The 108,778-nt window shown below is 39.8% G+C and overlaps 2 protein-coding genes and 1 long non-coding RNA gene across 4 annotated transcripts; 1 reads left to right on the forward strand and 2 right to left on the reverse strand.

Moving 5' to 3' along the window:
* Positions 1–1,008: 1,008 nt before the first annotated feature.
* LOC310631832 lies at positions 1,009–30,251 on the reverse strand. Its single transcript, XR_014490727.1, has 2 exons — positions 30,127–30,251; positions 1,009–1,147 (listed from the first exon to the last, which is right to left on the reverse strand). It is a non-coding gene; the product is annotated as an uncharacterized lncRNA (long non-coding RNA).
* On the forward strand, positions 1,664–56,870 carry TMEM86A (transmembrane protein 86A). Its single transcript, XM_083348562.1, has 3 exons — positions 1,664–1,844; positions 37,663–37,927; positions 41,029–56,870. Exons 1-3 carry the CDS (start codon positions 1,824–1,826, stop codon positions 41,454–41,456), a joined length of 714 nt encoding a protein of 237 aa, XP_083204688.1. The 5' UTR covers positions 1,664–1,823; the 3' UTR covers positions 41,457–56,870.
* IGSF22 (immunoglobulin superfamily member 22) lies at positions 37,167–98,805 on the reverse strand. Of its 2 annotated transcripts, XM_083348561.1 has the most exons (22): positions 98,674–98,805; positions 97,329–97,465; positions 94,971–95,070; positions 94,389–94,428; positions 92,825–92,996; positions 88,733–88,846; positions 86,970–87,132; positions 85,349–85,621; positions 82,883–83,167; positions 82,354–82,478; positions 82,001–82,142; positions 79,447–79,743; positions 77,585–77,887; positions 76,138–76,311; positions 73,023–73,151; positions 71,334–71,630; positions 69,349–69,437; positions 65,272–65,464; positions 63,494–63,793; positions 60,265–60,591; positions 58,978–59,070; positions 37,167–37,283 (listed from the first exon to the last, which is right to left on the reverse strand). In XM_083348561.1, exons 1-21 carry the CDS (start codon positions 98,798–98,800, stop codon positions 59,003–59,005), a joined length of 3,855 nt encoding a protein of 1,284 aa, XP_083204687.1. In that variant the 5' UTR covers positions 98,801–98,805; the 3' UTR covers positions 37,167–37,283; positions 58,978–59,002. The 2 variants fall into 2 exon arrangements, with proteins under 2 accessions (XP_083204687.1, XP_083204686.1); XM_083348560.1 differs by lacking the exon at positions 37,167–37,283 and having other exon boundaries at positions 57,742–59,070.
* Between the last annotated feature and the right edge of the window lie 9,973 nt (positions 98,806–108,778).

The raw sequence follows: 108,778 nt of genomic DNA on the forward strand, positions 1-108,778 counted from the left end.
CATCTAGTTTCACTCTAGTAATTTTTCCCTGTTGGATAGCAGAAATTACTTAACTTTTTGTTGGTAGATTGGATTGCAGACTGGATCCTGTTTGTAGTAGATTTGTGACTTTTTCAGTGGCAGACTAGCTGACTAATAAAGAATGGATAGACTAATAAATAAATAATAGTAAAGTAATGGAGCGCGTGGCTATGCCAGCACAATCTTCTGGCTTTTTCAGTACCTGGAGCTTGCAGCATCATGATCGTGGGGATGGGGCAGGGTCTAGAAATCACTCATTGAAGGGTGGACTCGAGTTGCCTCCTTTCTGACACTTAAAACGTAAATCCCTGATTTCCATGTGTTTAATGGAAGAAGACAGAGGGGGAAAAAAATCCCGTGAATGCTATTTCCATGGCCTACCTAAGAAAACTGTAGGTTTATATGCAGGTAGATAATGCAAGAGCATCATCACTTTCAATGTTTATCATTTAGTTGTTATCTGTTAAATTTCAGTTCATATGAGCTTTATGTGATTTTTTTTCACTTTGGGGAACTAGCCTAGATGCATCACTCAGTAGTCAGTATGTCTGTCAGCCTGCCTTAATCTACACAGCCTTGCTGTACATGTCTATTTACGAGTGTACCTTGTTGTCTTGCAGTGGGGTTACTTTATTTATTTATTTATTTTTGGGGAATAATAATAATAATAATAATAATAATAATAATAATAATAATAATAAAATAAAGTTGGAAGGGACCTTGGAGGTCATCTAGTCCAACCCCCTTATATGCTGCCCTATCTCCCGAAGGACTCAGGGCGGCTAACAACAATAAAAATACAATAATACAAAAGTTTAAAAAAAAGAATTAAACTAGCAGCCCCAATAATAAGTTAAAAACATTTTAAAAAATCCCTGTCAGCCTGATGGAAAAGGAATGTTTTAAGGCCGCGGGGAAAGGAGAGATAAACAGGTATTGGACTGAAACCTTGGCAGCTACTATTGTGCTTGCAGTCTCCACTGAGTGTTGTACAACTTCCAGTATGTATTCAAGGGGGGAAGAAGAAGAAGAAGAAGAAGAAGAAGAAGAAGAAGAAGAAGAAGAAGAAGAAGAAGAAGAAGAAGAAGAAGAAGAAGAAGAAGAAGAAGAAGAAGAAAGCTGCAGCCTGCATACTCTTTTTTTTTGGCTCTTCCGATAAAGAAGACCGTAGCTCAGGGGTCTTCAAACTTGGCCCTTTTATGACTTGTGGACTTCAACTCCCAGAATTCCTCAGCCAGCAAAGCTGGCTGAGGAATTCTGGGAGTTGAAGTCCACAAGTCATAAAAGGGCCAAGTTTGAAGACCCCTGCCGTAGCTGAACGTGAGCTACAGTGACAGCTAACCTTGTTCTTAAATCAGCAAACGCTATCAAGGCAAGGGCGATGGAAAACATTTAGAACCGCCAAAAAATAAAAAGAAAGAAAACAAAAAAGAAACCGTCAATCGGCGCAATTCTAGAGGTCAACATCTTTTAGGGGAAAAGCAGTTTTTACCCTTGGGACAAGTTACAATGCGGATCGGGACGGGTCTACTCAGCATGGCGTGAAGCCCTTGGTAGGAGGAGAGCGGGGTGGAGACGTATTGGCTGCAGGACCGCCCCCCTCGCTCCCTTCCCTCTGCACATTCGCTCCGAGCATTGCGACGTCACGGCGTTCCTTAAAAAAGCAGGGAAGAAAACGATCGGCGTTGAGGAAAAATAGATGCCCTCCGATCTGATTAAAAGCGGCAGCCGTAACCCGCAGTCGGAGAGCGAGCTATAGAAGCGAGCGTGAAGAGCTGCCTGTAGAAGCCTCCTCAGCAAACATGGTGTCCCCGGTGACCGTGGTGAGTTCAAGTCAGTTGTGTGGTTTTTGTTTTTTTTTTGGTTTTGTTTTGGCAAGAGGAAAAGGCAGGACAAAAAAACACAACAACAACAACAACCCCCAGATAGTATCATCAGACGGAAAGGAGCTGCGGTATCTGCCAGGCGACTTTATGATCCGCGCAGGAGTCCTTTTTGATAGATAACAACAGACGAGAGCCACAATAAATAAAAGAGTCGCTACGAGGCAGTTAAAAGACTTGCCTCCAACATGTTTGCTGTTAATTAGGCTCCGGGGTTTCTCCTTTCTAGTGCGTACTCGGCTCTGTTTTCAGCTTTCTTTCTTTCGTTCTTTCTTTCTTTCCTCCCCCGGCTTTGTTAGAAAGAAAATGTGGCGTGCCAAATGTGGCTTTTCTTAAACCCCCCCCCCCTCCACCTCAAAAAAAAAAAAGCGCATCTGAAAGCTCGATTGGATGAAAACATTAAACATGTGACAAGAAAGCGTGACTTTGTTGATTTCATTCCTCGGATCTCATCGGTCGGGGGTAGGCAACCAGGAAGATAAGAAAGAAGGAGGGTGGAACGGGGGAAGAAAGAGGGTTCCAGAGTCAAATCTTCCTTTCATGTCTCCCCACCCCTCTGGCTTCGGAAGAGAATTTTAACTGCAGTGATGTTTGGTGGTTTTGCTTGCCAACGCTGGCCTGTATGTAGTAAATAGAACGTGAGAGCCGTAATACACGGAAATTCTCGATGACGGGTTTGATGCTGCCTTGCCGAAGATCGGGGAATTCCTGTGAGAGAAATCGGCCACTTATGCTACATAAGTTCTATTTGTTTTTCTTTGTGCTCTCTCCTCCCCAAACACCAACCATTAGATTGCCAACAAACAAATAAACGGAAGAGCAACAACTGCTCTTATGTCGGCAGAACAATGTAAATTGAGTAGATTTAAATTTAGGATTTAAATTAGGATGAGCCAGTTGGATCAAGCTACTGGCCTAGAAACCAGCAGGCTGTGAGTTCTAGGCGTGAGAACCAGCTGGGTGTTTTGGGGCCAGTCACTCACTCTCAGCCAGAGCCACCTCACAGGGTGGTTGGTGGTTGTGGGGAAAAGAGAAGGGGGAAGGAGTTTTAGGTATGTTCCCTGCCTTGAGTTCCTTGTAAAGTAATAAAGGGGAGATAAAAATCGAATCAAATCAGTAAATAATTGTATCCCCGGTAACAGATGCAAGTATTGAAGGAAAATACTGGCCAGACTTGTAACAGTTGTACAATTTGTGAATGAGACTTGAATTTGGTTCTGTGGTCAACCATGAAGCACCTTGGATTCTGCTTTGCAAACTAATTAGAAAGATAATATAGGTTTGCCTTAGGAAATCTTTTCCAGACTCCTTGCAGGAGCAGAATAATAAATGCATGCCATTTTCTGCCAATTTGAATAGCAGTTCACAGTTTGTTCACTTTTTATCACCAAATGGGGTGGAGAATTCTGAATGATGTTGTAACTATATGTATGGGTCATGAACTAACAGCAGTAGTAGGCTAATTTGTGATTGAGGCCTTTTAAATAGTTCCGGGTATCGTGCTTTGATTGGGATTAACTCATTTATTTCTTGTTTTTCTGCTTTAGGGATTGTTCATATTAGCTAAAAGAACTGAAAAAAGACTTGGGAGTCTAGAAAGTTAAAGCATAAATCAATGCTATAATTAATAATACTGATGCCAATTAATAATTGAAAGCTTGGTGAAAGAAAGATGTCTTTATCTAAATTAATTTATCACAGAATGCTGAGCTAAGGTATCTGAAAGCCAAAAATCCTTCCATTCCATAGTTTGGAAGCAATAAAGCCCTCATGCCAGAAAAATAGACCTGTGCTAGGAGAGGTATCTTCAGGTCTCTGCAGATCCATCAGCAGGACAGGGCTGGTAACAGGAGAGAAATTCTCTTAGTCACTAAGTGACTTAGGTCTTAGGACATTAAAGTTTAATATCAGCAAATAAAATACACCGGGTATACAATTGGCAGCCAGAGCAGATTTTTCAGTATTGTAAAGGCACCATTGGTCCCCATACCTGTTAGCAACCAGGCTGCCTCGCATTGCATCAACTGTAGTTTCTGGCTGCTTTTCAAGTGCAATCCCAGGTACCACATATTGTAAATTATGCACCATTAGGGATACTGCCTGGGAATTCAGTGACAAATTTGCTTTCCAGAACTGAGAACCTGCTGTTTCAAGGAGAGTGTAATTCCATCTAAAAGAAGCTGAAGCTCAGTTCCTACATTCATTTTTCTAATTGTAACAGTTAACTGCAGTTGAAGAGACTGGAAAATGGAAGGAAAGTTGTGGCAGATTCTCCTTTTCAACGCATTACTTTATAGGTTTAAAGGTTGATCTTTGGGGTGACAAATAGGTATGGCCATGAGATGTGGCGAACCTGCTTAGAGCTATCCCGCAAATTATGCATAATCTTGCCTCCCATAAATAAAGTTTTTGAGCACTAATAAGAACTGTAAAAGAACAAAAGCTGGTTTTCTCTTGTGGAGAATTTCTTCCTGAGGACTGCATTATTGCAATCTGAGTGTACGACATTACTGTACATTTTGCTTTTAGTATTTGTCAAGAAAAGGGTTCCATTGTGTAGAATAGGGATCGTACTGTTATATCTTGATTTGTCTGACTGATTAATTGTCTACACTGACTGTCAGCAGATTTCCAGGGATTCCAACCAGAATCTTTTTCAGACTTACCTGGAGAGGCTCAGAATGAAACGTAGAAATGTTGACATCAGAGAAAATCTCTGTTGATTTACATGCCTCCACTTCATCTGGGAAATATTTATGGTCATCACGTAGTAGTGAAACCTGCATGGAACATGTTTCCCCATTTATATTGGGAACTGGGGGAATAAATGTATGCAGCAAGGATTTTGTGCATTGTTTTATTTTCATAGTGCTGATCCATCTCTTTTTCATCAGTCAATGTAATAAAATGTCTGTATTATTTACACCAAGAGCATTATTTTGCTAGTGTTCTTGGATTTATGTATTTGTCCCTGGACCTCAAATGTTGTATCTGGTAATATATCTGACTCCCCCACCCCCACCCCAACACTTGATAATATCAGAAATCTGCCACTTTTAGAGTTTTAGTAACCTATCAGATTAGGAAACAGGTTCACCATCTGATCTTGAGCCACTTCTACAGTAAAATTATCCCTGTTTTTTTCCATTGAGCAAACATGGTTCTAGACCAGGCATGTCCAACTCGCGACGTCACGTGATGTCGCACAATGTATCGCGACTTTTTCCCCATTGCCGGCAGTGGGGAGGGCGCGGTTTCGTTGTGATGCATCCGGCCCGCGGGCCAGCAGTTTGACATGCCTGTTCTAAACTGTCTTCATGCCTTGGATAAAAACCCCAAGGAAATTGTTAAACAATGTGTGCCTTCAGGTCAGTTTTTGACACCTGGTGATTGCCTGGACTAGTCCCTGCAGTTTTCTTGGCAAGGTTTTTTGGGAGTGATTTGCCATTGCCCACTTCTTACAGAGAGAGAGGGAGAGATTGACTTAAAAGTTATCCAGCTGGCTTCCTGTCAAAGGTGGGACTAGAACTCACAGTCTTCCAGTTTCTAGCCTGGTATCTTAACCACTTCTCCAAATTGGCCCTCCTATTAAAATTAAAGAACTAAAAAAGGAAAAATAAATGTGTCTTAATCCAGATTAGACAGAATGTATTCTATTTACTCAATAGATAGACCGAGAACTTAATGGAAAGGAGAGAGCTATAAAACTATGTGAAGCAGAGTCAATTGTTTGCTTTCACTTATCTGCTAGTCAACTTCCTATCTCTTAGTCTACAAAGGTCTCTGCCACATCAAATAAATACTTTTCTTGGCTTCCTTCCATTATGTAACGCTGCTTAATGCAGCTTGGAGCCCATCTCTAGGGTCTGTTCTTTAGGAAGGGGGCAATGGCTGAGACTACAGCAGATCTGCAGCTTCTCAGCAGCGCTCAAAGGCTGCCCAACTTTACTCTGGAATTCTGGAGTTGGAAAGCGGAGGGGCAGCGCCGCATTTGCAGGCCTGGCGGCACTTGCTAAAAAGGCTCCTGCTTCCCCCACCCCTGCAGCTACCTCCTTTGGAGCCATCTTGATTCTGACGGGCCTGGCAGCATAGTTCCGCCAGCTTCATCCTGCAAAGCGCCTCCATGCTGGTAGGCCCATCAGAATTAGGATGGCTCCAAAGGAGGTAGCTGCAGGAAACCAGGAGGCTTTCCAGCAGGTGCCACCAGGCCTGCAAATGCGGCACTGCCTGTCCGCTTTCCAACTCCGAAATTCCAGAGTAAAGTTGGGCAGCCTTTGAGCATCCCTGACAAGCTGCAAATCGGATGCAGTCTTGACCGCCGCTCCCTTGCTTGGCAAGGCGAGGCTGGAGTGCTCGGCCTTTAGTCGGGGCGGGTGGGAGTACCGGAGGAGCACCGCTTTGCAGGACAGAGATACTTGCAAGTCCCGCCCTAGCGGGATTAATGTATTAATCTATTGAATTGGGCTGTTGTATTTAATATTTCTTTTAATTTTTATATATTGTATTTATTGTATTGCCCTGTACACCGCCCTGAGTCCTTCGGGAGAAGGGCGGTATAAAAATTAAATTATTATTATTATTATTATTATTATTATTATTATTATTATTATTATTATTATTATTATTATTATTATTATTATCTATGGCGAGGAGTGGTGACTGCGTCTGTGTCCAGGGGGCGTGAAGATTTGGGGTTTTCCTTTGATTGTGAGCTGGGGTGGGCCAGCCCCTTGCTGTCTCCAGGGCCAAATGTACACACCCGCGGGCATGTCTATCCTCTCCTTCTTTTGTCTTCGGTGTAGCTGCAACTGGCTCCTTTCCCCAGGCTGTGCACAGCTTCCGGAAGCGCCAGCCAGCTGGAGCTTGACATGGATCTTGGGCACTCAGCAGATCCCCGGCAACACTGGCTTCAGCTGGGACTCCCACAGGCCTGTCCTGTGTTGCCGCTGCTTCAGCTCATCCCCACACTACACTTTTACATTTTACTTTACACCTTTTTTTTTACAATGCTTTTCAACCCATCGTAAGCGTACCACCTGCCAGGTGCCGACATACCACCAGTGATACGCGTACTACAGGTTGAAAAGCCCTGCTCTAGGTAACAAAGTCACAACAAAATTCTTTAGATACTCAGACACTATTTCTAAGTAGCTACCTGACGAGTTGTCTTACTACCAATGGTTGCTCTAGGAAGGAAGACTGTCATTCAGAAGGTAAAAGAAAGGAATACCTACAACCTTGTTTAACACCATGCTTTTATATACGTAGTAGGATGTTACCTCAAATCCTTAATGCATGGCAATACTCCTACAGTAAATTTTCCACACAGTATGCGTACTTTTTTTTTAAGGGCAATGTGAAAAAACTAGATAAGAAACACTGGCCTGCTTTGCAGGAGAGTCATGCATTCTCCCTGTTCAAATGAATATACTACTACTGGTTATTTTGTGAGGTGGGAAAAAATTTAGAGTCTCCCCCATCACCATCCTGCTTTTTGCAACAAGTGCATAACTATAACCAGTTTGGTCTAGTGGTTAATATGCAGGCATAGGAATCTAGTCCTCTCTTAGGCAGAGAAATCAACTGTGTGAGACGTGATCTCTCACTTCTAGGAAGAATGTAATAATAACAAATCATGTTTCAAAAATGTTGCCAAGAGAAAATTTCATGAAAGTTCACGTCCTGTCCATGTAATCACCAGAGGTCAGGATTGACACGGCACACAGACACGTAATTGTGATAACATTAGTATAATATGCCATTTTTTAAAAAAAAGTTTAGAAACTCCAAAAAATATTTCAAACAAATCTGTTAGAAATAGTGCAAATACCATTCTTTATTCATATGAAAAGAAGTTAATGAGGAATCGTGCTTTGTATTCAGAGCTAGAATATCCTCAACTGAGGAGATATGGAACTATTTCTCATGTAAAGTATGCCATCCCACGGGATTGGGGTATTCTCATTCCTAAGCTTCCCTACCATATGCTGTGGATGATTTATTTCTGTTCTAGGTAACAACTGTGCTTAACAACATTGCTCCTTAGTATTCCAGGCATATCTCACAAGCATTAACACAGTCCTGTGAGATAGACCAATAGAATAGATTGAGGTTGAAGCCAAGACATAATGGAACCCCGGAAGCTTTTGCTGTTAGCTTATGAATGAAGCTGGCAATGTGAAGGCAATGTACTGCCTGCCATCCTCCTTGCTCCACTTAATTATAACAATAAAATCCAAAGTAATTAACTTTAGCAATAACATTACAATGAATTGTTTTAATTAGAAATACACAAAAAGCAGCTTACATAGTGCAAAGACAGTACAAACTCCCCATGCTAATGGATTTTCAGGAGTGGGAAGGCTCTTAGAAAATAGCAGGTGTGAATGGATGCAGCCTTGGTTTTTGTCTGGAAGTGTGGTGACCCGTTCAGTTTTGGAACAGAAAGAAAACAGGAAAGGCAGATTTGAGGTGGTTGACAGCATCCTGGAGCTGAGGGTTAAGTGAGATGTCAGGCAGTAATTTCATCAATTTCCCTTATTGGTAATTGAACTACTGGTCATGCACCGCTTTAAATCAACCACTTTAAATCAAGGTGTTTCCATCTCAATCATTATTTTGCACTACCTATCGGGCATCAATCAAGGATCTTCATAAGTGAGTAATCCCCTCCTATCTTGTTTATAGTGAAAGAGATTGAGATGATGGTCTGATCTGCTGTATAGGAATACAATATCTTATCTACCACTTTAAGAGTCAACCACTTATTTCAGGGTTAGGATTTCTGCTAGAGCCACAACAGTTAAAAAAAAGATTAAATTATTCTCTGTGGTGGTCATAGAAATGTGGCAATCCCAGAGATTGTGTGTGGGGTTGTAAATATATTTTCATTGGTACTACAGAAGGAAAAGGAATGATTAAGCTGATTTTTCCAACTTTCTTGGGTTTGGCTCTTTTTTTCTTTTGATGATGAAAAATATAATACCTAAGTGCTATATATTAATTTGTCACTGTGTTGTTTAAATGCAAAGCAGCGATGAGCAATCCTGCTTATTATCAATATAATTTCAGAACTTCTCTTTCTACAAGTTAAAAAGCTTGTTCGAAAAAAAATCCTAAATAGGGATTTATATTACCCTATCTATAGACTTGATGCTCCCTTTATATGCTTGGGTGTGTAGAATATACTGTGCCAAACTGCAGCATTTATTAACATTGTTTTTTTAAAAAACAACAACACTAACCATATTGTATATGAGAGAATGCTTTGAAAAGTGAGCATGGACATATTCAACCATTTTCATCATTCTGTCTCTAGATGTTTCCAATTACTTCTATTTTTTCCTGTTCTTTGAACCTGCAAATGAAGTGGGCTGTTTTATCTGGTTTCATGAAGTTCACTGCACTCCACCAACAGACACTAATGGGCACTCCATGTACGCTGAATGCAGTAGGTATATATTTGAACTGCTAATAGGAGATTTTTGCAGATTTCAATTTCTGCTATTAGAACTACTACAAGCTCTCAGTAGGATAATTTCATTTGTACCTCAAAGTGAGAAATTTGGATTGATTTATATCTGCTTATATAAAGCTTGGAGGTATAATCACTTAGGGAGAAATTAAAACTGTCCACAGAGCAACAGTAGATTAAAACGATATAATCTCAGACATGTTCAGTTGTTAAAAATCATTGCAGTTTGGATTAATTGTATAAGAATCTTCATCTCTGATGAAATTGTGTAAGAAGTTTCCTCTCTGATGAAACGGTCTAGATAGCCAATCTGAAACATATGTAGACTGATACTGTCTTTTTGGAGATTCTGAATTTACATTATAAAAGAACTCGCCATTTCTGACTAGGTGGGTTAACGTAAGAAAAAGGCTAACGAAAAGATACCTACTGGGAATAATTTTTTCACAGATGTGATAAATCAGAGATGCTTTGGGAGCATTTGTAGAGCTCTGTTTAGGAGTCTACCATAATTAATAGAAGTAACAAACATTTCGTATTTTAAGTGTTAACTAGAAGAAAGTAGTTTATTTTTTTTAAAAAAATAATAGCTTGCTGGTAGGAGAATCCCAAGTGAATCAATACTTTTGTCTGCTTCTTGTGCCAAGCTTCACTATTGATCACTGGTGGTAAATGGCTGATAGTGGTTTTGGAGGTGAAATAACATTGGCCTGGTTTATATTCTACATCATGGATTACAAACTGCAGTGCCTGGGATCCCAAGTCAAGCCAAAATCAAACCACCTTTTGATCAGTATGATGAATGAACCACGTCAATGGAAGATGGGGAGAGGTTGAGAGGGCTGTCATTGTACCGTATGTAGCCTGAAATGTTATATTGTTAACTTTTAAATTCTATTTTTCTCCCGTTGCAGATGTTTTCTTGGTTTAGCATCAAGTGCCCATTATCCTCAGACTCTCTTGAAAGCATCTCATAAATCTTTAATGGGAACATCCTTATTACATCATAGGGAGAGAGGTCACTTTTCAGTCAAAATGTTCTGTTTGTTTTTGGTGACTTTGTTAAAGATGCAGGACAGAAAAAAATGGACTAAAAAAATAATCTACAAGCATCTTCTCTCCTGTTCTGAGAAATACTGTACCATGAAGCACACTGTTTTCTTTTACATTCAGCCTTCCCTATGGCCAAGTATCAGGAAATGAAATTTTCTTGGAAAAATATGACCAAGCAGCCTAATGAAATGCCCCTGTTTACTTCCCTGTGAATAGAAAAGGAAGAAGGATCCCTCTTGTTTCGTTTTACAAGACATCTGTGTGTTCCATTTCCTTCTTAGTGGTGCTTTGTCTTCAAAGATTGCGAAAAGTGTTGCTTCTACTTTCCTGGACAAGTTCCCCAGTGTCTTAATTTCTCATCTTTAAAGGGCAAAAAAAAAAGAATATTAAGGAGACTAGGAAATGTAATCCCCATCATGCCCAACTGCCTGCTACGTAGGAATAATTGAATTATTATTATTATATAATAGGAATAACAGTTCAGTGCATGTGGAAAGTTTTCAGCAGAGAGGACTCAGTGTCTTGACTAGCCACAGCAATAGCATTGGGTTATATAAACTCTGAGTAGAGTGTACGTTTGATTGTTTTTGAATGGAAAGGCTGGATATTGTAGCCTCCAACACATTGAATCAGAATAGAGCTGGAAGGGACTTTGAAGCTCTTCTAGTCCAATGGTATCTCAAGCAGGAGATACCATTTCAGACAGGTGGCTGTCCAGTCTTTTAAAAACCTCCAGTGATGAGGCGCCGACAACGGGGCTTTTCAACCTTTTCACCCATTGTACCACTTTTAGGATATGGCAACATCCGAGTACCACCAGTTGCCTAGCAAGGTGTCAAAAACATGATGACCAAAAAAAGGAAAAAAATGATAAAGTACAGGTAGACCTCGACTTACAACAGTTGGCTGTAAGTGACTGTTCGAAGTCACAATGGCACTGAAAAAAGTGCCCCCCAAGCCACAGCTGAGCAAGACACCTGCCTGCCTGCCCGGTGGCGCTCTTCCTTCTGTCCAAGGTTTTCATTGTTGTGAGCATTTCTGTTGATGATTGGCAGCGGGGGTGGGGTGGGGGTGTTTATTTCCCCTCTTCCCATCTGCTGGGTGGTTGAAGCAGGTTTTGGTCACTTCACATGACCCTGGGACACTGTGACCGTCATAAATATGAATCAGTTGCCAAGCATCTGAATGTAAATCACAAGACCCTGGAGATGCTGCAACATTCCAGCTGATCAGCGCTTCTTCTGGGCTCAGCAGAAGCACCAGGATCAGTGCTGCTTTCCCGCTGATTGGTGCTTTTTCAGGGCTCAGCAGAAGCACCAGGATCAGCGCCGAGCTCCAGTTGGAGCCTGGCACTGATCCTGGCGCTTCCACTGAGCCCTGACAGCCCCGAAGAAGCGCTGATCCTGGCGCTTCCACTGAGCCCTGACAGCCCTGTAGCTCCAGCCATCTCTTGCTCAGGCTTGTGTGGTGCTGCCACCAGTTCAGCTCATTCCCCTCCCCTGCTACCACTTTTCTAGGATGGTCGCGTACCACCTGCCAGGTGCCAATGTACCACAGGTGGTACCCGTACCACTGGTTGAAAAGCCCTGGCCTACAACTTCTGAATGCAAGCTGTTCCACTGGTTAATTGTCCTCACTGTTAGGAAGCTTCTCCTTAGTTCCAGGTTGCTTCTTTCCTTGATTAGTTTCCATCCATTGTTTCTTGTCGTGTCTTTGGAAAATAAGTTGACCCCCCTCTTCTTTGTGGCAGCCGCTCAAATACTGGGATATTGCTCTCATGTCACCCCCAGTACTTCTTTTCCCTAGACTAGCCATACCTAATTCCTGCAACCGTTCATATCTGGAAGATGTGGTCAGAACTTTAGAGATCCCATTTTAAAGCTATCCAGGTTACTATTAATTGTCTCAGGCCTTGGAAATGATTGTTTACCTTATAATTATTTTTCCCTCAATCCATTGATTATTGAGTTAATTTTTTTATTATCAGTTAAAATTCAATATAATAAGTATTTTAACATTTTATAATGAATATGATAGATTAGGTAAATGAACTATTTTAATTTTCATAAGTATTTTTTTACCAATTATGAATCAAGTGCTCATTTAATTCTGAATAACTTTGAATATTCTGAGAGGGACAGGGAATATTTTATTTCCCTTTATTCATATCCCGGATGATTACAGTCTTAAATATACTTACTATCAAATTCACCTGTTTAATTATATATGAACTAATATCCATAGGATTATATTGTACATGTTAACTCTATTCCCATTTAAGTGGTTGTTTATTAAGTTTTGTAAACTTTTCTAAATATTTTAGAACTTCCTCATGGAGAAATCCAGTTTTTGACTGCATCTTTTTACATGCATTTTTTTTGATGGCTGAATAAACAAACATTAGTATTTACAAACACCTTGGAATTTTGTTTCCCTTTCTCAGTAATCCTTAACATTTGCCCTTCCTATAGTTGCTATGCATTATATTAGTGCTTTCTCTGAGTTGTTTACTCATCACCCTAAGATCCCCTTTCTCGTCATTCTCAGCTAAACAGAAAAATTGCTTAGAGAAGCTGCTTGTTAAAGCTTTTGGGTAGATATGAAATAAAAAATATAATTAATGTATTAAAATTTGGGTGGATGTACAGTATTAAACCGTATTCTATATTTGCACAAATATTATATTTTAAAACTAGCTAAGTACAGTTTATAAATATGAGTACGCTGTGGCAAAATTACTATTTCAGTTTATATCTCACATATAGTACAAATACATCTTCTGTTCTTTCTTATTTATTTATTTATTACATTTGTTTGCTTCTCACCACTTACACTTGATAAAATTATGTTTTCAAAATGCAGTGCCTCTTCCTCGCCCCCAAAATATTTGGAATCAGGCCTCAGATAAGTAGATTAATTGTGGAACTTCCAGACAGAAAGGCATCTAGTTGGGCTGTGCCTTGTGTAGCAATTGGGAGCTTAGCTAGCTTTTGAATTAAAAGCAAACACCCCTTCCCAGTGCAACTGCTCCTGAAAGAGACCATCATTTTTCTGCACTGTATTACCCCTGGGACTATTTTTCAAATGCTATCATCACCAAAAGCATCTCCTTCTTTTTATAGCATTCTTAGAAGTGAATAGATGCTTTGGAATCTTAATGTGCTCATTCATTCATTATGATAATTTTGCTGTTAAGGAGTAATCACTTTGCTATTCCTGTTTTATGGAGTGGAAGCCATCCTCGGTGTGTGATCTGAATGACGATGGATACTCACTGCAAGTCTGAGTTTAGGAAATGAATAACATTCTGCCTCCCTGTGTGGCAGAGAGAAACTGAGTATGTACCGTATGCAGTTTTCCCAAATCCCATGAACAATGAATAAGAAAAGGTTCTTTATATTCTAGGACAGGGAGGCTAATGTTTGAGGGATCAGGGTCTGCAATTCAGTTTTTCATCTTTCATTGGGCTGCAGGAATATGTCCGGTAGCACTGTGACATCAGCAGAAGAAACAGAGCTTAAATGAGAAAGGGAAGCAAAGACTCCAGAATCTGGTGCACAAAACAATGAAAAAAATTACCTATATTCTTTATTGTTTGCATATCTACCCTGAAATGCCCTTGGAGGTTTTACTAGGTAAGTAGAATTCTCCTGATCAATAAGAATGATCAGGGGGCTGGAGGCTAAAACACATGAAGAACAGGTACAGGAATTGGGATGTCTAGTCTAATGATAGTGTTCCAGTATTTGAGGGGCTCCTACAAAGATGGGTGGGTCCACTTATTTTCCAAAGCATTAGAACAGGGGTGTCAAACTGAATTTCATTGAGGGCCACATCAGCATTGTGGTTACCCTCAGGGGGCCGGGTGGGTATGGCCAGGGTGGGCACGGCCTACTGGGTGGGCACAGCTGGAGTGTGTATGGCCTACTGGGTGGGCATGGCCAGCTCTACATCATTGGCATCAAGGGTGCCTATGGGGGCCTGGGCAGGAGTGAGACAGATCTGAGGGTCTCTGGCAGAAGGAGGGTCTCTGGGCCAGGGCCAAGGCAGCGGGGACCGCTCCCTCACTGTTTCCAGGATGGTTTCAGGGGCCACATGAAACCACTTCGTGGGCCGGATCTGGCCCCCGGGCCTTGTGTTTGACATGTCTGCATTAGAAGGTAAGACGAGAAGCAATGGATGGAAACTAACCTAGAGAGAAGCAACCTAGAACTAATTTCCCAACAGTGAAAGCAATCAATGCGCTAGCTTGCCTTCAGAAGTAGTAGGTGCTCCATCATTGGAGGCTTTCAAAAAGAGACTGGACAACCATTTGTCTGAAATGTATAGGGTTTCCTGCTCAAGCAGAGGGTTGAGACAAGAAGACTTTCAAGGTCCCTTCCAACTCTTTTATTCTATGTTATTCTATGTTCATTTTTTCCTGGTAATGTTCCATTCATTTCAGTGGAAAAAAAAGTGACAGATCATATCCTTCTACATGGAACATTCATGTTTAATTTTTTAAAAACCCTCCCACTGGTAATTAGTATGACTAACTCCCAAGATGCTTCTGGATAGATGGCTTTGCCAATCAAAATATATTACAGAGTTCTTCCTTCTCCCCTAAATGGATTTTGTGTAGGAAATAAACATGGGGAAATACAGGACAGTTTTAAATTAGGGTAATTCGAAATCCCCTTTACAACATTCTGTGAATAAGAAAGCTTGAGTGCCTTCATCTGATGCTTTTATTGTTCAAAGATAAATGGGCATAAAAGTACACCCATAGCCATTGCCAAAGTTATTGGAATGGGAGCCTTATATTGAGTCATTTGTTGCCTAAAATGATTTTTTTTCTTTCCCTTGCTTATAGTTCTTCAACTAAATATTTTTATGCTATTCTTTTTCAGTATTTGTCTCCATTCGTGCATTCTAAATCAATAATTTTAACTCTTTCAAGTTCTGGATTTTCCTTCTATTTCTGGTTTCTCAGTTGAGACCCTTTTAATTTTGCAAAATCGTTAAAGAATTTTATCACATTACAGTGGTCATTGGTATTCCTTGTTTGATTTCCCCACCCACCCACTTCAGCCATATTATCTTTGTACCTGTTCAGGTCATATAAATATTTTTCATGAACAAGTGGGAGCTGTTAAAACAAAGGAAACTTTCCTTAAATACTTTACAGCTAGTCTTTGACTTATGCCCATCGTGGTCACATAACCAACCCAATTTTATGACCTTTTTTGCAGTGGTTGTCAGGTGAATGCTACAGTTGTACAGTGGCCACTGCAAGTTGTTAAGCAAATCAATGGTTCGTTATGTGTGCAGTTTTGCTGAAAAAAGAAGTAAATGTGGGTTTTTGACAAAACCATTATAAAACCATGATCACATGACAGCAGAATGTTGTAAATGGCTGTAAATGTGCCCTGGTTGACAAGTGGCTAAAGTTCAATCATGGTGACCGTCAGAATTTTTGAATCCAGATTGTAAGTAGTTCCAGGTAGGTTTGTTGTAACTTTAAATGATCGCTAAGTGACTGGTCATAAGTCAAGGACTGCCTATACAACCAAGAGCAAACTAAACATGGGCAAACTAAGTCCATACTCTTAGTTCATAATTGTAGGTGATTGATTCTTGGAACCTGTCACCTTCAAATTGTTTTCTCTTTGGATACACTGGTTTAAATGCCTCCTCCACTTTTTTATTGCAAATCTTAGGGCAAGATTTTTTTAAAAAAATTATCACGTGACATGTGTTGTCTGATATGCTTTGTAAATAACCCCCCCTCCTGTTTAAAATGCAGAGAATCAGAATGAAATCTGGTGTAAAATCATATGTAGGCAAAAGCAGTTAAGAGACTGCTTAGTCAATTTAAGAATCTATCCTGCCCTTAACGTTGCTGTATTTCATCAGCTTTCCAATAATCCTGCAACACAGCTCAGGGTTACCGTTCAAAAGGCAGTGCTGTAGTGTCTTGGTTAGAGGCTGAGGGTTGAACATTTTATGGTAAGGAAAGCATATTTTATTTATTGATTGATTTATATCCTGCCTTGATTGTGTTTATAAATAACTCAAGGTGGCAAACATACCTAACAATCCTCTTACCTCCTGTTTTTTCATAACAACAAACCTGTGAGGTGAGTTGAGCTAAGAGAGAATGACTGGTCCAAAGTTACACAGCCGGCTTTCATGACTGAGGCAGGCTTAGGCATCACCGTCTCCTGGATTCTAGGTCAGCACCTTCACCACGTCACTAAACTGGCTCTCAACCCTAATCTTCCTGTTGCTCATGACTGGCCTTGTGAAGTGTTCCCATCTCCCTTCAGGTTCACAGAAACCCTAAGATCTGCTTAAAATGCTTATCCCCCCTTTTTCTTACTTTTAGAATTACATATAATTGCAATAAGTTTGGAATTAAATGGATGGATCAGTGGCCGTCAGGTTGAGCACATCAGTAGCAGCATATCTGTCCTGTCGCTATATAACTTGTAACCCATTAGCCTCGCGCACCAATGGGACAAAGCAAAAAGGGATTGTTAAACTGCCTTGTCTCCAAACCCTGCTCTTTATCTACCAAAAGATGCTGGCTGAAAGGCAATGTATTGGTAATAAAGCGAGTACATAAGGCATTTTTATATCTTCCCACTCTCTCAAAACTTGACTCTATGTTCACTTCTAGAGAGGTGTCCATGGGTTATGGTAAAAAAAAAAAAAGTCCAAGCCAGCAGCCATGTCATTTTATGAGAGAATGGAAGGGAATTATAGCTTTGATATATCAGGTTATATTCTTAGGAGACAGTCATCTGTAAATAGGCAGAGCTTCAATTGCACCACCATAGCTGTCATCTTGTCTTTCTGGATCACATCGCGTAGACATCCTTGCAGTTAGCACATCTGTAGGTCATGCAAAGAAATCAGGCCCCATTCATGCCACTAATAGCCTTGGAGGAATAAATCACGCCTCTCCCCTTTCCAAACAAAAGGGGGAAAAAATAAGATCCACCCTTTGCTACCTTAGTTTCCCTTGCTTTGACGTCTATGGAGATTCTCAGTCTTCCAGGTCATAGTTATCCCCACCATCCTGTTAGAGCTGAAGAAGCTTCTTGGATGAGAAACGAAACATCTTCAAAGAAAAACAAGAAAGTCCAGTTGCCTCGTGAAAAATCATCTTTGGCATTGCTTTCTCCTTATAAAATCCTGAGAAATAAAGAGCAGGCAGCAGTTGCCCAACAGTGGTAACTCCATGTGGAGATAATAGAATAACAGAGTTGGAATGGACCTTGGAGGTCTTCTAGTCTGACCCCCTGCTCAAGTAGGAGACCCTATACTATTTCAGAGAAATAGTTGTCCAGTCTCTTCTTAAAAACCACCAATCTTGGAGCAGCCATAACTTTTGGAGGCAACTCATTCCACTGAGTAATTGTTCTAACTGTTAAGAAATTTCTCCTTAGTTCTAGGTTGCTTCTCTCCTTGATTACTTTCCACCCATTGTGTCTTGTCCTGCCTTCAGGTGCTTTGGAGAATAGGTTGACCCTTTCTTCTTTGTGGCAGCCCTAAGATATTGGAACGTTGCTATCCAGTGTAATACTAGGGGTAGGTTTTCCTGGAAGCCAGAAATGAGAAGGAAACAATATTGGATTCGGTACTAACAAGGGATTTAGATTGAAGATTTTATTGCATAGTCTAAACTCAGTATAGGAGATGCTACCCCCATCCACCATCCTGCACTCGTGGCCCAACTCTCTTCCCCACTACAACGTTTATGCCATGTAAGGTTGTGTTTTTTCCAACTAATAATACAAAAACCTTCTCTGAACCTTGTTGCCTTTTAATTATTCTTTCTTTCATTAAGCTGGCTATTTTGCCTATTCTTTCTGTTAAGTTCTTTCTCGGGACATTATTCATTCTGTCCACCCCTTCAATTCTCCAATCATATTCTTCCTCCATTTTCCTGATCCTATGACAGGGCATGCTTACATTCAACTCTGCTTGACCAACAGAGTCAGCAACTAATATCACTGTCTCACACCAGCTCAAGTTTCTGCCCGCCTCTCTCCTCCTTCCTCGGTGAAATAAGAGAAGATAAATGTCTGCCACCCACCCATCCTTTTGCTTTGTATGCATTGTATGCTTCTGTCCCAGTCAAGGCGAGTGATATTATCCTGCCAGGAATAGTGCATTTGGGTTGTTTTGCCCAAGCCTGTTAGAAGGCAGAAAAAGTGTGGCTGTCCTCCAATGGAGGCACAAAGGATGTAAAACCTTGTAACTTGGGCAGTGACGTTCACTGTAATTGAAATGACCATTCCTGAGAAACAGAAGCACAAAAACATATCAAAATTCCTCCTTCTTGCTAGCTTCCTGTTGTGGTAGCATCTGATTGGTGATGGTGGAGATTATGGCGATGGTGTCTCATTGCAGTCCTGTATCTTTTAATAGTTGTATTGATGAAGCATAACAATCAAAGGAAAAAAAGTAATGCATTTGCAATAATCCAGAAAGAAATACATACATTACAGCAATTAAAATAAACTAAATGTCCTGTGAAAAAAACAGAACCTAGGGCAAATAAAGAAAAAAAATATACATATGATGCAATATAAAATTAATCCAGTCTTTAAACATATTGTTAAGCCAGACCATATAGAATATTGCACCATCTTCTCATTTTTAAAATACAAATGCATTTTGAAAATTGATAACAGTATGTTGAATCCATTCCATAACATTAAGAGGATATACATTCGTTTCTATCTTCATCTCACTACAGGCCACAATCAGACTGACATCCCATTTGGAAATCCCCATATTATTATGCCTCTTATGGACTGCACAAGAGAGAGGGCAATATAAACTGTGCAGCCTCTGCTCCAGCTGCTTCCTGCACCTCAGCTAAGAAAAGGGAAAGTTTACCCCATTCCATGTGTAATGTGAAATGAGTAATTTGGCCTTGCTGCTACTTGGCCTAGAGATTAGAGAAGCCAATTCTTCCAAATGTTTAGTTTTAAATGTGGTTGCATTCATTTCAATGACCCCAAAGGACAACACCTATCATGTTGTCCTTGACAATGGGTTATCACATCCTTATTACATTTTACATGCGGATATTTTTTAAAGCTTGATTTATATATATATCTCAAAAAAATAAAGGGAACACTTAAACAACACAATGTACTGTATTTAATAGTAGGATGTCTTATTTTCTGTTCCCTTTATTTTTTTGAGCTGTGTGTGTGTGTGTGTGTGTGTGTGTGTGTGTGTGCTGAACTGGATGGTTTCTTAGGATGGTGGAACACAGCCCCCATTCAAAACACACTCCCACCCACTCAGAACACAGCTAAGCCCCCACCCAATTAGAGCACACCTCCACCCCATCAGAACACAGCCCCTCTGGCAGTTTAAAAAAGAAAAAACAGCCACTATCACACACTTCTCCCAGAAGAACGAAGCTCAAGTCACCAGCCTGAGGTTGATGGAAGAGATTTCGTCGAAACGTTGCCCTGATACCTCCAATTTTATGTGGGGAAAAAACCTGAATGACCAAAGGTCTACATACATACATACAAACAAACAAACATACATACATACATACATACATACATACATACATACATACATACATATGCAGCATTTATTTGCCACTAGGTGAAGGGCAGATTCTAGGGGAAGACATTTTTGGTCACATCATATGCCATGATTATGAAAGTCAGATCCATTGATGTAAACTGCTGGATTTCTCTGCAAACTTTAGCTTACATGTCTGGACATTGTTTTAACTCTGGACCACAATTTAAGCTGGGTTTTGATCATCTTTTTTCCTAAATGTAGGACCTTGGTGAATGGTTTTCTGTTCAGTTGCATTACAAGGTCAGGTCAAATTTAGTTGAGGAAGATATTACTATGAATGGCATTGATTGTCTAGAAACTTGCTATTTTCAGTTTGTCCTTGAGATGTTCTGTTTACTTGAACTAGACAAATCATAATCAGAACATGCTTCTGAGATGTTTGAAACATTTGATTTAGAAATGAAATTGGTAATCTGCCCGAAATATAGCCAAGATCCAACATTTAATCTTATAGAAATGTCCTTTCTATGCCTATTTTTGTCTTTTTGTTAATGCTTTAAAAACCAACAATTTTCATCTCAGGAGCTAACTGCATAAATTGTATGAGTCAGTCTAATGCATTTTTAAAATTACAGTATATTACAGAATTTTTGAAGACAATTCAAAGAAATAAGAGTTTTTTATCCTCTCTATGGGAAAGGTAGCTTGCTGCAATCTTAAATAAACCCTAATTTCCCATTAACACAGTATAACACAGCCACTGTTTTTAAATTGTTATAGTCCTCTAAATATTTTGCCTGCAGAAAACGTCAGGTAGCAGAAGATAGAAAAATAGACTGGCAAAGAGAGCTGCATATTCATCTAGGAAATTCCTCTGGATCCTTATGTTAAGCCATTAGTTCTTGAATCAATACAGATTAATAATTTATTGTCTTGTAAAATATGGGTCATCTATTTTACTACAGGTGTAATGTAAACTTTATTCCATCCATGGTGAATTTTTGTATCTTTCAAGTATGGGTCAAGTTTTGTTTCTCTCAGCTTTAATTTCTTTTATACCCTTTCTATCCCAATACTTTAGTACAATAAAAACTGTAGTAAAGTTTGAGCATATTTTTAAAAATAAATATGATGTTTTGCAAGCCTAAACAAGAAACTCAGAGTATAAAGCACCAGCAACCTCTACCACCCGAGCTACAGATATTTTCCACAGCTACATTTTTCAGTTATAACGCTTTCTGTCCAGTGCTTGGACCTGTACATTTTTATCCCAGGGTAAGTCTGAATGAGTCAAAAGATGCTAGGTTTCTCTCATGCCTTAACAGCAAGCCAGATGAATTAATTTCCAAGCTAGTTAAATAGATTTCTGTAATGTAGGGTGAGGCTACTGTTGTCAAGATCAACATAGTTCTATTAAGGATCATACCTATTTTTCACTACAGCCCCTAATGTGGACACTGTAGGTAGTGACTTATTTAAGCTCCAGTGTACCAGATTGTTCCTGTATTCTGAAAATCCACATTCACTGAGACAGAGGTAAAGGTCTAAACTACCATTCTTAGTGTTAAGGAATTTGTTGTGCAGAGGTCTCCTTGTGCTACCAAAGAGTTGCACAGACAAGGAAGGGTACTGAGAGCAGTAAGAGTCACACAGTAACCACAAGAGTACACTGAGTTGTAAAAGCAAAAAGTAGTTTACTTTTGATGTGGTGTAAAAACAAAAATGCATAGTCAAAAATAAACCGTCCAAGTAGCAATCCAAAATACAAAGTCTTCTTACCGGTCCAGAGGTCAATACACAGATCAGGTTTTTCACAGTAAGAGAGAGAGCCATCCGATCTCTATTTAAACCCCTCCACCACTTCCCCAGGCTGTTTGTTGTTGAGCAGCTTCTTTCAGATATCCAGCTGAAGACTTGTTTCCTTGTACAAGTAGTTCTTACTTAATAATGCTATTGAGGTCAGCAACTCCAGGGGTAAGTGAAGTCATTAAGTGAAACATCATGCGACTGCTCCATTTAGTAACAGCAGTCCTGTTTTAAGGTGTTAAATCAGACATGTCAAACTCTGACGTCATATGACGTCGCACAACATATCGGAACTTTTTCCCCATTGCCGACAATGGTGTGGGTGCGGTTTCCTTGTGATGCGTCCAGCCCACGGGCCGGCAGTTTGACACCCCTGTGTTAAATGAATCGCCCATGGTCATTAAGTCAGACATCACATGACTGCAACTTGCAACCTCCTGCTGGCTTTCCCATTGTTTATGCTTGTTGGTAGCCAACTGGGAAAGTCATGAACAGGTGATCATGAGACACTGCAACTGTTGTAAATGGAATGCAATGGTTGCTAAGTGTCGTATTTTAAATCCAAGATTTCTGATATTTCCTTTTGGAACAATTTGGAACAATTCTGCCCTCATGACTGTCCTTCACACTTTTGAAGATGGCTGTCCTGTCTCCCCATACCCAACATTTCCAGTAACTTTTTATCTTCCAGGTGCCTTATCACCTTGGTTGCTCTCTTCTGGACCTGCTCCGTCAGTATCTTTGCTGAAATGCAATGCCCCATTATTCTAATTTCAGTCTGACCAATACAGATTAGAAAGGAGTGATAGCTTTGATACAAATATTAGTATCTTAGCAAGCAAGTAAACTGAACACTTAAATATTTCTTGCCATGCAGTTCAACAAAAATGAATATTTGTTGCATGTTTACATAACTTGCTTTCTTGGTCTTGAAACTGATAAATGGATAATTCTGCTACAGGTAAAACTTAATTTCAGATATGTGTTTCTATGCAAAAGAAGTAATTCCATGAAGGATAGCCAACATTTTTTTTTTCGTGGTTGGGTTTTTTTTTTTACCTCTTTTCTAGCTTTTTCTTAAAACTGTTACAGTGTTGTGTATGGAATGGTTGGAAAATGACATAAAATCACAATATGTAATACATAAGTCAATTAGACTCCTTCTCTAGGACAGCACCTGATTCCCAGAATGATTGATGCAGCTTCTGGAATCCCCCACAAATGATACTAAATTGAGTTTTTTAGTGGGATGGAAGAAACCAGGAACCAATCCCTTCTCTTTCACCTGACAGAAAGAAAGGTTAAAAAATGAAACCCAAATGGGGTCTTGCCTTTTGAACATCACAAGCACCTTCTCACCCTTGCTCCTTAGAAAGCAAGATTTAAATATATTGGTAGCCATTCCCTTATTACTGGAGGAAGGAACCTGCTTTCTGTTAAAAAAACAAACATCTATCTGCTCCTGAAATAATAGGACAGGATGGCAGCAGTCTGCTACATGCACTCTTCACAATGGCTATAACTATGGTTACAGATGGTAATTTAGAGCCTCTGCTTGTTTATCTGTGGCCTCCTTGGCCTCTGGGAGGAAGAGAGGCCAGTGCACTGTGAAACTGCCCAAAACCAACTAGAGGGACTGAGATTCATTTTTCTGATAAAGGCTACTTATGTAGGCAGGGAAAATCAAATGTTGAATGTGCAGGGCTTATGAAACATCGTGACGTGATAGTGTGCCTAAATTCCCTCCTTTGCACAATTAAAATGCAGGGGTACTGAATTTGCTTGCATCCATGAACTGATGTCCTTATCGTCATGGGGGATTGGAATGCTAAAGTAGGAAGCCAAAAGATAAGTGGAATAACAGGCAAGTTTGGCCTTGGAGTACAAAATGAAGCAGGGCACAGGTTGATAGAATTTTGTCAAGGGAATACGATGGTCATAGCAAACACTCTTTTCCAACAACCCAAGAGACGGCTCTACACATGGACATCACCAAACGGTCAACATAGAAATCAGATTGACTATGTGCTCTGCAGCCAAAGATGGAGAAGCTCTATACAGTCAGTAAAAACAAGACCAGGAGCTCATTGTGGCTCAGACCATGAGCTTCTCATTGCATAGTTTAGGCTTAAACTGAAGAAAGTAGGGGAAAGCACTAGGCCACTCAGGTATGAATTAAATCATATCCCTATTGAATATACAATGGAGGTGACAAATAGATTTAAGGAATTAGATTTGATAGACAGAGTGCCTGAAGAACTATGGACAGAGGCTTGACTACTTACTACATTCCAGGCAGGAGGCTCATGGTATTGCTAGTTAAAGGTAAAGGTAAAGGTTCCCCCGCACATGCGTGCTAGTTACTCCCCCTCAGTTGTTTAAATCAGAATTCCTATTGCCTGTATCTACTACCTACTTCAGGCATCTAGCATTTGAGAAGGGTGTGCACATATCACTGTATGTTGTTTACATAACAGAGTTGAATGGCCATGCGGTCTATATCCTTTTCCTGAACTCTACTCTACTGCCAATGATTTCCTCTCAGCATTGTTTTACACACAATTTGTGCTTAATCTATGCCCAAAACTCTTTTTAAGGAATAGTGCCTGCAGCGCATTGCATGTGGAATATTTCTTCCAAGTCACCTTCACCTTCCAAGTGAAGCTATACTTTCTGTTCTTTGTCCGGGTGATTTCATGGGTAGGAAATTTACCTTTGTTTTTTTCTTTCCTAGCTAGTTTCAAATTTGCTTCTTGATAGTTCATAATCCTCCTTGACTTGACCATAGGGGGAATCCTTATTTCTCATTTAGGCTGTTTATTTTACTTTCAAAAAGCTACCTTGAAAATTGTTCTGAAATTTCAAGTAGCAAAAAAAAGCCAAACATAAATTGTGCTCTGGCATATATTGTATGAACTAACCCTTTAGGTACCGTATTTTCCAGCGTATAAGATGACTCGGCGTATAAGACGACCCCCAACTTTGGGGAAGATTTTCAAGATTTTTTGTCTTATACACCGGAAAATACTTACATGCCAGTTGCCAAGTGTCCGACACAAGCCTGATTCAGCCCCGTCTGATGCAGATGGTGCAAAGCCTCCCTTTTGAAGCCCAAAGGGGCTTTTCCTTCCACCCACCCTTGAAGAGCTGCGTTCACAAGACGCGCTTTTCCAAGCCAGACTCTGCAAACGGCACGCCAGAAGCCGCAACCACCGCGGGAACTCCGAGTCCCCGCCTTTTGGCAGCCTGCACAGCTGAGCGCAATCCGGCTTTGAGAGCGGATTTGCAGACGGAGCAGCTGCGTGTCTGGAGCCAAGCCCTGCCCAGGAGGTGGTCAGCCAGGCGGGCCCGGAAGACGCACTGGAGAGCCGGGCTTGGGGCGGCCATGCCGAGGCCGGCTGGCGAGGGCTGCTGCGTGGTCTGCGGGCGAGAGGGGCGCCAGGCTGCCAAGTACCGCTGTCCAGACTGCCGGGAGAGATAGCGGGTAGCAGGGCACGCTCTGCTTATGCTCAGATGCCGCTTGGGTGAGGGGGAGGGGCTTCCTGCCGCTCCCGGGGTCTGGAATTTGCAAGGGGGAGGGGAAGGGGCTTAGAGGCTCTTGGGGGTGGGAAGGGAGAGTCACATTGGAGGGGGGACTGGACTAAGGAGGCTTGAAGTTGCTTTGGAAGAACGGGGACACTCGATTGATTTATGTTTTTTTTCCGGTGTATAAGACGACTGGGCATATAAGACGACCCCCCAACTTTTGAGAAGATGTTCATGGGTTAAAAAGTCATCTTATACGCCGGAAAATACGGTACCTTGTAAGGGCTCCCAATTTGTTTCTGAAGTCAGCCCCGGGTTTGATTTTAAATCTCAATAACCTAGATCAGGTGTAGGCAACCTTGGCTCCTTTATGACTCGTGGACTTCAACTCCCAGAATGGCTGGCTCAGGAATTCTGGGAGTTGAAGTCCACAAGTCATAAAAGACCTAAGGTTGCCTACCCCTGACTAGGCTATCCAAAAGACCACCTATTTTCATATGAGATTGCTGGTAACCTATGATTTTCATTGGAGACCCTGTTACAATATATGCCTCATCAGCAAGGAGGCTGGGTCGTTATGTTGGCTTTGAAACGTCTTCAGAGTTGACTCATCCCTGTCTGCATTGGATTTATGCAGTAAAATAATCTGATTAAATGCACCCTGGGAAATTCTAGGGAGCAGGTCTCCTTAATTTCTTTCCCTTCCCAAATCCAGCTCCAGAATGTGCTGTATCTTATTTCCCCTGCTCCCAATGTGATCTTTCCTTCCTGGGAACCTACTACCTTACTGCAGTCTATCAATCACTTCCCCCTTCGTAGACACTTTTCATAACGCTATTTTTCATTTCACCATGTCTTTTTTTTCAGGCTTCCATGTATGGAGCCACTTTAAGAGTCTCATTAACTTTAATAAGTGGGCTTCTTGAAGCAGTGGAGGTCTGAAAAATGTCAGGCTAATTTAATGAGTAGCAGATTGATACTCTGCTTGCACAAGATCCATAGTACTCAGGGTTAGCCTCCCCCCCCCCCCAAAAAAAATCAAAGTGTACACAGTCCTAATAAGTTATAATCTGTATGTCTAAACTATACATAAATTTGGGAGGGAGGGACAAGAGTTTATAAGTGCTATTAATAGCAGAATTTATTTTACTCCAATAATATACCTGGGCTGCAAAACTCCAGATATTGAAGTAATATAATTCTTTGAATAGATGTATCAATCAACTGGGGATGCTAATATATAACTCTAAGGAATTTGTATCTCCTTTGATAGGCCGGGCCTTTTTAAATGCTGACTTGATTAATTTTCATTGACTTACTCATTTTCTGCACTTTATTGTTGTGCCAGGTTTCTTTTATTTTTCAATGCGGAATTAAAGCAAAGACAGGTTCAGTATGAAGGGTTTTAAGGGCCTGTTGCCAAGGGTTTAATTATATTTTTCTGGCAAATGTTCCCTGTTTGCTCTTTCAAAAAGTCAGACTTTGTGGATATCAGCTCTGCAATTTCCCTCAGCTGAGGTGAGAAGCTCTGAGGTAATGCAAAAAGGCTCCTTTTCGTAAGAAAGGTCATCTTCGAGACAAATTTGGACATATATTTGATTTAAAAAAATATCATCACCTTATTACCTGGAAATTTTATACGATAGCAATTTGCATGTGATCCAGTGCCCTCTCTCAGATAATATTGATTATGTGAAGAAACTGCAGCAGTTCCTCATTACAATTAACAGACATGGACTGCATAATCTGAGGTTAATGTATACTGTATGACAATACAATGTTAGTTTGCTCTAGCTATGCTGCACTCTGGTAGCTAGATTTTCGCAACCCAGATTTTGTAATGCATGATTTTAATGAATTTCTTAATAAATATAAAAATGAAGCAAAAAGCAGAACCTGCAAATGTCATTTAAACAGTTCAAAGTAAGCTCTCTCTTTCTCTCAGACTTTAAATATTACAAACTATAAGACAGCATAGATATAAAAGAAATAAATACAGGGAAGAAGATTAAAAAGAAAGACATAAACAATGACATTTATCTAATTTACTACAATACAAGAATATAAGATCACACAGAATTATATTTATTTTTCCCTTATTGCTATAGAACCAATTCAAAAGCTGAGAATTGACAAATTTTATTAAATTACCCTTTAGGCTTTGGGAAACAAATATCCTTGCAGAAGTATATAATGATTTTTGGGGGGCAGCATTGTTCAAGTCAATATAACCAAAGCTTCTGATTCATAGAATTAATTTCAAAGTTCTGAATATAATTTACCAGTATATATTAAACTGTTTTATTTCATTCCAAACATCTGCTCCATCACAGTGTTAATGTCAAATCAGAAAGGAGCATGGCCAAATCATGCATATTAAAGTGCCTTCAAATTTATTACATATCCAATGTAAGAAGGATGGTGACTAACACTAAATCTACCCCCTCCCCAATTTTTATTGAATTGATTTAGTCTTTAGCTCATAAGGAATATATTTGGTGTTAAATAGCGGGTTCTTTGGCGCAAGAATGAAGACGCGGAACGGAGTACAAGGTAACTCATAGTTTATTTCGAGCTGTAACTGTACTGGGGAAATGGCTGCAACTAGCCGCAATATATAGTCTAGCCCCTAGGCGGCAGCCAATAGGTTTGAATCAACCATTGCCTCCTGGAGATAGCCAATTGCAGCACAGGAGACTTGTAGTCTGGGTTGCTGGAGAGCCGTTAGCTGCTCCAGCAACCCACGTGGGATTCTTCAAGAGCCCAGTACATAACATTTGGTATTCATGAAAATTGGGACGATTGATTTCGTAAGGCAATACGCTCCAATTCATAATTTTAAATTTCTCATAGGCTATCCAATATTTTTTAAAATTTTTTAGCTCAGATCTAATAGCCTTATTGTAATGCTGTACTGAGAGAAGAGTCAGAAGTGAAGAGGTAAATCATATAGATTATATTAAAGCTTGCTTTGTAAATGAAGGTGATGAAATTAAACTGAGAACAGTAAGAAACAAATGAAGAGCGGTATGCTTGGGAAAAGGTCCAAGGTTTGCAAAGATACAGAAAATTCTTTTTAAAACACTCAGAAAGATAAAATCCACTCAACACAGCCCAGTTATTACCACTCATGTTTTTTTACTTTAAAATGTAGATTAAGTGTTGGAAAAGTAAAATGAAATATAGGAAGAATGAAATGACCTGTTTGGCAGGATGGGCTGGCTTTCACCTAAAAGCGGAGCATTCCATTTGGTGGAAGAAAAGATGGCAAGTCAATCAATCCTGCATCTTCCATCTGTTTGCCTCCATTCCTAAGCTTTCTCTATGTCAGTATTATTAGAATAAATATCTCTCTGTCACAGGGCCCCCATCCATAGAAAATACCCATTTTCAATGCAGCTACCACCATTTGCAGGTTGTAGAATCTCTTCTGATTAAATTGCATGAAAAAAAAGATGTGTTCTCATCCCTCTCTTTTAAACAAGCCGCTGAATGCATTATTTAAACATACTGATTTGAATGCTTTCCAGAACTTTTATAAATAGAAGCAGGATTTATTGTCACTGAATTAGAACGTGTGTTGATGGACAATGCCAGTTTAAATTTGTGAATCATGTCTCATATGAAATACTGAAAAATTTCTAAGTTCAGCAATATACTTTTTCGGGGGGAGACCAAGCAATACTAAAACAACTGCTTAGTAAACTTTTTTTTTCTAGTAGGCTATCTATCTTACAGCATTTGTAGCAGATGTTATTGCTGTTGTAGAGATCAGTGTGAAATGATATATTTGTAAGTGCTAATAAAGGTGAATTGCTTTGGAGAAGAAGCTATTGGATGAAACACGTTGTGCTATTTCTAAATATTTACACATTTATCCAGCTCACAGTAAAAAAAACCACCAGGTTCTTTGGCACGGACTTATTAAGGCTGATATTTTGGGCACTTATTGAAAATCAAATTCTAACCCATAGGCCTATAATTTCAGTGTCAAGAGTATAAATTTAAAACTGTCATAAGGATGATAGCTAACGAATAAAATATAATGAGGTAATGCAAATGCAGTGTTATTCATTGAAAATATAGAAGGGTTGGGACATAATTTGCCAAACTAATCATACTGATGGGTTTGCATAGAATCAACTTAGAAACGGGCCTGTCATGGAATCATGGATGTATTATAGCCATAATTAAGGCAAATGTTTATTTGGGTCATTCTGAATTTAAATTCCTAATCTTTGCAGCCTTAATCTTGCAAATTGATGATAAATGAGGTCAGTTCATTAACATTAGTTGTCATGTACCAGAAAAGTGCTAGGACTAACCATATTTCTAAAGCAATTAAAAAGAGATTGTAGAAAAGGTAAATTCACACAATTAAGGGAATTCACACTACCAGGAAATTTGATTCTATCTACTATCATGTTGAGAAATATTTATTGAATGACAGTGGATGAGTGGTTATAGCTGTGTAAGGATCTTGATGGTGGTAATGACCCATTTTGCACCATAACATTTGGCTGCAAAATAGCTGACTATTGCTAGTTTGTCTCCTTATTTTCAAGCAAACGTAAGTGCATTTCATCTCCATGCATTCAGTGGCATTACCACATCACTGGGCATACACTCTTGCTCACCTTGGAAGCCAAAGCAATTTAAAAAGAGTCATTCTGATCTCAGCTAAAAAACATTGTCTGCCCTTGATCTAGCCTAATATTCCCTAATCTAGTGCCCTACATGCTGACCAAAGAAATTAAAAGAGTAAAGGCTCACACATCTTGAAGGACCCCTTACACCTTAAAACTTTCCAAAATCGACTTTTGTGGACTTCCGGTGGCGTCGCGGCGCCGAAGACAGCCTTCCCGGGCTGCCCGCGGCTCAGCTGTTTGTTTTTTCGCCCGTAACAGCGCCGAACAGCTGTTCGGGCGAAATTGAAGCCCCCTCCTCGGGAGAAGAGGAGGGGGTGAGGCCCCAGGTAGGGGTTGAGTTCTCCGAGGCCGCCTGAGCTTGGAGCTTGGGCGGCTGAAGGATTGAACTCCCCCGAAGCCTGGGTTGCTCCCAGCTGGCCGGCGTGTCTGCTCTGAACTTTTTGGAGCAGAGCCAGGCGTCTGCGAACCATCCCTGCCTGAAGAAAGGACTATGATTTAAAGGAGCAGGCAGAGCGATACAAGAGATAAAGGTGAAGAGGCTTATTTTATTATACTCTCTAACTACTTGAACTTTTTAAACTCTAAGTGAAAGTGCGTCATATTTGAGGATTAAAAGATGGCGGCGAAACCTCCCCCTAAAACTCTTCGGAGTGGTGGATCCTCGCCAGTGCAACAATCATCTTTACAGGCGTTGCACCCTTCTGAAGCGCTGACAGCGAAGGAGTTTCGAGATGCTGTGGATAAACTTTTGGACTCAATTAATCAATCAATGGCTGATAAATTTGCGCAGATGGAGGAGAAATTGGAGAAACTGGAGGAGAGAATGGAAGAGAGGATGGAACAGAAGCTCAGCGTGATGAAGGTAGACATTTTGTCTTCAGTGCATAAAGTGGCGGAATGTGTGGAAGAATTAGATGAAAAGATGGATGATTTGGCTCAAAGGAATGCTATATTAGAAGTTAAAGTAAGAGAGAATGAAAATGTAAGAGACAAACTGGAGAAGGACTTAAGCTTAGCCCAATTTTACCAGATGCAGTTTGCTGTCAGAATCAGAGGCTTAAAAGAGGATACTAAAGAAGATTTGAAGCAGCTGATCTCTGAGGCTTTTGAAGAAGTATTAAACCTGCCAGCATCTGAAATAAGAGCAGCTATGGATAAAGTGTTTCGGGTGAATTCATGGATTGCCAGACAGAGGAAGTTGCCTAGAGATGTGGTGGTTTATTTTGCAAAAAGAGAGATCAGAGATCAAATTATACAAGCTGCCTATGATGTTAAAGTGGTGATTGCTGAACAAGAAGTTTTGGTTTTAAAAGAAATTCCTCCAAGGATTTTAAGGGGAAGGAAGGATTATACATTCCTCGTGCATGAGCTCAAGCAAAGAGATATAAGGTTCAGATGGGAGATTCCTCAGGGGCTGATGGTGATGCATGAAGGTAAAAGGTACCGGTTGATTACTGTGAAGCAAGCGCGTGATTTCTACAATAATGTTCTAAAAGCAACCCCATTAACGCTCCTGGAAGCTGGAAAAGGATCTGGAGAAGAAGAACAACAAGAGGAGGAAACAGAGGAAAGTGGTGTGGGAGGAGATCAAGTTACAACTTCTTTGGATGATCCTAGAGAGCAAAGAGTGACGCGTGCTGCTTTAAAACGAGCAAAGAAAATAATAGAACAAGATCAGCAAAAGTCTTCAGTTTCTTCGCAACGTACATACAGTCAAGCTGTGGGAGGGGCACGGCCTAAAGAAGTTAGTCCTATCAAGGCTGTGGTCCAAGGGCTTCTGGATGATATGCATGGCAACTAAATTTTTAACTTGGAATGTTAATGGACTAAATTCACCGCAGAAGAGGAAGAAAGTTTTTCAATATTTAAAGCAATTTAAGATAGATGTTATATGTTTGCAAGAAACGCATATTAGAGTTTTGGATCAAAAGTATTTACTGAACTCGAGACTGGGTACGCATTTTGTTGCCTCTGCAGAGAATAAGAAAAATGGAGTAGTTGTTTATGTTAAAAGTGCCTTAACAGCAGATTTAATTGAAGCAGATAAGCATGGAAGATATGTTATGATTGAGCTGCTGTTAGAAGGTAAAAAGATGCTTCTAGTTGGACTATATGCACCTAACCAACAACAAGCTGATTTTTTTAGCTTACTTCATACAAAGCTTACCCAGTTGGATTATAAATCTTTTATTTTTATGGGAGATTGGAATGGTGTTCTGGATGTGCACTTGGATAAAGCTGGAGCTTTTAAGCGTATTCCAAGCCACGCCAGACTGCCTAAAACTTTTTTTGAATTGAAGGATGATCTCGAATTGCGAGATATCTGGCGGGAGAGGCACCTGCAGGAGAAGGATTATACTTTTTACTCTGACAGACACCAATCTTTCTCAAGGATTGATTTTATTTTGTTGACTAATGATTTCTTTTTGAGAACTAAAAAAGTGAAGATATGTGCAAGAACTATTTCAGACCACAGTCCAGTTTGGTTGGAGATTGATAAGGAGAAAAGAGACAGGCGCTCGTGGCGCGTAAATGAGAACTTGTTTAGAGATCAGAGAAATGTGGAAGAATGTAAACAGCGGATGAAGGATTTTTTTGAGATTAATATGAATAAGGGTACCTCTATGGATATGGTTTGGGATGCTAGTAAGGCCTATATGAGAGGTGTGTTGATATATATGAATAATAGACGTAGACGTGTAGTGGAAACCAGAAGGAAAGAACTGGAGAATGAAATAAAGGAAAAAGAAAGGGCTTTGATTTTGAATCCAGGGGACGTGAAGATTAAAGAGGCTATTAGGCTGTTAAGAGGACAATTTGATAAATTAATGGCAGACCAAGTGGCAACCAATCTGCGGTTTGCTAGGCATAATACTTTTTGCAACGCTAATAAACCAGGCAGATGGTTAGCCTATAGACTGAGGAAGAAACAAAGGGCCTCTAATATAGACAAGATTGAATATAAAGGAAGGGTCGTCTTTCAACAGAATCTTATTAAGGATGCTTTTGTGGATTTTTATTCGAAATTATATACCAAAGAGGAAATTGAGGTAAAAGACATTGATAAATATTTGGAGAATGCTAATATTCCGGTCCTTACGCAAGCACAAAGAGAGGGGATTAACCAATTGATCACAGAAGAAGAAATCCTTACAGCAATTAAGGATTTGAAGGCTGATAAGGCGCCCGGTACAGATGGCTTGTCTGCGGCTTTTTATAAAAATTTACAATTTGAGATGATAAAACCGTTAAAGGAACTGTTCCAGACAATTCAGAGGGGGGGAAAGGTGCCACCGTCTTGGAGAACAGCTTTTATCTCATTGATTCCGAAGGAAGATCAGGATGCTACTCAAGTTAAAAACTACAGACCGATTTCGCTTTTAAATACAGATTATAAGATATTTGCTAAGGTTTTGGCTAATAGACTGATGAGGGTTCTGCAACAGGTGATTCATGGGGATCAAACGGGGTTTATTAGTGGTAGGCAAATGAAAAATAATGTTAGACATATAGTTGATGTGTTAGAGTATTTGGAAAGGCACAACCAGATCTCTGCAGCACTAATTTTTTTAGATGCTGAAAAGGCTTTTGATCAATTGAATTGGCAATTTCTGTTGAGAATGTTAGATAAAATGGATTTTGGGGAAAATTTCTTACAGCCGATTAGGGCATTATATCAAAAGCAAACTGCCCGAATCATAGTTAACAATAGTCTGACGGCAGTATGTAATATTGAGAAGGGTACAAGGCAAGGATGTCCGTTATCGCCCTTGTTATTTGTATTAACTTTAGAGATATTATTGAACAAGATTCGGAATTCGGAAAAAATTAAGGGGATACAAGTTGGAGATCAGGACTATAGATTGAGAGCATTTGCAGATGATCTGGTTGTTACAGTGACCCAGCCAGAGAACTCTGTTGTGGACCTGATAGAGATAATAACACAATATGGGAAGGTTTCTGGATTTAAAGTAAACATACAGAAAACTAAAATTTTGGCTAGAAACATGACAGTTTCACAGAAGGCCTTCTTGGAAGGATTAACTGGATTTGAGATTGTTAAAAGGGTTAAATATTTGGGGGTAATTTTGTCGCCCTCGAATACAAAGCTATATAAAAATAATTATGAAAAATTGTGGGGGAAAATTCAAAAAGAATTGGAGAGTTGGCAAAAATTGCAATTGACTTTGTTGGGACGGATTGCAGCAGTGAAAATGAATGTCCTGCCCAAATTTTTATTTCTATTCCAAATGATACCGATTCTTAAGAAAGATTCTAATTTGGAGGAATGGCAGCGTGGTATCAATAAATTTGTGTGGGCAGGGAAAAAGCCACGAGTTAAACTTAAGATTATGCAGGATATTCGTGAGAGAGGTGGCCTTAAATTGCCTAATTTTAAATTATATTATGAAGCTGCTGCATTAGTAGGAATAAGTGATTGGATCAATTTGACGCAATCGAGGTTATTAAATCTTGAGGGCCATGATTTGTTGTTTGGCTGGCATGCATATTTGTTGTATGATAAGAAGGTAGGTACTGTGTTTAGGACGCATATTTTAAGACAGGCATTGCTGAGAGTTTGGAAGAAGTATAGACATAAGCTAAGTTGTAAGATACCATTGTGGGCAATTCCAAAACACGCAATAGAAAATATACATGCTGGTTTCAAACACGATGAGACTACCTACAAGGAAATTTTAAGTTTGGAAAGGAATGTTTGGTGCTTGAAATCATATAGCTTCTTGCGAGAAGAGAAGGTTGTTCAAACATGGTTTCAATATACTCAGTTACGGGCCAGGTGGAAAGAAGACCAGAAAATTGGATTTGCAACGATTGATGAAAATCTGATAAAGCAAATTAGAAATCAGGGACCTGCACACATTAAACGGATATATCTTGCATTGATAGAGATTGATTCAGAAACAGAGCTTGTTAAGGACTGTATGATAAAATGGGCCCAAAATATTCAGGAAGTTATTACAATGGACATGTGGGAGAAGATCTGGGTGAGGAATGTGAAATTTACTCAAGCTCAAAATTTAAGAGAGAATTTTTATAAGATGTTTTATAGATGGCATTTAGATCCTAAAAAGCTTGCAAGTATGTACCCGAATTATCAGCCTAAGTGTTGGAGGTGCGGGGTTGAAGATGCAACATATTTTCACATATGGTGGACATGTAAAAAGGTTAAGGCCTTTTGGATTAAAATCTGGTGGAATATACAGAAGATCTTTAAAAGGAGGATAAAGTTTTGTCCGCAATTTTTTTTGTTGGGAATAATTGTTGATGCTACAGTGGTGGACTCTAAGTTGATGCTGAATTTAGTCACGGCAGCAAGACTTTTGATAGGACAATATTGGAAGAAAGAGGAGCTGCCGACCATAGAAGAATGGACTTTAAAGGTTTCCGACCTGGCAGAGATGGCGAAGATATCGGCTTATTTGAAAGATCACTCGCAAGAACGTTATATTATGGAATGGAGAAAGTGGATTGAGTTTATCCAGAATAAGTATAGGGTTAAGAAGTTTTATCTAGCATTCGAATAAGTCTTCTTTCGTGTTTTTTCTTTTCTTTTCCTATTTTTTTTTATATATATTTAATAATGTTAAGTTTTGTTTGTTCTTATATAAGTTAGAGAGTGATGGATTTTAGAATTTATGGTTGTTAGTATATGGTTGCTTATGATTGCTTTTATATATATATACCTTGTATTTAGCTCTGGGAAGTCCGGGGGGGGGAGGGGGGTGGGGGGGAGGTAGGGGAGGGAAGAGGGAGGGGGGAAGGGGGGAGGTAAGGGGGGAGGGAAGAGGTAGGGGGGAGGTAGGGAGGGGAGGGTGGAGGGGGATGGGGGTTTTTAATGGAAAATTGTATTGTAAAACTTTTCAATAAAAAAAAAAAAAAAAAAACTTTCCAAAATCCTTCCTTCCTATATATGTATATAAATAAATGAATGATGCCAGGAACCGAGAATAAAGCAGCCTGTGCCCTGATACCACTATGGTTTTGGAAAATTACATTTGTTTGAACATGTATTAGTATATGCAGAGTAGAACGTACATTGTATATATGAGCGCATCTCTGTGTGTGAGAGAGAACTCATCTTCAGAACAACTAAGTACAAACACTAGTTCAGTGTACGCAGTGCTTTTTCTGTCATAGAACGCACTGGAACAGAGTTCTGGCACCTTTTTTCGATGAATTTTCCAAGTTTTAAAAGTAACTTTTGAAAATTTGACGTTTGGTTCATGTGGACTTGAATCACCCCGTCGAGCGTAGCAGGTCGGTGGCAAAATCATTAAAATGGTGCATGCGGGCTGCTTATGTGTCGAGTCCGATGCATGCGTACTTCATCTGCTGTGGTTGTGATGGCACTGCTCAGCTTGTGGCACTGCTCGGCTTGTGACTGGTTGTGTGGTTGCGCGCCGAGTGCTTACTGCAGGCAGCGATTGTTATGTTTCGTTACACAACTGGCATGTGTGTGACAGTGATTGACTCCCTGTGAAAGGTAAGTAATTATTTTAAAAAATCATTGGTGAATTGAAAATCTTTTTGTAATGTTTAGTGTAAAATTTACTATGAACATTTGCCTTAAATACAATAGATTAAATTTATGTTCAGAACTGAATATATACTTTTTAAAATAAAAGATTAACAAGATGCGAGTTTGGTCACCTTTTTTCTTACAAAAAAAAGCACTGAGTATATGTAAAAATCCTAAGCATAATCAGACAGATGGATGATGTTGATACTTTGCAGGAAGTAAATCTCTGTTCTTGGCATGGAGAAGTTCTCAGGCTAAACAGCTGATGACATGTGGAGAGGGCAAAGGTATGGTACATATTTGGGCAAGGAAGAAATGTAGTAAAACTTTCAGCTTTTAACTTTTTTAAAATACAGAATTTGCATAGCAGTTTTAAACTCCAGTTTTGTTTTTGTAAGGACCCGCCTCAGCTAATCACCCAAGAAAGCAGAACTCTTGAAACAGGCATTGTCTCAAAAGGAAACTTTTATTAGGGGGTTAGTGACAGTAGGGAAGTCAAGGCGAAAAATGGTATAGTTCAGGGGTAGGCAACCTCGGCTCTTTTATGACTCATGGACTTCAACTCCCAGAATTCTTGAGTCAGCTATGCTGACTCAGGAATTTTGGGAGTTGAAGTCCATGAGTCATAAAAGAGCCGAGGTTAAACCAGCAATATTCCTCCTTCCACCAGAGTCATAATGTTCATTTGAAATCCAGCCAATTCACAGGCGGTACGATGCGTGGGTACTTCTCCAGTTTAGTTTCTCTGATAAGGGAGACACATTCCTTTCTCAAGTGGACGGAGGCTGGAGAGGAAAAGTAGAAAGCCAGTTATCCCAGCAAAAGTAAATAGGCCCCTCCCCCCCAGTAGAATGGCAGATCCCAAAACAAAAGCACAAGAATATATATGCAGGATACACAATAAAGGATTTGGGGACCTGACATCCGAGGCTAAACAGCTGGTGACATATAGAGAGAGGGTGAAAGTATGGTAAAGTTCAAGATACTTTTGTTTTCCACGATGCTGCTGATCAGCAAGATTTCTGAACGAAAAGGGGAAGCAGGCTGTCTGGACCAAGGGGAATAATTTGGCACTGTTGTTTACTGCTATTCTTTGGGACTCTATGGCTACGGAATAGACCTGACAGGGCAAATAACTTAACATCCGCTTCTTGTTTCTTCTAGGTGAAGAGTGAAGGCCCTAAACTCGTGCCCTTTTTCAAAGCCACCTGTGTCTACTTTGTCCTCTGGCTGCCAACCTCCAGCCCTTCCTGGTTCAGTGCCCTGATCAAGTGTTTGCCAATCTTCTGCTTATGGGTCTTCCTGCTGGCACACGGGATCAGTTTCCTGACAGCCCATCACAATGCCTGTAGGATCTTTGCTGGTTTGATATTCTCTGCTCTGGGAGATGCTTTCCTCATCTGGCAAGAGCAAGGATTCTTTGTGCACGGTTAGTGGGTTTGCCTACTTTGAAAGACACAGTTCTTTCTTTGTGTCTTTCTTCTTCTGTTCTTTGACACAGAACCTTTGGGGAAAATGCCCAGTGCTGTTTTGATACCGGAAGTGGAACTTGTCTCTTCCTGTGTGAAGCTTTAGTATATATAACTAGAGATGTGGGGAGCAGTACCAAGAGACTGGGATGAGAAAATGTCATGTTGCTACATGGAAGGAAGAGACTGCCTGCTCTAACTTCTTTACTTTCACTCCAATTACCCTGATTTAAGTTGCAGAATGGGGAGAAAGTGGGTGCCATGTGGCTCATACAGGAACAGGAATAGATCTATTGGATAGTGAAGGATCTCTCCCCTGAAATGTTTTCTGTTGTCTGTTCCCCCCCCCTCTCTCCCTCTCCCTCTCCCTCTTCCCCTCCCCCCCCCTCTCTCTCTATCTATCAATCTATCTATCTATCTATCTATCTATCTATCTATCTATCTATCTATCTATCTATCTATATGTTTGCTAAGTATTTAGAATGCACTTGCTTAGGTCCCAGACACGGGACAAATCTTATTTCCTGTTTCAGCCGTGTAAGAGCAACGTTTTGACGGAATCCCATCCGTCATCCTCAGGCTGGTGGCTTCAGCTTCCTTCTTCTGGGAGAAGCATGTGGTAGTGACTGTTTGTTCCTCTTTTTTAAACTGCCAGAGGGTGTGTGTTCTGTGGGTGGAGGTGTGTTCTGATTGGGTGGGGGGTTAGGTGTGTTCTGATTGGGTGGGAGTGTGTTTTGAATGGGGTGTGTGTTCTGATTGGGTGGGGGTGTGTTTTGAGTGGATGGGCTGGTCTCAGCTGCCAGCCTTAGACCTGAGCTGGTGAGTTGTGCTGCTTTTGTTCGGCTTCGTGTTTGTGGTGGTGCCATGTTTTTATAGTGGGTGTCAGTTTGCTTATTGTGTGGTTTGTATGTATGTATGTTATGTATGTATGTATGTATGTATGTATGTATGTATGTATGTATGTTAAATGTTTGTTAAGCATTCAGAATACACTTGCTTAGTCCCAGACATGGGACAAATCTTATTTCCTGTTTCAGCCTAGCCCAAGGCCATCTACAGGCAGTAGCCACAGCAATGGCAGCTCATATTTGTGTAATTTTTTTTGGCTTGCTAACAAGGTCTCCCTTTATTCTTTGTTAGCAAGCCAAAATAAATAAATAAATTACACACACACACACAAACACACACACACACACACACATATATGTGTGTGTGTGTGTGTGTGTGTGTGTATTAAATGTTTGTTAAGCATTCAGAATAGCAAGCCAAAAAATTTACAAAATTACTACCGTTCTCTGACATCTGTTGTGATTATAAATTTGTTTCTTGGTTTATTAATTCAACACCTGCGCAGGAGTAATTTAGAAAAATTAGTTCAGGATACCAAGGGATAACAAAGACTATAGTGAAACTATGAATTTCATTCTATGACATACATACATGTGTGTGTGTGTGTGTGTGTGTGTGTATTAAATGTTTGTTAAGCATTCAGAATAGCAAGCCAAAAAATTTACACACACACACACACACACACATGTATGTATGTCATAGAATGAAATTCATAGTTTCACTATAGTCTTTGTTATCCCTTGGTATCCTGAACTAATTTTTCTAAATTACTCCTGCGCAGGTGTTGAATTAATAAACCAAGAAACAAATTTATAATCACAACAGATGTCAGAGAACGGTAGTAATTTTAGTTTGTCATTCATGCAGCCCAATTACCCTTAAAGAAATGAAGATGTGACTGTTTGTGACAGCTTTTCTGGCAGGAGACATCAACTGTTTTTCTAAGAGTTCCCGGTACAATGTCCTATAATATACGTTCACAAGTTTTGCCCCATCAATATATTTTGCAGATTTTTGTTGTGATCCAAGGTATCCTTTCAGTATTAGAATTAAGCCAATCATTTCATCTCCAAATAATGGGTTTTACCATTGTGCACTAGCAGTCTATAAGTGAGGACAGCTGGGTCTGTGTCAGGCTCTCCTTGGCTAGCCAGGCAGAACGGTTTTCCAAAGACACAAACTCTCGAACTGGAAGATTTATTGTAGAAAAGATGCGAAGACCTTACAATACAATTCTGCCAACTGCTGGTTATCAAACATAAGCTCTGTTTCTAGTAAAATCAAGATTCAGATTCTTGTACCTCTTTTTCCTACTCACATGATGCAAAGGGCTATAAGCCATTCTTCTTGGAGTGGGAGAGACAATCTCTATCTGTTTCTTGTTTTTTTAAAAAACAAGAACAGAGCAAAAGATAATAAATATAAGGTGTTTTCTTTTGACTGTGTGAGAACTGCTCTCTTAGTCTGAAATGGCATGGCCATTTTTACATTCTTTTTACTTACTGCAAAGGCAAAGGCAAAGCTGATATTTTCTCTTTCACATTTTTTTCATCCACAGTGGTGCAATCAAATATTTTCAAGAAAATATTGGACAGCCATTTGTCCAGAATGGTATAGAGATGCTTGCAATGGGCAGGAGATTAGACTAAAAGGCTTTCAAGGTCCCTGCCAGCCCTATGACTCTATGATTTAGGGAAGCCATATCTGGGTTACAAAAAATCCAATAGTTACTAAAAGGCAGCAAAGAATCACATTTTTTCTTTATCTCTTTATGCTATCTAGGGGTTATCTGGATTATTATTATTACTTTTAGTTAACATCTAGTAGTAGCTCCAGATAGCTTTTTAGGAAATATAAGGCTTGACCCCATGGTTAACAAAGTTAATGCAACATGGATGACTGAGTTTCAGGACACATAGTCAGTCTTTATTGTCCTGTTATGAAATTCCCTATATAGATTTATTTTTCAAAAATATGTTTGGTACTCTTGCAAACATTGATGTTGCCAAAAGTTTGCTGGTGTTTCCTGACTGTGGGAAAGGCACTGTTTTTGCGAGGTAAATGGTGGAATTTGTAGAAATGAATTGGAACTAGCATACAAGATTTTTTCAGTGGTAAATTTTTTGCTGAGCATTGTTCTAAAATTATTACTGTGGCATATGTTAAATACTTTGTTCTCTACTAATTCAGACCATTTGTTCTCCTTACCCAGGCTTGTTGATGTTCGGTATTACACACATACTGTATTCCTCAGCATTTGGAATTAAACCTTGGGACCTGAAAGTTGGCCTTGGGATTGGCTTGGTGTCCAGTTTCTGCTACACCTTCCTGTATTCCTACCTCTCGGGCCCGTTTACCTATTTGGTAGCTGTCTACATTGCCTTAATTGGCTTCATGGGCTGGCGGGCTATGGCTGGTGTGCAGCTTTGCAACGACCTTTGGACTTGGACCAAGCTTTCTGCTTGCATCGGTTCCGTGCTTTTCATGGTGTCTGACCTGACTATTGCTGTCAACAAATTCTGCTTTCCTGTCCCCTACTCACGGGTCATCATCATGGCCACTTACTACACGGCTCAAATGCTCATTGCACTTTCTGCGGTGGAGAGCAAGGATGAAGATGTTTTCAAAAAGAGAAAATAGAGACTGATGCCCGTGTATCCCCCAGCTCTATAGGGCAGGGGTCTTCACCCTTGGCAACTTTAAGACCTGTGGAAAGCAAAGCTGGCAGAGGAATTCTGGGAGTTGAAGTCCACAAGTCTTAAAGTTGCTAAGGTTGAGGACCCCTGCTGTAGGGGATGCTACAGCTGCCCTCATCCTGGAGGATGTTTCAGAATCTGTGACTACAAGTCTTGCTTCTTTGAAGCTTTTCTTTATAGTATTTGGATCATCTTGTCTAGTCCTGTTGATTGGAGTATGGAACTCCCAGTGGAGATTTAGATTGTTTTAGAGCACTGATGTCAAACTCGGTCGCCTCACACAACGTAACGTGATGTATCGCAACTTCTTTTGCCTTTGTGGAGCCAGGGTGGGTGTGGCCTATGCATGACACATCCGCCCCGCGGACCACCAGTTTGACACCCCTGTTTTAGAGTATTTACTTCCTGACCCTTGGAAACCTCTCTTAACACATTAGTATATTTGTATAGTACAGAAACTGGTGCTGAACATTCCAGTGGGACAAAGCTCATTTTAGGACAATGTTACTATTAAATAGGGTAGGAAATCCACTGGAATTTAAGAGCTTTGCCTTCAACACGGAATGTGCAAAATCACACAAAAAAGGAGTCTCAGTGTTGCCTAAGCCCGTGTATTGCATACATTGCAATAGAACTGTGAATCCTTATCAGTCTACACAAGAAATCTTTGGGACCTGAAAAATACCACAAGATGTAGGAGCACTCATGATAATCACTATGGGTAATGTAATATATGCTGTCCTTGGGAGAAGTCAGTTTAAATTTCAGATTCATGAAATCATTTATTTATAGGCCATGCATAGCCTTTATTATTATTATTATTTTGGTGAATGTGAATCCTGCAGAGCATCTGTTTTTCTGCAGACTTTAAAAGCAACAACAAAATGCAATGAACTTCTCAGGCTGGTTGAGGTTGGAGAAAGGAAAAAATGTGGGGGGAAAAGGGTTTTTAACAATAAAACAAGTCATGCTGTGCAGTGAATTAGCTCTTCCAAGGGAAAATGTCCAACGTTTTTAGTGCTGAAACACTAAGAAGGACACTTGGGCATTTTTAAGACACCAGCTGCTTTGTGGACATAATTGATTGGCCAAGAAAATCACCTTTTTGTACAAGATTCTCAGCCTCTTTTCCTCTCCACAATTAGTGTCTTGAAAGAGACTGCATACACAAGACTCTGGTCATGATGTCATGAAGAATGACTGTGAAATGGATTTCTAAGGTAACATTTGCAATTCACCCTTCACCTGTGGACTATTTAAAGTGAAGCAGTGGCTTCCAGGCATTTGCTCTTGTCTTTCTGTGCATGTACACATTAATGTTATCCCTTCACATCCAGCCAGAGCTGTAGACTTTGCAGGTGCCTTCATGCCTACAGCTGCAGCATGGATCATGCTGGCAGGCACAGCCAATCACCAAAGTGCTGAGAGACTATCGCTTCACCATGCTCCAAAATCACTCATTTGCTCATTTTCCTCTCGCAACAATGAACTACCGCCGGTCAACCTGGCTGGGGAGTCCAGTGGTGTGCTGGCACTTTCCCTGGTTTTGTGGCATTCAGTGTACAAAATGGGTTCTGTTGACTCGCAGTGCAGCAATCAGTGTGAAATCACTTGGGTCCATCCGCTTCTGGTTTGCTCAGTGGCGTTGGGGGGGGGGAATCATTTCCCCTATGTATTTTTCTTACTACCTTCTGTTCTCCACAATCTGTTATATATATGATCATGTCGGTTTTTATTTGTTAACGTTTTGGTTGCTTGATGCCATTCAGATTTGCTAGAACTTACTCAGAATTCTTTGTCAGCATTAACAGCTGTAGGACCATAGGAGTTGTATTACTCCTTGGAAGACACCAGGGGGGAAGACTGATATAGAATGTAGAGCAGGGGTTCCCAATTCCCAGGCTACTGCCTGGTACTGCGTGCCCACGTGCACAGTTCCATTTGCATGAGTGGCAGGCGTGTTCATTCGTGGGCAAAGCCCCCTTTGCTGGGAACCACCCCTGCTCTCTCCCACTCCTGGCCACCACTGCCAGTCTGCAAAGCTGGAAAAGTTCAGGACCGCTGATGCAGAGCATCTCATTAGGTTCTCCCATCGTATTATTTCATGAGGATTCTCTTTCTGCTCGCAAAAGTAATTGTGTAGAAATGTAGTCATGGGAGTTATATTTTGTATAAGTTCTATACAAAATGTTTATAGTGAAAATTGTTGGGAATTCTAAACATTTGACAACTGAAGGTTCTCATTCAACAATCACTTGTTCAACAACTGTTTGAAGTTCTGATGGTGCTGAATGAGTGGTATACACACACACACACACACACACACATGTATATGTATATATGTATGTATATGTATATATAATCAGTCAGAGTTGCAGCATCCCCATAGTTGCTTGATTGCAATCCAAGTGCTTGGCAACCAGCTTGCAATTACAGTAGTGGCCAAAATTGTGGAAACCTTTTGGGAAAAGTATAGAATAGAAATGCCACTTTTCGTTAAGTTTCCACCATTTTTTCTTGTAATTTCTTTATAACTGTAGCCTTGTTCACTTCATAATACTAGTTTACATCACTTTCTGGGCAACCAGTCAATTCTTTGCACCATTACTTTAATTTTATTATGCTTTACAAGCTCACTAAATGAAAGAACACAAAAAACCCCAACCAACTTGATAGCGATCACATAACACACTGACAAATGTTCTCCTCTCAGCTTCAATACATGCTATCAATAACAGAATCCTACTGTGATCTGATTGGCTCATTGCCAAAACAAGCTGACACCTGATTGGCTCTCTAAACACTCATTCTCACTGGCTACAATCAGGTGAAGGAAAGCTACCTGATATCAACCTAAGCAAGTTGTGCTTCCTTTTCTGGTTATTTGGCTATAACCTTTCATAGAATACCATACAGATAATTGAACAAACTTATGTTGCATTACATTTTTGATTAAATTATCTTTCCATTGATATGTAATTTTGTGGTACTACTCCAAAAAAAGTGGTGTTATTAGCCATCAAACCTCAAAAATACACTTTTCCCAAAAGGTTTCCACAATTTTGGCCACTACTGTACAATGTCGCAGCATCCTATAATCACTTGATTGACATTTGTGACCTTTGTCACGAATGGCAGCCACATGACATCACGCTTAATGGCATTGTGAGGTATGCTTAATAGTAACAAGTGCCAGAACTGTTGTCAGTAAGCAGCACAGTTGTGTGACCTTGCTCTTTACAACTGTATCACTTAGCGATGGGAATTCCAATCCAAATTGCTGTTAACCGAGAACTATCAGTGTTGAAAATATTTCAGCTTGCTTGTATCATCCATCTCCTTTTACACAGCTGTGTCCTATCAGCCAAAAGTAATCCTAGACATCCAGCCCATAGTCTCTGTGATCCCAGGTTTCTCAGAGATACAACTCTACTCCAGATTTTAAACCATGAAAATGGAAGATGTATTTTAAGACTTTCCCTAATTATTCCAGCAATACATTACTATCAGTTCAGGAAATTGGGAAATTTTGCCGTGCTATAAATGGATGTTGTCTTTACTACTGTTTCATTATAGCAGCGTATTTTGCAGACAGCTGCTAGAATAGGTTTGATTTGTGGAAGCAATTATTCAAGGAATAATTCAAAGTCAAACCATTCTGAAATCATTTTGTTCCTTTATCCCTTATTCCAAGAGGAGGGAACAACAAATTAAAGTGACATACAGCTTAGACTTTAAGTAAGACTTGAATGGCCACTGAGTGATTTTCAATGGGCATTGCTTGCTGATTTCTCTCTGATGAAAACCCTGTCTGGTTTTACATTGGGGTAGAAATCTGGCCAAATTTTAAATCAACATAGCAATAAGGGACGTGATGACATCCAAATTTTCCAACTGCTTCTTTAAAAGTACAGAACTCCTGCTGCAGAGCTGTTCAATGAACCAGCCTCAGGGGAACAAGGCTGCTTATCATGTATTTCTATTTCATAACTGATTTGTTTCTGTTTTTTTCTTAAAAGAGTTAGCTGACCGTATGGACATTTTTTTTATGTACCTGTTCAATTTGGCTGATTATAATCTCTTCTGAATGAGGATGCCTGACCTGAGACTGCTTAGGCAGCGGCTCATAAAGAGAACTGATTCATATGTGACTTAGCCTTTGAATCTCTTTGATACAATTAAGGTACACTCTTGTTAATGTGAAAAAGAAGAGGAGGAAAAAGAAGAAGAGAAGAAGAAGGAGAATTTGGACATATATGAGCCAAATATGGATATACATTTTCTGGTGGAAGCATTTTACATTGGGTTCTTTTGTAATATATCCTTCCAAAATTGAATAATAGGCATTCTAGAGTCTTTCAATGTATTATGAAATTGTCTTCTCCATCTGTTCTTTAGTCTCATCGACTATCTTAAGTCTAGTACTTTGTTCCGATTAAGTTGTTAGTTTATTTGTTTTGATCTAGAATTCCAGAATTTTCAGAGAAACTAATGGGTGTAACAGTAAATACATTCCAGCGTTGGTAGGGACCTAACATCTCATTTGCCACTGCAGCCTTCACAAATGGCTAACTGGTTTCAACATTTACACTCCCCACAAATAATAATAATGATGGTGGTGGTGGTGATGGTGATGATGATGATGATGATGATGATGATGTAAATAAAGAACTATTGTGCAAAAGAAAGCAAAGATAATACCAATAGTGATGGCTGCCTTGGGTGTAATCCGAAATAATCTGGAGCACCAACAATTAATTGCAAAAGACAGTTTTTTTGAAATAGCTTACATCCTGTGACAATACCTTTAAGATTATTAAACAATAATATCTGCATATCACAGTTTTTGGGGAAGGATTCAATAGGAAGACAAAAATGCCATATCCAGTCTAAATATCCAATGACCTTGTGACCAACCACAATAATAGTAATCATCTCTTTTAGGGATAGTCTTTTATATTGTCAAACACCCCATGGTATCAGAATGTCCTTCCTAATACTGAATTAAAGTCATCTTCCCCTGTAATTGAAGCATAGTAATTTCACCCCTGAACATCAAAGAACATGTTTGTTGAATCAACCCTGTGACAATCCTTTGAATGTTTAAAGATAGCTATCATATTCAGTCTTCAACCTCTCTTTGCCAGGTTTGGCTGCCAGCCCTTAACTATCTTTGTCATCCTTCTCTGGACATGATCCAGTTCGTTGATTGCAATCATACAACGGAAACTTAATTAGTAGTGTTCAAGACAAGTATTGGTTTCAGAACTGCATTGAAGTTGCGGAGTAGAAGCCACTTTTGTTTTTAAAAAAGGTTAAATATTTAGGTTTGTTTTAAACAAGAGTGAGTTCAAATTTCTCAGCTTAATCTAACACAATTGAGAACTTTTCAGATCATCTACCCATGTAGTAAATGACAAAAATGTTTTTGCTTGCCCCCAGCTTATTTACCCAGATGTTAATTCAGAGCTTTTTGCACATTTTAAATACTTTATAGTTTACCAGAAATACTTCCTAAGACTTCTACCTATCATATAAAATATGGTATGTGTGTGTAAATATGAGTGAGAGGGATTATTTTTTGTTAACATTGGGCATATTGACTTAACATGTTCTCTAAGATTTTTCTGCTGTTCTTCAAAGATTCATCAGAAAGGAATTGTTGGTTCAAAATGGAAATTATAGGTGGCATAACATACAAAAATTCAACTGTGACACCAAAAAGTTCTTGGGATAATCTGCCAGAAATCTGAACAGGCATAAAAATATGTAATTCTATTAAATTTTTAAAAGAAGCCCCACATTTTTATATATTAAAAAATTGTTAAATATATTTAACAAGCAGTTAAGTAATAGTGTTGGGTTGAGAAAAAAAAGATTACTGCTATTTTTTCATACAATTTTTAAATTTTCGTGTCAGTTTGGTTGCTTTCTAATAACAGCTATGATAACTCGGCTGAAAAAAAATATCTGTGTGTCCACAAGAGGTTAATCAAACTCTGGATTTTTAAAGTCCAGTACAGTCCAGGATCACCTTAACCCACAAGAAAAAGTTGTGAAGGATGCTATTTCCTAGAAATTAGGAAATTAGGGCAGGCTGATGGGCTTCAACGAAAGGCCTGGTTTGAATGACAGAGCTAACGACATGGATAATCTTCAGCGTTGTTGGATAACATAGTCAACATTTCATTCCTGCTAGAAATTGTGACTCATCTGGGTGAAAGAGGAATAAGAAGATTTAGCAAACTGATATCTCAATCATCCAGAGAACTCTGTTCTGTGCTCCGATCATCAGAGAAATCCTGCGCATCTGAAGTTTTTCCAAATTATCCCAATTCTGCAAAATATGTTTAACATAAATAATCCTATCTTTTTGGTGGTGTTTTTTTCTGGGGATGAAAATCTGAAGGAATGGAATGGGGGCTATGAAATGTTCTTTCAGATTTTCTAACTCATATTTTCTGTGCTCTAGGACTCAGAAAGCGGGTGATGGTTATATAGGTCGTTCCCCAACTTATGACCACAATGGAGCCCAAAATTTATGTTGCTAAGTGAGACATTTGTTATGTGAGTTTTGTCCCATTTTATGACCTTAAGTGAATCGTTCCACTTGTTGAGTTAGTAACATGATTGTTAAGTGAATCTGGCTTCCTCGTTGACTTTGCTTGAAAAGTGATCACATGACCATCATAAATATGAACTAGTTGCCAAGCATCCGAATTTTGATCACATGACCATGGATATGCTACAACGATCGTAAGTGTGAAAAAACATACCGTAAGTCACTTTTTCCAGTGCCGTCGTAACTGTGACCAATCAGTAAATGAACTGTTGTAAGTCAAGAACTACCTGTATAGTTCCTGAGTTCCTTTCCAAGTGACTGGAAAGATGCTTCCCTTCTTAGAATATATGCACATGTCTGAGAAAGAAAGTGACTGAATGAGAGAAAAAAGAGTCCTCAATCTAAAATGTAGGAAAAATTCTCTGCATTCACACAAATGTCTTTCATTTTGTTACTGAATTAACCAATTTTCTGGGCTCCGTTACATTAAAGGATAAAGAGGGTGGATTCCCGCAACATAATAAGCCACAAAAAAGCCTGACTAAAGTTCATACCAAGGTTAGCATTTTATGCAAAAGGACTATGAATTCTTTGCCACATCTTGTTAAGTATCTTCTGTGGACACCACCTTTTGTAAGTTCAGCATCCTTCTTCCTCATCCCTCGTTAGATGATCATAACTAACTAAAAGTGTGACTGCCCAGTGAGAAATAGACTTGCTTCTGGATACATGAAGATCTAAAAGGGGATCTTTTAAAATATTGAAAGATTAAGAAAAGTGAATGAAATGAATGGGAGGAGCACATCTGATGGTAGATAAATCATGTAGATAGAATGTTCAAAAGATTTTCTTTGGGGGAAAAAAAACCTCCCATTATTTCTTCTGAACAAAAGAAAAAAACCCCCGAACAAACACATTTTAAGGTGATAAACCCCAAGGAGAGAGAGAAAAACCTGGAGTTTTGAATGTTAGATATAAGGTTCCACGATGTGATCTTTCACTCTGGAATGTTTGTTCATTCCCTCCTTGCAGGTATCTCTGGAATACTTTAGATTTGCTTGTGGAAATTGCATTGGATCCAATTCCTTGAAAGAGGCTGGATCATTGCAAAGGAGAAGACAGCAATCTTGATAGGTTGTGGTGACATTTTCAGCATAGATGAAAATGTTGTTAGCTGCGAAGTCGTGTCCAACCCATCGCAACCCCATGGACAATGTTCCTCCAGGCCTTCCTGTCCTCTACCATCTTCTGGAGTCCATTTAAGCTCATGCCTACTGTTTCAGTGACTCCATCCAGCCACCTCATTCTCTGTCGTCCCCTTCTTCTCTTGCCCTCAACCTTTCCCAGCATTAGGCTCTTCTCCAGTGAGTCCTTCTCATTAGGTGGCCAAAATATTTGAGTTTTAGCTTCAGGATCTGGCCTTCTAAAGAGCAGTCAGGGTTGATCTCCTCTAGGACTGACCGGTTTGATCGCCTTGCAGTCCAAGGGACTCGCAGGAGTCTTCTCCAGCACCATAGCTCAAAGGCCTCCATTCTTTGGCGCTCGGCCTTTCTCATGAAAGATCTAAATAATCCTTGTCAAATTGGGGAAAAGGATTCTTGGCTTCAACAAAGGGTTCCTGGACTGCAGTTGTATGGATCCTAAAGGCCCACAGGATGTGTTACATTATTTTCCTCCTAAGGACCTGAACGGAGAAAGGAAATTCTCACATCTCCTCCCTATCCTGTCAAAGCCTTTCTCCTGTCCCTTCCTCCAGCCTTCTTTGGGGCATAAGAGCTTAAGAGAGACTAGAGAGGAAACATTGAGACAGATCAAGTTGCTTGTAGGAGCAGATTAGTGGACACGTGTCATCCCTTTCCATCTTGTAGCATGACTCAACCCAGAGTAATAAGTAGATCAGCTCTGGAAGTTATCAAAATGTTTTCCCTCCTTTTGTTTGCATTCTTTTCAAAGGGAAGATGTTCTTCATCTCTTTTTGCCAACGTGTTCTCCCTGGATGAGACCATTAAGGTGCAGGGACTGTCAGAGCCTCTAATGTCAGAGACTTCTAAACTCTACTACACTTCCAGAGTTGTTGTTGTTGTTTTATTTAGAGGAGCCAGTCTCCCTGCAATAACATCTTTGCCTTTCCGGATTATAATGCTTCCCTACCTACCTCACAGGGGTAATATAAGAAATGTGTGTGATTTTTCTTCAAAATGGAAATCATGTATGTAAGCACATGCATATTCATATGTACAGCATTCAAATCATGTTCTGGAGTTTGCATGTGTTTTAAATAATGCCATGCTGTTTTCAAGCAACATTTTAGAAAAAATGTGAATACAATGGCCAACATTTTAAGTACTGTTTATCTGTACTGAAGAGGTGAACAAAATTGACATTAACAGAGTGAAGGGAAGAAAGACTCTGGGGTTTTAATTTGGGATCATTAATTTTGTTGTTTGCAAATGTTGCTACATACTGTAGTTCTTATAAGTACCTTATGCTGTTAAAATACCATTTTGGTTTGCAAGATTTTCTTACTGTCAAACTTTGCATAAAGTTGTGTGTGTGTGTGTATACACACACACACACACACAATAATAGCCATCCTGTGCTCATATTGTTACAGTCAGAAACACTCTCAGTTTGGCTTATTCATGCAGGGATAAAAATAGGGTAGGTGGGGTAGGGTAGAGTAGAATAGAAAATTAGAAGAGAAGAGAAGAGAAGAGAATCACAATCTTGCTAAATCTCTTTATAAATCAAATTAACTGAATTGCCCAGTTCTCTCCACATTTTCATCACATTGAAAGAAAAGAGTTAGGTGAAGGCTTTTAGCAGCTTTAAGAACAGCAATACTGCCTTTCCCAAGGCAGATGAAAAACAAATCATATTTTTGTGCCAGTCTTCACAGAAGATACAATTCAGGACAACAGTGGTACTACTAAAGACTTGGCTTTCAAAGGAGCTGTAAAATATTTTCAATAAATATGTCATACAGCGAAGTATGAGCTGTTGGAAATCTTATGTAGCAATAGACTTATCGGCAAAGGTATATGCAATACCTTTCAATCCCATTTCTGTGATTTGTGGATCTCTTTTAATAGATAAATTTGCCAGCGTGTGCTTTTTCTGTTCACGTCTTATGCTTTTAGGTGTACATTTAGAACATTTTTGATGGGCCTCATGGAAAAGCAAAAGCAGTGAAGTATTAATCAAAGACATATATTATAGCATGTGCTATTATAAACAGGCTCACTTTCTCAAATGTGAAGATTTGAGAAAATGGATATTCTCAAATAGAATTGATCTGATGAAATGACTGTCAAAAGGCCTTCATGCCTTTAACGCTTAAAGCTGCTTCTATGAGTTGGGTCCAAAGATAACACATGCAGGACTCGGAACAATTCACCAGCCAACAATTAGTGGTCAAAGACCAGAATACATCTGGCTTTTCTATTTCCATGTATTTTAACATTAGCAGCTGCAACAAACCCAGAATTTCCAATGACACTTCCATCTACATTGCCCAATATGTTTTTGGGAAGATTATAAATTAGGAGCTGGTTTATACTGTGGTACACTGCAGAAAAAACTAGGCACTGTTGAATTTAACTCCTCAAATCAAGTTCTGAGAAGAGACAGTATTGTATTCCTCTACTGTAAAACATTTTGAGATGAATTATGCTTATGTTAATAATTTGCCAGTTGTTGGAAATCCCCTATTTCCATCCCATTCAATTCCCTGAGATAAAAAAAACAAAAGAATAAGAGTGATTTGGGAAAGCGACAATGCTGAAAAAGGTGAAGCTTTTCCCTTACTGTATGCCATAGTTAATGCTGCAGCTATCAGAATGGCATTGTTAACCATGATCATGAAAAAAGGGAACAGATGTGAGGGTCTTCCTAACATAATCCCTCCTTTTCCTGCTGGTTTGAGGCATGAGATGTTTAGGGTTGTTTTTTTAACAGTGACACCCTTGAATTTCAATTTAAAGATGCTTATGAACACAGTAGTGGACTATATATGCAAGGAGTTTGTGTGTTAGACCAGGGGTCCCCAACCCCCAGTTCATGGGCCACAGCCTGGCAGCAACCAGTCCGCACAAACAAGCAAAGCCCCATCTGCAGGATGCAGGCAGCACACAAAACCACATCCCTTCTGGTTCACGGAAAAACTTCTCTCCACGTAACCAGTCCCTGGGGCCCAAAAGGTTGGGGACCTCTGTGTTAGACAGCTGAAGCGATGATTGATGGTGCACAAGAAAGCATGAAGAGTAAGAGCATTCAAAGTTTTGGGGAACTCTGTTTGAAAATAGCATGCAGAACCCTCAGTAATGCCTTTTTCTTTTAGATGGTTCAATGGTTGAGAACGGGGAATTCTGTTAGTATACAAAAGCAATGAGGGAGAGCTTAGTAAATAATTAGAGATTTGCGCAAACAAGTTCATACCATTTTTTCCCTTTTGTATTTATTAGAGGTCTCTTTATGGCATTTAATAGTCAGCAACTCTACAAATTGAGCGATGGCTTCTATTTAATATGTGATATGAATCAGACTGAGATAATGTCTAATGCATTATGAATTATTCTTTTACTCACTAATCAACAATAATTTCACCACTATACAAAACCACGATAAATCCTGTTAGATTCCTAGCAATGCTTTCTTTAAAAATCCATGGAAATGGATCTGTGGATAATAATTGCAAAGATACTTAGAAGCAAATACAATGCAAAATTTTCTTCTTTTGTGCTTTAATTTCTTTAAATTTACAGTATCAAGAATGTTCGGTTGTGTGCATGTTTGTGTATGTAAAATGTATATGTGTGTGTATATATGTACTGTATATATACAAAATTTTCAATATATGATGCTGTATATAACATATAAATAAAGTGAAAATCTAGGCAAAAGAACCACAGGTGTGGTGTATTATTTGGTGGTTGTTGTTGTTATTATTATTATTATTATTATTATTATTATTATTATTATTATTATTATTATTATTTAGTAAAACAGAAAGCAGGGAAGCCCACCTTTCATATAGATATACATTTTGTGAGGAAGTGTTGAAAGCAAACTATACTTATCCTGGTGAGGATTAGATTAAAGAATGACAGCATAAAGGTAAAGGTAAAGATTCCCCTGCACGTGCGTGCTAGTCATTTCCAACTCTAGGGGCTGGTGCTCATCTCCGTTTCAAAGCCAAAGAGCCAGCGCTTGTCCGAGGACGTCTCCGTGGTCATGTGGCTGGCATGACTTGACACCAAAGGCGCACGGAACGCTGTTACCTTATCACCGTAGTGGTCCCTATTTTTCTACTTGCATTTTTATGTGCTTTTGAACTGCTAGGTTGGCAGAAGCTGGGACGAGTAACAGGCGCTCACTCTGCTACACGGCACTCAGGATTCGACCTGCCAAACTGCCGACCTTCTGATCTACAAGCTCAGCGTCCTAACCCACTGAGCCACCGCGTCCCTTGTAAGGGAAGCATACAGTGTCCTAATACTAAGACTGGTTTGGAATGTCCTGTTTTAATAAACCAGTGGGTTGGAGTATTGGGAACATTACATTAGTATGTCATTATCTTAAGATGTAATTAATGCAAGAGTTTACTTGTTTATTGGGCACTTCAAGGTTTAAGTTGAAAGTGTAATGTTTTGGATTGGACACTAAGTCAAGTGTTTTGACCACTTTGATTCATTCATAAGACTGGGAAAAGAAATAAAAAGAATATGGTATCAAATTATTTTCTAAAAACATTGAACATATCAAAATACAAAGAGCTTAATTTACTGTGGATGAGCTATAGCTAAAATATTATTTTATTATGGAGAAAACTATTACACATGATTTAAAACCCCAGATAGAAGACATGTGTTCAGTTTCTATGCATGAACAGGCCTTTTACTGACAAAATGGAATGTCCAATCACATTATTCTCTTCTGCTAAGGTTTACTTTAAGATCTGAACTTTTAGTTCTGTAAAAATGTATTTCGCGAGGGATTTTTCCTCTTTTCATTTTTGTTCATGCCTTTACATTTTTCTTGTCATTCATATACATGCACACACACAGAGTCTAATTCATGGATTTTTTAAGTTAAAGTTTTGTTAAATAAGCTATAGTTGGGGGGGCATACTTTTGATTAAAATGGTGGCTTACAAACTACAATGACTACATTCCTACATTACATTTCACCCAAACCAACCTTTTCATGCCCCTTTTGGCATAATACAACATGTGAACCTGTTTCATAACAATAGGAGCGGTCTCTGGAACAGGGCAGTCTGCTCTGGAACATTTTAATCAGAAGCTGGATTTTTCTATGAAGCTTTAGCATTTTGAAATTGTCTTAACTGTGATTTATTTATGTTACAATTTGTTTATACTTTGCTTGGATACAAAAAAGGAGAACCATAAGGAGATTCCTGCCAATCAAAATATTTATTTTCCTGTATCAGATAAAAGATTCGTCTTATTCACTGTTGTGAACAGGAAGTTATTAGAAAGGCTGGAATTATAAGCTATCTCTGCTGGATAACAAGATCCTAATGCTTGATTCACAGGTTCCAGGTTTGGCTGCTTCATTTCTCTAAGATCAACACAATTGTGACAGACGAATCTAGCAGCCTTTTGTTCCTTTTGTGCATTGTGAACCACCTCCACACCCAACTTGCCAATATTATAGGGAGAAGCAGGAGAACAAGGTCCTGCATCTGCCAGCTTCTTTCAAAACTTCCATTGCTAAATGATGGGATTGGGCTGTGGTACTCAACTGGTTCACAGCTGCTTCTGTCTTATCTCTCTGTCTTTTGATAACATGGCTTATGTATTCCAAGCAGCATATAAATGTATGAACGTACAAATCAGGATTACTGTGAAAATATAAGAAATTATTCGAAGAGGTTTTTTTTAAATGCACAGAAAATTCTGAATTCGTATTAGGTTGGTTTATTTAATACAAAGCACATTACTATGTGGGTTTTTTTAAAGTGAGGAATCAACTGGTATCAGTTCTTGATGATATCCTGAACCATTGTAACAAAGGTCAAGGAAATGCGAGAAGACCAGCATTCTGCCCTTCACAAGTATAAATTATATAGCATATCCCTTCCAGGATTATGTTTACCACCCTTCGGATACCCATAACAGCAGGAGTGAAACAGATCAGTTCCTTAGGACGTTGTGTCTTTTCTGTATTTACAGAAATATAACTGCATAATATGGGTAAATTTGTTCTTATCCTCCATTTTGTACAGTGCTATGGAAACATAAAAAAAAATAAACCGAGTTTTGGTCTGTAGCTTAATGCATGATGATGTGAATGGGTCTTGGGAGTTATAAACTGAGTCCTGGGTTTTTTATTATCCCTGTATTAAACATTAGAAAATCTATTCATGGACTTCCAGTTTGCCATCGGTGCCTGCGGACACATGGAGGCAAACTCCATCTTCAGTGTCCGATGTCATCCCACTGGGGGACCCTGGAAAGGGTCGAAAGTCACCCTGTAGGGGCAATGAGTGAGGAGGGGATCCCCACTTGATCGCAGAAGGGCAACAGCCCTTCTGCTTGATCCTGGGCAGCTCTCCAAACTGGCGGGGGAAAGACTGGCCATAGCAATATGGCCCGTCATTAAGCTGCTGACAGCCAAAGTCAAAATTACTATCAAGCACCTTTAAAGCAACCCAGATGAAACTGGGTGAGATCTGATCTTCTCTTTAAGACTCTAAATATCTTTTCTGCAAAAGCTGCCCTAAGTATTTTTCTCCCTGTGAGGAAAGAGGGAAGGGAATTCCTGCCCCACTCTCTAAGAACAGTGGCAACTGACTACCCAGGGGAAACAAAGCAATTATAAAAAGAACTTAAATATAATTAGATGCATATACTTTTGAAATTTGGGGATTAAAAAGATTTCCTAAAAGTTTTCTTATTACTATTTCTACCAGATATGCTGATTTTTATCTAAAAAGAAAAGAAATAAACTGAAAAGCTATTATAAAAACTGGGGATTAAAAAGTTTTAAATGGCATCAGTGACATCTTGTGGTGAAGTATGGTATTACAACTTGTTATTGACTAAAAGACTTGGCTTGAAGCCTAGAATTTAAAAAAAAAACTCTTTGATCTTGTCAGATACAACCTGTGAAAAACTCAGCTGTAAACTGCAGGGTGGCATATCTGGCTTGTTTGAACTATGAAGATAAATCTTTACTGATTTTCAGAGCTATATGTGGGAAATTGTTTTCCTATTTCTTTACTTGAAAAGTATCTGCTATTATACAAGTTGATGGAATACTTTGGACTATAAATTCTTACTTGGCAAACAATTTCCACTATAAAGACTACTTACAACATGTCCCATACCTAGCTATAAAAAACAAAAAACTATTTTAACATTTCATTTTAAAATTTTCAACTTAATACATTATCAAGAGAATATGGATGAAGTTCAGGAAAAAATCCTTTTTATGTTGAAATCAATACACAAAACCATTCTTTCAGCATGTAAGAAAATAAGAGGCAACATAAAGATACAAGATGCCAGCTTAGATATACAAACCCAGATCTTGACTACAACCAAAGAACTAACAATGCAGCAAGTAACAGAAGTGGAACAACTAAATATTAAGACAGAAGACCCAATTGACCAACAGATCCAGCCAACGGGAAAATTAGAAAAGAGAGTGACAACATTGAAAATGGAATTTTTTTCCATAAATCAGAAGAAATTTGAGGAAAAGGAAAAGAACAGATTGAATGGAAGATAAATTTATCAGGACAGTTGTGGGAAATTGGAGTAATAGGGAGGAGATTAAATAAATATAATTGGGCTTATCCTTCCAAAAAAACTGTAACTAAAATGGTCTTTCTTATTTCAAATAATACATATAATAATAGAGGGAGAACAGTTTGAGGATTCAAAAGTATTGACATGGAAGGTTAGTTGGCAAAGGAAAAAAGCCAGAGTAAGGCTGAAAGAAACTAGGATTTTGATCTACTAGAGGGGATTTTATACTATTGATTAGTGGGATGAATATGGTGGAAAATAGATAATTTTTAGAAAATAAAGTAACATTATAATTGAATAGGTAAGATTTGTAATAATATTAATACTTTTGGTTTAATATGGTGAAAAATAGATAACTTTTAGAAAATAGAGTAAGATTATATGCAAATAGACAAGATGTGTATTTAGAATTTTAGATTTTGTTATAAAAAGGGGAAAATGTAGAAGTTGAGATAAGGGAAACTGGTCGCCTAAAGCTTGGAAATTATATAATATACCAAATGTTAACTTGAATATTGAGGGGAAATTAAAGCCTGGGAAAAAAGCAATAACAGGACATCAATTGTATATAAGGATTGAATGCAAACACAATTAAGAAATGTATAAGCTAAAAGCTATTGATAAATGTAACAAAGATGGTTTTAATTAGTTGATAACAATTAGAACTATATTAGCTCAATATGAGATAGTAGATATTAAGGGAAAAAGAGAGGAAATGTTTGATGTTGTATTGAGATTTGTGCTAAAGATTTATGTATGTTATTGAATTCTTGACTACACAGCCACCACGTTGCTTTTTAAATGTTTAATTGTAAAATTAGAAAACTAATAAATATATATATATAATTTATATTTATAATATACATATAATTATATGTATATGTATATTATATATATGAAAATCTATTCATAAGTTGTGAAAGCTTTGTAATTGCAGTTGCAGTTGCTTGAAATCATTGTCATTTCTTAAAAAAAGTGCTTAAAATGTACAGTACTTTACATCAAAGTACCCTTTCTCTGCAAAATTGGTGATATTAAGGTGTGCTGATCCTTATAGTTCTGACTCAACTAGATTTTGCAAAAACTGACTTCTTTTTTAATGGATGCTTTCGTTTTTCGTCTTTCATATAACATTCTCTGCATCTTTATCGGAGACGCTGAGGACCTCCCTCTTCTGATATACCTACCATGTACAATTCCTTTTCTATGGTGGAGTCACCTGTAAGGGGTTTTCTGTCTAAGGTCTATTTTTCAATTAGTGGCTTTAAAACCCTGGAAAAAATTGTAATATGATACTAGTAGTGTTTACTCATGGTAGTCAGTTTCCACTAATTGAAATTTTCTGCAGTCCTAAAGTTGAAATGATTTATTTTTATGTTTGCTTTCTGGTTGACCGCTGCCACATTTTTATACTGATTGTTGTAGTAATCTTTAATGGCAGTAAAGGATTCAACAGAGGTCGTGTTTAAGATATAGATATGTTTAAGATATAGATTAGATATACATTATGTCACACGTTAAAATAAATATAGCACCTTTCCATAATAAGAAAAGACCCATAACAAAAGTATGTTGGCAGTTGATACTTTGAGGATAATTCCAAAAGGCATTTCAACCTAAATGTCCTACTTCAACTGGATAAGCTCTTAAGTATTTATTGCTATGTGTGCTTTACCAACTTTACATTGAAATTATGATTAGATACAGTTGAAATGGCCATTTTTCTATTCCATTAGATAATTGCAAAATATCGTTAGCAAAGTCATAGATTTTTGGGTTGTGTGTGTGTGTGTGTGTGTGTGTGTGTGTGTACAGTAGTGTTATATAATGACATGACCTGATGCAAGCTTCCAGTGGGGAAATGAATGGCAAGTTCCAGGATTTAGGTAAATAAGAAAAAAAAATAGAAAGAAGGCACAAAAGTATATTTGTCTCATTTTAAATGTTCCTACTTAATAAATGCCAGATATTACTGTATTAATTATAGCTAGTATAATCTATATCTTCTTAGTCTTCTGATAGCAAATCTATTCTCCCTATGACAGCATCTTAATTTATATTACAACACTAGTAAGGAATTCAAACCACACACAACCCAAAACAGTCTGAATGATGCTGAACCATACTTGAAATTTGCATTTGGTACGCAGTTCACATGAGATGTTTTGATTTCTGCAGGCTGCCAATAACTGTGTCCAAAAGGCTTTTATCATCTTTTTCTAAAAAAGAGAAAGGATAAAAAATATTAACCGATCCTGCTTTATTGAATGTTGCCACCCAGAATCACTTTTTCGTGATATGGGCACCTGTACACATTTGATAAGTAAATAGAAGTTTGTTATTGAATGGCAAGAAAATTCTGTTCATAATCAAATTCTCAAGGCATTTGTCTCTTATTCTTAAGGTTAGTGCTTGATAATGGGGTGGCATGGAGGAAATTTAAAAAAATCAATTGCATGTTAAGAACTACTTCCTGGCTTGCAAGAATTTTAGGCAAATGTATGTATTTCAGCAACTTTCTAAAAACAAAATGTAAAAGGACCATCTACAACAAGATAAGGGAGACCAGAACCTTTGTGGCTCCTGAAGAAGTGAACCTGAATATTTCTTCATTGAGTTGGACTTGGAGGTCTAGATAGGCACTGGCTGAAGCAGGTACTACATACAACGATGAAACTGAATGAAATGAGCTTCTCTCCTAGATCCCAAAATGTGTTACTGCCTCCTTCAACTTCCTTTCTTAGCCTTACCTCTTCTGTAACTGAGTACACAAACCCCCAAGTTGTCAACTTTGATATCTCTCCCCCGACATTGGGTGACTCAAGGGCTTTATAGCATTCCAAGAAAAGCTCCTTTGATGCCATTCCTTAAATTCACGATATAAAAATGTCACAATTTGTGTATTAAGTGATCTACAACCTCATCAACGTTTTGAAATTTCCCAAGTTTGAGACTAGCTGTGGCCATCTCTCTGTCAGAAGGGGTGGGGAAAATATTCAGGTTCTTTCTCTGAACTAGTACAAAAAGTATCAGCTTCAGTAGAAGTCATTCTCCGAGCAGAAATTATATGATATCTGACTTTGGTTACCTTTTTGTGGAAGCGGCGGGCGGGGGGGAGGGGGCATCAAGTCAGACTTGACTCTGGGCAATTGCCTGCACTTGGTCCCTGCAGTTTTCTTGGTTGGGTTTTTGGAAAATAGATTGGCATTGCCTCAGTCCTAGGACTGAGAGGGTGTGACTGCCTTAAGGTCACTCAGCTGGCTTTGTGCTCAAGGCAGGATTCGAACTCACAGTCACCTGGTTTCTATCCTGATGCTTTAATCTCTGCAATGAACTTCTGATATGGGACATATTAAAATGAATCGGATAGTAACAATATCTTCAATCTGTGCCAAAGAGCAAAGAGAACTTACCATATACTGTCAAGGTACAACTGCATTTTTCTTTCCCAAGCTCATTCTCAATTACTATGGTGTACTCGCCGCTATCCTTGGCAGTGCATGTGGGAATCATCAGCGTACAAACACCACTGGTTGAATTGTACCAGAATTTGGAATGGGCTGTAATATTGATTTCGCCCTTGTACCATGTCATCTCTGGGCGGGGGTTTCCTAAGAAAGCACAGCTCATGGTACAGTCATGGCCTCGGCACACTAGATGGTTCTTCAGAGGAGTTATAAAATGGGGAGCATGGCTCCAGTCCCGCTCATGGTACTCCTTCACCTTGACATTAAAAAGTTCTGTTAACAAAACAAAGAGATTGACGATGAGCTCCAAAAGAGAGTTCGTTTCCTCAGCCGTATCCATGCATATAGCTCTACACAAGTTATATAGAGACAGGAACATTACACCAAAATCAACCCTCCAGTTTCCTGAAAGGTTTTTTTTAATTTCTCTTTATAAAACAGATTCCTTTCTTTCTATTTTATTTTTAGGTTGCTTTAAAATTACTTTACTTGTTAAATCCATTTCCCACCTTTCTTCCAGGAGCTCAAGATGACATAAACAGTTTTCTTTAACGTAAACAGATTATTATTCTTATTATATCATTGGAGAAATACCAAGGGCTGAAGGAGGAACTAGAGAGGATGTAGAAAGTAAAGGCCAAAGTAGGCCTGGTGTTGGTAGGGCTGTGACCTCGTAAGCTGAGAGAATAGTGTCAACAAATCCCAGGAACAACATCAGAGCTCTCTGTCCAGAAGAGAAGGTCATACGCAGAACCCTCAAACTCTCAGGTAGAGGACCCCGAGATTGAGGAAGACACAAACTAGCTACAAGGGTGAAAAGGGATGTTTTTTGTACATATACACGTACTCACATTCACACACAAACATTCTCTCTCTCTCTCTCTCTCTCTCTCTCTCTCTCTCTCTTTTTTTTTTTTTTATGCCAGCACCTTCACCACTGCACCAAACTGGCTCTCTTCTATAGGCAATCCAGTTCATTTAATGACCATTCAAAGTTACAACGGTACAGGAAAAAAGTGACTTATGACTATTTTTCACAAGATGGTAGCATCGTCCCTGTGATCAGGTGATCAAAATTCAGACGCTTGGCAACTGACTCACATTGATGATGGTTGCAGTCTCCCGAGGTCATGTGATCACCTTTTGCAACCTTCCGGCAAGCAAGGCCAATGGGGAAGCCGAATTCACTTAACAAGCATGTTACTAACTTAACAACTGCAGTGATTCACTTAACAACAGTGACAAGAAAGGTTGTAAAATGGGGCATAACTCACTTTACAAATGTCTCACTTAGCAACAGAAACTTTGGGCTCTAATTGTGGACGTTACCAAGGACTAGATAGTTGTTCCTACCTCCTATTTAGTAGTATGGGCTGAAAGAGAGTGACTGGCTGAAAATCATCCTCTGGCTAAGAAGGCCCAGGATGGCCTTAGGGCAGGGGTAGGCAACCTTGGCTCTTTTATGACTCGTGGACTTCAACTCCCAGAATTCCTGAGCCAGCTGGCTCAGGAATTCTGGGAGTTGAAGTCCACGAGTCATAAAAGAGCCAAGGTTGCCTACCCCTGCCTTAGAGTCTCCAAGTCCAACGTCTTAACCGCCACCTCACATTGGTTCTAATTTCTTTTGGTGGTGTTTGAAGCTTATCTTTCCACTGCAAATTGCAGGATTTATTTATTTATTTTATTTTAATCCCATTTATATCCCGCCCTTCTCCGAAGACTCAGGGCGGCTCACAATCTAAGAAGCACAAATCAATGTGCTTAGCAATAGCCTTCATTCTATGTATATCCCTGCTTATTAGGGCTTCCCCCCCCAAGCGGCATTATTACAAAGTCAGCTTATTGCCCCCAACAATCTGGGTCCTCATTTTACCTACCTCGGAAGGATGGAAGGCTGAGTCAACCTTGAGCCTGGTGGGATGCGAACCTGCACTAATTGCAGGCAGCTGGTGTTACTTAAGGAGGCATTAGCCCACTGCGCCACCAAGGCTCCTTGGTGTTATTTTTGCCCAGTAACTTTGTTGTTGCTTGGGAAAAAAAATAGCATTGCAGTTTCTATCATACTTTCTAATCTAAAAGCCATATTTGGATACGGCTTTCCTTCCAGATTTAACTGAAGTGTGAAAAACCTGGGAGACTGCAGACTGCACAGTGAAAGAGTGGTTATTCCTACAGATCCCTCAGCTCCTTTGTCAGAAATGTAGGCCCGGCTGGTGAAAATTTGGCTGAAATATCCCTGTCTGAAAGAAGAAGCCAAAGTATTCTCTTTTTTCCTTGCATCTACCCAGCTTGAGAAAATGATTTGAGAAAATGATTTGAGAAAATGATTTGAGAAAATGATTTGAGAAAATGATTATTCAGTCATAGTAGCTTCATCTGTAACAAACCAAACAAACTATTGTCTCAAACCAGCAGCATACAACAGTAATATTGCTATTGTCAGCTACCCAACAGGTCCTTCCCTTTCCACTTGCAGGGAATCCATGTTAAAAATGCCAAACGCAGTGAGATCCATTGAAACACATCACCACCCCCAGTGGCGTAGCGTGGGTTGTCAGCACCCGGGGCAAGGCAACCGGAAGCGGAAATAGAGGGGCGGGCGGGCGGTGACGTCACAGCACTGCTGAAAAGACGCGCCCCGCAGCGGCGTAGACTTTCCAAGAAGAGTCGCGCGCATGCGGGATGCTTCCGGGTCCCTCTCGAGGGCGGCTGGGCGGGGCTCCGACCTGCAAGAGCCGCTGCATTCAAGCTCGCACGTGAGCCCCGCTAAATAAAGCCACGCATGCGCATGAAGCTAGGCCGGCCGGCCAGCGGGTCCGTCTTCGCTCGGCCAAACCTGCCAGGGCGCCTGCGGGACGCTTGCGGTTGGCCTGAGCCTGGGCGGAGAGTTGGCCGCTTCTATTTATTTTATTCAGTTTATCTGGCCGCCCATCTCACCTGCCGGACTCATTTCGCTTTGCAAGAAAGAGCAGCTCGAGAGCGGAGCCAAGCCAACTCTGTGCAGCCCTTGGGGTTCCCTGAGCAGCTCAGTGCGAGCGCGCCCCCCCAGATGTTGCGCCCGATGCGGCTGGCCCCCCCTGCACCCCCCACGCTATGCCACTGACCACCCCACCCCCAACACCCCAAAAATCTTTTGCTCTCAGTATCGCTATAGTATAGAGACCTCCCTACTTACCTATATCTTTATTGATATGCCAGGAGTCTTTTGAATCCAAAGGATCACTGTCACCAATATCATTGCGGGCAAGTACCCGGAAGAAATATTTCCTGCCAGGAAGCAGACCAGTAACAGTGTACTTGTTACTGTACACTCTTTCTTCTGCAGTGAACCAAGTGGCAGTGCTGGTGTCACGCTTTAGAATGACATAATGGGCATTGTCATCCTCCTTCACATCTGGAGAATGGTCCCACTTCAGTGTTACCGTGTTTGGCACTTCTTCGTAGAGGTTCAGGTTAGTAGGTGGCCTTGGGAAGTCTGAGATAGAAATACAAAAGGTGAACCAGAGCTTCTTTCCTCTTTCTAAGTCATCCATCAGTCCCTTTTCTGGCAATAACTATATGACTTTTTTTTATTTACTGAATTTGTTTGCCACCTGTATCATTGTGAGGTGACTCTGGGCAGCTTACCACATGAAATCCTTTTTCCCCCAAAAAAATATAGGTTTGATGACCTGGCTTTGAGATATTAATTTATAAAGAGAGGCAAATTGTCCAAAACAAGAATTGTAATGTATACTGCCCTTCCCCGATTGGCTGACATTATGGGTGTTTTATATTGTTGGTCCACGGTTCATCAGCAGAAATGTAGACCTCAGCATTAGCTCATAAGAATCGTAAGAGTATAAAGTGAGCTAGAGCTGAAAAAGACTGGTTAAAAAACTAAAATAATATGTCTTGGATTATTGCTTAATCATTAGCATCTAGCCATTCTTTCAGCCAATCAGAATAGAGCTGGAAGGGACCTTGGAGGTCTTCTAGTCCAACCCCCTGCTCAAGCAGGAGACCCAATACAATTTGAGACAAGTGGCTGTCCAGTCTCTTCTTAACCCCCCCCCCTACACACACACACTGATGAAGTACCCACAACTTCTGAAGGGAAACTGTTCCACTGGTTAATTGTTCTCACTGTTAGGAAGTTTCTCCTTACTTCCAGGTTGCTTCCCTTTGAATTTGTCTCATCCCAAAATGAAACATTCCCTGCTCTCATCCCAAACTGTGGTTCTTGAAAGAGTGGGTGTTTGTGCTTAGAAGGACTTTTAAGCTTGGATCTAATAAATTCCTGGGCTGAGATGTTCTCAGAGGCAACCTCTGGTGAACATTGGTCTGCAATACTATTTTGTTTGCCTAGGATAGGATAAAAGGTAAAGGTTCCCCCGCACATGCGTGCTAGTCATTTCCAACTCTAGGGGCCGGTGCTCATCTCCGTTTCAAAGCCGAAGAGCCAGCGCTTGTCCGAGGACATTTCCATGGTCATGTGGCTGGCATGACTAGACGCCAAAGGCACACGGAACGCTGTTACCTTCCCACCGTAGTGGTCCCTATTTTTCTACTTGCATTTTTACGTGCTTTTGAACTGCTAGGTTGGCAGGAGCTGGGACGAGTAACAGGCGCTCACTCTGTTATGCGGCACTCGGCATTCGACCCGCCAAATTGCCGACTTTCTGATTGACAAGCTCAGCGTCCTAACCCACTGAGCCACTGCGTCCCTCTAGGATAGGATAGGATAACTCTTTATTGCCAAGTGTGATTGGACACACAAGGAATTTGTCTTTGGTGCAAAGCTCTCAGTGTACATACAAACAATTTCATAGGGGTTTCTTTTTGGGGGGAATGGGTGGGTGGGGAGAGAATGCCTGAGTCTATTTCCCTACTTCTTCAGGATGGACAGTGCCCCCTGGCTAAATCAACAGATGGGGCACACCTTCCCGCTTATCCCTCCTTCTGATCCTTTACCTGTCACTCGGACATGGATGTCATAGTGGGCCTCCCCATAGTCATTACTCAGAACGATCCGATAGAGTCCAGAATCATAGCGTTTGGTGCTGTGGATGAGGAACTGGGAGTGATGCTTGCCTTTCGTAATGCTCTCTCTCCCCTTTGTGGGAGCCCCATCTTTTTGCCACACAACGTTGGGAGGAGGAGAGGCCTGTTGGAGACAAATCAGGTTCAAAGGAAGCAGGAGAGGGACCTTCTCATGCTTGGGTGTTTTGGGGCTTTTTTGCCTAGTCTCTTAATCAAACATTTTCTCTATTTGGAATTCTGCTCTCTAAAAGGAGGGAGACAGAGCCCAGGAAAAGTAGGAGAACAAGATGAGCAGGAGATTCTCTGGATCATGCTATTTCCATATTGTGGGTTGCTTAATAAAAAAATGCATCCTACAGGATACTGAAACTTTGACATATGGAAGTATTCCTTCAGGAGGGGAACTGTGTGAGGAGGCTGAACAATCAGGGCAGATAGAAGCAAAGTCATCAAATAAATGGGCTACTACTACTACTACTACTACTACTACTACTACTACTTCCTCCTCCTCCTCTGATTGATTTTATATCCATTTCCTAATCCTCCCCCTGCCCCTCTTCATCCAACATATTGTCAGAGAAAAACAAATACCGTATATACTTGAGTATAAGCCGACTCGAGTATAAGCCGAGACCCCCAATTTCACCCCCAAAACCTGGAAAAAGTTATTGACTCGAGTATAAGCCGATCCGCCGTTCTGCAAGCCTCCGCCGCTGGCGGAGGCTGGATCCGCGCTCTGCAAGCCTCTGCCACCAGCAGAGGCTCGATCCGCCATTTCGCAAGCCTGAATACACAGGAATACCCTGTGTGGCCGCGGCTCTCGGGGAAGCCCTGGCTGTCCGCTTCCTCGCTCCACGCTGCCATTCGGGGCCTGCGCATTCCCCGGGCAAATCGCGGCGCCCAGCAGGTGAGGAAACACGCCCGCTCCAGTCGCCCCCCCTTCCCTCAGGAGACGCAAAGCAAGTGACCGCCCGGAGCTTACCGAGGACTTGCGCGCGGCCGAGGCTTCGGTGCTTCCAGGATCGCGCGCACCTCTCCCAAGCCGCCGCCGTCCGGAGACCTGCCGAAGTTTGGGGAGGTTTGGGGAGGTGCGCGCGCACCTCCCCAAACCTCCCCAAACGTCGGCAGGTCTTCGGACCTCCGCGCCCTGCCTGCCTGCTTCTTTCTGCAGCGGAAAGAAGCAGGCAGGCAGGGCGCGGAGGTCTGGAGACCTGCCGACGTTTGGGGAGGTTTGGGGAGGTGCGCGCGCACCTCCCCAAACCTCCCCAAACTTCGGCAGGTCTCCGGACGGCGGTGGCTTGGGAGAGGTGCGCGCGATCCCGGAAGCACAAAAGCCTCGGCCGCGCACAAGTCCTCGGTAAGTTTTTTTTGTTGACTGGAGTATAAGCCGAAGTGGAATTTTTCAGCCCAAAAAGTGGGCTGAAAAATTCGGCTTATACTCAAGTATATACGGTAATTTTTCTCAGAGGTTGATATTGCTTGCTTGGAAATAATTTCTACAAAGAACTTAAAAGCTACTGGTGCTTCAGTCCTGTTTTCAAGGAATTCTCTCGGCTGAGGCCTATCACCCGTAACCACCAAGTAGGCTCTTTGAAGCTCTTGTGATTAAAGGACCACCTGGAGCAATTGTTGCATCCTTACATCCAGTCAATTACTCTGTGAAACAAGTAGCAGCAGCAGAGTAACAAGGACTCCTAAGTCATAAAAATCATTCAGGCTAAAATTGGGAAAGAGTAAGGAATCCCTATAGTGGAATGCTTGGCCTGATCCAACAATGAAGTCTCCTGGTGTAGCTTTGAGCAGCAATTACAGGGTTCGTAAAACTCTAATTAGTCCAATATCCCAATTGGCATTGGGATACAGATTAGGAGTATGAAAAGCCACGGCTTGAATATGTATACAGTAGCTTCCCCGTTAAAATAGTTATACATATTCAAGCTGCCACCTCTTCTTAACAAGCTTTTTTTCCCTGGCCTGAATAGATTTCATTTATGATCTGTCAACCTCGGAAATTATACTTTACATCACACATATCTGAGATTTTTACTTTTAACTGGAAACTACAGTTAAACAGCATGCTGTTTAAAACAAGAATGAAAACCTTTGCAGTAAACTTAAAATCAGTCCCAGTAACAGTAACAATAGCCACACAAAATCACAAAACAAAAACGTAAGAAACAGAATATAAAGGAAAAAAATGAGAGCAATGAGAACTAGATGTCATCATACAGAAACTTAAGAAAAAATTTCTAAATTAATCCAGTTTTTAACATTTTCTTCCAGCTTGGAAGTGGCCAGCTTGATCTCCTTTTAGAAGCTCCCACTTTCTAGCCTGGTGCCTTAATTCAGCGGTCTCCAACCTGTGGGCCACAGCCTGCTTCCGGGCCCTGGTTTGTTGGCCACTGGGCCATGGGAATGGCTGGCAAGGGTGCGCATGTGTGCATGCCCTCCCACTTGTGTTAGCGCCACCACACAGGCACTAGCAGCCCCGTTTGTGCATGCACAGGGGGCACTAGCACCACCGCCAGTGTCTCGGCGCTAGCAGCCTGCTTGCACATGCGCGTGGGCACCAGCACCAATGTCAGCACCATCATGGGCGTGCACGGCCCACTTGCACATGCACACGGGCACTAGCGCCACCACTCTGTGTGTGCCCTTTGGCTCATGCACACACACACAGGCACACACAGTTCCCTGCTCCTCCCTTTCCCTCCAGGCCGCCAACCCAGAAAGGTTGGGGGAGCTCTGCCTTAATTACTACATCAAACTGGTTTCTATATGTCTATAGCAGACATGTCAAACTCGTGACATCATGTCACATCGCGCAACGTATTGGGATGATTTTGCCACTGCCGGCAATGGGTTGGGCCTGGCTTCCGCATGACGCATCCGGCCCAGGGGCCGTTTGACACCTCTGCGTCTATAGTATACATAGATATATCTTAAAAATTTTCTCCTATCCGGTCATGACCAACTGAAGAGGCTGGTGCTCATCTCTGATTCTCAGCCATGAAAGCCTTTATTGTCTGAGTGGTGCTTCCGTCATCATGTGGCCAGCATGAATATATGGAACTGTGTTACCTTCCCCCCAAAGTGGTACCTATTTATCTACTTGCATTTGCATGCTTTCGAACCGCTAGATGGGCAGGAGCTGGGGCGAGGATGGGAGCTCCCGCCATCATGCGATGCTTGGGTCTCAAACCCGGGCTGTCAGCTTTCCAGTTGACAAGCTCAGCATCTTTAACCATTGAGCCACTGTACAGTCAGATATACGATAGAGATACAGATGTAGATGTATATATAGATATATAGTTTATTTATTTATTTATTTATTTATTTATTTGTTTTATATACCGCCCTTCTCCCAGAGGACTCAGGGCGGTGTACAGAGCAATAAAGTAAGAATACAATAAAGTAATATAGTGAAAAAAAAATTTAAAACCCAAATCCATATATAGTTATATATAGTTATCTATATAGAAAATAGATGTATGGATAGAATATATCTATATCCTGTATCTATATAAGTTACCTTTATCTGACAATGGCAGTTGGGAGTCTCAGGCCAAATATCTTCAAATATCCCCTCCCATCATTTTCTACTACAGATAGTTTTCATTTAGCAACTACAGTTGGGACCAGCAACTTGGTCATTAAGTAAAGTGGTCACTAAGTGAAACTGTGACTGTGCTTATGTTCTTACTTCAGCTTCCCCTTGCTTTACAGGCCTTCAAAGGTCGTAAATGGGAGGATTGGTCACAAACCTAATTTTCATCACTACTCTAATTGCAAATGGTTTCTAAATGAGGCAATCAATAAAAAAGGATTGCTTCTAACCAGAGATGCCAGAAATTGAATCCTGGCTCTTTTGCAAGTAAATTATTTGCAATACCAACATTCCAGATCCTTATGCTCAAAGTCTCACTAGTCTCAATTTGACTAATTTCCAAAGATATGGATATGCAACATTTTTAAATGTAATATTCCAGATGAAAAAAGACAACTTACAGTAAAGGAAGTGTGAATACAGAGGGCAGTCCCAGCACGAACCACCATATGATTCTTCAGTCTGACAGTCAGATCAAACTTTGGAGCAGCTGCATAACATATCAGAGGGGAGAGAGAGAAAGAGAGAGAGAGAGAGAGGAGGAGGAGGGAGGGAGGGAGGGAGGGAGGGAGGGAGGGAGGGAGGGAGAGAGAGAGAGAGAGAGAGAGCGCAATATGGAACATTAGAAATCCTGAATCAAATTACTCACTCATTTAAGGCAGTACTGCCAGTAATTGGCTAGAAGTTTGGTCTTGTGGGTAAACTTTAGAACTTTTTGTATGCACAGCAAATAGCCTGCCAGTGAGATGTTCATCAAAAAGATGCCTGAGTAAACAGTAGGATCTATTTGTACTGCTACTACCTATTATATTCCTTCGATTCCAACAGCAGAGTTGTCAAATTAATTCGGGAAGAATTTTTAGACTATACATTCAAGGGTTATGACAACTGATCGGCAATGCATCACAGGTAGCTAAGGGGCAAACTAAATGAAGTTGCAGGTGCATAAGTATTTTCCACTATCTTTTTTACCACTTCATGGCCTATCCTGAATTTAATTAGAATGTGCTTGTTTGACAAGATAGAAATGTCCTTCCTTTAGGGAGAGGCAAAAATATACCTAGCTGATTTTCTTTCTTTTTTTTAATTCCATTTATATCCCGCCCTTCTCCGAAGACTCAGGGCGGCTTACAAGCTTAGCAGTAGCCTTCATTCTATGTATATGCCTGCTTATTGGGGCTTTCACACACACACACACACACACACACACACACACACACACACACACACACCAAGCGGCATTATTACAAAGTCAGCTTAATTGGCCCCAACAATCTGGGTCTGAGAAAAAGGAACAACTTTGAGAGAGGGAAGAAACAATGAGCAATGTTTCTTACTGATAAAGACTATTATCTTATTGATAAAAACATAGGACTGCTTCTTTACGATTTGGAACATCATTTATTTGGGTGAACCTAACATAATGGAAACTAGTCAAGGAGAGAAGCAACCTAGAACTAAGGAGAAACTTCCTGACAGTTAGAACAATTAACCAGTGGAACAACCTGCCTCCAGAGGCGGTGAATGCTCCAACACTGGAAGTTTTTAAGAAGAGACTGGACAGCCATTTGTCTGAAATAATAATAATAATAATAATAATAATAATAATAATAATAATAATAATAATAATAATAATAATAATAATAATAATAATAATAATAATTATTATTATTATTATTATTATTATTATTATTATTATTATTATTATTATTATTATTATAAAAAGGAAAAAAATGAATAGAATAACAGAGCTGGAAGGGACCTTGGAGTTGTTCTAGTCCAACCCTCTGCTCAAGCAGGAGACCCTATGCCAGTGGTGGTGAACCTATGGCACGCGTGCCGGAGGCTGCACTCAGAGCCCTCTTTGTGGGCATGGGTGCCGTTGCCCCAGGCCTGCCTCTCCCCATGGCCCCCTCCTCACCAGCAGCCCCCCAGGGAGAGTCGTGCCTGGGTGTGGTTCACGTGGAACAGCACAGCCAAGGACATAGCAGCTGGGCAGACTTTAACAAGACTCCACCCTCGTGCCCCATCATGCATTGATGATGCGGGGCAGAGGGCGTGGCCACCATGGCACTGCTGGGCCACCATAGCGATCTGTTGCTGTGGGCCGTGGAGGTGGTGGGTGGACCTGCGGGCGGGCGGGGGCAAGTTTTGGGCACTCGGTCTCTAAAAGGTTTGCCATCACTACCCTATACCATTTCAGACAAGTGGTTGTCCAATCTCTTAGATTTGTTGATAGAATGTTTTCTGGATTTTCTGGGGGTTAGCCATTCATTTGCTGTATTACCTTCTGTTTCAAAATCGGTATCCCTCACTTCCTGCAAAAGAGTTAACCTACCAGCAGTCAAGGCATGATCGCACGAAGGCCAGATTGGGTAAGTCGTACCTGGAGGGGGCATGGCCAGAACACCTTCTTTCAGCTCAATCGGTTCTCCGACTCCAGCTTCATTGACAGCTCGGATGCGGAAGAAATACTTCTGCTTCTCCTGCAGACCTCCCACTGTGTAACAATTGCCAGAAATTGGGATCTTGCTGCACTTGGACCATTCCTTGGTGTCCTCAGCTCGCATCTCCAGTATGTATCCCGAAGGTGGATCACCCTCATCAGGTTCTTGCCATGCCAAGGAAATGCTGGATTGGGAAGAATCAGCCACGTGCAATCCCTTCACCAGCCCAGGAGGCTCTGGATCAATAGTAAACATGAGTAAAGTTGTAAGTTATTGAAAGAAACATTTTATTTGAACTGATAGACCATTCAAGCTTTTCGATTTAGTAGAGTAGGTAGTGTTCCTGCCTCTCAAATTCATGAGCGCCATCTGGTCTGAGACATTTTGTGTGTGAAGAATTGGTAATAATTTATAGCTAAAACTTACTGAGATATGTTAGCCTCTGGGCCAGTTCATATAGTGTACATATTTTTGACTTGGTATGTTAAACAAAATATAGTATCAGACAGAAATTCAGGATTATCCCACACAAATAAAGCTCTATGAATCTGAAAACTACTTCATTATTTTGAAAAAACAAATGGAAAAGAAGCCAAAAATGGCTTATAAATCAGCGATGGCCTACTTCCTCATTCTTAGGTGGAAATGTAGAACAGATGCCAATTTTGCCATACCAGTAGACATTCTTTCAAGCAGTCAGACTCCATGGGAAAATTGGTACATTTTAGCAGGTGGCAGGGATCTCTCAGCTCCTGGAAATTTCCAAAATGGAAAAACTACCCCTAGATGCTAGTATTTGCAGGTTCTCCCTAGCAGGGAATTTTGGGAAGCTGGCATGAAACACGTAGTGTTCTGCGAAATCACCACCAGAACTTTAATATTTACCTTTTAGTTTAGCTGATAATCAAATACCCTGTACCTCTTGTGTCATGTTCCAATCTTCATTTCCAATGGCCCACCAGGTGTTGTTGAACTACAGTAACCCACAATCCCAACCTGCAGACTGTAGTGATGAATGACGGCTATTTTAACAATAGCTGGATAACTCAGTCTTGTTCTGTGCCTTAAACCAGCACAATAGCTATCATAAGGGGACAGAATGATTTTAGCACCGTTAGTCAGAGCTTGGACAATCTGTCAGAGGTCAGGTAAAATGCTTTAAGAAGTATTTATTTCAGGAGCCTGGAATCATTTTGCCATCACTTTGCTTGTATTGTTAGTTTGTTATTACCACAAGATCATAGATTTGCAATAAATAGGTGTTGCAATAACTGTAATAAAGATTGATTAATAGGTGTTGCTGTATAATTGGGCCAACCCCACCATTAATTAGGTCAACTCAGTATTATTTGAAAGAGGATCACCTTGTCACATGCTGAAATTTAAATGATTGTGGCATTACAAAATGGAAATGAAGCAAGCAGTAGCAAGAAACACAAGCTGCCACAATCAAGTTCCCTGATTATCCCACTATGTTCTGCTTGTATAATGAACTCCATAAATTGAATCGCACACACACAGAGGCACAACACACACACACACACACACACTATACACCATACACCATACACCATACACCATACATATACGTATGGGACACTAGAAATAAATGAAAAGTAGAACCATACTGATGGGATCTCTTGCCACCACTGAGCTGGAAGCACTGCTGGGAAGGCCAGGCCCTGCTCGGTTCACTGCTATGACATGGAACTCATATTCTGCACCTTCCAGTAAACCATCCACTTTGCACTTAGTATCTGGCAATAAAAACCACATTTTTGAAAGAAGTTAGCTTTCAAAATAAATGATATAATGGATTCTGAGTAAGAAAAAATATATTCAAATAAACATCTCACTTAAAACCTAGTCATAACAAAGTAGTATCTATATACAAATATAGATGGATGATAGGTGATGATGATGATAGAGATAGCTAGTTAGATAGCTAGATAGACAGATGATAGAGAGATATAGATATAGATTATGTACCATCAGCTTTTAGTGACCACAAAAATAGATCTCTCCCTCAGTTGGAAGACTCCAAGCCTTGGAATCTTCACTATTGGAAGACTCCCAAGTCTTCAACAGCGCACCCATTTCTGCTGTAAGTAAACCTATTCACTTTGGTCATCTTCTTCTCCTTCTTCTTTTCACCTTTCTCAGCATTATAGACTTCCTTTTTTAAAAACTCTGTGTTATAGGTTTTTATTGATTTTTTTAATACAATTCAACTGTACTTATTCCGCAAACGTGTTGCCTGAGTTTATCGTTCACTAATACAAATTAAATTCCTAATCCCCAGTACATTTGTCTAACCATTGATAAAATAAGTCCCGAGTTTGAAAATATTATGTTTTTTCTTTTTCTTTCAACCTCAGAGTAAGTCTGTCCATTTCTGCACAGTCTAGTATTTTTTTTATTATTTCTTCCTCTGATGGTATTTCTTCATATCTCCAATATTGTGCGAATATAATTCTTGCTGCTGTTGTCACATGCAAAATCAAATATACATTTTGTTTAATCAAGCTTTCCTGGCATTATACCTAATAAATAAAGTTCAAGTTTAAAACCAACATGTTTCCCCGACATCTTTTCTAGCCAAGTATGTATTTTTGTCCAATATCTCTTTGCTTTTACACATGTCCATCCAAGAGAAAGTAGGTGTTTATCATATTTTGAACATATTATTTGTGTCCTCAATTGAGAATTATTTTATAATGCATTTTTTTTATTTTCCTGGCTATCATCACAATAGTTTCTATATTGAACTTCTGCAAAGTCCAGCTTCTACTTTCACATATCATCATAGGGAAAATAATTTCCTGCACTTTTCTGATCTTTGCAAATAGAGACATTTTCTGGCATAGACCTATTCTGGCACCTAAATATCTTTTCCATGGCTTTCATTGCTACTCTACAAAGTACAGGTAGTCCTTAACTTACAATTGAGCCCAAAATTTAATGTTGGTAAGTGTGAAATTTGTTAAGTGCCTTCTGCCCAATTTTACGACTTTTCTTTGCCATATTTGTTAAGTGAATCACAGCAGTTGTTAAATTAGTAACACAATTATTAAGTGAATCTGACTTGCCCACTGGCTTTGCTTGACCGAAGGTTGCAAAAGGGGATCACGTGATTCCAGGACACTGCAACCATCATAAATGTGAGTCAGCTGTCAAGCATCTGAATGTAAATCACGTGACCATGGGGGATGCTGCAGCAATCATAAGTGTGAAAATGGTCATAAATCACCTTTTTTCAGTGCCATTGTAATTTACAATGGTCACTAAGCAAATAGTTGTAAGTCAAGGACTACTGGTACTAGTCCGTATCATATTTCCTGAGTGCTAGTTCCTTTACTGTTTGATAGTTGATCCTATAAAGCAGATCTATTCCCCACTTTAATATTCTATCAATTTTAAAATTGTTTGCTATTGTCTTTACACTTAATCATCATCACAGTTTCGTACTGTGATGCTTGATTTTCATTGCTGATAGATTATTTTTTTTTGCCTTTTTAACTATCAGAGTAGTGTCATCGGCACAGAGTGGGTTATTTATGCTTATTCCCCCATTTTTAAATCCATGCTCCTCTTCTTCCAACCCAGCTTTCTTCAATATATTGTATATTCAGCAGAGAGGTGGAACAAGTAACGAGAGGCTATGCAGCTTTGCCTTACTCCTTGGGTGATCTAGAATGAGTTTGCTTTGCCATGTTCTATTTAGATTGTGTTTACAAGGCCCATCTCTGGCAGTTTTTATTGGCTGTCCTTGTGGTTTTCTTAATGAAATACATTTGCCTTCTCCCATGCAAGATGAAATGATGCCTGTGTCACAGTCAGAGTCATATTCTGGACTTTAAGAACTCTACAATTCGGGGAAAGGCAGAAGGTAATAAGAGGACAATCAGAGGTGAGGTGAATGAAGTCCATTACAACAGCATTGCATGCATTTTGAAAGATCTAAAGGGCTATATGGGAGACAGCTTGGAACCATGACACTGTCTATATGTGATTGCTTGGAGCTGATATGGATTTGAGGGTCTCCCTCCCTCCCTCCTTCCCTCCCTCTCTCTCTCTCTCACACACACATCTAATCCAGAGGTCTCCAATCTTTTGCTTGCTTGTTTGTGGGGACCAGTTGCTGGCATACCGCAGCCCAGTACTGGTCCACGGACAGGGGGTTGAGGACCTTTGATTTAATCTATCATCAAATTGTATCACATTGTGACATGTTGCTGCCACCTGCTGGGCATAAACACACATAAAAGAGAATATTTGTACCTCAGGGTTGATATGAAGGATCCTTGCTGCTCTCTAAGCTTCCTTGTTTTCTTGCAGACGTTTCATTACCCAAACTAGATAACATCACCTAGTTTAGGTAATGAAACATTTGCAAGAAAACAACAAATTTTGATGAACTTTCATGCTATTACTGTAATTTGAAAGTAAATATGGAAAGGTTTAGACAGCTAACTTAATAAAACAATAGAGGTTTTTTTTTGTGTCTTGAAGTCAGTTTTGGACGCCTGACAAGTGCCTGGACCAGTCCCTGTAGTTTTCTGGGCAGGATTTCAGAAATGGTTTGCTATTGTTTCCTTCCTAGGGCTGAAAAAAAAAAGATTGGCCAAAAGTCAGTTGGCTTTGTGCCAAAAGCACTAGAACTTACAGTCTCCCTGTTTCTAGCCTGATGCCTTAACCACTAAACCAAACTAGGTTTCATCTTACACAATGGAATTTGCTGACCTTGAATTGGTTCCTTGGATATAGGGACCCAAAGGTTACTGCCTTTCTTCCTTCTTTCCACAATGTAACCTGTAATCGGAGACCCACCATCTTTAGATGGAGGATTCCAAGTAATGGTAATAGCCTCTTTGGAAACATCAGTAACTTGAGGTTGAGACGCTTGTCCTGGAGGATCTGAAAAAAAAAACATTTAAGCATGGTGAAGCAGACCACATAATTCCTAATTGCTTTTCTATATCGTTTTAAACACAGAGACCTGATAGAGAAGCAACATTCAAATATGTTAAAATGGATACACACAGACACACACACAGACACACACAGACACAGACACACACACACACACACAGACACACACACACAGACACACACATAAACACACACACATATATATATATGATGTAAGTATATATATGTATGTATATAGCATGTGTATAGGTGCATTATGCATGTATATGGGTAGATATATACTTTCTTTTGATAGCAGGCAACAGAATTTCATTTTTAATATGTGCCACTGTGCTCACAGTAAAAAATTACAATAAAGGTTATCTTATCAATCTTATCAATAGAAACCTGCCAGAAATGCCTCCTGAGATAGCCTTAATGTCCTAGAGTAGAGGAACTATATGTAGCAGCCTAGAATCATAGTATCCCAGATCCAGAAAGGACCATTAGAGCCATTGACCCCAATCTTCTGCTCCAAATTAAAGCATCCTAGACAGAAGGGTATCTCATGAAGGGAAGCCCACCATACAGTATATCTGGGTAATTTGACATGTGTCACACTTAAAAAAAAAGATGGAGCTTTGATTACACTATCATGGCCACCATCCGTTTCTGAGCTTCTTCGGGATATCAACATTGAGAGGTAGATGAACTACTAGTAAGAGGAAACTTGCATTTTATTCTTGCTGTAGAGGAAAAAATAAGTCAGAGTTTTATTTCTGACACAACAAAACAGAAGAAAAGTAAGAATAAGAACTGTAAGTAACTAGTTTCTGATCCAATATCCGCAAGACTGCGCATAGTAAATCTTGTTGTTGGGAATTTCAGCTTTTTCTGAAGTACATATTTTCAGGCTAATAGTACAAGGTGTAAGTGTAAAATTAAATGAAAAATACTTATGGACTGCAAACTTGCTGGAAAAGACAGTGGCATATTGCAAATTCCACTATAAATATGTTTAAGAGTTTCTAACGAATGGAAAAAAAATTCACTGAAAGGAAAAGCCTTCCAGCACATGAGAAGTATTCTTTCTCAAGAAATGTGGTGTTTAGATTTGAACTATTAAAGACAACTGTATACACTGAATCCCTTTTTGAGTATCCTCACCTGGCCTTAATCATAAATAAATGACCCCAATTAAAGTAAACTTTGGATGGACCTCAAATGCCATTATTCAGCCTTTATGAATGGATTGGCTCAGCATCAAATGGATGCTTACCAATTGGATTCCCAGCAAAAACTTCATCTGTTTCTAGTGGTTCGCTTGCACCTTCAGAATTTACAGCCAGGATTCGGAACTGGTAGGCTTTCCCTTCTTCCACCTTATCCGTGGCAAACGTCGTATGCTTGCTTTCAATTTCCCCAACTTTGATCCAGGATTTTTTCCCAACTATTTTCCGTTCAATGATAAAGTGAGTCACTTGCTTGCCCCCATTGTCCTTTGGGGCCTTCCATTTCATTTTGATACACTTCGCTGAGGTCTCCAAGAATTCCACTTTTCCTTGGGGTGGTTTCGGTTTGTCTGAAACACAAAGGTATCGGTGGTCATGAAATGAAATGATCATTGGAATAGCTTAGCCTAGTGTTCTGGAACTAAACTCCTTATTTGGTCACAGATCGGTTTTAAACTTTTGATTGCACATCAGCAAGTTCCTATTGGAGCATCAAAGAGCTTAATAGTATAAAATTGGGATAGAGCCTGTTCTTGAGCACTTGATCTCCTCCAGAATCTGCTGCTAATACTTGCTCTGAATTTAATATGCTAACATTCTCCTTCTAAAATTCATTTTACAGCATTAAGTCGTCATTGTGTTTTGGGCTTGGTCCTTTTCTATTTCTGGTTACTGTGCATTCATTCCAGTTTTCCTCAAACAATTGCACTCAAATGCGTTGTAATCGGTAACTATAATTCTCAGCCACTGCAGCCACACAGTCAGCATTACTTCCAAAAAGAATTGCATAGAATCACCTATTTCTTCCTTACATAGAGAGCACCTGAGCATTCTGGCAGGGGTATCTCCAGGCAAGATGGCAGAAGCAGTGCCCCTTTTATATTTATAATAGATTTTGGAATTGGGTAAGGCTAGTCTAAAAGGGATGTGGTGGCTCAGTGGGTTAGGACACTGAGCTTGTCGCTCAGATGGTCGGCAGTTTGGCGGGTCGAATCCCGCGTGCCGCGTAACAGAGTGAGCGCCTGTTACTCGTCCCAGCTTCTGCCAACCTAGCAGTTCGAAAGCACGTAAAAATGCAAGTAGAAAAATAGGGACCACTACGGTGGGAAGGTAACAGCGTTCCGTGCGCCTTTGGCGTCTAGTCATGCCGGCCACATGACCACGGAGACGTCCTTGGACAAGCGCTGGCTCTTCGGCTTTGAAACGGAGATGAGCACCGGCCCCTGGAGTTGGAAACGACTAGCACGCATGTGCGGGGGAACCTTTACCTTTACCTTTAAGGCTAGTCTAGGGAAAAGGAGGAATAGGAGTGACATGATAAAAGTGTTCCAATATTTGAGGGGCTGCCACAAAGAAGAGGGGTGGGTGGGGGTGTCAACCTATTTTCCAAAGCACCAGAAGGCAGGATAAGAAACAATGGATGGAAATTAAGCAAGGAGAGAAGCAACCTAGAACTAAGGAGAAATTTCCTAACAGTGAGAATAATTAACCAGTGGAAGAGCTTGCCTTTAGAAGTGAAAGCTTTTAAGAAGAGACTGGTCAGGCACTTGTCTGGAATGGTATAGGATCTCCTGCTTGAACAGGGGTTTGGACTACAAGACCTCCAAGGTCCCTTTCAACTCTATTATCCTGTTATATGTGCCTGTGACATCAAGGCTTGTACAAAAGGGATGGGTGTTCAATTCTGGCATCAGTTAACCTGCTAGTCTGCCTGTTTTGACCTCCACCCTATGTCACCTCGGAATCCTGAATTTAATTTTAGAATCACACATCTATTTAAATATTTCCAAGATTGTGATAAGTTAGTAAATTAAAATATTTTTTAAAAAAACAAAACCCAGCACTTTTGATGGTTCACTACTACTTTATACATGAGGAAGGCTGCCCACAGTTATCACCCTAAACTTACCAATAACATTAAGGAATAATTGGGCAGTAGCTGATCCACAGTCACTTTTCAGTTTCAACATGATGCTTCCAGTGTCTTCTCTCACGCATTTTGTTATGGTGAGCATGGCCTGGTCATGGGATCTTTCCATGGTGACCTTCTCTTCTTCAGTCACCTCAATCCCATCTTTAAACCAGCTGACTTTGGGCAAAGGCTTGGCCTTGAACGGTATGTTAATGTAAGCTGTCTGTCCTGCTTTCACGGTCACTGGGTGGGCAACCAAAGCTTCCAGGAGGGAGGGGTCAATAAATGGTGGGTCTTAAGAGAAGAAAATTGGGGGAAAAAATAGATCAGAAGGTGGCTATCAGGCTTTTGCAAACAGCCTCTTCACTGTTCAGTCTTCACCAGTGACAATGATAGACTTTGCAGTACAGGTAAAGGGCCCAAAATTTCAATTGCTAAGCAAGACAGTTCTTAAGGGAATTTTGCCACATTTTACGACCTTTTGTGCTGCAGTTGTTAAGTGAATCACTGCAGTTGTTAAGTTAGTAACATGGTTGTTAAGTGAATCCGGCTTCCCCATTGACTTGGATTGTCAGAAGGTCGCAAAGGATCATAAGTACACGCCCAAGTTCCAAGTGTTCAAAATTTGATCACATGATCACGTGTGTGTGTGTGTGTGTGTGTGTGTGTGCGTGTGTGCATGTGCGCTGCAACCGTCGTAACTATGAAAAAATGGTCATAAGTCACTTTTTTCAGTGCGGTTGTAATTTTGAACCATTGCTTAAACAAATGGTTGTGAGTCAAGAACTGCCTGTAATAGCATTCCTGAGTTAAAATTAAAATCTTTTGAGGAAAAAAATAATATAATAGATACAAAAGTGAGGTCTGAGTGGTTTCAACTGCTTTATACTTCACATGCAGTCTATCAAATGAGTCGTGGAAGTCATTTCACTTACTAACATACCTTTTAATGTGACAAAAGAGCTATTTATTTATTGATGGAGTTATACATTACATTAAGCATAATAGCTCTATTTGACTTTGGTGTTCTGTAATTTTAGAGGTTTTTCTTATTGTGGCTTTTCACCTAGCATATTGTGCAAACCCAACTGGTCTGATTTATTCAACAAAGAATGTTTAAAATATGGCTTAGTATGTTGTACGACTCAATGTTGCATGATATAACATTCAAGCAGTAATTGTATGAATATCAACAATTAGGCATGGACTCAGCATCTCAGACAGAATTGTTCTTACTGCATTTCCCATTTTTAGAGTCTAAAACTTAGGTATTTAACAGTCAAATTATTTTCTATATTCCATACCATAATAACTGTACTTAGCAAAAACTTTCTGGTCAAGAATGTTTCATAAAAATCTGGCTGGCTGGCTCAGGAATTCTGGGAGTTGAAGTCCATGAGTCATAAAAGAGCCAAGGTTGCCTACCCCTGGTATAGAACATGCATTGGTAGCTCCGTTTGAGGCACGGTCTATTGTCAAGCTTTAGAATTTTAGTACTCACACTGCCATCTTTATTATCACTTGAATGCTTCAATGAATATATTTTAGCTGTTGGTTCATTTTTTGAGTGCCAGCTGATTGGCAAGTGACATGGGGAGATGGGGATTGAAGTGGCAAGTAGCCTGGGGTCTGGCCATCTGAATGGTGGTGGAATGAGACAGAGAGCAGTTTCTACCCTGTAGACCAGGGGTCTTCAAACTTGGCCCTTTTAGGACTTGTGGACTTCAACCCCCAGAATTCCTCAGCCAGGCATGCTGGCTGATGAATTCTGGGAGTTGAAGTCCACAAGTCCTAAAAGGGCCAAGTTTGAAGACCCCTGCTGTAGACTGACCGTAAATACAGTGAAGCCATGCAGGATCACTTGGTGGACTTCTCGGCAACACCAGTGATCCATGGACCACAGTTTGAAAAATGTTCTTCAAAATGGTCAGTTCCCAGATTAGTGCAGTACAAGCCACCCAAAATTTATACAGTATATGCACCTTCTAATTAGGGATTACTGCTTTTGTAAAATGCTTAGATTTTTATTTTTTGACCTGGGCAACACAAAAAAATTTGTAATAGACAAACAATCTATAATATACTATATGTGTTAAGAAAAGATAAAGAAGATGTTTGGAAAACATGAAAAGTTTATGAATGGAAGTCAAAGTTGTCTAAACCCACTTCTGAATAAGAATTCCACAAATAGGGCCAATTGATTTCACAGTAAAATTTCACACAGTGTGGAGTTTCTCTTGATCTGGTTCATGCATAATGATAACCCAAGACTTTTTTTATTCATGGTCTATTGAATAGACCATAGGTGCCTGGCTTCACACTACAGGCTAAGCAAAACACATACAACTCAGGACACATGAATACAATTTTGCATTATTCTGCATCAAACAGCATTTTGGTAACTACACCGACCCAGGTGGATATCTACCATGCTTTTGTAATGGAAGCCCAAGAAGACATGGAGAAATAAGTGGCTAGAGAAAAGGACTAGCAGAATTCCAGAGTAAAACCAGAATTACTGTACAACCCCAGAGCAGCAAGAATCCCGTACCTGCAATGCTGACAGTGGCCTCACTTTCTGCCCCTTTTGCTCTGAAAGTATACTTCCCTTCATATTCCTCGCCCATCTTGTCAATGATCAATTTGTGCACAGCTCCTTGCTTGACAATCTGGATTCCTCTCATATCTGTGATCTGCAGAAAGATTTTTTTTTAAAAAAATACATGTCTCAAAATCTAATCAGAAACAGGAACCTCTGCATGACTATTAAGCTCAGGTCTCTGTGGGACATATATTCAAGCATCCTAATTTAGCATGATGCCCATTATTCCATAAGAGTCCTCAGTTGAGCCCTGAGATATGAATATTACGATTCTAGGAAGCTCAGGTTTCTTCACCACTTACCTCTTTGCCATCCTTCAGCCACACGCCTTCCACTCTCTCATCATTCAGGACAACACAGAGTTCTGCTGGGTCTCCTGTAGCTGCTTGGACATCTGATAAACCACTCTTGACTGTAGCAAATCTTTCTGAGGATTGGAGAAGGAGAGAAATTAGAAGGCCAAACATGCATTTAAGAATGAGATAAGCTAAGCTAGTGCAAATTAATTGAGAGAAAGCTATTGGACCTGGTGTGTCTCCATACCACGTCCGGTATGTCAGGCAGCAGTCTTCCAGGATGTTAGAGTGCAGTGAAGTATTTAAAAGCATTGAGCCCAGAGTTAAATCAAGGTGTTGAATTTTTTTTTATGCAGAAAAGAACATGGATATAGCTGGACATTCCTGAATCAACTGGAGTCATCTGTGACTTGAGACTGAAAGTTGCCCACTGCCACATCAACTTTCTTGTCATTCTCTTCCACTCAGAACTTATTACTCATAAACAAAGGCTGCTAACAAAGCACACAGCATCCTCTCAAGCTAGACCTCTTACCTTCCACAGTTACATTGCAATTGCTGTAGTATTCTGTAGGGTCACTTTCTTGCGTGGCAATTACCATATATTCTCCTGAGTCACTCAGTTCAGCATCATCTATGATCAATTCTGCCATCTTTCCTTCACGGTTCATAGTATATTTGGAGGATCGTTCAATCACCTTCCCATTCTTCATCCATTTCAGCTTTACCTCTTTACTAGTCAGCTCACATTCTAGGCAAGCTTTGCTTTTCTCCTTGACTCGGACGTTCTTCAGGTTTCTGACAAACTTAATTGGTGTCCCTTAAGGGAGAGAAGACAGAAGATGGTTGCGTATGTTTCAGTGCTACGCAAATCATCTATGGGAATTGAGATTGGTAGCTACAAGCGGCATGCTGATGTGCAGCAAAGTAAGCAATGGAAAGGTGCCCAAGGGTTGGAAATGGGGAAGCAATTTATGAAAATGTGCAATCTTAAAATAGACTTATTGCCCGTAAATACTATTGCTTTCTCTAAAAAATCAAAAGCATACTTGTAATCTTTTATCTAGCCTTAGGGTATCTCCATATTCGTTCAGAAAACACGGGCGGTTTTTGTAGCAAAAAGAATATACAAATATCTCTGAATGCCACAGTAGCTAATACGGTCTCCCTAACTGTACTCTATATTTGTGGCTGTATGCGTCTGTCTAAAATTTTTGTGTGTGCTGCGGGAAACAATAGTGCAAGTGTAGCAATCATGCTTAAGAATTAAAACGTGTAGCTACTCTTTAGAACAAGCTTTAGAACATTTCTGGCACTAGAATCCTGAGCATACATTTGCTTAGGATTGCTGCTAGACTCTCTTTGAAAACTTTAGTGCAGGGGTCTTCAAACCTGGCCCTTTTATGACTTGTGGACTTAAACTCCCAGAATTCCTCAGCCAGTGTGCCTGGCTGAGGAATTCTAGGAGTTGAAGTCCACAAGTCACAAAAGGGCCAAGTTTGAAAACTCCTGCTCTAGCGGAAAGCAATAAAACATGTTATCGCTAGATGGCACAGTTGGTTGGATCCACATGAATTAGCAGTTTGGAACAGGACAGTGTTTAAGATGGAGTTGAATCCTAAACGACAATCTCATTAGAAAGAAATTATCATACATCCAAGTCACTCCAGTTGGGGTGTCCAGTTGAGATCTTCTCATAAGGTTCCCTCTGAACTGAGAACAAGCCTGTCAACTACTAAATCCCCTCCCTCCCTTCTCTAGATTTTGGTGACTGTGGATGGATGGAAACTAATCAAGGAGAGAAGCAACCTAGAACTAAGGAGAAATTTCCTGACAGTTAGAACAATTAACCAGTGGAACAACCTGCCTCCAGAAGCTGTGAATGCTTCAACACTGGAAGTTTTTAACAAGAGACTGGACAACCATTTGTCTGAAATGGTATCAGGTTTCCTGCCAGAGCATGAGGTTGGACTATAGATGACCTCCAACTCTGTTATTCTATTTCAGGCATGTCAAACTCGTTATGTCACATGACGTCATGCGACATGTCGGGACTTTTTCCCCATTGCCGGCAATGGGGTGGCTGCAGTTTTGGTGTGATGCATCCGGCCTGTGGGCCAGCAGTTTGACTATTCTATTCTATTCTATTCTATTCTATTCTATTCTATTCTATTCTATTCTATTCTATTCTATTCTATTCTATTCTATTCTATTCTATTCTATTCTATTCTATACTATTCTATTCTATTCTATTCTATTCTATTCTATTCTATTCTATTCTATTCTATTCTATTCTATTCTATTCTAAAGTGTTCTCCAATGATAATCTTTTTCTCTGAACTCCATATTCCCCCTTATTATGTGGAGCTATGGAAAATGAAACCTTGTTGAAAAACAGATCATCTCAAAATCAGTCTTTTGATGGATGCTGCATTTTACTGTGTTAAAATGGAGAGTCATCAGGCGAAAAGCAATTCTATTGCCCATTGAAGTTCATAAAATATGGTTTACACAAATTATCTTATCTTCCCGTTTCCCATCATGCTTTTGTTTCTCTGTTATGCCTTATCTCTGAATACACTGTATTACTCAACAAATTCTTCTAGATATTCAATATTCCATTCTTATTGTCATGTGATTTAATTAGTAATACAGATAGTCCTCAACTTACGACCACAATTGAGCCCAAAATTTCTACTGCTAAGTGAAACATTTGTGAGCCCTGTTTTGCTCTTTCTTGCCACTTTTGTTAAGAGAATCACTGCAGTTTTAAAATTAGTAACAAAGATTAATCTGCTATTTAAAATTAAAGATTCATCTGTTAATTAGTTCCAAACTTGAGGTAAAAATAGGAACAAGTTAGTTATCAGAAAAATAAGACAAAGTATCCTCTTTTCACTTTCAGTTCAGTACTAAATAGCATCCCTTTAATATAAGTAAAGCATCGGTTGCTTGCCTGAAACTCAGGCAATAGGAAATAGTTAATCCCAGTGTCTCTTACTCTGAATGAAAAGCTCCGTTTCTGTCAACAGGCCTCCAGTTTCAAAGCTGACCTTTCCCATGTCACTCGGGCGGACATCTTTAATTTTCAGAGTGTGAGTCAAGCCATCTTCAGAGGTGATGATCTCATACTTGTCATCCCGCTTCAGCTCTTTTCCATTCAGTTTCCAAACAAAGTTGGAGATCTTTTTGGAAAGTCGGATCTCAAGCACAGCACTTTGCCTTTCATTTACTTTCATGGGTTGCAGGTCTGTCAAAAACTGTAGGGGCTCGTCTGTCAAAAGAAGATAAAACTCACAATGAAGGCCATGCTGGCTCAGGAATTCTGGGAGTTGAAGTCCACGAGCCTTGGTGGAGCAGTGGGCTAATGCCTCCTTAAGTAACACCAGCTGCCTGCAATTAGTGCAGGTTCGCATCCCACCAGGCTCAAGGTTGACTCAGCCTTCCATCCTTCCGAGGTAGGTAAAATGAGGACCCAGATTGTTGGGGGCAATTAAGCTGACTTTGTAATAATGCCGCTTGGGGGTGTGTGAAAGCCCTAATAAGCAGGCATATACATAGAATGAAGGCTACTGCTAAGCTTGTAAGCTGCCCTGAGTCTTCGGAGAAGGGCGGAATATAAATGGAATTAAAATAAAATAAATAAATAAATAAAAGAGCCAAGGTTGCCTACCCCTGGTAGACTGTCAAAATTCAGAAGCTTGTGATGTTTGGTGTAACATGTTTCCTTTTTAAGAAAAAATATTAAACTCTCTAGTGGATTTGTTATGGCCCTGATGGCAAACCCCAGACTTTTCATGACCTTTCATCATCCTCATATTAAATTAGCCTTGGTGGAGCAGTGGGCTAATGCCTCCTTAAGTAACACCAGCTGCCTGCAATTAGTGCAGGTTCGCATCCCACCAGGCTCAAGGTTGACTCAGCCTTCCATCCTTCCGAGGTAGGTAAAATGAGGACCCAGATTGTTGGGGGCAATTAAGCTGACTTTGTAATAATGCCGCTTGGGGGTGTGTGAAAGCCCTAATAAGCAGGCATATACATAGAATGAAGGCTACTGCTAAGCTTGTAAGCTGCCCTGAGTCTTCGGAGAAGGGTGGAATATAAATGGAATTAAAATAAAATAAATAAATAAATAAAAGAGCCAAGGTTGCCTACCCCTGGTAGACTGTCAAAATTCAGAAGCTTGTGATGTTTGGTGTAACATGTTTCCTTTTTAAGAAAAAATATTAAACTCTCTAGTGGATTTGTTATGGCCCTGATGGCAAACCCCAGACTTTTCATGACCTTTCATCATCCTCATATTAAATTAGCCTTGGTGGAGCAGTGGGCTAATGCCTCCTTAAGTAACACCAGCTGCCTGCAATTAGTGCAGGTTCGCATCCCACCAGGCTCAAGGTTGACTCAGCCTTCCATCCTTCCGAGGTAGGTAAAATGAGGACCCAGATTGTTGGGGGCAATTAAGCTGACTTTGTAATAATGCCGCTTGTGGTGTGTGAAAGCCCTAATAAGCAGGCATATACATAGAATGAAGGCTACTGCTAAGTTTGTAAGCCGCCCTGAGTCTTTGGAGAAGGGCGGGATATAAATGGAATTAAAAAAAATATGAAAGATATGAAACTTACCAATTACATGCAAATTTGCAGAGAGAACTTTATCACCTACAACAAAAGAATAGGCACCTATGTCACGTTCATTGACGTTAAAGATGTGGAGCAAAAACTTAGTGCCTATCTGTTTTGCGTCATATTTTCCTAAAGAATATTGAAGACGCAGGGGTTCTTGACCCTAGAAAGAAGAAAATGTGGTGTTTTTGAAAGGTTGAGTAAACACATGGCAAACATTTGTTATTAAAACAAGAAAGAGGGCTTTGTAAGATAGCTACGTCTATCTCTATCATCTTTATTGTCTCTACCCCACCTGATGAATCATCTTCTTTTATGATTGGCACCCTCAAGTATCAAATAAATTCATAAATACTTGTTTGAGCTCTTATCAAGAACGTTCTGTCTTATTAAGGCAATGACAACTTTCAGGTAAAAATTGCACATTCAGTAACTGGCTCCAAAGTAAGTAAAATTCAAATTTCCAAATAGTGAACATTTATTTGAAAATTAATGCATGGATTCAGTTGGACATTTCATACAGCAATAATTACTTTAGAGGTATATCATAGCTAATACATTCTGCATAGCAGGTAAAATGAAAAAATAATGAAGCAAAATCCAGGGCACTTTCCTCTGAGCATGCATTACAAAAAGGCAATGAGGTGGTTCAGAGGTTAATGCTGGGCTTGTCTGTTGGAAAGCCGGCAGCCCAGGTTCAAGACCCAAGCGCCATGTGATGGGGTGAGCCCCCATCTTTCCCCCAGCTCCTGCCAACCTAGCAGTTCAAAAGCTTGTAAATGTGAGTAGATAAATAAGTACCAGCGCTCCATGACACCATGCTGGACACATGACTACGGAAATGTCTTTGGACAGCACTTGGCTCAATGGCCTTGAAACGGAGATAAGCACTGCCCCCTACAGTCGACAATGACTGTTGTTAGCTGCGAAGTCATGTCCGACCCATCGCGACCCTATGGACAACGTTCCTCCTTGCCTTCCTGTCCTCTACCATCTTCTGGAGCATTTACTGTAAGCTCACGCCTACTGCTTCAGTGACTCCATCCAGCCACCTCATTCTCTGTCGTCACCTTCTTCTATTGCCCTCAATCTTTCCTAGCATTAGGCTCTTCTCCAGTGAGTCCTTCCTTCTCATTAGGTGGCCAAAATATTTGAGTTTCAACTTCAGGATCTGGCCTTCTAAAGAGCAGTCAGGGTTGATCTCCTCTAGGACTGACCGGTTTGATCGCCTTGCAGTCCAAGGGATTTGCAGGAGTCTTCTCCAGCACCTCAGTTCAAAGGCCTCAATTCTTTGTCGCTCAGCCTTTTTTATGGTCCAACTTTCACTGCCATACATTGCAACTGGGAAGACCATGACTATACACACATTTGTTGACAGGGTGACAATGACTAGCGGAGTAAAATCTGCAGGGACTCCTTTATCTTATGTATTACAGTACAACTAATCCTTCCGCCCTGCCCCATCTTTTCATAGAATATAATTTTTTTTCTGCTCCTGACTTTAACTGCCTTGCAGAACTATTTTCTCATCAAGGTGGCTTGGGATAAGGCTTTCCGACCTGCAGTAATTGTGAAAGTGTATGTGTGATTGATGGAATATTGTGCTACTTGTCAACAATGGTACTTCTAACCTACAATCAAGCACCAGATTCAGCTCTCAGAATGGAAGAGATTGCTCATCTTGCTGTAGACAAAACCTACAGAGCCCTTTGCTCTCAGCCACCAACTTTCATTTCAGCTACAATAAAGGAAAATACAGTTACTTTTAGCCACATCATCTTCATATTGGCATCCCTGAGTTCCAGAATACAATCAAATACCGCTGTAGAGTCCACTTTAGCAGAAACATCTTCTAAGGGTTTTAGAATCTTTATAGCCTGAAACATAAAAAGAGATCAATCTTTAGCTATTTTTTATATTTATTTTTAATCTTATTCATTGTTCCATTTACTTACTGCAATTTGTGCAATACTCATGTTGGATATATGGATTTGATTATAAGTCTCTTGATCCTGTGACCCAATATTTTTCTTTTAATCTATTTCCAATACTACTTCTAATGCTGCTGCATTGTTAAGCCTCTGGCCACAAAAGGAACAGCGGAATTTACTCTGTGTTTGTATTTTGTTGTGTATATAACAGAGAATCAGTAGCTAGTAATCTTTCAGCATCTTCAAGCCAACAAATATATTCTGGCAGAACTTTCATACATATCTTTTGTATTGTAGCACTATTTGTTGTGTATCAAACTCTTTGGACTGTTTTTGGAGTATCAAATTCCAAATCAAATTTCCTTTATATCACATAAGAGCCCTGGTGGCACAGTGGTTAGAATGCAGTACTGCAGGCTACTTCTGCTGACTGCCAGCTGCCAGCAGTTTGGCAGTTCGATTCGCATCAGCTCAAGTTGACTTAGCCTTCCATCCTTCTGGTAAAATGAGATTGTTGGGGGCAATATGCTGACTCTGTAAACCGCTTAGAGAGGGCTGTAAAGCACTGTGAAGCAGTATATAAGTCTAAGTGCTATTGCTATTGCTACTTGATTATTTTGATAACTTAATTATAGCATTGCTATTTTACTTGCATCTCTGTTGGTGGGTTTTTATTTTTGTTATATAAAGTTGGTCTTTGACCAAAATAAAGCTTTATTTACTTGTTTTATTTTAGTAACAATGTTAATGATGCCATTATGGAAACTTGGTGGGATGAAACCAACAAATGGAACACACAGCTACATGGAATTAAATTATTTAAAAGAAACAGACCAAATAAAAGAGGAGGTGGAGTTGCTCTCTGTATAAGAAATAGACAATGATGAAAACTGTCTCGAATGCATTTGGGTCAATATAAAAGCAGGGGGGAATGACATTGCCATAGGTGTATACTATAGGCCACCCAACCAAACAGAGAAAACAGATGAACTTTTTGTTAGTCAGCTAACTAAGGTATGTAGGAAGCACATCACAATAGTAATGGGAGACTTTAATTACCCTGACATCAACTAAGACAAACTCTGCACCAAGTGGAAGATCAAACAGATTCCCGACAAAGCTAACAGACAACTTTGTCTGCCAAAAAGTAGAGAAGGGAACTAGGGGATTAGCCATATTGGATCTAATTCTCACTAACAGAGATGAAATGATAGAAGGTGTTGAAGCCACAGGAACCTTTTGGGGGAGTGATCATGCAATATTGGAATTCAACAGTATGCAAGCACAAGCAATAGAACACAGTCAAACTAGAATCTTGGATTTTAAGAGAGCTAATTTCAATAAACTTAGAGAGAGCTTGGGAAGGATTCCATGGATGAGAATCCTCAAGGGGAAAACAACTCAAGAAGGTTGGGAAATTTTGTAAAGTGAGATTATAAAAGCCCTGTCTAGCACAATACCAACGAAGAAGAAAAATAACAGCTCTCAAAAAAATCCAGCATGGCTGCATAAAGAACTCTCTGATAAATTTAAAGACAAAAAGGACAAGAATAAAAAGTGGAAAGAGGGGCACATAACTAAGGCAGAATATCAGCAAAAAGCCCAAGCCTGCAAAGATGAAGTGAGGAAACCTAAGGCTCAAATGAACTAAGGCCTGCGACAAAAGTCAAAAATAACAAAAAAAAAGCTTCTTTCAACATGTAAAAAACAAGAAAAAAGTTAAGGAAATGATTGGTCCATTAGTGGGAGAAAGTGGCAAGAAAGTGACAAGCAACAGGGAGAAAGCAGAACTATTTAACTCATTTTTTGTATCCGTCTTTACACAAAGGGAAAAAACAGTCCAACCTATAAAAAACAGTACCGTAAAAACAGATTAGAAACATGTTAAGATAGGCAAGAAAATGGTAAGAGAGCAGCTGTCCACCCTAGACGAGTTCAAATCACCAGGACCAGATGGATTACATCCCAAGGTTCTGAAGGAACTGGCAGATGTGATCTCAGAACCACTGAACTATATCTTTCAAAGATCCTGGAGCACTGGGGAACTACCAGAGGATTGGAAAAGAGCTGATGTAGTTCCCATCTTCAAAAAAGGAAAAAAAATGGATCCAAGGAATTACAGATCTATCAGCCTGACCTCAAAACCTGGGAAGATTCTGGAAAAGATAATCAAGCAACGAATCAGCAGACACCTAGAGGCAAACAAAGTCATTACCAAAAGCCAACATGGATTTGTCAAAAACAGATCATGCCAGACAAATCTTATTGCATTTTTTGACCAAGTGACAAAATTAGTGGACCAGGGGAATGCTGTGGATATAATTTACTTGGACGTCAGTAAGGACTTCATTTGATACAAGTAGACCACAACCTACTACTTGATAAGATAGAAAAATGTGGGTTAGGCAGCATCACCACCAGATGGATTTGTAGCTGGCTGACCGGCTGTACTCAGCGTGTGGTCCTCAATGGAACTACATCTACACGGAGGGAAGAGCTCCGTTCTGGGCCCAGTGCTCTTCAACATCTTCATCAATGATTTGGATGAGGAGATAGATAAGGAACCCATCAAATTTGCAGATGACACCAAGCTGGCAGGAATAGCCAACACTCTTAAGATACAGAAGGATCTTGACAGACTTGAACATTGGGTGCTATCTAACAAAATGAAATTCAATGGTGAAAAAAGTAAGATTCTACATTTAGGCAAGAAAAACCAAATGCACAGGTATAGTAGAGGTGGTACCCTGCTCAATAGTAATAATTGTGAGAGGGATCTCAGAATTGTAGTGGACAATCACTTAAATATGAGCCAGCAGTGTGCTGCAGCTGCCAAAAAAGCCAACACAGTGCTAGGCTGCATTAACAGAGGGATAGAATCAAGATCACATGAAGTGTTAATACCACTTTACAATGCCTTGGTAAGGCCACACTTGGAATTGTGCTTCCAGTTTTGGTCACCACGATGTGAAAAAGATGTTGAGACTCTAGAAAGAGTACAGAGAAGACCAACAAAGAAGATTAAGGGACTGGAGGATAAAATATATAAGGAATGGTTGCTGGAATTGGGTATGTCTATTTTAATGAAGAGAAGGATGAGGGGTGACATGATAGCAGTGTTCCAACATTTCAGAGGTTGCCACAAAGAAGAGGGTGTTAAGCTATTCTCCAAACCACCGAAGGTAGGACACGAAGCAACGGATGGAAAATAACCAAAAAGAGAAGCAACCTAGAACTAAGAAGAAATTTCCTGACAGTTAGAACAATTAATCAGTGGAACAACCTGCCTCCAGAATCTGTGAATGCTCCAATACTGGAAGTTTTTAAGAAGAGACTGGACAGCCAATTGTCTGAAATGGTCTAGGGTTTCCTGCCTGAGCAAAGGGTTGGACTAGATCAGGGGTGTCAAACTGCCGGTCTGCGGGCTGGATGCGTCATCTGGAAGCCGCACCCACCCAAAGCCGGCAATGGCAAAACAGTCCCGATACATCTTGCGACATCATGTGACATCGCAAGTTTGACATGTCTGGATTACAGGGTCAGGGGTAAAAAATCATTTTCTCATAGCAGACAGACAGCATCTATTGTGTAGTGGGTTCTGGACCGCATGGCAAGGAAGAAACAGATGACAGCTCTTTATTAGTGGTAGGCGCGTACTGAACAAAGGGGGTTACCTGGACCCCTTATATACCTAGCCAGGTATCACTCTGGCCAATCCATCCATCTGAATCTCCCACCGAAAACCCTTCAGCCAATCCAGCCACAGCACAGCGCCACCTGGTGGTACCTGCAGAGCTGCTGCTCCTGCCCTATACATAACAGCATCTATATCCTTTTTAAAAAAAATTATTGCCCAACATTTAAATTATGACACACATGTAAGGCAACTCAAGCATCCAAGGTCTGGATGGATCCATGACTGACCTCAACTTCTTTTTTCTTCATTTCCTTCAGCTTTTTAAGAAGTCCTCGAAAATCGGTGAAACCATATTCCATGCAGACCTTCTCAAAGTCTTTCTTAGGCACAGAGGAGAGAATCTCCAGCATTTCCTTTTCATCAACCACTTTTTTCTCCTTTTTTGTAGTGGGAAGCCCCCTACATGCAGACAGACAAGATCAATGAACTGGTAATAAAAACTACAGCTTTCTGAATTCTTATGTAGAACCCCTTCTTCTCCCTTGCCTCTGGTCAAAGTTACAATTCCATCTTTAACTATAGGAGGAGAGAATGGAAAGCCATTAATAATTTCATCAAGAACTTTGACCCCAAACATCTACCAAATTACAGTATTATTCTCTCATTATTTTGATGCTACCTATTAAAATATCATGAAAAGCCTCTTGAGGCAACCTGGTTCGTGAAATTTGGTGAAAAGCTCTTATGTATTACCCACCTCTGTATCAGCACTTGGCTAATCTCAAAAAACGTAGCCTGGTAGGATGGGTTAGTTCCTGAATGGAATTACTAGGACATCCCAGGGCTATACATGACATGAGAAGTCCTTTTCCAGAACAAGAAGGCTCTTCCTGCCATTTTAAACAATTCTAATCAGTTTTCTCTTCCCTGATTATATTCAGAACCGCATAAAATGGTTCCTTGAGACAGTAAGAATGGACCCCACTGGACTAAATTGGGCAAAAGAAGCCTTGTCTGCCCCAGTACTCTGACTTTGGAAACTGTCTGAGAGAAATTCAGTTGGCTCCCAACAGTCTTTTCAAGACTTAGTTGGTTACCCAGGCAATCCAAGTTGAGTTGATTACCTTTGCTTTAATTTTTACCATAGAGTTGGGGTATTGTTTGTTTGTTTATTAGGTACTCCTGCAGTTTTCTTGGTAGGATCTTGGAAGTGGTTTTCATCTTGCCTGCTTCCGAGGGCTGAGAGAAGTGACAAGCCTATTGGGTTTCCAGCCAGCTGCCTTAACCAATACACCAAACTGTGTTTCTTTCCCTTAGCTACCTCTTCATTTTATATATGTTTTACTACAGTATTTACTATTTAGGATGAAAAAAGGAGGCTCAATATATAATAAGCTTTTTGGGAACAGCTCAACTTTGCCCATCTCTCTGGGACCCAGGGGATTATAGTATCCCAGGGGATTGGTGTTTTTACTCTCCAGAGAACTAAGGAAAATCCCTTCTGAGATGCTTTCTCTACTCCCATTCCTTCTGTGGGCTGAGATATCTCTTCTCTCACTGTTGTCTTGGCTGTCAGTCTCCCAAGGTTATTCTCAATCCCATTACATCTGGGCAAATGGGGAAATTGGTGCAAACTGATAGGGTTTTTTTCAGGAGACATAAGGAATTATGTTGGATGCTACAAATCTGGATGTTCAGGTTTGGTAAGTAGCTGAATATAGGAAACAGAAAGAAAGCCAGATGGTCTCAACCTTATCTGCTTTTCCCCCATTGGGACTGAAGACTGTTCTGTGATCATGTTGGATATGACTGTTTTGTTTGGCTAAAGGTAAGAGACGGAAAGCATCTCACCTTTTTTTCAGCATTTTTTTTAAATCCATCTTTTCTTGGCCTTTAAGAAAATCATGAAAAAAGAGAAAGAGATTAGTCCAGGCAGCCAAAAGTATAAGACAGGGTTTCTCAATCTTACCAACTTTAACACACGTGGACCTCAACTCCCAGAATTTCTCAGCCAGCATGCTGAATGAATGATGCTAGCTGGGGAATTCTGGTAGTTGAAGTCTACACATCTTAGAGTTGCCAAGGTGTAAGGGAAGCAAAATGTAGATGCTTTGGATAGCTCATGGCGGTCTTTCATTACCCAACACCTCCCAGTTACTTTGGGATTGCTACCTCCAGAATTTTCAGCCAGCATAATTGAAGGGAGTATCAATTCCAACACATCTAGAATTGGTTAAGTTGGAGAGAGAGGAGTTGTTGCATAATTATGGGCTAGAGATCTGTAGTCCTTATTATACATTGCCTCCACTTATTATACATTGCCACAGAAGCATCTAGATTCCTTTACTGAAGGAAAAGCTACAGGGATTGTTTTATTTTGAAAATGGGATGTTATTTTTTCTTTCCAGCTCTGAATTTGTGTTTCTTGTTTACCTTCAGTTATAACCAGGGACACTGTATAGATAATATCAGCATGCTTGTTGGAAACCACACACTTATAAAGATCAGCATCAGCACTTGTGAGATTTTTTATCTGCAATGAAAAAGCAACACAGATCAAAATGAAAGTACTCTTAATCAGTGCTTTTTTTTGTCATAGAACACACAGGAACGGAGTTCCGGCACCTTTTAAAGGTAATTTTTGAAAATTTGATGTTTGGTCCACGTGGACTTGAATTGCCCTGTCAAGCATAGCAAGTTGGCAGTAAAATCATTAAAGCGGTGTATGCGGGCTGCTTGTGTGTTGAGTCTGATGCATGCATACTTCATTTGCGGTGGTTGTGATGGTGCTGCTTGACTTGTGACACTGCTCGGCTTGTGCTTGGTTGTGTGGTTGCGTGCTGAGTGCTTACTGCAGGCAGTGACTGTTATGTTTCGTTACACACAACTGATCAACAAGATGTGAGTTCCGGCACCTTTTTTCTTAGAAAAAAGCACTGCCCTTAATGTTCTGGAGGTCAAATGGGGCATAGTCTGTAGCACTTACAGCAGGGATCCTCAACCTTGGCAACTTTAAGACTTGTGGACTTCAATTCCCAGAATTCCTCAGCCAGCAAATTCTGGGAATTGAAGTCCACAAGTCTTAAAGTTGCCAAGGTTGAGGACCCCTGACTTAGAGAGTGAACATATTTCAATTCAACAAAGGAGAATTTAAAGAAAGTTTTAACAAGATGATAGAAAGAAGGCTTTTTTTCCTGTGTAGAAAACAGAAGTGAACATGCAAGAATGTTTTGTAAGACCACATCTGAAGTTATAGAGACAAAGGCAACTAGAGGAACCTTAATTAGGAAAATGGGATGAAGTTCACAATTGGACTTCTATCCTTTATCCATACTTTGTTTCATTAAAAATATTTGGGCATTTGCTGTGTGGATTTTTTTTCTCTGACCTAGAGAGAAAGAGAGCTGAACAAAGGATTCTGAAGGAAAGCTACAGAGTAAAGATTTCAATCTTGAGAAGAGCGAGCAGGAGCATATTGGAATAGACTGTACAAGGAAGAATATAGTGTTTGATCCAAAATGTTGCAGAATTTGTAAAAATAAAACCAGAAATGAAATAAAAGATAATGAGGACTCTAAAGCAGTGTTTTGAAACTTAATAACTTTAAGATGTATGGACTTCAACTCCCAAAATTCCACAGCAAGCAAGAAGTCTACACATCTTAAAGCTGTCCATTCAAATTGGGCAGTTATAATAAATTTAAATAATAAATAAATAATATTAAATGGAATGTTTATCTTTAAATAAAGTGTTCCATTTAATATGACATGACTTTCTATATCCCAAGTGGTTTTTTTCATATTTAGTGTATGCAGTACCCAAGGTTCACTAAAATGTTCTTATTTTGCATTAACAGAGGGATAAAATCAAGATCATGTGAAGTGTTAATACCACTTTACAATGCCTTGGTAAGGCCACACTTGGAATACTGCATCCAGTTTTGGTCACCATGATGTAAAAAAGATGATGAGACTCTAGAAAGAGTACAGAGAAGAGCAACAATGATTAGGGGACTGGGGGCTGAAAGATATAAGGAACGGTTGCTGGAATTGGGTATGTCTAGTTTAATGAGGAGAAGGACTAGGGGTGACATGATAGCAGTGTTCCAACATTTCATTATATTAATTGTTCTAACTGTCAGGAAGTTTCTCCTTAGTTCTAGGTTGCTTCTCTCCTTGACTAGTTTCCATCCGTTGCTTCTTGTCCTGCCTTCAGGCGCTTCGGAGAATAGCTTGACTCTCTCTTCTTTGTGGCAGCCCCTGAGATATTGGACAGCCATTTGTCTGAAATGGTATAGGGTTTCCTGCCTGAGCAGGCGGTTGGACTAGATGACCTCCAAGGTCCCTTCCATCATCATCATCATCATCATCATAAAACTTTTATTTATAAAACATGAAACTCAGTCAACTGAACACTCAAATTGACTGGCACTAATGGTTGACACGGGTTTCTGCCAGCATCCTAGGTATCAACCAGGTATTTCCTTAAAATGTAAGATGTTCCGAGTAACACAGTTTTTTGTAGCTTTGCTGGAGTTATTGCAGGAAGCTGCAATTTCTTGATGTATTTTGCAAAGTTTTTGGACATAGTTCCCAATGCTCCGATGACAATGGGTATCACTGTTACACGTTTCATCCATAAGTTGTTGTTGTTGTTATATTTTCTATATAATGCTAATGAACACTGCAGTGTTGAAGATCACTCTTGGAAATTAAAAAAAAGTGTTATTTTTGCAAGGCAGAGAAAGAAGCAAAAGAGAGGAGCAACTTTTAAAAAGCCACACATTTTTACCTTGAGGACGTACTCTTTATTGATGCTGTCGAAAAATACTTTTGATCCCTCTCTGAGTGGCATCCCACTTTCTCTTTTCCATGTAACACTGGGCTTGGGGTTACCCATCACTTTGGCTCGGAATGTAGCTTTATCTCCTGTTGGCAAGCAACACAGAATGAGAATGGAACAACAAATGACTTTGAATGTACCAGATTTACACAACTGGGGGCAATCTGCAGGCTGCCTCAACATGCGATGCTCCCGCCCTCTTTCTTTAACAACTAAGTGGGATCAACAAGAGAGGTTAGATGCTGCAACAGACTGATTTGTCTGTTTTTTCAACAGGTGGTCCTCAACTTACTTATTTATTTATTTTATTTATTTAGATTTATATACCGCCCTTTCCCGAAGGACTCAGGGCGGTTTACAGGGCATTTAAAAAACAGTCAATACAAACGTTAAAACAAATTAAAAGAGATTAAATAGAACCCTGAGAAAATTAAAACCCAGTTAAAATTAAAAATATTCTCAGCCTGGGCCAGAGAGCTCGAAGAGCCAGGTCTTCAGGTCCCGGCGGAATGAATGGAGGTTGGGGGCTTACAACAGTAACTGTTTGAAGTTACAACACCACTGAAAAAAGTGACTTATGACCAGTGGTGGGATTCAAATATGTGAACAACCAGTTCTCTGTGTGGATGCCGCTTCCAGATGCGAACCAGCTGAATCCCTCCACTGCTTATGACCATTTTTTACATTTATGACCAATGCAGCATCCCCATGGTCAAGTGATCAAAATTCAGATGTTGGCAACTGACTCATATTTATAACGGTCGCAGTGTCTCCTTTCAGTTGGATAAGATATAACTGGAATGTATACAAGCACTTGGTTTGTGTTTGTATGTTCTTTTAATTTGTGAAGCTGTCCAGAGTTGCTTAGAAGATGGGTGGCCTAGAAACTCAACCAACCAACCAACCAACCTATTTAGTATTCTCTACTGGAAAAATACTTTGTTGTGTTTTTTCATATGACCAGCTCCAGCTTCTCATACAGAGATGTTTGGAATATTCAAGTCGAGCCTACATCAAAAAGTTACCATGTGGAATGCTTCTGCCTGGGTGACTTCATTCCAATGCCTTCCGCCCCAATTTTCTGTCCATTAACATTAACATTCACATCCAAATTCAGCTTTAGGAGAGTTTCTGTGGTGGTGACGAAGAGATTAATGCTGGAAATCTTGGTATTCTACTTAAGAAAAAGGCTACTTATCCTTTCTTCTTGAACATAAATGTGGCAGTTGTTGTCTAATACATCTGCAAATATTACATTGAGGAAGGTTAATATGGAGGGTGAATGAGAAGTTACCTTCATGAACTGTCAGTGGCTGAGGCTTCTCTGTTAATTCAGGAATGCTCTCTCCTGCCGGGATCTCCACAGAATGAGAAACCATGCTGAAGGACTCTACAGAAGAAGAGGATTTCGTGGAAACCATTTCCTCTGCAGATAAAAGCAGGCATGTGTCATACAAAATAACGTTTTTTTTAATTAATCGGTTTGAAAATTAGGTCTGCAAATATGTGCAGAAAGCAATAGGTAGGGGGAAAAAGGCTCAGGGTTTTGTTTTTTCCCCCCAGCAGTGGATGGCTAAATATTGAAACACTAAAAGAAATATGTGCATCATGATTTCAGTACATTTTAGAACAGATCTCACAGTCCAATATTCACCACAAATTCTGTTTAAAAGTGGAAAAGGATCCCAGCTTCCCCGGTCCCTTTCCTTTGAAGGTGTCATTATGTCATTCTTCATTTTCCCATGGCCTTCATCAAAGAACAAATAAGAGGGCAAAATGTATCTATTGGATTTATTTGCTGTTGATATAAATATGACCCTCTCTGATGCTTCACATACTCCCAGCTTATGAAAAACAAGATCAAAAATTTGCTTGAGTCTGTGCTTAATAATCAATTTTTTTTAAAAAAATCTATCATTTATATTCAACTTCAGTCTCATACAGTAAGTAAACAATTATATCAAATATTTTACAAGTTGCTTTTGAATACAAAAATCTTTAACTATCCAGAGTAATATATCCAAGAGCTATTCAGTAATATTTTATTATTATAATATAATTTATTTATTTATTATTTATTATTGGGATTTATATGCCGCCCTATCTCCCGAAGGACTCAGGGTGGCTAACAACAATAACATACAATAATACAGAAGTTAAAAGAAAATTAAATTAATGGCCCTGTAGAATAAATTAAAATTAAAATTAAAATAAGTTAAAAGTTAAAGTTAAAAATTAAAAACATAATTAAAATCCCTGTCAGTCCAGGTCAGCCTGGTGGAAAAGGAGTGTTTTCAGGCCACGGCGAAAGGACTGGAGATCTGGGGCCATCCAAAGCTCAGGGGGGAGCTGGTTCCATAGGGCTGGCGCTCCCACAGAGAAGGCCCTCCCCCTGGGGGTCGCCAGCCGACATTGTCTAGCCGACTGTACCCTGAGGAGGCCTTCTCTGTGTGAGCGCACTGGGCGATGGGAAGTCGTTCCCGGCAGCAGATGGTCCTGCAAGTATCCCGGGCCTAAGCCATGTAGGGCTTTAAAAGGTAAGTACCAGCACCTTAAATCTCACCCGGAGGACAACCGGTAACCAATGCAGCTCACGCAGGAGGGGTGTAATATGGGAGTATCGGGGTGCTAATAAGCTATTCAATAATAATTATAGCTCTGCAAATAAATTGTGTCTATATTAAAAAATTAAGAAAAGACATGAAAATATGGAACAATTCTTAACCAACTGAAAAAGTGTTTTATTATTTTGTTTAAATCAAGTGACAATATACTAAAAAGCAATATTTCATGCTTCCCTCAAATTAAGATAGAATTGGGGGGCATACCTTGTTTATATAACCAAGTAGCTCAGTTAATACAGAGTATTTCTTTTATAACAACACAATACTTTATAATTTGGACCAAAACAACAATGAAAATATAAGATGTCATCACTTCTGTATGGTTAAATCATTTATAATTGTAAAATAAGAATGATGGAGATAGGTAATAGACTAATGTTGAAAAATTTCTTTATAGAACCTAAAGCTATAATATCAAAAATACATCAGACCTTATTTGAAATAGGTTTTGATGGAACTAACAATTTCTACAGTGGCCTGAGGGATGCTTATAAACAACGCTATAGGAAATGAATCTTTTTACATCAGTGCCATCAATTCCAATAAAAATCTTGTATAAATCATATCAAGCTGCAGTAAATTGTTGGCAAGACTATAAACTGAAGGGAACATTTTTTTCATTTTGGGTAATAATTCAGATTTTTAGCAGAAAGGTTTTAATAAAAACCATACATAACTAAACAGAAGTTTAGTTAAGTTTTAGTTTATTTTTGAATTTTCTCCAAAATTAAATTTACTGCATATATTTGATGGTTAGGGAAAAAAATGCAAAATAAAAACATATTAAATTTCTACCTTTAGCAGCTAAATCAGTTATAATTAGAAAATGGAAATATATAGGCAATGTTTCAGTAGCTGGACAGTATAATAAGATGGGTCTACAGCATTGCTTGAGAAAATTACTGATAAAATCTATTGCTTGATAATGCAAATAAGCAAATCATTATTCTGCAAGCAATGGTGGAATGTCATTGTTTACATAGGAGATAAATATCTTTGCATTAGTTGCTGTCTAAATTATAGGAAAGTTAAAATATACTAGGATCAGTAGCTTTTTAGATTTAATTGCTACAATCGAAAACAAGAAAACAAATGCATAGAAAAGATTGGGGAAAATGTGCCTTTCATCTCTGTGATGTCATCTCCTCTTGCTATAAAGTAGATCATAAACTAAAAGAATTCCCTGTCCCTGTGACATAAGCCATCTGAGACCGGAGTGAACAGAAAGAGTAATCATGGATGCATGACCTCAGAGTCTGCATGAGAGAGGTTGATTTGGGACTAAGGCTAGATGGTAGAAGAAAGTGGGTGTAATCGTATAAAGGAATTGACCTTCAAAGACTCTGATGGCTAGTGGATGGGGTAGGAGGCTCAGAAGAGACTCTCCCTTATATATTGGGATAAAGGAAATGGGGAGGAATTGTACTTTCAGATTTGCAAGATTCTTTTAATGTAACCTTACAATAAAGTAGAATTCCAGTAGCTGATCTGGTTGTGTTTCCTGTTTGGTCTACCTGTAAGGCTGATGGTTGATATCACATAAATGAGAGCCCAGAGTGTTGAGGGCAATATGCTGACATTGTAAACTGCCCAGAGAGTTCTGTAAAGCTCTATGGAGCAGTATATAAGTCTAAGTGCTATTGCTAACAGGGGCATCAAAGCAGCCTAGAAATACCAAAATAAAGAATATAAGACACCAAGAGACTTTCCATTGCCTTTGGGTGGCAGAATTAGAAAGGGCAATTGGCTTTCGCAATTGGCGATCTGCAATGCCAGTTTGTTAGGACTGCACTGTGAATAACAGACCATCACATTTGGGAAACATTCAATTTGGGAAGGCCAAGTTAAACATAATTGTGAATTACAGTTCCCGTATGCTAAGCCAAAGTACTGATTATAGTGATAATTGATGGGTGGGTGTGAAAAAGAGGTTTTACCACCTTCTGGGGTTCTAGATACAACCAACTTGTCTACATTAGCTGACTTAGAATTAATTAATATAACTGTTCTTAGTTCCTTCTTTAAAAACATTTTTTTGATATTCTGACCTTGTGAAGATAATCATCCAACTACTTGCCTTCTGTGATTTTGGTTGTCTGAGTCATATGCTCAACTGAGCTGGAGGCAGAAACCTCAGAAGAGTAATGTTTCTGGACCTGAGTTTCCCTCTGCAGGACTGCAGTTGCCATAATGATTCCTATAGTTTTACAGGTTACGGAATTTATAAGAGCTGTGGAAGGAAATAAAAAGTCATTTAAGTAATTTAATGTATTTATTAAGTATCTATGTATCTATCTATTAATATATCTATTCTGTTTCACTAGGTCACAATCTAAACCTATATTTCTCAGCCTCAGCAACATGATGGTGTGTGGACTTCAACTCCCATAATTCCCCAGCCAACCATGCATATCCATACATCTTCAAGTGATCAAGGTTGAAAAACACTGGTCAAGGGAGATGAATCCCTAGCATCTGGAGGGCACCAGTGTTGGGAAGGATGGCTCAGTTTATCCCATATTTTTAGCCTGAGTGTTCCTGTGATGGATAACAAAAGAATAAAAACAATACTAATCAGTTAACAAAAGAATAGAGGCAAAAACAAGTCGTAATTCAAAATACTACATATATGGAAGGGATGCATTTCTGAAACAGATTGGATTTCCCAGAATAAAGGGGGAAAGAAAAAATATGGCTTAATATGGATGTATAATTTTAGGAAATCCTGATGAACTTGTGAAATATCAGATGTCTAGAAATGGGCAAATGTGGTTGTCGTTGTTAGAAAAAAAAGATCCAAGGAACTATTCTCCAAAGCACCAGAGGGCATGACAAGAAACAATGGTTGGAAATTGATCAAAAAGAGAAGTAACCTGGAATTAAGGAGAAACTTCCCAACAGTGAGAACAATTAACCAGTGGAACAGCTTACCCTCAGAAATCATGGGCCCTCCATCACTGGACGTTTTTAAGAAGAGGTTAGACAGTCACTTGTCCGAAATGGTATAGGTTCTCCTGCTTGAGCAGGGGGCTGGACTAGAAGACCTCCAAGGTCCCTTTCCAGCTCTAATTCTATTCTGTTCTGTTCTGTTCTGTTCTGTTCTGTTCTGTTCTATTCTATTCCTACAGACCAATGTGCAGGGCATTAATACCTATAAAGGTTCTAGATGAAATCATAAAAGAAGCGGTGTAGAGAAATGGCTACATCCATAGGGTTATATAGGCCAGAATCTCAAATCTCTGCTTCTAGGACTTTCCATCAGGCGTCTACCTCCCACTTTGGGGCAACTGCTTGGAGATCTTGGTGCTACCACTTTCAGATGGTATATCTGGCATCTTCCCTCTAACCCAAGTATATGAGATAAATAAGGCTTTCACAACCTGTACTGCCTTTCTATTGATTAGAAGGCTAAAATGTAAAGAACTGATATAACTTCAATAATACCATCTCCTGGGCTCATTCATAGTGAAATAATATGTGACCGCAGGCTTCAGCCCTTTCTTCCAATTCTACCAAGAATATACAAAATCAAATTATTATTACTTTTTAAATAATATTATTTTTAATTGTTATTTAAAAAGAAGAAAACAAATATAAGAGCTCTGAAAATTACAAAATAAGTTACAAATGGTCGCCTATAAACAAGCATTTTTAAACAAATTGAGATAGCCGCTCAACTCAGAGTGATCCAGGCAGCCTTACAAAATTAAAAATGCACATTACAATAACCATAGTTTCTCTCCCCTCCCCATCCCCCATGACATCAAACAAACACAATCATGCCAACCACTTGATTGGCTTCGTCTCCATCTGCGGTCTCTAGGCCTTTAACAGAACCACATCTTCAATGCCTTCAGGTCCTTCCTGAAAAAAATGCAGCACTTTCTATAGTTCTTGGTACTATTTTTCCAAATTGAGAGGTTGGAACAGGATCAGATGAGAACAAGATGAAGTTTATCATCTTTGAGAACAAGCCCTGTAAGCACACGCAGAAGGAATTTGGGATGTGAAAAGAAAAGAAGGCCAAGGAGAAACATGTTACCAGTACAGTGTTCAGATATGTAAATGTGAGCCATAGGGAAGATGATCAGGAATTATTTTCTGTTGCCACATAAACTAAGACTAGAAATGTTGGGCAAAAATTGTAGCTATCTAGGTTTCATTTAAATATAAGGAAAAAACTTCCTGACAAGTACTGTCCAAAAGTGGAGCAGATGACCTGTGGAGCATCCTCGTAGCTTCTATGGAGCTGGGCAAGCTCCTTTCAAGAATAATTGAATGGTTTCTGGCACTTCATGGAAGATTGAACTACTAGGTGACCCTTATGTTCCTTTTCATCTCTGCAACTGTATGATTCTATGACAATTGGCAAATTTGAACTTTAAGCAGAAACTGTACGGAATGATCGTAACTGTGTGTTTTCTTCGCCCTGGTTCACAGCTTCTTCCTCTGATTCCTCCTCCAGTGTCACCTTTTCTTTTTAAAGGACTTAAATTTTCTATTCTTATGTGCATGACGGAAAGCCAGTCCTCCTGAGAATTTGTGTTCTGCATCTGGCTAGTCTGCAAAAGATGGATTTGATAGTCCGTTCACAATAATCAGTCTGTAAATAACTTGGAAACAGCATAGTAATTCTGAAGCCAGTGCAAATTTGTCAAGAACAAATCTTGCCTTATCATATTATTTAATCAGATAACTTCCTTAGTAGATTAATGGAATGGTATATATATATTCCATTAAAATAGATTGACCCAAAAGTCACTTAACAAAATATTCATACAATTCTGATTAACAAGTTCAGCGCAGACTGGGTGACATAACGGTTACATGGATGGTTACTGGCTTGAAAATCATATTCAAAACAGTGCGGGTCAAGGAGTGTTATCAAGCTGGAATATAGAATGTCAGAAAATTCAATTTTGGAAAATTCTATTAAATGTATGAATTTATAACCCAAATGAAGAAGCAGAGGAAATATTTCTCAAATTTTTCAAGGTGACATAACATTCAGTGAGATTAATAAAATTCTATGAGACTTTGATAAGTTAGAGTAATAAGCCAAACATCATGGTATCAAATTAACCAGAGGCAAAGCTCTTCATTAAGAAACAGAAATGAAATGCTCAAATATAGCCTAAGGTATACCTGGCTTGATAATAATGAAAAATATGATGTATTAGTATTTGCTTACAAATAAAGTAAATCAATAATGTCACATGCCTGCAAAAAAATTAAAAGCTATTTTAGATTTCAGAAAAAGAAATATAATTTTCTAATCATAAGACGTAGTAGTTCCCCTACTTTCTGCTGTCAGATCCCACACCTAATATTGCATTAATTGCTATACAACCCACAAAGGGTTCAGTGAGACTGAAATAGATTCAGTGGGTGATAAGGATTATTATAAGACTAGAAGCTAAGTGCTATGAAGAGTGATGAAAGGAAGTGGGAATGTTTAGTCTTAAGAGAAGAATGCTCTGATCAAGTACAATGGACTCTCAAAATACCTGAAAGAAAGTTACCCGAAAAAAAATGTCTTCTATCTTTCCAGAGTTTATGATGTGGAACAACAGACTCCAGCCAGATGAAGATAAGGAAAAATTTCCTACCAATAAGAGTAGTTCAGCAGTGGGACCAATGACCCTGAGAAGTGGTGGATAATGGATCCCTAGTTCATGTGGAGGATAGATAGTCATCTGTATGGGATTTGGATTACGGGTTGAATCTAATGGTTTGCATTGTCTTTTCCAAATATTCAACAAATACCTGGTTTCACTGTGATAAAATTAGTCTGGACTATCCAGGTTCCTGGATGATATCAAGGATATATCGAAATCTGTTTGGAAAAGACAATAACAATTACATTTTGCATCCTATTGTTTTTAGATGCTATAGGCGAGTGAGCTTGACTTATTTTTTTAAAGTCTCTAACTTACCTTTCCAGGGAGACACACCAAGCATATCTTTATTTATTTATTTTTATTTTAATTCCATTTATATCCCGCCCTTCTCCAAAGACTCAGGGCGGCTTACAAGCTTAGCAGTAGCCTTCATTCTATGTATATGCCTGCTTATTAGGGCTTTCACACACACCCCAAGCGGCATTATTACAAAGTCAGCTTAATTGCCCCCAACAATCTGGGTCCTCATTTTACCTACCTCGGAAGGATGGAAGGCTGAGTCAACCTTGAGCCTGGTGGGATGCGAACCTGCACTAATTGCAGGCAGCTGGTGTTACTTAAGGACGCATTAGCCCACTGCTCCACCAAGGCTCCTGAGTTCATGAAAAGCTACTATGGCTTCTATGGCAGCACTGTCAAGTAGGATGCTCTTGGATGCTGTAACTGAATGCTATCTATACCAGCAAGGCATTGTCTGGAGCTAATGACTTCCTTATTAGAATTTTCACATGGAACTCAGCTGAAGCCTTTTTTCCTGGATTCTGTGTGACGATTGGCCTAGAAATCTTTTAGAATTCACCATTGACTATCAATCCTCTACATATATGAGTAGAACTTTCTTCAAGTTGCTTCAATTTCCTGGCAGCTTCAAGACTTGATGCATCTACTAAGGTGGCCTGTAGTCCATGAAAGCTTATGGAAAGGAAGGAACAGAAGGAACAGGAAGGGTTGGAAGGAACCATGGTTTATGGCATAACAGGTTTGTTAGCCCTTGAGATGCTGCAAGTCTCTTTGGTGGTATTTTTGGGTGCCACAAATTATCAGGGCTGCTTCACTCGAAACACTTACAGAGGAACAACATCGGTTTCATTATTTATTGTGTTTTCTTTCCAAATACAGAGGAACCAGGATGAGTTAGCCTAACTGCACATCTCCAAACAAATTAGCTCATTTTTTATAACACTATAGCAAAAATACCTATTTGAAATTCCATTTTCCTTAACACAATGCAGTATTTCCAAGAATACATCAGATTAGGTGACATATTCAAAAGAAAGAAAGGAAAACATATCTGAAAACGATTAGAACAGAAACATTTGTAATATATTGTAAACACAAAAGGCAAATAAAATGATGTGCGTACAGTACCTTTCCTTTTTCTGGCTGAAAGGACCACCGATGGATGCTGTTTTGAAACAGATCTTTCTGAAGCATCAGTGACTTCTTCTGAGCTCTTCTGAGCTCTGTAGTAGAGGTGAACTAGCTAAAGTGCCTTTTCACAGCCTGAACTGGATCCCTCAGCATATCTCAAATATGGCTCTGTGTAGCTGAAACTTTAAATAGACACTGGCCCCTTGTGGGCTATGTGGTTACATGCGTTTCTGCAGCTTCAACCATTTCAGAGTCAGTATCAAAGAGGCACAATTCAAGGACACAATAGTAATTAAAATTTAAATGCAGCATGTTCTGAGACAGCGAGTCTTAATGTTTAACTTTGTGTGTGTGTGTGTGTACATTTATATGCCACCTGTCTCACTCATTCTGGGCAGCTTCCAAGCTTCATAAAAACAAAGATACCAAACATTAAACCATTAAATATTAAAATGAACAGAGGTTAAATGAGTGGAAAAAGCCCAAAACACTATGGATAGGAGGTGGGATCTTCTTTCTAGTTTATTAATGACCTTCTACATGGAACCTCCAACATGGAATCCCCCAATCAGTGTCCTGGGCCAATCAGCAGAGCCAGGTTTTGAGACTCTTACAGAACATCAGAGTGGGGGGTGGGGGAGAGCAGATCTCACCTTGAGGGGCATAATGTTCCATGTTTGTTAACTATTTAGATTACCTTGCTAGGCCCCAAACATGGGACAAATCTTTATTTCCTGTTTCGGCCTTAGCGAAGGCCATCCACAGGCAGTAGTCACAACAGTGACAGCTCATATTTGTGTAAATTTTAGATTATATAGGCACGTATGTATGTATGTATGTATGTATGTATGTATGTATATGTATATGTATATTATATATATGTGTGTGTATACACACATGTATATATACATGTATATATAAAAATAAATATTTAAAGTTAGATCCTCAAATGATCTTTATCTTTTCTGATAAGAAGTAATCAAATTATTATTTCTGCCTTTGCTCTGTGGGTATTTACTCCATATCATGAATGCTTCTGAATGTTTTTAGCTCCTATGGCATATTTCTTGGTGCTGATTTTAGCAGGAAGCCTAGATCACTATGCAAAGCGGGAAGAACTCCTCAAGCCTTTTCTCTCTGTCAGATCCCTGGGGATGGCTTACCCCACCAAAAACGTTACCTTATAAGAGTAATGGAGAAGTCTTGGGTTTGCCACTGGGAGTTGAACTTAATTCAAACTTAATAATAAAACATTGACGCAGACAAGCATTGCAACTTCCCAAAGGAGAAATCTTTTATATAAGGCATATGTTGTAACAGGAATTGCTTCTCCCTCAAGTTCTGGCATGTGTTCCTATTAAAGGTGGAATCAGTAGCAGACCATATTCTCCTTCCCTCACGCAGTAAAGGAGAATGTTTGTAGCTCAGGGTTGAAATGAGGGCACCTTGCTGCTCTCTGAGCTGGCTTGTCTGCTTGCTCACTAGCACTGATGATGTTTCCTAGTTTGAGTAATGAAACATCCGCAAGAAAACAAGCGAGCTCAGAGAGCACCAAGGACACCCCACCCCCCCGTATTCACTCTCAAAAGAAGCAATGTTCCTTTTTCCTCTTTTCTCAAATATACTCATTGCTCTTAAATTAGAATTGCGGTCTAGGAAGATTCTGTGCAAAGAACGGGAAAATGGCACGCGAGAACACTTAATCAGAGGAACCTCTTTCCTT

The sequence above is a fragment of the Vipera ursinii genome (assembly GCF_947247035.1).
Source record: "Vipera ursinii genome assembly, chromosome: 1".
NCBI classification, from domain to species: Eukaryota; Metazoa; Chordata; class Lepidosauria; order Squamata; family Viperidae; genus Vipera; species Vipera ursinii.

Bases quoted from the DNA above. Each gene is read 5' to 3' on its own strand.
- IGSF22 (XM_083348561.1), bottom strand. From the start codon at position 98,800: ATGGTTTCCACGAAATCCTCTTCTTCTGTAGAGTCCTTCAGCATGGTT. The intron at 92,997-94,388 runs GTGAGATGCTTT...GTCTGCATGTAG, and splicing joins AAAAAAATGCTGAAAAAAAG to GGGGCTTCCCACTACAAAAA. The intron at 60,592-63,493 runs GTAAGTAGGGAG...TTTTGTTAACAG, and splicing joins GCATATCAATAAAGATATAG to AACTTTTTAATGTCAAGGTG.
- TMEM86A (XM_083348562.1), top strand. From the start codon at position 1,824: ATGGTGTCCCCGGTGACCGTG. The intron at 1,845-37,662 runs GTGAGTTCAAGT...TGTTTCTTCTAG, and splicing joins TGGTGTCCCCGGTGACCGTG to GTGAAGAGTGAAGGCCCTAA. The intron at 37,928-41,028 runs GTTAGTGGGTTT...CTCCTTACCCAG, and splicing joins GCAAGGATTCTTTGTGCACG to GCTTGTTGATGTTCGGTATT.